We start from the raw sequence: 144,179 nt of genomic DNA, 5'->3' as shown, positions 1-144,179 counted from the left end.
TACACACTGCCCCTAGCCTGACCCTCACCTCCGTCCAACATCACCACCAGACTGACCCTCACCTCCATCCAACACGCGCCAGGCTGTCCTTCACCTCCGTCAAACACCGCCCCAAGCCTGATCCTCACGGCCGTCCACACACCACCCCCAGCCTGACCCCCACCGTTCAACATTGCCCCCAGCCTGACCCTCACCACAGTCCGCACACCGCACCCAGCCTGAGCCTCACCGCAGGATTTACATGTAATTGGAAAGACAAGAATGATTAGGGATAGTCAGCATGGCTTTGTGCATCAGAAAGGCATTCAGCAAGGGTCCACATAACACACGGGTTAGCAAGTTCATCACCAAAGAATACAAGGAGATGGGGAGATTTGGATGCAAAATTGGCTGGAAGGTCATAGAGTCATAGAGATATACAGCACAGAAACAGACCCTTCAGTCCAACCAGTCCATGCTGACCAGGTATCCCAACCCTTTCTAGTCCCACCTGCCAGAACTTGGCCCATATCCCTCTAAACCCTTTCAATTCATGTTCCCACCGACAGAGGAACCTCAATTATGTGAACGAGTTGGGTGGCCACTAATCCATTCGGATAATCAATGATTCGGTGAATTGATTAAATGCCTTTGCTCTGGGGCTCGGAGTTTTCAAAGTCTGCTCCCCATTCAGGAGACTGCAGCAGCACACAGCACGAATGCCCGCGCACACACGGCCCGCAGCCTGACCCCTACCGCCGTGCAACACCGCTCCCAGCCTGACCCTCACTGCCGCCCACACACCACCCACAGCCTGACCCTCACCGTCGTCCAACACCGCTCCCAGCCTGACCTCCATGGGAATCCACCTACCACCCCCAGCCAGACCCTCACCACTGTCCACACACCGCCTCCAGCCTGACCCTCACTGCCGTCCACACAGCACCCCCAGCCTGACCCTCACTGCGGTCCACACACCGCCACCAGCCTGACCCCCTCCACCGTGCACACAACACTCCCACCCTGAACCTCACTGCTGACCCACACCGCCACCAGCCTGACCCTTACCGCCGTCCAACGCCACCCCGAGTCTGACCAACACCGACCCCAGCCTGAGCCACCCCGCCGTCCACACACCACCTGCATCCTTACCCTCACCGCCGTCCACCCACCACGCTCAGCCTAATCTTCACCACCCCGAAACACCGCCCCCAGCCTGACCCTCACTGCAGTCCACACACCGCCCCAGCCTGACACTAACTGGCACACTGAGCCAGCCTGACCCTCACCACTGTTCACCCACTGCCCACAGCCTGAACCTCACCGCTGTCCACACACCGCCCCCTGCCTGAACCTCACTGCTGTCCACACACCGCCCCCAGCCTCACCCTCACCATGGTCCAAGACCGCCCCCAGCCTGACCCTCACCGCCGTTAAACAGCGCCCCAGCCTGACCTACAATTCCACCTGCACACCGCCCCCAGCCTGACCCTCCCCGCCGTCAACACACCGCCCCAACCCTGACCCTCACCGCTCTCCAACACTGCCCAAAGCATGACACTCGTTGGCATCCAACAGCGCCCCCGGCTTGACGCTCACCACCATCCACACACCGCCCCAAGCCTGAACCTCACCGCCGTCCACAAACCGCCCCAATCCTGACACTCATTGCTGTCCAACACCACCCCCAGCCTGACCCTCGCCGCCATACACACACCGCCCCAAGCCTGACCCTCACCGCCGTCCACACACCGCCCCAAGACTGACACTCATTGCCGTCTGCACACCGTCCCCAACCTGACCCTTGCCGCCGTCTGCACACCGCCCAAGCCTGACACTCATTGCTGTCTACAGACTGCCCCCAACTTGACCCTTGCCACTGTCCACACACCACCCCAAACCTGACCTACACCGCTGTCCAACACTGCCCCAAGCCTGACCCTCACTGCCGTCTACACCCCGCCACAACCCTGACCCTCACTGCCGTCCAACACTGCCCCAAGACTGACATTCAATGCAGTCCAACACTGCCCCCAACCTGACCCTCACCGCCGTCCACACACCGCCCCCAGCCTCACCCTCACCATGGTCCAAGACCTCCCCCAACCTGACCCTCACCGCCGTCCACACACCGCCCCCAGCCTCACCCTCACCATGGTCCAAGACCGCCCCCAGCCTGACCCTCACCGCCGTCAAACAGCGCACCAGCCTGACCCACAATTCCACCTGCACACCCCCCCCAGCCTGACCCCAACCGCCTTCACCACACCCCCCCAACCCTGACCCTCACCGCTCTCCAACACTGCCCAAAGCATGACACTCGTTGCCATCCAACAGCGCCCCCAGCTGGACGCTCACCACCATCCACACACCGCCCCAAGCCTGACCCTCACTTCTGTCCACAAACCGCCCCAATCCTGACACTCATTGCTGTCCAACACCACCCTCAGCCTGACCCTCCCCGCCATACACACACCACCCCAAGCCTGACCCTCACCGCCGTCCACACATCGCCCCAAGCCTGACACTCATTGCTGTCTACAGACTGCCCGCAGCTTGACCCTTGCTACTGTCCACACACCACCCCAAACCTCACCCACACCGCTGTCCAACACTGCCCCAAACCTGACCCTCACTGCCGTCTACACACCGCCCCAAGCCTGACCCTCACTGCCGTCCAACACTGCCCCAAGACTGACATTCATTGCCGTCCAACACTGCCCCCAACCTGACCCTAACCGCCGTCCACACACCGCCCCCAAGCCTGACACTCATTGCCGTCCAACACCGCCCTAAGCTTGACCCTCAACTATGTCTACACACCGCCCCAAACCTGACACTCACTGACCCAAAACACCGCCGTCCACCCTGACCCTCACTGTCGTCCATTCACTGTCCCCAGCCTGACCCTCACCGCCATCCACCCACCGCCCCCAGCCGGACCCTCACCACCGTCCACACACTACTCCCAGATTGACCCTCACCAACGTGCAACACCGCCCCCTATGTGACCATCATCGACGTCCAACACTGCACCCTCCATGACCCTCATTGATGTCCAACACTGCCCCCAGGCAGACTCTCACCACTGTCGACACACCGCCCCCAGCCTGACCTACATCGCCGTTCAACGTTGCCCCTAGCCTGACCCTCACCACAGTCCACACACCGCCCCAAGCCTGACACTCCACGTTGTCCACACACTACACCAAGACTGACCCTCACTGCTGTCCGCACACCACCACCAACCTGATCCCCACCGCTGACCACTCACCGACCCCCAGCCTGACTCTCACCGCCATTCAACACCACCCCCAGTCTGAACATCATCGCCCCCAGCCTGACCCCCTCCGTTGTCCACACACCTCCACCCAAAACCTCACTGCCGTGCCCACACTGCTCCCAGCCTGACCCACACCGCTGGAAAAAGCCACCCCCAGTCTGACCATCACCGCCCCCAGCCTGACCCCCTCCGCCGTCCACACACTGCCTCCAGCCTGACCCCCTCTGCCATCCACACAACACCCCCACCCTGAACCTCACTGCTGTCCCCACACTGCCCCCAGCCTCACACTCACCGCTGTCCCCTGCACCCCTAGTCTGACCATCAACGCCCCCAGCGTGACCCCCTCCGCCGTCCACACACCGCCCCCACCCAGAACCTCACTTCCATCCCCACACCACACCCAGCCTAACCCTCACCACCCCGAAACACCGCCACCAGCCTGACCCTCACTGCCGTCCACACACCTCCCCAGCCTGACCCGCTCTGCCAACCACATACCGAGCCAGCCTGACCCTCACCGTTGTCCAAACACCGCCCCCAGCCTGAACCTCACCATCGTCGAACACTGCCCCCAGCCTGAACCTCACGACTGTCCACACACCACCCCCAGCCTGAACCTCACCATCGTCGAACACTGCCCCCAGCCTGACCCTCACCGCCGTCAAACACTGCCACAGCCTGACCCACAATGTCACCTGCACACCACCCCCAGCCTGAACCTCACCGCTGTACACACTGCCCGCAACCTGACCCTCACCATGGTCCAACACTGCCCCCAGCCTGACCCTCACCGCCTTCAAACACCGCCCAGCCTGACCCACAATGTCAACTGCACACCGCCTCCAGCCTGACCCTCACCCCTGTCAACACACCGTCCCAAGCGTGACCCTCACTGCTGCCCAACACTCCCCCAAGCACTCGTTGCTGTCCAACACCGCCCCCAGTTTGACACTCAACGCCATCCACACACCGACCCAAGCCAGACCCTTACCGCTGTCCACAAACCGCCCCAAACCTGACACTCATTCCCATCCAACACCGCCGCAAGCCTGACACTCATTGCCATCTACACACCGTCCCCAGCCTGACCTTTACCGCCGTCTCCACACCGCCCCCAGCCTGATCCTCACCGCCGTCCAACGCCACCCCCAGTCTGACCATCACCGCCCCCAGCCTGACCCCCTCCGCCGTCCACACACTCCCCCTAGCCTGACACCCTCCGCCATCCTCACACTGCACCCAGCCTGATCCTCACCGCTGTCCAACGCCACCCCCAGTCTGACCATCGCTGCCCCCAGCCTGACCCCCTTCGCCCTCCACATAATGCCTCCAGCCTGACCCCCTCTGCCATCCACACAACACCCCCACCCTGAACCTCACTGCTGTCCCCACAACGCCCCCAGCCTGACACTCACCGCCATACACACACCGCCCCAAGCCTGACCCTCACCGCCATCCACACACCGCCCCAAGCCTGATACTCATTGCTGTCTGCACACTGTCCCCAGCCTGACGCTCACCACCGTCGACACACCGTCCCAAGCCTGACACTCCTTGCTGTCTGCACACTGTCCCCAGCCTGACCCTCACCGTGTCTACACACCGCCCCATGCCTGACACTCATTGCTGTCTACACACTGCCCCCAGCCTGACCCTCACCGACGTCTACACACCGTCCCAAGCCTGACACTCATTGCCATCCGACACCATCCCCAGCTTGACCCTTGCCGCCATCCACACACCACCCCAAACCTGACACTCATCGCCGTCTACTCACTGCCCCTAGCCTTACCCTCACCGCTGTTCAACACCACCCCCAGATTGACCTTCACCTCCGTCCAACACGCCCTCAGGCTGTCCTTCACCTCTGTCAAACACCGATCCAGCCTGACCCACAATGCGACCCGCACACCGCCCCCAGCCTGACCCTCACTGCGGTCTACACATCAGCCCAAGCCTGACCCTCACCGCTGTCCAACACTGCCCCAAGCCTGACACACAATGCCACCTGCACACCGCCCCCACCCTGACGCTCACCGCTATCCAACACTGCCCCCTAACTGACCCTCACCTCCATCCAACACACCCCCGGGCTGTCCCTCATCTCTGTGCAACACCGCCCCAGCCTGCTCCTCAGTGCCACCCGCACACCATCCCCAGCCTGACCCTCACCGCCGTCTCCACACTGCCCCAAGCCTGACCCTCACTGCTGTCCAACACCGCTCCAAGCCTGACACTCATTGCCGTTGAACACCGCCCCAAGCCTGACCCTGACCGCCATCCACACACTGCCCCAAGCCTGACATTCATTGCTGTCCGACACCGCCCCCAGCTTGACCCTTGCCGCCGTCCATACTCCACCCCAAACCTGACACTCATCACCGCCTACACACTGCCCCTAGCCTGACCCTCACCTCCGTCCAACATCACCACCAGACTGACCCTCACCTCAATCCAACACGCGCCAGGCTGTCCTTCACCTCCGTCAAACACCGCCCCAAGCCTGATCCTCACGGCCGTCCACACACCACCCCCAGCCTGACCCCCACCGTTGTTGACACACCGCCCCCAGCATGACCTTCACCACCGTTCAACATTGCCCCCAGCCTGACCCTCACCACAGTCCGCACACCGCACCCAGCCTGAGCCTCACCTCAGGATTTACATGTAATTGGAAAGACAAGAATGATTAGGGATAGTCAGCATGGCTTTGTGCATCAGAAAGGCATTCAGCAAGGGTCCACATAACACACGGGTAAGCAAGTTCATCACCAAAGAATACAAGGAGATGGGGAGATTTGGATGCAAAATTGGCTGGAAGGTCATAGAGTCATAGAGATATACAGCACAGAAACAGACCCTTCAGTCCAACCAGTCCATGCTGACCAGGTATCCCAACCCTTTCTAGTCCCACCTGCCAGAACCTGGCCCATATCCCTCTAAACCCTTTCAATTCATGTTCCCACCGACAGAGGAACCTCAATTATGTGAACGAGTTGGGTGGCCATTAATCCATTCGGATAATCAATGATTCGGTGAATTGATCAAATGCCTTTGCTCTGGGGCTCGGAGTTTTCAAAGTCTGCTCCCCATTCAGGAGACTGCAGCAGCACACAGCACGAATGCCCGCGCACACACGGCCCGCAGCCTGACCCCTACCGCCGTGCAACACCGCTCCCAGCCTGACCTACATGGGAATCCACCTACCACCCCCAGCCAGACCCTCACCACTGTCCACACACCGCCTCCAGCCTGACCCTCACTGCCGTCCACACAGCACCCCCAGCCTGACCCTCACTGTGGTCCACACACCTCCACCAGCCTGACCCTCACCGTCGGTCAACGCCACCTCCAGTCTGACCATCATCGCCTCCAGCCTGACCATCACCGCCCCCAGACTGACTCCCTCCACCGTCCACACACTGCATCCAGCCTGAGCACCTTTGCCATCCACACACCACACCCAGCCTGACCCACACCGCCGTCCAACGCCACCCCTAGTCTGACCATCACCGTCACCAGCCCGACCCCTCCGTCGTCCACACACTGCCCCCAGCCTGACCCCCTCCACCGTGCACACAACACTCCCACCCTGAACCTCACTGCTGACCCACACCGCCACCAGCCTGACCCTTACCGCCGTCCAACGCCACCCCGAGTCTAACCATCACCGCCGCCAGCCTGACCCCCTACGCCATCACCACACCGCCCCCAGCCTGACCCTCACCCCTGTCCAACGCCACCCCGAGTCTGACCAACACCGCCCCCCGGCCTGAGCCACTCCGCCGTCCACACACCACCTGCATCCTTACCATCACCGCCATCCACCCACCACGCTCAGCCTAATCTTCACCACCCCGAAACAGCGCCCCCAGCCTGACCCTCACTGCAGTCCACACACCTCCCCAGCCTGACACTCACTGGCACACTGAGCCAGCCTGACCCTCACCACTGTCCACCCACTGCCCACAGCCTGAACCTCACCGCTGTCCACACACCGCCCCCTGCCTGAACCTCACTGCTGTCCACACACCGCCCCCAGCCTCACCCTCACCATGGTCCAAGACCGCCCCCAGCCTGACCCTCACCGCCGTTAAACAGCGCCCCAGCCTGACCTACAATTCCACCTGCACACCGCCCCCAGCCTGACCCTCCCCGCCGTCAACACACCGCCCCATCCCTGACCCTCACCGCTCTCCAACACTGCCCAAAGCATGACACTCGTTGCCATCCAACAGCGCCCCCGGCTTGACGCTCACCACCATCCACACACCGCCCCAAGCCTGAACCTCACCGCCGTCCACAAACCGCCCCAATCCTGACACTCATTGCTGTCCAACACCACCCCCAGCCTCACCCTCGCCGCCATACACACACCGCCCCAAGCCTGACCCTCACCGCCGTCCACACACCGCCCCAAGACTGACACTCATTGCCGTCTGCACACCATCCCCAGCCTGACCCTTGCCGCCGTCTGCACACCGCCCAAGCCTGACACTCATTGCTGTCTACAGACTGCCCCCAGCTTGACCCTTGCCACTGTCCACACACCACCCCAAACCTGACCCACACAGCTGTCCAACACTGCCCCAAGCCTGACCCTCACTGCAGTCTACACCCCGCCACAACCCTGACCCTCACTGCCGTCCAACACTGCCCCAAGACTGACATTCATTGCCGTCCAACACTGCCCCCAACCTGACCCTCACCGCTGTCCACACACCGCCCCCAGCCTCACCCTCACCATGGTCCAAGACCTCCCCCAGCCTGACCCTCACCGCCGTCAAAAAGCGCACCAGCCTGACCCACAATTCCACCTGCACACCCCCCCCAGCCTGACCCCAACCGCCTTCAACACACCCACCCAACCCTGACCCTCACCGCTGTCCAACACTGCCCAAAGCATGACACTCGTTGCCATCCAACAGCGCCCCCAGCTGGACGCTCACCACCATCCACACACCGCCCCAAGCCTGACCCTCACTTCTGTCCACAAACCGCCCCAATCCTGACACTCATTGCTGTCCAACACCACCCTCAGCCTGACCCTCGCCGCCATACACACACCACCCCAAGCCTGACCCACACCGCCGTCCACACATCGCCCCAAGCCTGACACTCATTGCTGTCTACAGACTGCCCGCAGCTTGACCCTTGCTACTGTCCACACACCACCCCAAACCTCACCCACACCGCTGTCCAACACTGCCCCAAACCTGACCCTCACTGCCGTCTACACACCGCCCCAAGCCTGACCCTCACTGCTGTCCAACACTGCCCCAAGACTGACATTCATTGCCGTCCAACACTGCCCCCAACCTGACCCTCACCGCCGTCCACACACCGCCCCCAAGCCTGACACTCATTGCCGTCCAACACCGCCCTAAGCTTGACCCTCAACTATGTCTACACACCGCCCCAAACCTGACACTCACTGACCCAAAACACCGCCGTCCACCCTGACCCTCACTGTCGTCCATTCACTGTCCCCAGCCTGACCCTCACCGCCATCCACCCACCGCCCCCAGCCGGACCCTCACCACCGTCCACACACTACTCCCAGATTGACCCTCACCAACGTGCAACACCGCCCCCTATGTGACCATCATCGACGTCCAACATTGCACCCTCCATGACCCTCATTGATGTCCAACACTGCCCCCAGGCAGACTCTCACCACTGTCGACACACCGCCCCCAGCCTGACCTACATCGCCGTTCAACGTTGCCCCTAGCCTGACCCTCACCACAGTCCACACACCGCCCCAAGCCTGACACTCCACGTTGTCCACACACTACACCAAGACTGACCCTCACTGCTGTCCGCACACCACCACCAACCTGATCCCCACCGCTGACCACTCACCGACCCCCAGCCTGACTCTCACCGCCATTCAACACCACCCCCAGTCTGAACATCATCGCCCCCATCCTGACCCCCTCCGTTGTCCACACACCTCCACCCAAAACCTCACTGCCGTGCCCACACTGCTCCCAGCCTGACCCACACCGCTGTCAAAAGCCACCCCCAGTCTGACCATCACCGCCCCCAGCCTGACCCCCTCCGCCGTCCACACACTGCCTCCAGCCTGACCCCCCTGCCATCCACACAACACCCCCACCCTGAACCTCACTGCTGTCCCCACACTGCCCCCAGCCTCACACTCACCGCTGTCCCCTGCACCCCTAGTCTGACCATCAACGCCCCCAGCGTGACCCCCTCCGCCGTCCACACACCGCCCCCACCCAGAACCTCACTTCCATCCCCACACCACACCCAGCCTAACCCTCACCACCCCGAAACACCGCCACCAGCCTGACCCTCACTGCCGTCCACACACCTCCCCAGCCTGACCCGCACTGCCAACCACATACCGAGCCAGCCTGACCCTCACCGTTGTCCAAACACCGCCCCCAGCCTGACCCTCACCGCCATCCAATCACCGCCCCCAGCCTGAACCTCACGACTGTCCACACACCACCCCCAGCCTGAACCTCACCATCGTCGAACACTGCCCCCAGCCTGACCCTCACCGCCGTCAAACACTGCCACAGCCTGACCCACAATGTCACCTGCACACCACCCCCAGCCTGAACCTCACCGCTGTACACACTGCCCACAACCTGACCCTCACCATGGTCCAACACTGCCCCCAGCCTGACCCTCACCGCCTTCAAACACCGCCCAGCCTGACCCACAATGCCAACTGCACACCGCCTCCAGCCTGACCCTCACCCCTGTCAACACACCGTCCCAAGCGTGACCCTCACTGCTGCCCAACACTCCCCCAAGCACTCGTTGCTGTCCAACACCGCCCCCAGTTTGACGCTCAACGCCATCCACACACCGACCCAAGCCAGACCCTTACCGCTGTCCACAAACCGCCCCAAACCTGACACTCATTCCCATCCAACACCGCCGCAAGCCTGACACTCATTGCCATCTACACACCGTCCCCAGCCTGACCCTTACCGCCGTCTCCACACTGCCCCAAGCTTGACCCTCACTGCTGTCCAACACCAACCCAAGCCTGACACTCATTGACGTCCAGCACTGCCTCAAGCCTGACCCTCGCCGCCATACACACACCACCCCAAGCCTGACACTCATTGCCGTCTGCACACCCTGCCCAGCCTGACCTTTGCCGACGTCTACACACCACCCCAGGCCTGACACTCATTGCTGTCTACACACTGACCCCAGCTTGACCCTCACCGCTGTCCAACATCACCCGCAGACTGACCCTCACCACTGTCAACACACCCCCAGGCTGTCCTTTACTTCCGTCAAACACCGCCGCAGCCTGACCCACAATGCCACCCGCACACAACAACCACATCCTGACCCTCTCTACCATCCACACACCGCCCCAAACCTGACACTCATTGCCGTCCAACACCGCCCCCAGCTTGAACCTCACTGCCGTCCACAAACCGCACCAAGCCTGACCCACACTGCCGTCCACACACCGCCCCAAGGCTGACCCTCACCGCCGTCCACACACCGCCCCAAGCCTGACCCCTTCCGCTGTCTACACACTGCCCCCAGCCTGACCCCCTCTGCCATCCACACAACACCCACATCCTGACCCTCTCTGCCATCCACACACTGCCCCAAACCTGACAATCACTGACCCAAAACACCGCCCCCAGCCTGACACTCACCACCGTCCACACACTACTCCCAGCCTGACACTCACCAACGTTCAACACCACCCACTATGTGACCCTCATCGACGTCCAACACTGCACCCTGCATGACCCTCATTGATGTCCAACACTGCCCCAGGCAGACCCTCACCGCTGTCGACACACCACCCGCACCCTGACCATCACTGCTGTCAACACACTGCCCCCAGCATGACCTTCACCGCCGTTCAACATTGCCCCCAGCCTGACCCTCACCACAGTCCGCACACCGCACCCAGCCTGACCCTCAAAGCCGTCCACACACTGCCCCAAGCCTGACCCCTTCCGCTGTCCACACGCTGTCCCCAGCCTGACCCTCTCTGCCATCCACACACCGCCCCAAACCTGACACTCACTGACCCAAAAAATGCCCCCAGCCTGATCCTCACGGCCATCCACACACTGCCCCCAGCCTGACCCTCTCTGCCATTCACACACCGCCCCAGACCTGACACTCACTGACCCAAAACACCGCCCCCACCCTGACCATCACCGCTGTCGACACACCGCCCCAGCCTGACCATCACCATTGTTGACACACTGCCCCCAGCATGACCTTCACCACCGTTCAACATTGCCCCCAGCCTGACCCTCACCACAGTCCGCACACCGCACCCAGCCTGAGCCTCACCGCCGTCCACACACTGCCCCAAGCCTGACCCCTTCCACTGTCCACACACTGCCCCCAGCATGATCCTCTCTTCCATCCACACACCGCCCCAAACCTGACACTCACTGACCCAAAAAAACGACCCCAGCCTGACCCTCATTGCCGTCCACTCGCTGCCATCAGCCTGACCCTCACGGCCATCCACACACTGCCCCCAGCCTGACCCTCTCTGCCATTCACACACCGCACCAAACCTGACACTCACTGACCCAAAAGAGCGCCCCCACCCTGACCATCACCGCTGTCGACACACCGCCCCCAGCCTGACCATCACCGGTGTTGACACACCGCCCCCAGCATGACCTTCACCACCGTTCAACATTGCCCCCAGCCTGACCCTCACCACAGTCCACACACCGCACCAAGACTGACCGTCACTGCTATCCACTCGCCGCGCCCAGCCTGACTCTCACTGCCATTCAACGCCACCCCCAGCATGACCATCATCGCCTCCAGCCTGACCATCACCGCCCCCAGCCTGTCCCCCTCCGCCGTCCACACACTGCCCCCGCCTGACGTCCACTACCATCCACACACCGCCCCCAGCCTGACCTTCACCGCTGTCCACTCACGGCCCCCAGCCTGACTCTCACCGCCGTCCACACACCCACTTCCTGAACCTCACTGCCACCCCCACACCGCCCCGAGCCTGACCCTCACCGCCGTCCAACGCCACCCCCAGTCTGACCATCACCGCCCCCAGCCTGACCCCCTCCGCCGTCCACACACTCCCCCCAGCCTGACACCCTCCGCCATCCTCACACTGCACCCAGCCTGATCCTCACCGCTGTCCAACGCCACCCCCAGTCTGACCATCGCCTCCCCCAGCCTAACCCCCTCCGCCCTCCACACAATGCCTCCAGCCTGACCCCCTCTGCCATCCACACAACACCCCCACCCTGAACCTCACTGCTGTCCCCACAACGCCCGCAGCCTGACACTCACCGCCATACACACAACACCCCAAGCCTGATCCTCACCGCCATCCACACACCGTCCCAAGCCTGACACTCCTTGCTGTCTGCACACTGTCCCCAGCCTAACCCTCACCGTGTCTACACACCGCACCATGCCTGACACTCATTGCTGTATACACACTGCCCCCAGCCTGAACCTCACAGCGTCCAACATTGCCCCCAGCCTGACCCTCACCGGCGTCTACACACCGTCCCAAGCCTGACACTCATTGCCATCCGACACCATCCCCAGCTTGACCCTTGCCGCCATCCACACACCACCGCAAACCTGACACTCATCGCCATCTACTCACTGCCCCTAGCCTTACCCTCACCGCTGTCCAACACCACCCCCAGATTGACCTTCACCTCCGTCCAACACGCCCCCAGGCTGTCCTTCACCTCTGTCAAACACCGATCCAGCCTGACCCACAATGCGACCCGCACACCGCCCCCAGCCTGACCCACACTGCGGTCTACACATCAGCCCAAGCCTGACCCTCACCGCTGTCCAACACTGCCCCAAGCCTGACACACAATGCCACCTGCACACCGCCCCCACACTGACGCTCACCGCTATCCAACACTGCCCCCTAACTGACCCTCACCTCCATCCAACACACCCCCGGGCTGTCCCTCACCTCTGTGCAACACCGCCCCAGCCTGATCCTCAATGCCACCCGCACACCATCCCCAGCCTGACCCTCACCGCCGTCTCCACACTGCCCCAAGCCTGACCCTCACTGCTGTCCAACACCGCTCCAAGCCTGACACTCATTGCCGTTGAACACCGCCCCAAGCCTGACCCTGACCGCCATCCACACACTGCCCCAAGCCTGACATTCATTGCTTTCCGACACCGCCCCCAGCTTGACCCTTGCCGCCGTCTATACACCACCCCAAACCTGACACTCATCGCCGCCTACACACTGCCCCTAGCCTGACCCTCACCTCCGTCCAACATCACCACCAGACTGACCCTCACCTCCATCCAACACGCGCCAGGCTGTGGCCCTCACTGCCGTCCACTCACCGCCCCCAGCCTGACCCTCACTGCCACCTACACACCGCCCCCAGCCTGACCCTCACCGCCATCCAAGCTCCGTCCCCAGTCTGACCCTCACTGCCGTCCACACACCGCCCCCAGCCTGATCTTCACTGCCGTCCACTCACTGCACCCAGCCTGACACTCACTGCCACCTACACACCGCCCAGCCTGACCCTCGCCGCCATCCACTCACACCCCCAGCCTGACCCTCACCAACGTCCAACACAGCCCCCTATGCGACCCTCATCGACGTCCAACACTGCACCCTGCATGACCCTCATTGATGTCCAACACTGTCCCCAGGCTGACCATCACTGCTGTCGACACACCGCCCCCAGCCTGACCATCACCGCTGTCGACACACCGCCCCCAGCCTGACCCTCACCGCTGTCGACACACCGGCCCCAGCCTTAAAATCACCGCTGTCAACACACCACCCCCAGCATGACCTTCACCGCCGTTCAACATTGCCCTCAGCCTGACCCTCACCACAGTTCACACACCGCCCCAAGCCTGACACTCAACGTTGTCCACACACCGCACCAAGACTGACCTTCATTGCTGTCCGCACACCGCCTCCAGCCTAACCCTCACCAGCTTCCAACACTGACCCCAGCCTGACCCTCACCGCTGTTCACACAGCGCCCCAAGTCTGACCCTCTTTGCCATCTATGGACTTCCCCCAGCCTGACACTCACCTCTGTCCAACCCCATCCCAGCCTAACCCTCACCACTGCCCACACACTGTCCTCAGCCTGACCCTCACCGCCCTCCATACACCACCCTCAGCCTGACACTCACCTCTGTCCAACCCCACCCCAGCCTAACCCTCACCACTGCCCACACACTGTCCTCAGCCTGACCCTCACCGCCGTCCAACACCGTCCCCAGACTGACCCTCACCTCCATCCATCACCACCCCCAGTCTGACCCTCACTGCTGTCCATACATGGCCCCCAGCCTGGTCCTCACCTCCGTCCAACACCGCATCCACTTGAGTCACACTGCCACCCGCACACCGCCCACAGCCTGACCCTCACCGCCATCTATACACCACCCCCAGCCTGACTCGCATCTCAGTCCACACAATGCCCCCAGCCTGACTCTCGCCGCCGTCTACACACCACCCCAAACCAGTCCCTCACCGCTGTCCACACACCATACCCCGCCTGACCATCATCGCCGTCCAACACCGCGCGAAGCTTGACACTCATTGCCGTCTACACACTGTCTCCAGCCTGACCCTCACCACCGTCCACGCACCGCCCCCAGTCTGTCCCTTAGCACTGTCCACACACCGCCCCAAGAATTACCCTCACCACTGTCCACACAACGCTCCCTTCCTGACCCACACCACTGTCCACACACCGCCCCCGTCTGACCCATACCACCATTCAACACTGCACCCAGCCCAACACTCACTGCCGTCCACTCACCGCCCCCACACTGACATCCACCACCTTCCAACACTGCCCCGAGCTTCACCCTCAACGGCCCCAGCCTGACCCTCACCGGAATTCACACCCCATCCCCAGCCTGACTCTCACCTCCACCCACCCACCGTCCCCAGCCTGACCCACACCGACATCCATACACCGCTCCCAGCCTGACCACCACCACCGTCCACGGACCACCCCCAGCCTGACCCTCACCGCCGCCCACTCCCCACCACCAGCCTGATAATCACCGCCATCCAAACACGGACCCCAGCCTGACCCTCACTTCAGTCTAACCCCGCCCCCTGCCTGATCCTCACTAACGTACACACACTGCCCGAAGCATGTCCCTCACCGTCGTCCACACACCACCCCAAACCTGAACTTCACCGCCGTCTACATACCGCCCCCAGCCTGACCCTCACCAGAGGACTGGAGAGTGGCAAATGAAATTCCTCTCTTCAAGAAAGGAATTAGGGAAATTCCCCGCAATTACTGACCAGTCAGACTTACGTCTGTCATCTGTAAGGAGTTAGAAAGGATTCTGAGGCATCGGATTTATGACCATCTGGAAGAGCATGGCTTGATTAAAGGCAGTCAGCACGGCTTTGTGAGGGGCAGGTCATGCTTCACAAATGTTATTGAGTTCTTTGAGGATGTTACTAGGCAGGTTGATGAGGGTCGAGCGGTGGATATTGTGTATCCTGACTTCAGTAAGGCATTTGATAAGGTTCCCCATGGTAGGCTCGTTCAGAAGGTCAGAAGGAATGGGATAAAGGGAAATTTAGCTGTCTCGATACAGAATTGGCTGGTCAACAGAAGACAGCGAGTGTTATTGGAAGGAAAATATTCTGCCTGGAGGTCAGTTGTGAGTGGTGTTCCACAGGGCTCTGCCCTTGTGCCTCTACTCTTTGTAATTTTTATTAATGACTTGGATGACGAGATTGAAGGATGGGTTAGCAAGTTTGCAGATGACAATGGTTGGAGGTGTTGATGACAGTATAGAGGGTAGTTGTTGGCTGGAGCGGGATGTTGACAGGATGCAGAGATGGGCTGAGAGGTGGCGGATGGATTTCAACCTGGATAAATGCGAAGTGATGCATTTTGGAAGGCCAAATTTGAAAGCTGAGTACAGGATTAAAGACAGGATTCTTGGCAGTGTGGAGGAACAGAGGGATCTTGGGGTGCAGGTATATAGATCCCTTAAAATTTCCACCTAAGTGGCAGTATTGTTAAGAAAGCATATGGTGTTTTGGCTTTCATTAACAGGGGGATTGAGTTTAAGAGCCATGAGATCTTGTTGCAGCTCTATAAAACTTTGTTTAGACCGCACTTGGAATATTGTGTCCAGTTCTGGTCGCCCTATTATAAGAAAGATGTGGATGCTTTGGAGAGGGTTCAGAGGAGGTTTACCAGGTTGCTGCCTGGACTGGAGGGCTCATCTAAGGAAGAGAGGTTGACTGAGCTCGGACTTTGTTCATTGGAAAAAAGAAGGAAGAGAGGGGACCTAATTGAGGTGTACAAGATAACGAGAGGCATAGATAGAGTTGATAGCCAGAGACTGTTTCCCAGGGCAGAAATTGTTAACACGAGGGGTCATAGATTTAAGCTGTGTGTAGGAAAGTATAGAGGGGATGTCAGAGGTGGGTTCCTTACGCAGAGAGTTGTGAGAGCATGGAATGCGTTGCCAGCAGCAGTTGTGGAAGCGAGGTCATTGGGGATATTTAAGAGACTGCTGGAAATGCATATGGTCACAGACATTTGAGGGTTCGTACATTAGGTTTAACTTACATGAGGATCAATGGTCAGCACAACATCGTGGGCTGAAGGGCCTGTTCTGCGCTGTTCTGTTCTATGTCCTATGTTCTATGTTCTATGTTCTATGAAGTGTATCTGTACCTTTCGACCATCTGCACCCTGTACTGACAGATAGTGCTCCCTCAATACCTTAGAAACCATCCCCTCAGTATGTTTATCCCCAACAGAACATCCTCGAGAGAACATTCATGCCCTCAACACCTCAGAAAGCAAACCTGTTTCCCCCTTGGACCGTGTTCATCCCCAAATCTGTTCTCACTGTGATGACCCACAGCCACCCCTAAGATTGGAGCCCAGGGCACAGAACATTATTTGAGTCTCTGGATTGATCATAGATTCCCTGAGATGTGGAAGCAGGCCATTCGGCCTATCAGGTTTACACTGACCCTCAGCAGAGCATCCCATTCCCCCTCTATCCCCGAATCCCTTCATTTCCTCTGGTTAACCCACCTAGCCTGCACATCTTTGGACAGTGAGAGGGAACTGTAGCACCCGGAGGCTGACACGGGGAGAATGTGGCTGGAAATGTGTTGCTGGAAAAGCGCAGCAGGCCAGGCAGCATCCAGGGAACAGGAGAATCGACGTTTCGGGCATAAGCCCTTCTTCAGGAATGAGGAAAGTTTGTCCAGCAGGCTAAGATAAAAGGTAGGGAGGAGGGACTTGGGGGAGGGGCGTCGGAAATGTGATAGGTGGAAAGAGGTCAAGGTGAGGGTGATAGGTCAGACTAGGGTGGGGGCGGAGAGGTCGGGAAGAAGATCTCAGGTTAGGAAGGCGGTGCTGAATTTGATGGATTTGACTGAGACAGGGTGGGGGGAGGGGAAATGAGGAAACTGGTGAAATCCGAGTTCATCCCTTGTGGTTGGAGGGTTCCTAGCCGGAAGATGAGGCGTTCTTCCTCCAACCGTCGTTTTGTTGTGGTCAGACGATGGAGGAGTCCAAAGACCTGCATATCCTTGGTGGAGTGGGAGGGGGAATTGAAATGTTGAGCTACAGGGTGGTTGGGTTGGTTGGTCCGGGTGTCCCAGAGGTGTTCTCTGAAACAGCCGGCCTGTCTCCCCAATATAGAGGAGGCCACATCGGGTGCAGAGGATGCAATAGATGATATGTGTAGAGGTGCAGGTGAATCTGTCGCGGATATGGAAGTTTCCTTTGGGGCCTTGGAGGGAGGTGAGGGGGGAGGTGTGGGCGCAAGTCTTGCACCTCCTGCGGTTGCAGGGGAAGGTGCCGGGAGTGGAGGTTGGGTTGGTGGGGGTGTGGATCTGACGGGGGAGTCACGGGGGGAGTGGTCTTTACGGAATGCTGATAGGGGAGGGGAGGGAAATATATCCTTGGTGGTGGAGTCCGTTTGGAGGTTGCGGAAATGACGGGGAGAATGTGCCAACTCCACACAGACAGTAGCCCGAGGCTGGAATCGAACCCGGGTGGGGTGAGGCAACACTGAGCCCCCGTGACCATCCCACCATCTCCTCCCCGTTGATGACCGTTTGATGTCTATATCCGGGGAGTATCGAACTTGTCTAGCGTTTATTTAAGAAAGATTAGGGTAAAGGGCAATGCCCCCACAAACTCAAGATGCTTGGTCCCCCTCGAAAAAATATTTATATCATTTTCAAAAAGTTACTTTATTCACAAAAAAACTTTACATACAAACATAGTCACTAAAGTTCTGTTCTGTACAGTCTTTACAACAAGGCTTTGCCATGACATATATACTCCCCTTGGCTGATTAACTGAAATGTTAGCTCTGAGCTGTTTCTTCTGAATTAACATCACAAAGTTATATTGAGAAGGATCTTTGTGAAGTGTCTGTGTTCTGTATCTGTTCTCCCACGGACCCCGCCCTCCGAATACAATACCTTACAAAGCCTTAAACCTGTTTGTCAACTTTCAACAGAAGCAGCCTCAGGACATTGAACACAGACTGAATTACTCAGTGACGCTTGGATCAGGTCAAATTGTCAAGCAAACAGATGGTGGGGAAATTCAGCAGAATTCAGCAGGTAGCAACGGTGAAGAGAGAGAGGAACAATTCGCATTTCAAGTGACCCTTCCTCAAAACGGTCTGTTCTGAAGGAACTTTCCCGCAGAAATCACTGGATTGAAAGGTGAACTCTCTCTCTGTCTCTTTCTTCCTCCCCCTTCAGAGATGCTGCCGGACATGCTTAGCTCCTTCAGCAATCTCGGTATTGATGTTTCAGGTCTCCAGCGCGTCCGTACAGATTGATTTTAGTGTTGAATTCTCAAGCTTGTTCTGTTCAAGGGATTGAATCCCTCTGCTACAAAGGAGGATCAGTTACCACAGCTAACAGGTTCGTTATGCCAACATTGTTGGCTCAATCTCTATCATGTCTGAAATTACCATGAAGGCCCCAGCTTCTCAACCTCACCCCTCACCTGAGGTGTGTGACCCACCAGTCCTCTCTCTCTGACAAGACAGCAGCTCTCGGCTCCTCCTGGTCTATACTAACTTCCCAACTTGAAAATGGCACTCCAGTAAGAGAGCTCTTTACATGGTTCAGGTCAAAATCCTGGAGCTCCCTCCCTAACATCACTGTGGGACACCCAAGGACTGCAGCACGAGAGTACAGCTCACCCCCACCTTCCAGGCAACTATTAGAGGGTGTGGGAATCACAAGCCACATGTGAAAATAAGTTTTATAACAGGGTCACGGTAGATGGTCACTAACTGTGTTTCTTTCCCTGTGTTGAAATCAGCATAATGAAGAAGCTAAGGGTGGGTTGAAAATGACAATGATAGTCTTTCGTAGGTTGGTGTTTATTAGAGTTTGTATCGACAGTATGAATGTTTGAGCACTTATTCAAGGGCATGCAGGTAGTTGCCAGAGGAAGTGATGGGGGCTGGTATAATTGCTACATTTAAAAGGCATCAGGATGAGTATGTGAATAGGATGGTTTTAGAGGGATATCAGCCAAGTGCTAGCTAATGGAACGAAATGAGATGAGAATATCTGTTTGGTATGGACGAGTTGGACAGGAGGGTCCATTTCCAAGCTGTGCACCTCTGGGACTCTGTGCCTCTGAATAGTCTATTACAGAGAGTTTCAGACCGTGTTTGGTTTGTGTGTCTCTCTCATGCTTCCTCAGAAACTGCAAACCCTATGTCTCCAAATTTCCACAAAACTCGATGTAATCGAAAAAGAGAGGGTCAGTACTGAGGGAGTGCTGCATTGTCAGATGGTCAGTACTGAGAGAGCGCTGCACTGTCAGAGGGTCAGTATTGATGGAGTGCTGCACTGTCAGAGGGTCAGTACTGAGGGAGTGCTGCACTGTCAGAGGGTCAGTACTGAGGGAGTGCTGCACTGTCGGCGGATCAGTACCGATGAAGTGCTGCACTGTCAGAGTGTCAGTACTGAGGGCGCGGTGCATTCTCAGAGAGTTAGTACTGAGGGACTGCTGCACTGTAAGACTGTCAGAACGAAAGGAAGCTGCACTGTCAACGAGCTGCGCTGTCAGTGTGTCAGTACTGAGGGAGTGGTGCACTGTCAGAGGGTCAGTACTGAGGGAGTGCTGCACTGTCACACAGTCGGTATGGGGGCAGTTACACACTGTCAGATGGTCAGTACTGAGGAAGTTCAGCACTGTGTGAGCGTCAATACTGAGGGAGTGCCGCACTGTCAGAGAGTCAGTTTTGAGGGATCACTGCGCTGTCGGACAGTCAGTAGTGAGGAACTACTGTATTACCAGAGGGCTATTTCTGAGGAGTACTACACTGTCAAAGGGTCAGTACTGAGGGAGCACTACACTGTCAGACGTTCAGTCCAGAGGGAATGCCGCACTGTCTGAAGCTCTGTACTCTGAGAGCACTGCACCATCAGAGGGTCAGTACTGAACGAGCACTACACTGTCAGAGGGACAGAACTGAGGGAGCATGCACTATCAAAAGGTCACAGTGAGAGTGTCAATTCTGAGTGAGTGCTGTTTCAGAGAGTCAGTACAGAGAGAGTGCTGCACTGTCAGAGGGTCAGTACTGAGAGAGTACTGCACTGTCAGAGGGTCAGTACTGAGGGAATGCTGCACAGTCAGATGTTCAGTACCGAAAGAGTGCTGCACTGTCAGAGGGTCAGTACTGAGGGAGTGCTGCACTGTCAGAGGGTCAGTACTGAGTGAGCACCACACTGTCAGAGTTTCAGTCCCGACGGCAAGCCTCACTATCAGAGGATTTGCACTGAGAGAGCACTGCACCATCAGAGGGTCAGTACTGAGGGAGTGCTGCATTGTCAGAGGGTCAGTACTGAAGGAGTGCTGCACGGTCAGAGGGTTAGTGCAGAGAGAGTGCTACACTGTCAGATAGACAGTACGGAGGCACTGCAGTACTGTCAGAGGTGCAGGACCGAGGCAGAGGGTCAGTACTGAGGGAGTGCTACAATGTCAATGAGTTAATACTGAGGCAATGCTGTACTGTCAGAGTGTCAGTTATGGTGGAGTGCTGTACTGTCAGAGGTTTTGTCCTGAGATTGGGCCACACTGTCAGAGGGCCAATATAGGGCCACTTCCACACTGTCAGAGAGTCAGTCCTGAGGGAGTGCATCAGTATCAGAGAATCAGTATGAAAGGAGTGCAGCATTGTCAGAGGATCAGAATGGAGGGAGTGCAACATTGTCAGAGGATCAGTGTGGAGGGAGTGCAGCATTGTCAGAGGGTCAGTGTGGAAGGAGTGCAGCATGGTCAGAGGGTCAGGACGGAGAGAGTGCAGCATTATCAGGGGGTCAGAATGGAGGAGGGCAGCATTGTCAGTGGTCAGTGTGGAGGGAGTGCAGCATTGTCAGAGGATCAGTATGGAGGGAGTGCAGCATTGTCACAGGGTCAGTGTGGAGGGAGTGCTGTATTGTCAGAGGGTCAGTTTGGAGGGAGTGCAGCATTGTCAGAGGGTCAGTGTGGAGGGAGTGCAGCATTATCAGAGGGTCAGGATGGAGGGAGTGCAGCATTATCAGAGGGTCAGTATGGAGGGGATGCAGCATTTTTAGAGGATCAGTGAGGAGGGAGTGCAGCATTGTCAGAGGATCAGTGTGGAGGGAGTGCAGCATTGTCAGAGGGTCAGTGTGGAGGGAGTGCAGCATTGTCAGAGGGTCAGTGTGGAGGGAGTACACCATTGTCAGAGGGTCAGTGTGAAGGTATTGCCGCACTGTCAGAGGGTCAGTACTGAGGGAGTGCTGCACTGTCAGAGTGTCAGTACTGAAGGAGTGCTGCACGGACAGAGAGTTAGTACAGAGAGAGTGCTACACTGTCAGATAGACAGTACGGAGGCACTGCAGGACTGTCAGAGGTGAAGGACCGAGGGAGAGGGTCAGTACTGGGGGAGTGCTACACTGTCAATGAGTCAGTACTGAGGCAATGCTGTACTGTCAGAGTGTCAGTTATGATGGAGTGCTGTACTGTCAGAGGTTTTGTCCTGTGATTGGACCACACTGTCAGAGGGCCAATATAGGGCCACTTCCACACTGTCAGAGAGTCAGTCCTGAGGGAGTGCATCACTATCAGAGAATCAGTATGGAAGGAGTGCAGCATTGTCAGAGGATCAGAATGGAGGGAGTGCAGCATTGTCAGAGGATCAGTGTGGAGGGAGTGCAGCATTGTCAGAGGGTCAGTACGGAAGGAGTACAGCATGGTCAGAGGGTCAGGACGGAGACAGTGCAGCATTATCAGGGGGTCAGAATGGAGGGAGGACAGCATTGTCAGGGGTCAGTGTGGAGGGAGTGGGGCATTGTCAGAGGGTCAGTGTGGAGGGAGTGCAGCATTGTCAGGGGTCAGTGTGGAGGGAGTGGGGCATTGTCAGAGGGTCAGTGTGGAGGGAGTGCAGCATTGTCAGAGGGTCAGTGTGGAGGGAATGCAGCATTATCAGAGGTTCAGGATGGAGGGAGTGCAGCATTATCAGAGGGTCAGTATGGAGGGGTGCAGCATTTTTAGAGGATCAGTGTGGAGGGAGTGCAGCATTGTCAGAGGGTCAGTGTGAAGGGTGTGCAGCATTGTCAGAGGATCAGTGTGGAGGGAGTACAGCATTGTCAGAGGGTCAGTGTGAAGGTAGTGCCGTATTGTCAGAGGATCAGTGTGGAGGAAGTGCAGCATTGTCAGAGGGTCAGTGTGAAGGGTGTGCAGCATTGTCAGAGGATCAGTGTGGAGGGAGTACAGCATTGTCAGAGGGTCAGTGTGCAAGGAGTGCAGCACTGTCAGAGGGTCAGTGTGAAGGGAGTGCAGCATTGTCAGAGGAGCAGTGTGGAGGGAGTGCAGCATTGTCAGAGAGTCAGTTTGGAGGGGGTGCAGCATTGTCAGAGGATCAGTGTGGAGGGAGTGCAGCATTGTCAGAGGGTCAGTGTGGAGGGAGGGCAGCATTGTCAGAGGGTCAGTGTTTGGAGTGCAGCATTGTCAGAGGATCAGTGTGGAGGGAGTGCAGCATTGTCAGAGGTTCAGTGTAGAGGGAGTGCAGCATTATCAGAGTGTCAGTTTGGAGGGGATGCAGCATTGTCAGAGGATCAGTGTGGTGGGAGTGCAGCATTGTCAGAGGGTCAATGTGGAGGGAGTGCAGCATTGTCAGAGGGTCAGTGTGAGGGAGTGCAGCATTGTCAGAGGATCAGTGTGGAGGGAGTGCAGCATTGTCAGTGGATCAGTGTGAGGGAGTGCAGCATTGTCAGAGGGTCAGTGTGAGGGAGTGCAGCATTATCAGAGGGTCAGGATGGAGGGAGTGCAGCATTGTCAGAGGGTCTGTGTGGAGGGAGTGCAGCATTGTCAGAGGGTCAGTGTGGAGGGAGTGCTGCCCTGTCAGAGGGTCAGGATGGAGGGAGTGCAGCACTGTCAGAGCGTCAGTTTGGAGGGGATGCAGCATTGTCAGAGGGTCAGTGTGGAGGGAGTGCAGCATTGTCAGAGGGTCAGTGTGGAGGGAGTGCAGCATTATCAGAGGGTCAGTATGGAGTGTGTGCAGCATTTTTAGAGGTTCAGTGTGTAGGGAGTGCAGCATTGTCAGAGGATCAGAATGGAGGGAGTGCAGCATTGTCAGAGGATCAGTGTGGAGGGAGTGCAGCATTGTCAGAGGGTCAGTGTGGAGGGAGTGCAGCATTATCAGAGGGTCAGTATGGAGCGGGTGCAGCATTTTTAGAGGATCAGTGTGTAGGGAGTGCAGCATTGTCAGAGGATCAGTGTGGAGGGAGTGCAGCATTGTCAGAGGGTCTGTGTGGAGGGAGTGCAGCATTGTCAGAGGGTCAGTGTGGAGGGAGTGCCGCATTGTCAGAGGGGTCAGTGTGGAGGGGGTTCAGCATTGTCAGAGCATCAGTGTGAAGGGAGTGCAGCATTGTCAGAGGGTCAGTGTGATGGGAGTGCAGCATTGTCTGAGGGTCAGTGTGGAGGGAGTGCAGCATTGTCAGAGTATCAGTGTGGAGGGAGTGCAGCATTGTCAGAGTTTCAGTGTGGAGGTTGTACAGCATTGTCAGAGGGGTCAGTGTGGAGGGGGTTCAGCATTGTCAGAGGATCAGTGAGGAGGGAGTGCAGCATTGTCAGAGGGTCAGTGTGATGGGAGTGCAGCATTGTCAGAGGGTCAGTGTGGAGGGAGTGCAGCATTGCCAGAGGATCTGTGTGGAGGGAGTGCAGCATTGTCAGAGTGTCAGTGTGATGGGAGTGCAGCATTGTCAGAGGGTCAGTGTGGAGGGAGTGCAGCATTGTCAGAGAGTCAGGACGGAGGGATTGCTGTGCAGTGAGAGAGTCAGTAATGATGAAGTTCGCACTCACTGACGGTCAGTACTAATGAATGGCCATGCCGTCAGAGTGTCGCACTGTGAGAGAGTTACTACTGAGGGAGCTCTGAACTGTGAACGGTTTAGAACTGAGCGAGCACGGCACTCTGAGGGTATTAGTACTGAGGGACCACCGGGCTGTGAGGGGTTCAGTACTGAGGGAGCACCACACTATGTGTCGGACAGTCAGTGATTGCTGCATTGCCAGAGGGTCAGTACTGAGAGAGTGATGAACACTCAAAGGGACATTACTGAGGGAGCGCTACACGGTCTGTGTGTCAGTTCTGAGGGAGTGTTGTGTCAGAGGATCAGGAATGAGGGAGTGCTGCACTTTAAAAGGTCTGTACGGAGGGAGTGCTGCACTGTCAGAGGATCAGTAATGAGGGAGTGCTGCACTTTAAAAGGTCTGTACGGAGGGAGTGCTGCACTGTCAGAGGGTCATTACTGAGGGAGCGCTGCACTGTCAGAGGGTCAGTACTGAGGGAGCGCTGCACTGTTAGAGAGTCAGTACTGAGGGAGCGCTGCACTGTCAGAGAGTCAGTACTGAGGGAGTGCCACACTGTCAGAGTATCAAGACTGAGGGAGTGCTGCACTGTCAGCGCATCAGTCTGGGGGATATCTGCATTGTAAGAGAGTCAGTACTGAGTGATTGCCACACTATCAGATGGGCTGAATGGCCTAATGTCTGCTCCCATGTCTTGTGGTCGAAGAGGAATATCTGAAATTGTTCAGTACATTTCTGCCTCTGCTTCCTACAGACCCTGCTCAGTAATGATTTCCACGTCCAGGTTCCAGAGACTGTGTTCTAACAGACAGTCTTCATTTGGTTACCACCCTCTTTTCCCAGGGATCAAGTTTTCGTTTCACGTGACTGACCTGCCAGCTCAAAGGGATATTTTCATGCTGCAGGGCTGAGGTTTATTCCTCAGCTTCCATGTGCTCATCCAAATGAATCCCACTGCCCCACACTCAGCACAGTCGTGTGTTCCTTATTTGTGAGCATCCCAATGCTAATCACATCCAGAATGATATTCCACACTCCTCCAAATCGTATCGCAGGCTATTTGCCTGGGAGCGAGGAGTGCTAAGAGACGAAATAAAAATCTGACAGTACTTTACAGTGACATTAAGGGTGAATTGATAATGAGAGAAAGAGTAGGTTGTGGAACACAGTGAGAATTTGTGCATGGACCCAGTGAATGGATGCATTTTGTCAATGCTCATTGGGACAGGGTTGGTATGAAATCGTGGAGATTCTCTGTGATACAATTAAATGTATTAGAATATATAGAGAGAGATGGTTCTGAGTGGTCTGGCCTTCTAACAACCCAATAAATCTCCAAAGACGGTGGAAATGTATCTCAGTTTACTGAATGAGGTAATGGAGATAGTAGCAGGTACACTTGCAAACATTTTTAAATCCCCTCTGGCCACAGGAGAGGTATCGTCGGACTGACCATGTGGTACTGTTATTCAAGAAGGAACATGGGATTTCCCAGGCAGCTACAGGCCAGTCAGGCTAATACCGTGGGTGGGACGTCTGTTAGAAGCAATTTTGGGAGATAGAATTAATCAGCATTTACAGAGACTGGAGTTCATGATGAACAGTCAGAATGGTTGTGTTAAGTTGAGCTCAGGTCTGACCAATGGGATTGCACTTTTTAAGGAGGTGACCAGCTGTGTAAATAAGGGCAATACTTTCCTGTCGTCTGCTTGGAGGTCAGTAAGGCTTTTATCAGGACCCATACTGGAAACTGATAGTGGACATAAAAACTCAAGATCCAAGGAATTTGGCGCAGAATGCTGAGTGGCAGGAAGCAGAGAGTGATGGCCCAGTTAGAATTCTCTGTCTGTTCATGTCTCACTGCTGGGATCTTGCTGATGTGGTTGATAGAAAAGATTTAGATTTGAATGGTGAATGGTTAATCATTGGGTTCATGAATGATATGAAGATTGGTTGGGTGATAAATACTGTGGATGATAGCCTTAGATTACAGAAGCATGGAGATGACCTTGTCAGATGGACTGATCAGTGGCAACGGGTGAGGTGCCTGAAGACTGGAGGGTGATTAATGATGGGCCATTATTGAAGTAAGGCTGCAAGTAACAACCATTGAACTATGGAGCTGTGAGCCTGATGGCAGTGGTGGGTAAGCTGTTGGAGGGCATTCTGAGACACAACTTACATGCATTTGGAAAAGTAAGAATTGATTAGGGATGGTCAGCTTGGCTTTGTTTGTGGAAATGATGTGTCCAACTTGATAGAGCTTTTGAAGGGATGACCAAGGAAACAGATGAGAAGATTTCACATGGGAGATTGCTTAGTAAAAGGTTAGATGAAATGACATCCAAGGAGAGAGGACAGCACAGTGCCTCAGTGGCTTGATTCTAACTCCCGGTGACTGTCTGTGTGGAGTTTACACATTCTCTCTGTATCTGTGCGGGTTCCCTCCGGGTGCTCCAGTTTAATCCCACCGCCCAAAGATGCCATGGGAAATGCAGCATTACAGGGATAGAAGAGAGGATGTGAGTCTGGGTGGGATGCTGTTCAGACAGTCAGTGTGGAGCCAATGGATGGAATGGCTTGCTTGTACACTGTAGGAATTCTAAAATTAATCCAGAGAGACAAGTCATATTCTGGGGACCTGGGCTCCAATCTTGGACAGGGGTGGATGTGGGTCCTTACAGTCTGAAGGGGTTTGAACACAGTCTGAGGGGGGAGCTGGGCTGAGCCCTGAAGTCTTGAGGATGTGAATGTTTTGTGGAGCTACTGTCTGAGGGGCTTTGGGGGTTATACACAACAAAGTGGTGCTTTCTTCGGTATTAAGGGAGCACTTTCTGAGGTACTGAGGAAGCACTTTCTGAGGTACTGAGGGAGCACTATCTGAGGTACTGAGGGAGCACTTTCTGAGGTACTGAGGAAGGACTTTCTGAGGTATTGAGGAAGCACTTTCTGAGGTACTGAGGGAGCACTTTCTGAGGTACCGAGGGAACACTATCTGAGGTACTGAGGAAGCACTTTCTGAGGTACTGAGGGACCACTTTCTGAGGTATTGAGGGAGCACTTTCTGAGGTATTGAGGGAGCACTCTCTGAGGTTCTGAGGGAGCACTTTCTAAGGTACTGAGGGAGAATTATCTGAGGTATTGATGGAGCACTTTCTGAGGTATTGGGGGGAACTATCTGAGGTATTGAGGGAGCACCATCTGAGGTATTGATGGAGCACTTTCTGAGGTATTGGGGCGAACTATCTGAGGTATTGAGGGAGCACCATCTGAGGTATTGAGGAAGCACTTTCTGAGGTACTGAGGGAGAACTATCTGAGGTACTGAGGGAGCACTTTCTGAGGTATTGAGGGAGAACTATCTGAGGTACTGAGGGAGAACTATCTGAGGTACTAAAGGAGAACTATCTGAGGTACTGAGGGAGCATTTTCTGAGGTACTGAGGAAGCACTATCTGAGGTACTGAGGGAGCACTTTCTGAGGTACCGAGAGAGCACTTTCTGAGGTATTGAGGGAGCACTATCTGAGGTATTGAGGGAGCACTATCTGAGGTACTGAGGGAGAACTATCTGAGGTATTGAGGGAGCACTATCTGAGGTATTGAGGGAGCACTATCTGAGGTACTGAGGGAGAACTATCTGAGGTATTGAGGGAGCGCTTTCTAAGGTACTGAGGGAGCACTTTCTGAGGTACTGAGGGAGAACTACCTGAGGTACTGAGGGATCACATTCTGAGGTATTGAGGGAGCACTATCTGAAACTGAGGGAGAACTATCTGAGGTACTGAGGGATCACATTCTGAGGTATTAAGGGAGCACTATCTGAGGTACTGAAGGAGCACTATCTGAGGTATTGAGGGAGAACTATCTGGGGTATTCAGGGAGAATTATCTGAGTTATTGAGGGAGAACTATCTGAGGTACTGAGGGAGAGCTATCTGAGGTATTGAGGGAGCACTATCTGAGGTACTGAGGGAGAACTATCTGAGGTACTGAGGGAGCACTTTCTGAGGTACTGAGTGAGAACTATCTGAGGTATTGAGGGAGAACTATCTGAGGTACTGAGGGAGCACTATCTGAGGTACTGAGGGTGAACTATCTAAGGTATTGAGGGAGCACTATCTGAGGTACCGAGGGAGAACTATCTGAGGTATTGAGGGAGAGCTATCTGAGGTACTGAGGGAGAACTATCTGAGGTATTGAGGGAGATCTATCTGAGGTACTGAGGGAGAACTATCTGGGGTATTCATGGAGAACTATCTGAGGTATTGAGGGAGCACTATCTGGTGATACAGAGTGCAGAGGGTAGAAATGAACAGATGCAATTCCCTGATAATTTCCTCAGGGTCCCCGAGGCACTCTGATGTCGTAATTTGAAATGGAAGCCACTCCCCATTTCAGAAGATCCAGATCATTTTACACAATCAGTGAAAAATAACAGCAGCATGTGTCTGAAACATGGTTTGGAGGAAAACTTTCATCAATCTATTGTTACTTGTTGCTTGGAGACATTTTAGAAAAGCAGGCACCCAAACATACTAATGCTGTTGATGCAAGAGGGGGTGCACAGGAAGATCCAACAAGTAATCTGTAGCTGCTGTCTCTCTCCCTGGAGCAGTCATCATGTGAGATCATTGTTCAGTCGTCGGAGAAATCATTTCTCCATCAAAACCTCAACCATGCCTTTACAGCCCTGTGTGTGTGTATGTGTGTGCGAGAGAGAAACAGTCAGAGAGAGAGAGAGAGAGAGAGAGAGAGAGAGAGAGAGAGACTGTCCGTGTTTGTGTGTGTGAAAGAGTGGATGCATGTGTATCTCTGTGTGTCTGTATATGTGTGCGTGAGAGAGAAAGTGCATGTTCATGTGAGAGTGAGTGGCTGTGTGTGTGTGTTTGAGGGTGTGTGTGTCTCTGTGTGAGAGTGAGGGTGTGCGTGAGAGAGTGTATATGTGTGTATATGTGTGTGAGAGAGAGTGTGTCTATGTGTATGTATGTGTGTGTGAGTTGTGCCTGTATGTGAGAGAGTGTGTCTGTGTGTGAGAGAATGTGTCTGTGTGTCTAGTTGTGTGTGTGTCTGTGTGTCTATGTGTGTGTATGACAGTGTGTCTTGTGTGAGAGAGAGTGTGTATGTGTGTGTGAGAGAGTGTGTGTGTGTCCATGTGTGTGTGTGAGAGAGAGAGAGTGTGTCTATGTGTATTTCAGGGAGTGTGTGTCTGCGTGTGTATGTGTGTGTGAGAGAGAATGTAACTGTGTGTTTATGTGTGTGTGTGAGAGAGTGTGTCTGTGTGTGTTTGAGGGAGCGTGTGTCTGCGTGTGTATGTATGTGGGAGAGAGAGTAACTGTGTGTTTATGTGTGTGAGAGAGAGTGTGTCTGTGTGTGTTTGAGGGATCGTGTGTCTGTGTGTTTGTCTGTTTGTATGTGTGTGAGAGACAGTGTGTGTGTGTGAGAGAGAGTGTGTCTGTGTGCGTGAGAGTGAGTGGGTGTGTGAGAGAATGAGAATGTGTGTGTGAGAGTGTGTGTGTAAATGAGAGAGCGTGTGTGTATGTGTGTGTGTGAGAGAGTGTGTCTGTGTGAGAGAGTGTGTGTGTCTGTGTGTGCGTGAGAGAGAGTGTCTGTGTGTGTGAGAGAGAGTGTGTCTGCGTGTATGTGTGAGAGAGCGTGTCCATGTGTGTATTTGAGGGAGCGTATGTCTGCATGTATGTGTGTGAGAGAGAAAATGTGTGCATGTGTGAGAGAGAGAGAGAGAGTTGTGCCTGTGTGTATGTGTTTGTGAGAGTGTGTCTGTGTTTGTGTTTGAGGGAGTGTGTGTGTCTGTGTGTGTGTGTGTGTGTATGTATGTGTGTGTATGTAAACTAGCCAATCTTATTGGGTGCCCATAAATATAAAATCCAGCAGCTGTTTCAGGTGAATTGGACCGTGTGTCTCCAAAGACACAAAAGCTGCAAGACTGACTTAACTGGGGGAAAGAGAGTGCTGTTCAGTCCAGTGGGGATTCATCCAGTAAACCTTCCCCACACACTAACATACCTCTGGCAATGCAGTGTTTAGTCCTGCACACAGTGCTCCAGGTACAAACCAATGTAATGTCACCGTAGTCTTGCCAGAGCATGGGACAGCTCCGCATTACAGAGTGGTGTCAGGTGGTGATTTAATCAGAGGGTCACCATGCCCCAGCTGAGGGGAGAGGTTTGGAAGGAGAGTCCTTCTGAGTAACTCTAGCTAGTGTGGTAAGCTAACTGCCCAGCCAACTGAGCTAACCAACCTCACTCCAGGGACGTGCCCTGTATAACCCAATCATAGCCAGCCTGCACCTCAATAGGAGCCACGAGCAAGGCCATTCGGCCCCCACCCTAACCTTGAAGGGAGAGCACAGGAAGCTGATAAAGGAAACAAGCCCCTCCCATGTGGCCTTCTGAAATGGAGCTGGAGGACAGAGCAGACCTGGGCTGCTGTTTGCTTCCCCGTGACTGGCCTGCTCCACCTTACAGTGAGAGACTGAGGGGAATCTCAAGGAGATTTCACTTCTCACTGAGAGACTGCAACTCCAATCCAAATCAGGCTGGTTCCCTCCGAGACTCACGGAAGAGTGCAGCACTCTACAGCTCAAGCCCTTGTGGAATCATAACCTCCAGTGTGGGGGCCAAGAGCTGGGAGATAGCATTAAGAACATAAGACCATCCGAAATAGGAATAGGAGGAGACCATTCAGCCCCTCGAGCCTGCTCTGGTATTCAATAGGATCGTGGATGATTCAACATTTGATTTGGGAGCTGAAACTAGGACAATACAGAGACAGAGAATCAAATTATTCTGCCATGAGGAATCATCAGACTAAAGCACACACACACACAACACACACGCACACACACAACACACACGCACACACACGAATTGTGGGATTCAGGCCGTCTGTGGGAACGGGGAGAGACAAAGGAGCAAAAGAGACAAAGGAGCAAAATGCTAGAGAGGGATCTGATCCCACAGATTTCACTGCTTCCCTCTCTCTCTGCGGCTCTCATGTCTATTTTTGTGTTCCCAGTTCTCTCTCCCACATCTTTCCTTCAATCCCTATCTCTCAACATCCTTCACATCTCTGTCCTGTTTGCATTTCCCAGTAGATTCCCTTCCTCCTTTGTCACCTCACCAGGTTTTTCAGGAATGTTTAATCATTCAGTCTTTCACAAAACTAACACCTTGCTCTTCTCTCTCTGCATCTGTCCCTCTGCTCTGTGGGATCTTGCTATTCCTGTCTGTACATCCTTCTAGCCACATCACAGCAGCCTCCACCACCACCCAATTCTCTCAGCTCTATGTCTCTGCTGTTGCAACTCCTCTCTCTCTCTCTGTCATATATCTCTCCCTGGGATTTCTGTCTTGCTGTCTGCCTGAACTTCTCTCCCTGTCTTTCTCTCCCCATTTTCACCTTGCATCTGTCTGACATTGTATTTCTCTTCCTGGAGTTTCACTCTCTCTCTCTCTCTGTTTGTCTCTCTCCTGCTCTCTCTCAGTTCTTCTCACTTTCTCTCCCCCCCTCTGCCTGCCTGTCTTTCTCTTGTTCTCTCCCTCCCTCTCACTGTCTGTCCGTCCATCTTTTTTTCTCTTCTGTAGTTTCTCTCCCTCTTTCTCCATGGACCCTTCTGCTTTGTCCTAGTGACTGGGGGAAGGGGCATTGGGAAGAGTTTGCCTCAGTGCCTGGTCTCTCTCAGGTTTTACCCCCACTGTAGGGGAGGAACATGAAGTACTTTTCTGAGTGAGTCTGAAATCGAGAAAAAAAGAGAGAAAGGGACAGTGACAAAAAGAGAAAGAGACATCGAGAGAGTTGAGATGGAGAAAGTGGAGAGAGAGAAATGGGCAGTAAGAGTCAGGGAGGCGGAGTGAGAAAAGGACAGAGTGAGAGAAACAGGGAGAGAGAGAGAGTGAGAAGGACATATATGGAGGGAGAAAGACAGTGTGTGTACTTTGTGATGGTTTTTTAGAGTGGGATCTTGCTGTGCATTACAGCAGTCAGTCAAAAGGCGAGTTAGTTTCTGCACTATGTCCTCCAGCCCAGGGGCTGTAAGTCTGCATGGGAAGGGGGAGAGTGGGAGACACGGAGGGAGTGGGACAGCCAGAGACAGGGGGAGGGTTTGATGGGGCTTTGGGGCTGGTGGAGAAATGAGGGACTGTTGTCATAGAGAGATGGATGGAGGGATAGCATGTGATGCAAAGTCTGAGACAGGGTGGAGAAGAGATCTCCACACGAAGGATAGTCAATGAGGTCATTCAGGGGGCAATCCTGAGGATCCTGAACCGGACCAGGATCATTTAATGGTGGAGGGGGCATAATGGGCAGAAAGGACACCATCTGTGATGCAAACCTTCTGTAATTCTTGGACTGGGATCTTGCTGTACACTAAAACAGTCACAGACCAGTCAGTCAACCCAGACTCATTTACCGGTGTGAGAAAGCGAGAACTGCAGATGTTGGAGAGTCAGAGTTACAAAGTGAGGAGCTGGGGAAGCACAGCAGGTCAGGAAGGAGAGTCAATGGTTCAGGCCTGACCTGCTGGGCTTTTCCAGCTCCACACTTTTCCACTCAACTCCCTCTTCCCCAGGGAATGGTGCTCACAGCAATGTTGGTGGGGGGAGCAAAATATTTAAGGGGGGCACAGTTGGTGAGGTATGTATTTGTGAGGAAAGACATTTGGGGAAGGGAATACATTTGGGAGGAGAGTGAAAATGCAGGGCAAAATATTTTTAGGCAATTCAAAATTAGGTGAGCACTTTCAGGTCTGAAATAAAGAAAAAGAGAAAGGGAGGGTGAGAAAAAAGAGAGGTAGAGAGAGTGGGGATTGAGAAGGGGTAATGAGAGAAAGATGGGGCAGAGACAGACAGTGAGAGGGAGGGTGTGAGAGAAAGGCAGATTGAGAGAAAGAGACAGACAGAGAGAGAGAAGGACAAAGAGAGAAGGGGAAGTCAGACTGAGACAAACAGGCGTTAAAGCATGGACAGACTGAAGGGGGGGACACTCAGTGTTCCAGTTGGTTCCAGCTCCCTCTCTCTCAATGGTTTTTCACACTCCCTCTCTCCCATGCTCCTGAGGTTTGCTTCAGCTTTCCTCGCTCCCTCTCTCTCTCCCTCTCTCTGGATGTTGAGCTGGTCTCTGTCCCTTGCCATGTTGGTCACCTCAGAAAGCCTCCAGAAAATTCAAGAGATCAGTCTGCAGGTGATCCCTGGTTTTGTTCATTTCTGGATGGTTTCCCAGAACTTTCCATACTTCTGGCCAGTCAGGAGAATCAGTTAATAGTTTGAAGCGTTGCTAATCATTTGTATGGCTTGTTCCTGTTAGTTTCTTTGTGTAGCAGGACCTGGTGCCTTCCTATCTGGGCCCTCCTTTGTTTGGTGGAGACGTTGTTAGGGATATGTCTGCCCAGGGGACCTGCTGCCTTTGACATTATGCTGATGGGATAACCATCTGGCTGCTGTCTGGCTTTTGTGATTTGGGAGTATAACTTGTCCAATATACCCAGCGTCTCTTGGCTGTCTATCTGTGTTTTACAAAGGAGGCCGCAACATTTCACCCATTCCTCCTCCCCCACCCAGTCTTCTGAATGGAAAGAAGCTTATACAATGAATTACAAACCTAATTTTAAAAGCTGGTTATGTTTGTTGTCAGAGTAGCCTGCTGTTTGAGCGAAAGCCATTTTGTACATTGGTCAAACCGATTGTCATATGGCTGATAAGTGATATCATAGAATCCCTACAGAGCGGAAACAGGCCCTTCAGCTCATCGAGTCCACAATGACCCTCTGAAGAGAATTCAACTCAGATCCATCCCCTGATGATATCCCTGAAACCCTGCATTTCCCATGGCTATTCCAGCTAACCTGAATATCCCTAGACACTACGGGCAATCTGTCAAAAATGCCCACCATTGAACAGTGGGAGAAAACCCATGCAGATGCTGGGAGAATGTACAAACTCAACACAGACAGTCGCTAAAGAGTGGAATCAAACCCAGGTCTCTGGTGCTGTGAGGTAACAGTGCTAACTACTGAGCGACTGTGGCACTCCTAACTGTTTCGACAAAACATATTCCGTTCTAAGAATCCATACAGAATTGTGATGCATAGCCAACATCCAGTGAGCAGAATAAATGCAAGGGAATGAGACCTGCTGGCTCAAACTCCTGGAATTCCCTCCCTAAAGACCTTGTGGGTCCACAACCTGCAACAGTTCAAGGAGGCAGCTCACCACCAAAACCAGCTCCCGAGCAGCTACGGACAGGCAATCAATACTGGGCCCAGCCAGGAACATTCAAACGTTGCAAGTGAATGAAACTAAGGTGATCACCCGGGGAGTTCCATCTACCTACCAGTCCCTGGGGGTGTGTCCAGGTATTATTCACCATGACCGTACCCATCTGTTGTAGCCTGCAATCCTAACCACCGGTATCCCGAGATATATCAATGTGAGTGCAGTTAGGATAAAAAGCTTGATGTGAGAGGAGCTGAATTCGTTAATGACAGGGGGTGGGAATGCTGTGGTATGGCCTGTTCCTTCACATTTACGTGCGTGTGGTCCCTGTCAATGTCCCCTCTATCTCCACAGCATGTGGGAGGGAATCATGATAACCCATCCAAATACATTTTTTCATATAATTCCGATACTTTCGACTTCAAAGATCCCCAGCCTAACTTTGTCACTTGGGATAATTGGAATCCCTCGCACCAAGCCCAGTGCCCCACCGAAAGTGTCCTTCCAGCTGTCATTAACCCAGCCTTTGGTGAGCTGCTGTAACTGACAGTGAGGCATGTTAGTGTGGTTGTTCTCCTGGAACAAATATTTCCGCTGTTTGTCACCAATCCAGGATGGGACTTTTCTTGAGCAGTGAGGACCGCTGCCTTCATTTCATCATGGATGCCCCTCCCTCACTGTGGTCCCTCACGGAGGGCTGAATGGCCTGGTGGACAAAGTCACATGGTGATTAATTTAGTTTGTTTGTCAGCATCCAGTCCGTGTATGACAGACTGTCGATCTATCTCATCCGAAAATGTATCTGGTTTTGAGACAGGATCAAACTGAGTGGTCTTTTTGATGCTGCCCACCAGCTGGGTGGCTGGAATGTCTATTGTGCACGGAGTGAGACCATCCGCTGTCTGACACTGGGTAACCATAGGATTCATGGAATCTGGGTCCGTCTGTATTCAGGGCTGGGGGCAAAAGGTGCAGTTACCTGGGAGCAAGGCAGTGGGAGTTCCCATCTGTGGGCAGGTGTGGATGTGTCAGGAAGGGGCCTGTCATTATCTCCCTGGGGAGGTAGAATCCCAAAGGCACACACTATCCCATTCTGGAAGGAGCCCTTGTTCCCTCGGGATTGTATGTGCTCCTGGTACCTCCTGCTGGGGCCTGATGTGTGTTGCTCCGTGTTGCAGGTGTACAGGACGCATGCAGCTGCTTGGAGCTCATACACTGTCCTTCCAGATTGCCCATGTAACCTGAGGATGCTTCCCCATCCCCAGAGACCCTCCTTTCACTGGATTGGGCTCTTCCCAATTGTAACTGGAGTAGTCCCAAGTGGGTGAGATTTTCTTGCAAACTTCTGTCCTGCTCATTGTGTCGGAAACCTAGCTCGGTCACAGCCTGTAGGTTTCCCTGGGGTGACCGGATCCCAGCTGCCTTATCCCAGCCGGGGATCCTCCAGGCTATCGGCAGTGGAGTGAGCTTTCCATATTCCTTCCCCAGTTCTTTATGGGCATCTCACCACAGCGCCTGTGCCAGGAATCCTTCGCTGCAAGGCCAGGCTGGTTTCCTGCCAAATTCTGCAGGACTGTTTCACTGTGGGGGTCAGTCAGGGGGGGAGAGATTGCAGTGTTGGGTAGGGACAGGACAGTGAGGGGAGATTGCAGGGCTGTGTAGGGATCAGTCAGGGATGGGGTGATTGCAGTGTTGTGTAGGGATCAGTCAGGGAGGGAGTGATTGCAGTGTTGGGTAGGGATCAGTCAGGGAGGGGGAGATTGCAGGGTTGTGTAGGGATCAGTCAGGGAGGGGGAGATTGCAGTGTTGGGTAGAGATCAGTCTGGGAGGGGGGAGATTGCAGTATTCGGTAGGGATCAGTCAGAGCGGGGGGGATTGCAGTGTTGGGTAGGGATCACTCAGGGAGGGGGAGTTTGCAGTGTTGGGTAGGAATCAGTCAGGGAGGGGGTGAGTGCAGTGTTGTGTAAGGATCAGTCAGCAAGGTGGGAGGTTGCATTGTTGTGTAGGGATCAGTCAGGGAGGGGGAGATTGCTGTGTTGTGTAGGAATCAGTCAGGGAGGGGGAGATTGCAGGGTTGTGTAGGGATCAGTCAGGGAGGGGGTGAGTGCAGTGTTGTGTAGGTATCAGTCAGGGAGGGGGTGAGTGCAGTTTTGAGTAGGGATCAGTCTGGGAGGGGGTGAGAGCAGTATTGGGTAGGGATCAGTCAGGAAGGGGGTGAGTGCAGTGTTGAGTCGAGATCAGTCAGGGAGGGGGTGAGTGCAGTGTTGTGTAGGTATCAGTCAGGGAGGGGGGGATTGCAGTTTTGGGTAGGGATCAGTCTGGGTGGGGATGAGAGCAGTGTTGGGTAGTGGTCATTCAGGGAGGGGGTGAGGGCAGTGTTGTGTAGGTATCAGACAGGGTGGGGCCGATTGCAGTGTTGGGACTGATCTCCCTTCCCCAATTCTCTGCCCCCTCTCTCTCCCCACTCTCTCGCCCCGCTCTCAGTCTCTTTCTGTCCCCCCTCTCTCACCCACCCTCGCACCTTTCTCTCCCTCCCGCTCTCTGTCCCCGTCTCGCCCCCCTCTCCCCGTCGCTCTCCCATCTCTCTCCCCCTCTCTCTCGCCCTCCCCGTCTCTCTTCCCCCTCCCTATCTCTCTCTCTGCCGCCTCTCTCTCTTCCCCCTCTCTCCATACCCCTCTCCCCTTTAACTCCTCTCTTTAACTCCTCTCTCCCCCTCCCCTCCTCTCTCCCCTTCTCTCTACCCCGTTTCTCACCCCTCTCTCTACACCTCTCTCTCACCCACACTCTCTCTACACCTCACTCTCTCTCTCCCCTTTCTCTTCAGTAACTCTCCCCCGACTCTGTCACCTAAATCTCTCCCTTCTCTCTCCCTCCCTCCCTAACGTTCTCCCTCCCCACTCTCTCTCCACTCTCTCTCCCCCTCCCTCTCTCCCCTCTCTCTCCCTCTCTCCCTTTCCCTCCACGCTTTGTCCCCTCTCTCTGTCCCCGTATCCCTGTCCCCCTCCCTCTGTCCGCCTCTCTCTCCTCTCTGTCCGCCACTCTCCCCCTCTCTCCGCCTCCCCTTCTCTCCCCTTCCCTTCCCCCCCCTCTCTCTCTCTACCCCACTCTCTCACCACCTCTCTCTCTCTCTCTACCCCGCCCACCCCTCTCTCGACCCCCAATCTCTCTCTCCCCTCTCTCTCTTCACTAACTCTCTCTCCCACTCTGTCGCCTAAATCTCTCCCTCTCTCACTTCCTGCCTCTCTCATGCTCTCACTCTCTCCTCTCTTTCCCCCACTCTTTCCCCACTCTCTCCCCCACTCTCTTCACCCACTCTCACACCATCTCTCTCCCCTCTCTCTCTGCCCTTCTCTCTCTCGTCCCCTCTCTCTCTCTCCTCTATCTCGACCCTCTCTCCCCTCCCTCTCTCACCATCTCACTCTCACCCTCTCTCTCTTTCCTACTCTCTCTGCACTGTCTCCCCAATCTCACTCCCCCTCTTCCTCTACCCCTTTCTCTGTCCCCTTCTCTTCCCACACCGCCCTGTCTTTCCCCTTTTCTCAACCCCCACTCAGACCCTCTCTCTCACCCCCTCTCCCACACCCTCTCTCACCCTCTCTCTTTCCCACTCTCTCTCGCCCCACTCTCTCTCCCCACACTCTCTCACCCCACTCTCTTTCAACCCCTCACTCTCGCCCTACTCTCTCTCGCCCCCTCTCTTTCAACCCCTCTCTCTCGTCCCACACTCTTTCGCCCCCTTTCTCTCCCCCTCTCTCTCACCCCAATCTCTCTCACCCCCCCTTTCTCGCCCCCTCTCTCTCGCCCCCTCTCTCTCGCCCCACTCTCTCTCGCTCCCTCTCTTTCTCCCCCGTCTCTCGCCTCACTCTCTCTCGCCCCCTCTCTTTCAACCCGTCTCTCTCGCCCCCTCTCTCTCTCGCCCCCTCTCTCTCGCCCCTCTCTCTCTCGCACCCTCTTTCTCTCGCCCCCTCTCTCAAGCTTCCTCTCTCTCGCCCCACTCTCTCTCGCTCCCTCTCTTTCTCCCCCTGTCTCTCGCCTCACTCTCTCTCGCCGCCTCTCTTTCAACTCGTCTCTCTCGCCCCCTCTCTCTCGCCCTCTCTCTCTCGCCCCCTCTCTCTCGGCCCCTCTCTCTCGCACCACTCTCTCTTGCCCACTCTCTTTCAACCCCTCTCTCTCGCCCCCCTCTCTCGGCCCCTCTCTTTCAACCCCTCTCTCTCGCCCTCTGTCTCTCGCCCCCTCTCCCTCGCGCTCTCTGTCTCGCACCCCCTCTCTCAGCCTCTCTCTCCACCCATTTCTCACCACCCATCTCTCTTCACCCATCTCTCTCCCCTCTCTCTCCCCCTCTCTCTCCCACTCCACTCTTCCCCCACTCTCTTCCCCACACTCTCCCCCTCACTCTCTCCTCCCACTCTCTCCCCTCTCTCTCCCCCTCTCTGTCCACACCTCTCTTGCCCCTCTCTCTCGCCTCTCTCTCTCCTCCCACTCTCTCTCCCACTCTCTCTCCCCCACACTCTCTCCCCGCTCTCTCTTCCCCTCTCCCCCTCTCTCAAGCCTCTCTCTATCCCCTCTCTACCCCCTCTCTCGCCCCGCTCTTGCTCCCTCTCTCGCCCATCTCTCGCCCCCTGTCTCGCTCTCCTGTTTCTCCCTTCCTATCTCGCACCCTCTCTCGCCACCATCTCGCCCCCTCTCTCGCCCCCCACTCTCGCCCCCCACTCGTCTCCACTCTCTCCCCTCTCTCTCTCCCCTCTCTGTCCCCTCTCTCCCCTCTCTCACACCTTCTCTCAACCCCTCTCTCACCCCCTCTCTCCCCCACCTGCCCCTCTCCAACCTCTCTCTCCCCCTCTCCCTCTCCTCTCTCTTTCCCCTCTATCTCTTCCACTCTCTCTACCCCCCTCTGTCTCTCTCTCCCTCGCTCTATACCCTTGTTTCTCTACCCTCTCTCTCTCCCCTCTCTTCCCACCCCTCTCTCTCTCCCCTCTCTCCATCTCCCCTTTTTCTCGCCCCACTCTCTCTCCTCTCTCTCCTTCCCCTCTCTTTCTCCCTCCCCTCTCTCCTTCCCCTCTCTCTCTCCGCTCTCTTACCCTGCTCTCTTACCCCGCTCTCTTACCCCAGTCTCTCTCCCCTCTCACCCAACGCAATCTCACCCCCACTCTCCCCACCCACTCTCCACCCCTACTCTACCCACCCACTTTCCCTCCCCCACTATTTCACCAAACTCTTTCCCCACCACTCTCTCCACCCAACTCTCGCTCCCCCACTCTCTCCCCCACTCTCTCTCCCTCACTCTCTGCCCCCCTCTCTCCCCTCTCACTCTCCCCCTCTCTTCCACCCCTCTCTCTCCACACTCTCTCCCCCCACTCTCTCTCCCTCACTCTTATCCCTTCTCTCTTTCCCCTTTTCTCTTCCCCTCTCTCTCCCGACTCTCGCCCCCTCTCCCCCCTCTCTTCCCCCTTCTCTCTCCCCACTCTCTCCCTTACTCTCTGTCCCCACTCTCTCCCCCCCAACCCCCCTCTCTCCCCCTCTCTCCCCACCTCTCTCGCCTCTCTCTCGCCTCTCTCTCACATCCACTTTCTCTCCTCTCACTCTCTCCTCTCTCTCTCCCCAAATCCCTTGCCCCTGTCTCTCATCTCTCTCTCTCTCCCCCACTCTCTCTCCCCCACTCTCTCGCCCTCTCTCCCCCATATCTCTCCCACTCCCCTCTCTCCCGCCTCTCTCTCTCCCCCTCTCCTCTCTCCCGCCTCTCTCTCCCCCTCTCTCTCCCCTCTCTTTCTACACCCTCTTTTGCCAACACTCTCTCTATCCCCTCTCTCCCCTCCCTCTCTCTCCCCTCCCTCCCCCTCTCTCCTCGCCCCCCTCTCGCACCCTCTCCCTCGCCCATCTCTCGCCCATCTCTCGCCCTCCTGTCTCGCCCCTCCTCTCTCGGCCCCTCCTTCGCCCTACCCTCGCCCCCTCTCTCGCCCCCCACTCTTGCCCCCACTCTAACCCCCATCATCTCCACTCTCGCCCCTCTCTCTCACCCCCTCTCTCACCCCTTCTCTCTCACCCCTGCTCTCTCCCCTCTCTCCAGCTCTCTCTCTCCACTTCTCTCCCCCCCTGTCTCTCCACCTCTCTCTCCACCGTCTCTCTCCTCTCCTCTCTCTTCCCCCTTTCTTTACCTCCCTCTGTCTCTCTCCCCCTCTCTCTACTCTCTCTTCCGATCCCTCTCCCCTCTCCAACTCACCTCTTTGTCTCCCCGCTCTCAACCTCCCCTCTCTCCCCTTCTTCCCCTCCCCCTGTCTCCCCCTCTCTCCCCCACTTTCTCCCCACTCTCTCTCTCTCCCCGCGATCTCTCCCCTCTCTCTCACCCTCTCTCCCCCTCCCCTCACCCCCTCCCCTCTCTCGACCTCTCTCTCGCGCCCCTCTCTCGCCTGTCTCCCTCAATCCCTCCCTCTGCCCCCTCCCTCTTCCCCCCTCTCTGCTCCCCTCTCCCTGCCCCCTCACCCTGTCGCTCTCTCTCTCCTCCTCTCTCTCTCTCCCACTCACTCTGTCCAGGTCACTCTCTCCCCCTCTCTCTCTCCCCCTCTCCCCCTCTCTCCCTCTCCCCGCCTTCTTCCCCGCTCTCCCACTAGCTCTCTACACCTCTCTCTCTTCCCCTTCTCTCTGCGCCCTCTCTATCCACGCCTCTCTCTATCCCATCTCTCCTCCTCCCCCTCCCTTTCAACCTCACTCCCCCTCTCTCAACTCCTCACTCTCTCTCTCCCCCTCATTCTCTCTTCACTAACTCTCTCCCCAACTCTGTCACTGAACTCTCTCCCCTCTCTCTCCCTCTCTCACCCCTTCCCTCTCTCAATCCTCCCTCACTCACCCTCTCACTCTCCCCATCTCTCCCTCTCCCGTCTCCTCCTCCCGTCTCCACCTCCCGTCTTCCCCGCTCTCTCCTCACTCTCTCCCCACTCTTTCCCCTCCTCTCTCTTTCCTCCTCGCTCTACCATCCTCTCTCAACCCCTCTCTCCCCCTCTGTCTCCCCCTCTGTCTCCCCTCTCCCTTCCCTCCTCTCGCTCCCCTCCTCTTTCTCCCCCCTCTCCTCCCTCTGTCTCCCCCTCTCCCCCTCTCTCTCCCCTCCTCTCTCTTCCCTCCTCTCTCTACCGTCCTCTCTCTCCTCGCTCCCCCTCTTTCTCCCCCATCTCTCTCCCCTCTCTCTCCCCTCCTCTCTCTCCCATCTCTCCACCGTCTGTCTCCCCGCTCTCTCCCCCGTCTCTCTACTCCCTTTCTTGACCCCCTCTCTCTGTCCCCCTCTCACTTTCTGTGCCCCACTTTCATTGTCCCCTAACTCTGTCCCCCTCGCACTGTCCCTCCTGTCCCTCTGTCCCTCCTGTCTCTCTGTCCCCCCTCTCTGACCCCCTCTCTGTCCCGCCCCTCTGTCCCCACCCTCTCCGTTCTCCTCTCTCTGTCCCCGGCTCTCTGTGCCCCCACTCTCTGTCTACCCTCTCTGCCACCCCTCTGTCCCCCCTCTCTCTGTCCCCGCCCTCTCTCCGTTCCCCATCTCTGTCCCCGCCCTCTGACCCCCTGTCTCACCGTTGCCCTCTCTCTATCCCCCCTCTCTCTCCCTTGCCCTCTCTCTGTTCCCCTCTCTCTGTCCCCCTCTCTCTGTCCCCCCTCTCTCTGTCCCCCTCTCTCTGCCCCCTCTCTCTCTGTTGCCCTCTCTCTGCCCCCCCTCTCTCTATACCCCTTTCTCTCCGTTCCCCTCTCTATCCCATCTCTTTGACCCCCTCTCTCTCCGTTGCCCTCTCTCTGTCCCCATCTCTCAACGCCCCCGTCTCTCTCCGTTGCCCTCTCTCTGTCTTCCTCTCTGTCCCACTCCTCTCTGTCCCCTTTCTCTGTCCCCTTCCTCTCTGTTCCCCCTCTCTCTGTCCCCGCACTCACTCCATTCCCCCCCTCTCTGTCCCCCTGTCTCTGTCCCCCCTCTCTCTCTGCCCCCTCTCTCTGTACCCCCACTCACTGTCCCCCTCTCTGTCCACCCTCTCTCTCTTTCCCCTCTTCTTACCCCCTCTCTCTCCCAATCCCTTCCCTCCTTCTCTCCCCCCACTCTCTTGCTCCCCTCTCTCTCTGCCCCTTCTCTCTCTGACCGCCCCTCTCTCTCTCCCCCTCTCTCTGTACCCCTCTATCTCTGTTCACCTCTCTCTGTCCTCTCTCTCTCTCTGTCCGCCTCTCTCTGTCCCCTCTCTCTCCCTTCCCCTCTCTATGACCCCCCTCTCTATCCGCCTCTCTCTGTCCCCCTCCTCTCTCTATCCCCCTCTCTCTGCCTCCCCTCTATCCCCCCTCTCTCTGTACCCCCTCTCTCTGTGCCCCTCTCGCTCTGTTCACCTCTCTGTCCTCCCTGTCTCTGTTCCCCTCTCTCTGTCCCCCCTCCCTTCCCCTCTCTCTGTCCCCCCTCTCTCTCCGTACCCCTCTCTCTGCCCCCCTCTCTCTATCCCCCTCTCTCTGTCCCCCTCCTCTCTATCCCCCTCTCTATGACCCCCTCTGCCCCCCTCTCTCTGCCCCCCCTCTCTCTGTCCCCCTCTCTCCCTGTCACCTCTCTCTCTGTCCCCTATCTCTGTCTCCACTCTCGCTCTCTCCCCCTCTCTGTACCCCCTGCTCTGTCACCCTCCTCTCTGTGCTCCCTCTCTCGTTGTCCTCCTCTCTCTCTGTCACCCCTCTCTGTCCACCCCCTCTCTCTGTCCCCACTCTCTCCGTGCACTATCTCTGTCTCCCTCTCTCTCTGTCCCCCCTCTCTGTACCCCCAGCTCTGTCACCCTCCTCTCTGTCCCCCCACTCTCTGCACCCCTCTCTCTGTGCCCCTCTCTCTTCCCCATCTCTCTACCCTCTCTCTCACCCCTATCACTCCATCCTCTCTCTTCCCCATTCTCTTGACCCCCTCTCTGTCTGTCCACCGCTCTCTGACCACTCTCTCTGACCGCGCCCTCTCTCTCCCCCTTCTCTCTGCCCCCCTCACTCTGTCCCTCTCTTTCTCTGTCCCTCCATCTTTCTGTCACCACTCTCTCTGTCCGCCCGCTCTGTCCCCCCTCTCTTCCCCCTCTTTTTTTCCACCCTCTCTCTGTCCTCCTCTTTCTGTCCACCCCTCTCTCTGTACCCTCCTCTCCCTCTGTCCCCATCTCTCTGTCTACCTCGTCTCTCTGTCCCCCATCTCTCTCTTTCTCCCCACTCTCTGCCCCCACTCTCTCTCTGTCACCCTCTCTCTGTCCCCTTCTCTTTCTGTCTCCCTCTCTCTGTGTCCCCTCTCTCTCTGTCACCCCTCTCTCTTCCCCCTCTTCAACCCCCCCTCTGACCCCCTCTCCCTCTGTTCCCTCCTCTGTCTGTCGTTCTTTCTCTGCCCCCCATTCTCAGTCCCCCGCACTGTCCCCCTCTCTTTTCCCCCTCTATCTCTGTCCCCCTCTCTCTCTGTCCTCTCCCTGTCCCCCCTCTCTCTCTGTCCCCCCCTCTCTTTCTCTCTCTGTCCCCACTCTCTCTCTGTCCCCCTCTCTCTGTACACCTCTCTCTGCCCCCTCTGCCGCCCCGCTCTGTGTGGCCCCCACTGTCTCTGCCTCCGCCCCACCGTCTCTCCCTCCCCCCCACCGTCTCTCCCGCTCTCTGTGCCCCTCTCTCGTTCCCCCCTCTCTCTGCCCCTCCTTCTTTCTGTCCCCCCGCTCACAGTACGCCCCATCTGTCACCCTCTCTCATTCTCCTTCTCTGTGCCCCCTCTCCCTCCCCCTGTCCCCCCCTCGACTACGCCCCCGTCTCTCTGTCTCCTCTCTCTCACTGTCCCCACTCTCTGTCCCTCCTCCCTCTGTCCCTCCTTCCCCCTGTACCCCCTCTGTTCCCCCTCTCTCTATGCCCCCTCTCTGTGTACCACCTCTCTCTGTCCTCCCTCTCACTCTGTCCGCCTCTCTGTCTCCCCTCTTCCTCTGTCCCCTCTCTCTCCGTTCCCCTCTCTCTGTCCCCCTCTGTCTGTCCCCCCTCTCTCTGTTCCCCTCTCTCTGCCCCTCTCTCGCTGTTGCCCTCTCTCTGTCCCCATCTCTCTATACCCCTTTCTCTCCTTTCCCCTCTCTCTATCCAATCTCTTTGACCCCCTCTCTCTCCGTTGCCCTCTCTCTGTTCCCTTCTCTCAATGTCCCCCTCTCTCTCCTTTGCCCTCTCTCTGTCCCCCCTCTCTCAATGCCCCCCTTTCTGTCCCCCCTCTCTCTGTCCCCCCTTCTCTGTCCCTCCTCTCTGTGCCCCTCTCTCTGGCCCCCAATCTCTCCGTTCCCCTCTCTCTGTCCCCCTCCTCTCTGTCCCCCACCGCTCTGTCCCCCCCTCCGCTCTGTCCCCCCTCTCTCTCTGCCCCCTCTCTCTGTACCCCCACTCACTGTCCCCCTCTCTGTCCGCCCTCTCTCTCTTTCCCCTCTTTTTACCCTCCTCTCTCTCCCCATCCCTTCCCTCCTTCTCTCCCCCCACTCTCTTTCTCCCCTCTCTCTCTGCCCCTTCTCTCTCTGACCGCCCCTCTCTCTCTGACCCCTCTCTCCGTACCCCTCTATCTGTTCACGTCCCTCTGTCCCCCATCTCTCTGTCCCCCTCTCTTTGTCCCCCTCTCCCTGTCCCCCTCTCTCTGTACCACCCTCTCTGTCCCCCCTCTCTCTGTGCCCCTCTCTCTCCGTTCACCTCTCTCTGTCCCCCCTCTCTCTGTCCCCCCCCTCTCCCTTCCCCTCTCTCTGCCCCCTCCTCTCTATCCCCCTCTCTCTGTCCCCCCTCTATCCCCCCTCTCTCTGTACCCCCTGTCTCTGTGCCCCTCTCGCTCTGTTCACCTCTCTGTCCTTCCTGTCTCTGCCCCGCTCTCTCTGACCCCTTCTCGCTCCCTTCCCCTCTCTCTGTCCCCCCTCTCTCTCCGTTCCCCTCTCTCTATCCCCCCTCTCTCTATCCCCCTCTCTCTGTCCCCCTCCTCTCTATCCCCCTCTCTCTGTTCCCCCTCTGCCCCCCCTCTCTCTGCCCCCCTTCTCTCTGTCCCCCTCTCTCCCTGTCACCTCTCTCTCTGTCCCCTATCTCTGTCTCCACTCTCTCTCTGTCCCCCCTCTCTGTACACCCTGCTCTGTCACCCTCCTCTCTGTTCCCTCTCTCTCTGTCCTCCTCTCTCTCTGTCACCCCTCTCTGTCCACCCCCTCTCTCTGTCCCCACTCTCTCTGTCCCCTATCTCTGTCTCCCTCTCTCTGTCCCCCCTCTCTGTACCCCCTGCTCTGCCACCCTCCTCTCTGTCCCCCCACTCTCTGCACCCCTCTCTCTGTCCCCCTCTCTCTTCCCCATCTCTCTACCCCTCTCTTTCCCCTATCACTCCATCCTCTCTCTTCCCCATTCTCTTGTCCCACTCGCTGTCTGTCCACCCCTCTCTGACCCCTCTCTCTGACCGCGCCCTCTCTCTCCCCTTTCTCTCTGTCCCCTCTCTCTCTTTCCCCCTCTATCTTTGACCCCATCTCTCTCTGACCGCCCCCACTCTGTCCCCCTTCTCTCTGTCCCCCTCTCTCTGTCCCTCTCTTTCTCTGTCCCTCCATCTTTCTGTCGCCACTCTCTTATTCCGCCCGCTCTGTCCCCCCTCTCTTTCCCCCTCTTTCTTTTCACCCTCTCTCAGTACCCCTCTTTCTGTCCACCCCTCTCTCTGTATCCTCCTCTCCCTCTGTCCCCATCTCTCTGTCCACCCCGTCTCTCTGTCCCCCATCTCTCTCTTTCTCCCCTCTCTCTGGCACCCCCTCTCTCTGCCCCCACTCTCTCTCTGTCTCCCTCTCTCTGTCCCCTTCTCTTTCTGTCTCCCTCTCTCTGTGTCCCCCTCTCTCTCTGTCACCCCTCTCTCTTCCCCCTCTGCAACCCCCCTCTCTGATCCCCTTTCCCTCTGTTCCCTCCTCTCTCAGTCCCCCTCTCTCTCTGTCCCCACTCTCTCTGTCCGCCCGCTCTGTCCCCCTCTCTCTCTTCCCCCCCTTTCTTTCCACCCTCTCTCTGTCCCCCTCTTTCTGTCCACCCCTCTCTATGTACCCCTTTCTCCCTCTGTCCCCACCTCTCTGTCCACCCTCTCTCTCTGTCCCCACTCTCTCACTTTCTCATCTCTCTCTGTCCCCCTCTCTCTCTGTCACCCCTCTCTCTTCCCCCTCTGCCACCCTATCTGATCCCCTCTCCCTATGTTCCCTCCTCTCTCTGTCCCCCTTTCTCTGCCGCCACCTCTCTCTGTCCCCCCGCTCTGTCCCCCTCTGTCTCTCCCCACTCTGTCTGTCACCCTCCTCTCTGTCCCCATTCTCTCTGTCCACCCCTCTCTCTGTACCTTCCTCTCACTCTGTCCCCATATCTCTGTCCACCCACCTCTCTCTGTCCCCACTCTCTCTGTCCCCTATCTCTGCCCCCCTCTCTCGCTGCTCCCCTCTCAGTACCCCCTGCTCTGTCACCCTCCTCTCTGTCCCCACTCTCTCTGACACCTTCTCACTCTGTCCCTTCCTCTCCCTCTGTCCCCCTCTCTCTGTCCGCCCTCTCTGTCCTTTCTACTCTATCTGTCCCCCTCTCTCTCCGTTGCCCTCTCTCTGTCCCCCCTTCTCTATCCCCCTCTCTGTCCCCCCCTCTCTGTTCCCCTCTCTCTGTCCTCCCCCTCTCTGACCCCCTCTCTCTCCGTTCCCCTCTCTCTGCCCCCTCTCTCTATCCCCCTCTCTCTATCCCCCTCTCTCTGTCCCCCCTCTCTCTGTCACCCTCTCTCTGTAACCCCTCTCTCTGTCCCCCCTCTCTCTGCCCCCCCTCTATCACCCCTCTCTCTGTATCACCTCTCTCTGTCACCCCTCTCTCTTCCCCCCTGCCCCCTACTGACCCCCTCTCCCTCTGTTTCCTCCTCTCCCTGTCCCCCTTTCTCTTCTCCCCCTGTCCCCCCGCTCTCCGCCCCCTCTCTCTCTCCCCACTCTCTCTGTCCTCCACTCTCTGTCCCCCTCTCTCTGTCCCCTCTCTCTGTCCCTCCCTCTCTCTCTGTCCACCTCTCTGTGTACACCTCTCTCTGCCCCCTCTGCAGCCCTCTCTCTGTGAACCCCACTCTCTCTGCCCCCCACAGCCGTCTCTCCCTCTCTCTGTCCCCCTCTCTCGGTCCCCCTCTCTCTCTGCCCCTCCTTCTGTCACCCCGCTCTCAGTCCGCCCACTCTGTCCCCCTCTCTCATTCCCCCCTCTCTGTCCCCCACTCTCTGTCCCCGTCCCCCCTCTACTGCGCCCCCGTCTCTCTGTCTCCCCTCTCTCACTGTCCCCTCTCTCTCTGTCCCTCCATCTCTCTGTACCCCCCTCTGTCCCCCCTCTCTCTGTCCCCCCTCTCTCTGTGCCCCCCTCTCTGTGCCCCCCTCTCTGTACCCCCTCTCTCTGTCCCACCCTCTCTGTCCCCCTCTCTGTCCCCTTCTCTCTCTACCACCTCTCTCTGTCCCTCTCTCTCTCTGCCCCCCTCTCTCTGTCCCCCCTCTCTCTCTGTCCTCCTCTCTCTCTGTCACCCTCTCTCTCTTCCCCCTCTGCCCCCCTCTCGATGACCCCCTCTCCCTCTGTTCTCTCCTCTCTCAGTCCACCCCCTCTGTCCCCCTCTCTCTCTGTGCCCCCTCTCTCTGCCCCTTCTCTATCCCCATCTTTCGCTGTCCCCCTCTCGCTCTGTCCCTCCTTCTCTCTGACCCCCGCTCTCAGTCTGCCCCCTCTGTACCACTCTCTCTGCTCCCCCTGACCCCCCTCACTCTGTCACCCCATCTCTCTTTCTCTCCCTCTCTGACACTCCCTCTCTGTCCCCCCTCTCTCTGTCCCCCTCTCTCTGCCCCCTCTCTCAGCCCCCCCTCTGTTCCCCCCTCTCTGTATCCCCCTCTCTCTGTCCCCTCTCTCTGTGCCCCACCTCTCTGTCCCCCTCTCTCTGAACCACCTCTCTGTCCCCCTCTCACCGTTTCCCTCTGTATGCCCCCTCTCTCTGTCCCCCTCTCTCTCCATTTCCCTCTCTCTGCCCCTCTCTCTCCGTTCCCCTCTCTGTGTCCCCCCTCTCTCTGTGCCCCCTCTCTCACCATTCCCGTCCCTCTGTCCTCCCTCTCTCACCGTTCCCCTCTGTGTGTCTCGTCTCTCTCTGTCCTCCCTGACCCCCCGTCCCCCCTCTCTCTGCACCCTCTCTCTCTCCGTTCCCCTCTCTCTGTGTCCCCCTCTCTGTCCCCCCTCTCTGTCCCACCTCTCTTTGTCCCCCCTCTCTGTCTCCCCTCTCTCTGTCCCCTTTCTCTGTGTCCCCCTCTCTGTCCCCCCCTCTCTCCGTTCCCCTCTCTCTGTCCCCCCTCTTTTTATCCCCCTTCTCTCCGTCCCCTCGTCCCCCTCTCTCTGTCCCCCCACCCCTCTCTCTGTCCCTCTCTCACTGCCCCCCCTCTCTCAGTCCCCCCGTACCCCTGCCCCCCCTCGTTTCCCCCCCTCTCTGTCCCCCTCTCTCTGTACCCCTCTCTCGCTTTCACCCATCTGTCTTTCCGCCTCTCTCTGTACCCTCCTCCTCCTCTGTCTCCATCTCTCTGTCCACCCCTCTCTCTGTCCCCCTCTCTCTGACCCCTCTCTCTGACCCCTCTCTCTGTCCCCCTCTCTCTGTCCACCTCTCTCTCCCGTTCTCTCTGTCCCCATCTCTCTGTCCCCCTCTCTCTGTCCCCCCTTTCTCTCTGTACCTCTCTCTCTGTCCCCCTCTCTCTGTACCCCTCTCTCTCCCGTTCTCTCTGTCCCCATCTCTCTGTCCCCCCTTTCTCTCTGTACCTCTCTCTCTGTCCCCCTCTCTCTGTCCCCAACACTCTGTCCCCCTCTCTCTGTACCCCCTTTCTATCTGTACCTCTCTCTCTGTCCCCCTCTCTCTGTCCCCCTCTCTCTCTGTTCCCCTTTCTCTGTCCCCCATTCTCTGACCACTCTCTCGTTATGTCCTCCCCTATTTCTCTCTCTCTCTCCCTCACCTTATCTCTCCCTTGCCTCTCTCTCTCTCTCTCTCTCCTCTCTCTCTCTCTCCCTCTCTCTCTCTCTCTCTCTCACTCCCTGCTCCTTCACTCTCTCTCCACCTTCTCTCACTCTCGATCCACCTACCTCGGTCTCTCTTTCTCCCCACCTCCCTCTGTTTCTCTCTGACTAAATATCTTTCCCTCCTGCCCCTTCCTCCCTCTCTGACGCAGTCTGTCTCCCTGACGCGTCCCTCTCCCTCTGATCCAGAGACTGGGGAGGGGGATAGTGGTTGGTGCTATGGCTGCATGTGGTTGGAGGGGTGGTTGTGAAATGACATAGAGGTGTAGGAGATGGGAGGAGGGGGAAAAATGGTGTTGAGACGGAATCGCGGGAGGTAGACAGAGACGGCAGGAGAGAGAGAGAGAGAGACAGTGCAGGGGACGGGGGAGAGGAAAGAGTGGAGGCAGGTGGAGAGAGTGGGGGAGAGGAAATGGGGAGTCCAGGTTGGAGTGGGGGAGTCAGAGGGAGTTAAACCCAGCTCCTGAGCTCAGGGCGCGGTGCCTTCCCCTTCCCTGAGGACCAGGACTTGGGGCTGAGTCTGTCTCTCTCCAGCTCAGCTTCTCCAACACAAAGACACACAACAACATCGGTCACCCTGTTGCTCAGCCCGCTTTAATCAAAATTTTTATTGTTTACAAATGGAAGTGATGGATACAGTCAGTGGGATGGTACCTTTTCTCACTGGCCCCTAAGTTGTGAGAAACATTGAAATGTTTCCCTGTAACCGCCCTGTGGGATAAGGATGGACAACCCATCGCTACCCTCAGTCTGTTACCATAGCGACAGGCTGCTCCATCGCTGAAACACTGAACTGAAATGAGAAAATCCCGGATGGTGTGATTAATGAGGGAATTTGATTGATGGATGGATTTGGGTGAAGGGAAATTTCAGCACATTCTTCAGCTGCTGCCTGAACTTAGTCTGGGTCACGGCATAAATCGCGGTGTTTGTGCAGCAACTGAGGAGCTGCAGCATGAAGCCCAATTCCTGCACAAAGGGATCGAGAAACACAGACTGATACCCAAAATCCCACATCCGGGCCATATAGAGTACAGCATGAACGTTGACCATAACAGGATGGAATTGGCCGAGATCACAAACAGTAAAATGATGGATTTTTCTCGGTTTCTCATTTTAGTGTCAGACTGAGCGTCCCCATTGGTGTGAGCGCGGAGTCTCCTGCGGGCTCTGCTGGTCACTACAATGTGTCTGACGGTGAGAACATTGAGCAGCAGAATCAGGAGAAATGGGACACACGGGGTTAGAATGTGGTGGAGGAACTCGATTGTGACCCAGACAATGGAGACTATAACAGCGGCTGTTACATCACAAAACCAGGGCTCGTTCTCCAGCCAATACCGAGCCGTGAGCATAAAATACCAGAAAATGTTCTTTAAACAGCTCAGCACTGTCACTGCTCCCAGAACCACAGCCGCCATTTTCTCACTGCAATATTTACTTTTCAGCTTCTGGCAACAAATGGCCACAAACCGATCAAACGTGAAAGTGACGGTGAACCAGACAGAGCAGTCAGTGGCTGCATAAAGCAGGGCGGCGTGGATATTACACACGGGGACGGAGTCCTTCAGGAAATAAAACTGTTCCCGATAAACAATGGGAATGTGTCTCGGGATCAGGTCGAGGATAATGACCCGGAGATCCGCCGCTGCCATGGCCCCTAGGTAACGTCTGACACATGGAGACAATCCACATTCTTTATAAAGCAGGGCGTAGATGGTCACTACGTTAACTGTGAGGAATGAAAACAAACGCATTATCCATCAGCCTGGAGGCAAAGGGACCCGTTTGATTGGGGACCCAGTGAGATTTTCAAATGTGTCCCTGTATTCAGGGATTTATTAAAATAATTGGAGCTGGAAAAACAAATGGGAAGGTCGGAATTACTGACAAAAATGTGACATAAACCACAAGTAACGCTCCCTTCCCAAACACACAGAGACACATCCATAAGGAGAGATGGTTTCTAGATCATTCCCACACACTCGATCACCCGAGAGCAGACACAGGTCACTCCTTCCCAGTTCCTAATACGGAGGGTGGAAACGTTGCTGTCCTGAAGGATTCTCTCCCAGTTTCCTGAAGACAAACGGAGTTTGGGAATTTCTGTATTTTGGTCTAAATTGTGGTCGATCCTGTGACGTGGAGAAATGTAAACGCAGGGAAAACGTATTCACTCCTTTAACTGCCTGAGGGGCCTTCGGAACAGTGTCTACTTCTCCCTGGAACTGGATCTCTTCCCTCGGGATCTTATCGTTTGTTCAATTCACTGACGTCCGGCCGTTCACAAACAATGTCAGGGACAGAACGTTCCGGGGAATGTCAGTTATCGAATGTTGGGTACAGAACGTTTCGGGGAACTCTTTGACCTGTCCATCACTTGTCCCCCCTACCCACCCCACCAACATGATGTACTGTACCTGGACACACTAACATTAATGGGGTGAGAGACGGAGGGTCCAATCACAGGAATGGGAACTAAAGGCATTACCAGATCAGCTGAAATGGTTAGATATACCACATTCTCAATCCACCGCACAGAACCAGCCCAGACCCCATAAAGCCAGAGGAGATATCTGTTCACCGTGGAACACTGTGCAGACCAGGCCAGTGTCCTGCTCAGTACAACCCAGCAATGTGTCCAGAGTGGAGCACTGCACAGATCAGATCAGGGCATTGATCTATAATCCCAGACCACTTATCTGTCCAGCGCGGTGAGAAGTGCAGACCACAGCAGTGCATTGATCTGTAAACCCAGATTAGATATCTGTCCAACACGGGGAGCTGTGCAGACCACAGCAGTGCATTGATCGAAAACCCCGGAGTAGATATCTGTCCAGCAGCGGGAGAAGTGCAGACCACAGCAGGGCATTATCTATAAACCTCAACCAGATAGTCTGACCAGCACAGTGATCTGTGCAGTGGTCACCCGTGAATTAATCTGTAAACCAGGAGCAGTTGCCCTCCCAACATGTAGGACTGTGCCCCCCACCCCAGTGCACTGATCTGTAAACACGGAGCAGTTACCCTCCCAGCATGTAGGACTGTGTACACCACCCCAGTGCATTGCTCAGTAACAGTGTGTTAGATCACTGCCCAGTGTGGGGAATCTTGCAGCCCATGCTGGAAGTGACAGGATGTGCAGCTCCCATCCATTTACAACTCCATCTCTCCATTGTGCCCTCACAAGGGGATGCTGTGGGTGTGAACATCCCTGCCACAGAGATACAGCGATGGAGGGGGAATCATTTTAAACAATAACAAATGGGAGGGGTATGGGAAATAGACAGAGAGGGGGAGACAGAGAGAAAATGTTATGGAAGGATGTGTTCCCAGGTTTCAGAATGCAGAAATGAAAACATTTTAACAGCATCCTGTAACATAAGTGTTTCCAGGAATTGTAGGTGAACATGATATTGGTGGGAGTTCAGGTGATGCAGAATTTTAGATGAGTATTTGTTCTGCAGCTTTGTATCTGGGTGTAGGGTCAGCAGAGTCTTTGGCTCATTGAGCTAAATCTAACAATAATTTGTCTCAGTGCCATTTCCATTGACTGTGACGGAGGGATCATCTACACTAGGCCGAGCTAGTTTCCTGGTGCTATCTGATCGAACTCACCTCATTAACCACCCACCCCATGGTGTCCCTCTCATTCAATACCAGCCCGATTCTCCCACCCAATATGGCTGGAGGTACTCACCATCGCCCGGGTGTCCCTGGATATTCCATGATCAATGACCCTGGCGCCATCTTTAAAAGGCCACTGAGCACAAGTTTGAGCTTTCTCTGTTAGGAGCTGCCCTGCACAGTTTACCCCGAGCATGGCAGATAAGGGGTAATTACACCACGGTTTGTCGACAGGAGCACGGAGGTCCTGGTGAATGGGCTAGTACAGAGGGGGACCATTCTCTTCCCAGAGTTGGCCACACGACCAGACCCACCGAGCATGGTCTGAGCTCACCACCCAGCTCAATGCAGTATCTGCGGTCTGAAGAAATGTCCAGCAATACAGGACAAGTATCAATAACCTTCCCCGCTCTGTCAGGATAAGGCTCATTGTATTCTCTCTGCTCTCTCACATTCACTGTATATCTGTTACAGAACCAACCCCCGAACAAGGCTCATGGTCAACCACTCTCACTGCCGCATGCAGCACCTCCTCTCTCTCTCTCTCTGTCTCTGTCTCTCTCTGTCTCTGTCTGTCTCTTTCTCTCTCTCTCTCTCTCCCTCCACTTTACCCCCCCACCACATTAATAACACTGCATGGATACAACACTGTGAACTGACTCCCTCCGGACACCTCACCATGACCATGTCCCCCACCTACACATCGTCACCACCACCTCCCAGGAAGGGAGCATGGAGACTCCCTCCTACACTCCCCCCCCCTGTAAACAGTTCAGATACTGAAACTAATCTGTGAGAGTTACTGCTCTGCTCACTTGTCCTGATATCTTCAACAATCTGTGCTCATATACACCCAGCGCTCTCTGTTCCCACACCCCCTTTATAATGGCACAGCCTGTTTTAAACTGTCTTTCATTGTTTTTCCTACCAAAGTGTATCACCTCAAACTGCTCTGCATTAATCCCCATCTGCCACACACCTGAACACTACACAAACGTGTGATTGTCCTGTTACAGTTCCACACTGTCCTCCATAGACTTCAGAATTCTTCCAGGTTCTGTGCCATCTACAAACATTGAGATTGTTACAGTGTCACAGTCCCCATGAAACAACTGAAATCCTGCCCCACATACACGAGTGTGAGCAAGTGAAATACTGATATATTCCTATGGACAAAGTCGAATAATGACATGCTGTCAATGGAGCAACAAAAGTCCTGACACACACCAGACGGAGCAAATGAAATATTGACAAACCACAGAGCAAGAGAAATCCGGAAAGGTTCCACTTATCGATATTCACCAGGGTATAATGTGATGAAGTTGAAAGCGTGTACTGTACCTTTAAGCGAGGGTGAAATCTGTTCTGAACTGAGAGCTTAGAAGCATCTGTGATATGAGGGGATGGCAGACCCAGAAACAATATATTGCTATAGAGCTGGAGTCGGGAAATAAGCAGTTAAGAGAAAGGGGGGTAAAATGTTCACTTTCAAAGTTAAAAAATAAATTGATGTTTTTATTTAAACAGTGGGATTTGGTAGATCTGACACTCATATTTTAACAGTTTACGAGGCGAATTGAGCATTTCTTTATGTTTCATTTAAGTTACCAGATGAGCTTCACGCAGTGCCCTAACCATTCCCGTGTGTGTATCTGTGTGTGTCTGTGTGGGGCAGGTCTGGCAGTCTCTGTGGTGCTTAAAGTGATGCAATGCCACCCTCTGCTGGCCTCCACACGCCACTGCACAGGCATTGGCAGAGGGTGAAAACCAACAGGGATTCATTCAGAGAGGGGGAGGGAGAGGGCAGCTGCTCACAGCACCATCCAAACTGATGTCTTATCCATGTACTGATCTAAATGTCCTTTAAACGTTGTAACTGTCCCTGCTTTCACCACTTCCTCTGGAAGTTCATTCCACACACAAGTCAGATTCTATCTCAAATAATTACCTCTCATGACTTATGTAAATCTTTTTCCTCGCACCTTAAAATATCCCTCAGTTTTGAATCCCCACCTTGAGGGAAAAATCAGCAGCCCTTCAACTTATCTGTACCCCTCATGATTTTATAAACCTCTGTAAAGTTACCCCTTAATCTCATACCATTTCATTGTTTTAGGAAGAAGGCAGTCGCACGTTAGAGTTAGTTAAGAGTGATCGGTGTTTTGGGACCAGAAACTAAGCTCTTCCTTCGTCTCTGGTGTTTAGTAATAAATATCTATTTGAGACCCTTCATTGGGCAGTGTGTGTCTGCAAGATTTCTTTCCCTAATATTGCAGACTACAGATAATAGCGATTAAAGATGGTCATAGTTAATTTCGATGGCACAGCACATGCACTCAATATCCGACAGTTGAGACAAATATATTGCATTTGATTAATAATACAAATTGTCTTTTGTAATTCAGTAATGGTAACCTGATTGTAATAAATTCACACCGAGCTGAAAGTGGGCTCTAAAATATGACTCAAAATCTGGGTATGGTAGTGTGCTGGGTAGTGTCCCTGCCTCTGAGCCAGATCTCTGGATTTGATTCCAATTCCTGAACTTGTGTGGTAGTGCTCCAAGCTCTGGACTAGAAGGTTTGGATTCAAGCCCTGCCTGTTGCAAAGGTATGTCACAGCATGTCAGAACAGTCTGATGAACAAAAACACAGGAGAATACTGTTACAGCTATATGGGTATTGCCGAGTGATGCTGGTGTCCCTACCTCCGGACACAAAGGTCCAGGTGCAAATCCCGCAGAAGTGTCTCATAATACATCTGAACAAACTGATTAAAATGGATTTAGAATTGTGACTTGATGGAGAAGGAAGAGGTGTCAGTATTGCATTTCAGAATTTAGGCCCAGGATGACTGAAAGAACAGCCATTCGTGTTGATTGGAGTCACATTTCGCAGCAGTAAAGGTTTATAAAATCAGAATGGTCATGGATAGGGTGAGTAGTCAGGGTTTTTCCCCAGGTTAGGGGCGTCCAATACGAGAAGGCATTGTTTGAAAGTGAGAGGAGAAAGGTTTTGAAGAGGCCTAAAGGGCACCTTTTCACACAGAGGGTGGTGTGTGTATGGAATGAGTTGCCAAAGGAAGTGGTGGAGGCTGATACAAATATAGCATGTAAAAGGAGCTTTTCCTGCAATTTCTGTATTTGTTTTAAAAATGCGTTCATTTTAACACAGGTATTCTGAATAAATTAAACATTTTATTTTTTAATGTCGCAGGGACATGTAAACATATTTCAAATTGACGGAGACCATTTTCTGCTAAGGGTATGGCTCTGTGTATGTATGACAGCAGCAATGGTGCACCTGCATGGAACAGGGAATGTGATGGGGACATAGTTTGGACAATGTACAAGGAGACCTCACATGGTACAGTTTGGGAGAGAATGACATTCCTGTGTGATTTAGCTCAGAGAGGAAGAAAATACAATCTGCCTGAGAAGGAAAGGCCTACTGCACTTTCTCTCCTTCATTATTCCTCATTTCAACAATGTGTGCGAGCCAAAAATAAAACTCGAAAGTCATCATTACCATTCTTATTTTTATGGAATCCCTGCAGTGTTGAAACAGGCCCTTCAGCCCAACAAGTCCATACAAACCATTTCCCTATATTTACCCCTGCCCAATGCATTTAACCTAGAAATCCCTGAACGCTATAGACAATTTAGAATGAGCAATCCACCGAACCTTCACAGTTTGAGCTGTGGTGGGAAACTGGATCACCCATTTCGAAGCTCACACAGACAAGGGGCGAATGTGCAAACTCCACACGGACAGTCACCCAAGGCTGGAATCGAACCCAATACCCTGGTGCTGTGAGGCAGCAGTGTTAACCACCCTGCTACCCTTTGGGTGACCCCTGACCAGAAGTCACTGGAATCTCCTCACTGCCTAAAGCAAAGGGAATTCAGCCAAATCCAACTCTCCCAGGATGAAATCCCATTGCTAGCAACTGTGTGAGTACAATATCTTGTGAAGCAGAATAACGTTTTAGACAATATTGCAATTATTCCTTTGTCATGAGTTTCAATAATATCTGGACAAAGTTCTTTCAAGTTAAAATTGCAGAGATTTTGTGTGTGTGTGTGTGTGTCAGTGTCTTTAGAAAGGGAAATATTTTTATATTATTGCAATACACAAATCGTTTGCCATTCATCTTTCCATCATAGTTTGAGTAACATTGCTGTGTATTATAAACGTGTCGTTTTAGCAAATTAAAGAAACTAGCCTGATTTGTTCCTAAAACTGACCCTGACCCAGTCTGAGACTGACATCATCTTCCATATCACAAGCCTGGTTACATTTAACATTTGTTGTTAGCAGTACAACCAGAACGCAATTAGATGGGATAAAGGGGCAAGGAGTTGACAGATGAAGTTTAATTTAGATAAATATGAAGCTTTGCATTTGGGAAGGCAAATCAGGGCAGGAATTATACATGTAATGGTAAGGTCCTGGGGAGTGTTGTGAAACAAAGGGACCTAGGGTTGCAGGTGTATTTTTCCTTGAAAGTGGAGTCGCAGGTAGACAGAGTGGTGCTGAACACATTTGGCACATTTGCCTTAGTCAGAGCATTGAGTATAGGAGTTGTGGTGGCATGTTGCATCTGTCCAGGATGTTGGTGAGGCCACTTTAAGAATACTGCGTACAATTCGGTTTTCTGCAGAAATGACTTACACACAGATGTTCCAGGACTGGAAGTTTGAGCCTTAGGGAGAGTTAATTAGGTTGAGGCGTTTCCCCCTGGAGTGTCAGAGATGAGGGGTGACATTATAGAGGTTTATAAAACCAGCAGGGGCATGGATATTCTGAACAGCCATGTTCTGCTCCCCAGGGTAGGGGAGTCCAGAACAAGAGGGCATAGGCTGAAGGCGAGAGGACGAATGATTTAGAAGGGACCTGAAGATAAATGTTTCACACAGAGAGTGGTGTGTGTACAGAAAGTGCTTTCAGAGGAAGTGGTGACGGCGGTTACAATCGCACATGTAAAACGTATCTGAAAGAGGAGGGATATTGGCAAAATGCTGGCAAATGGGACTAGATCAGATTTGATATCTGCTCGGAGTGAAGAGAATGGACTAACGGGTCTGTTTCCGTTCTGCATGACTCTCTGATTCTTTCAGAAGGATGAAGAATAATTCTGAAAGGACCTTTCAAGTCGTACTTCTCTTCTCTGGAAGTTTAGCGTACCTCTATGTTCACATTGATTGAAAGCTGCGTTAGTTAATTATTTGACAGAGAAGTGAGTCACGGATAATGGGACACAGACAGGAAAGTGCAGCTGAGACCCCAACCTGATCAGCTACAATCTTAGTGCCAGATGGAGAAGGCTCAAAATATCTAATGGTCCACTCCTGTTCCTCAGTCCCATGTTTCTGAATTACATTCAGCCCCTAAAATCTGCTACACAGGAGCAGTTAGAGGCTACTTACTCCTATAACCTGGTGCACAGAAACAGAGGAGACCACTCAATCCTTCAAGACTGTCACACACGCTTTGAAGTGATTTCGGAAATGTAATTGGAAAATCCAGGCATGGATATGAAAGAGGCCCCTCATCTCTCTTCACAGAGCTTCCCCATATACCTCACCCAGATATGGCTCACAAAATCATCTGGTCTTCCTCACTGCAATATTCAATAACATAAAATTCATGAAAATTACTCCCACTAACTTTCCAATAACAGAATGGGAGAACATCAGAAATAGGGGCAGGTCATTCACCCCCAAGTCTGCCCTGGCCTTCACTAAGGTCATGGCTGATCTGCTCTCAGTCTGATATCCTCTTTAATGCCCAATTCCTCATAGCCCTAAACTCTCTGACAGATCAATATCCATCTACCTCCTCTTCAAATACTTTCAGTCATCTCGCTCCCCGAACACCCTTGAGAAGAGAAATCCTGACATTCAATACCATCTGTTTGAAGAAACCCCTTGCTGCTCCTATATCATGGCTTATTGATATGAACAAAAGAGTTTGAGACAACGGTTCAGGTAAAAATGACTGGCCCTGATATCCAAGTGGTTGCTTTCTGTTGACATCAAGGAGCTGAACAAAACTGGATTAATGGGAATCAGAGTAACCTCTCCAGTGTTTGGAGTCAAGCATGGCACAAAGGAAGATATTCATCATCTCAGTCCTGGGTCACCTCTGTGCGAGATCCTCAGGGCAGTTTCCTCTTCACAAACAGCTTCAGCTGCTTCATCAATGTCTCCCCGCCCCCACCCTCCACAACATAAGATCAGAAGTGGGGATGGTCACCGAAGATTCCACAATGTTCAGAACATTTTGTTTCCCCCTCAGCTCCTGAACTGGTCTGTGTCCATGTGCAGCAAGACCTGGACACCATTGAAACTTGTGTTGCTAAAGGGTCCATAACATTCATGTAACAGCACTGCCTGATACTGCACATTGCCACAGTAAAACAAGAGTTCATTCAGTACCTCACGCTGGTTTCACAGGAATATGAAGAAGTCACTAAGTCATTGACATTATTGGAGAAGAACAGGGATAGCCCATTCAGTGCCTCCAGCCTATTACTCAGGAAGAGAAGGAGTGTAGTGCGATGGGCCACACCAGAGCCCCTCGATAATATTTGAAGGCAGTAGTGTAGAATGTAATGCTTTCTTATTTTAAAGGAAATGTAAAGTGTCTGTTCCAGATGCAATGTGAATAGCCAAACCACTCGGTGTGAAGCAAAACACCATCTACTTAAACATGAAAGATAAAATGAAACCAAAGAAAGAGGAATTTGGAATAACGTAATTCTATTGGAAAAGTTAACAGAATAATAGATCTAGGAACTATTACAAATGAACTGTTCCAATATAGGAAAATCCCATAAACACAGCCCTTGGCAAAAAGAAATATTCAGACGCAGATTGTCACAAACATTTCTCCAATCCAGGAATTAAAAACAGCATCAAGAGAAATTTCAGAGAGGGTTGCAGCCAGGAGACATTCACTGAAGCTTCCAACTCTGTGGAGACCCCAATAGTTTCTGATGTCACTGAGAAACCAAAATCCAGAGATCCTAATCTGTGAGATCTGGCCATACACATTCACGCTACATTAAAATAAACCTAAGGCCTCCCTAGCTGTTACTCAAGTAGTCTTAACTAGCCAGATTGGTAATGATCGTTCAATCTCTCTCTGAAAAGAAACCAAGACAAAATAACCTCTTAAAGCTACAGCATCATCATATTAGTCAGCACATCGAGCTGTCAAACAGGAACCAGGGGTAACCCAGTTAAGCCCTTGACACTGTCCAATCGGACGAGGAAGAAGCCAGTCAGTCCCTTGAGTCACTTACACTGCAACAGGATGAGGACATTCGGCTCCTTGCGTCACTTCCACAGGAACAATATAAGGCCATTCATCCCCTTGAGCCATTTAGGCAGGAACAGTGCGAGGTAATTCCCCCCTCAACGCACTGACACAGGGACAGAATGAGGTAGTTGATGCTGATTCCTGATGAACTGCTTATGCCCAAAACGTTGATTCTCCTGCTCCTCGGATGCTGCCTGACCTGCTTTGCTTTTCCAGCAATTGACTTTCTTCTCTGATCTCCAGCATCGGTAGTCTTTTGTCTCCTAATTGATGCTCTAACATGATGAACAAGTGGAGCAGCGGCTGCACAGACAGACTGATCCATGTTGTTCCACGTTGCTCCGTTGCTCATGCTACACACGTGGGACTTTAACGTGGTTTTCTAGTGTTGAGGAGGGAAGCCATATGTCTTGTGTGAAGTCTCAAAAAGGCATCTTCCATCTCCGAGAAGACAGCCTGGTGTTCTCTATGTAGGGCAGAAGTGGGTGGGAATGGCTACCTGTTTCAGATGGAACGTATTGTGGTTGGTGTTGGGGATTGTGAGCAACATGACGTTCAGTACAGGTTCACACACCGACTGCACAATATCGTGGGGTGCGTTAATTTAGGCATATAAACTATTAGGAAAGCCACGTTAGAGTGATGAATGGACTCTCTAAGTTCAAGTAATGCTGATCTTGTTCATGCTGATCTTGTCTAGTGCACGTCCTGTTCAGTGTAACCTGTATACCTTACTCTGTCCAAGTCTATCTCCATCCTATGACCTGTCTGGCCATGTTTACTATGACCTGCCTCCACTGCTCATAAATAAAGTGTTTCCCTGTACTGAGGTACACGTGGCAATAAATCAAACCAATCAATCCTGGGTAAAGTATGGAATTTCTCACCTTACTAATGTCTCTTTTGGAAATAAAAGAGACCTTGCTGCCACTCCTCGTGTTGCAGTGTCACCATTTCTTCGTCTCTCACAGCTCTACAGATTAAACACACAGCTTCCTTACTCTGTCCTCATGTTAACATCATTCGTGTCTGAAGTAAGGAGATCATTCCTTACAAAGGAGATTACCTCTGTAGAGAATGCCACAAATTCTCTCTCAACAAGGCTCTACAACAGCAGGAAGATGGCTTTACTTATGTACATGAATCATCTTACACTGAAGGACAGCAGACCATTGACTGCACCCATTACTTTTTCAGCGTTTCATTCCGAGCAGTCAGCATAGACTTGTGAGTGGGAGATCGTGCTTCCCAAATTTGTTAGATTTCTTTGATGAAGTGACCAAGAAAGTTGACGAGGACAGAGCGGCAGGCATAGTCTCTATGGATTTCAGTAAGGCCTTTGACAAGGTCCCGCATGACAGGCTGCTCTGGAATGTTCCATCGCGTGGAATGCTGGGGGAACTGGCCAATTGGATATTCAGTTGGCTTGTTGGTAAGAAGCACAGGGTTTAATGGAAGGATACTTGTCAGACTGGAGCATGGGTCCATTGCCGTTTATTATCTATGATTTGGTTGAGAATGTACAAGGCATGATTAGTAAGTTTGCAGATGACACTAAAATAAGTGGGAGCGTGATCAGTGAGGACGTTTATCAGAAATTGTAGCAGGACCTTAAGCAGGTGGTGAAGTTGACTGAGAAATGGCAAATGGAATTTAATATAGAAGTGTGAGATCTTGCATTTTGGAAACTCAAATCAAGGTAGGAGTTTCATGGAGAATCGCAGGGCCTTATGGTTTGCAGTGGGCAGACAGACCTTGGCGTTCATATGCATGGTTCTGTAAGAGTGGGGTCATAGTTAGACAGGGCAGTGAAGAAGGCGTTTGGCACACTGGCCTTCGTCAATCATGGCAATGAATATACAAGTTGGGAATTTATGTTGCAGTTACACAGGACTTTGGTAAGACCGCACTTGGAGTATTGTGTTCAGTTTTATCACCTTGTTATAGGGACGATGTTATTAAATTAGAAAGAATGCAGAAGAAATTTACAAGGACGTTGCCAGGACCCAATGGTCTTAGTTATAGGGAGAGGTTGGAAAAGCTAGGGCATTTTCTTTAGCGTGTAGGAGACTGAGGGGGGTGAGGTGAGAGGCCATTATAGAGCTGTATAAGATCATGAGGGGTATGGATAGTGTGAATGCGATCAATTGGTTTCCAAGGTGTAGAGAATCGAGTACTAGAGGGGATCAGTTTAAGGTTAGAGGGGAAGGAATAAAAGGGAAACTGAGGGGCCATTTCTTTACACAGAGGGATAGTACATGGATGAGCAGCCAGCAGATGTGGTTGAGGGGGATTCATTAACAACATTTCAAACGCATTTCGATAAATATGTGATAGGAAAGTACAAGAAGGATATGGGCCAACTGCAGGGAAATGGGATTAACATGGATGGACATTTACAAAGTGGAGTAGAACCAAACAGCTAGAAAAGCTCGCCTCACCTCGTAATCTGTTAAAATATGAGTGACACAGATCTCCTACATTCCACTATTTAAACAAAAATAACAAGTTAGTTTCTTAACTTTAATAGTGAACACTAAACAACAACTATTCACAAATACAAGCCCCTCTTTTCTTAACTAATTACTAACTGACTGCAACTTTGTAAAAATATGCTGTTCCAACAACCCACATATTAAACATTACAATCTCAAGACCACACAGTCTCTATCTGTGTTCACTCTTCCAGCTTCTGATGTCCCTGGGTCATGTTTTGTTTACTGCAAGTAGGTTTGATATGAACATGTATCTTTGATAGAGAGTGTTTGAGATGGCCAGTTAGCACTTCTGCTCTACAGAAGTTACTCTGCTGTTGGATGGTAGTGGCTCTCCCTCTCATGTTCAAAATGCTGGATTTATATACCCCCTATGATACAATAATTCTCACAGTGTGATTGCTTTCCAGGTGTCCAAACAATAATATTCAAATTCCGTTGGCTTCTGGTATCCTCAGCGTTATTTGAACTCCTTGATTGCATTTGAATTGCTGTCAAAACAGCAAGCAAAACTCAGGTATCCATTCCCCAGCTAATTGTTGCATTTGGAACAGTCTGACATTTAGCTGGCATCTGTGGCGGTACTTTCTATTCAGCAAAACCCGTTTTGTCTTAAAGTGACCAGACTTGCTTTCGGCTTCATAACGTCTCCCCACTTCAGGAAAAAAAAATGAACCATCAGAATGAAAAGTTGGCTTCATTTCTTTTCCTCTAATTCTTAATCCCATTTTTATAAAATACAAAAGCATTAATCTCAGTTATACTATTCATATTAATTCTGCACACATATATAATACTGGAATAAGTCAAATTTTATCTACACTTCTTCCTTTAAATTCACGATAACACATCTGCTATAACATTTTTACGACTCACAGCATACGCATTTTGTAATTTTGTAATTTTAAAGTCGGTAACCTACGACTCCAATGAAATAGTCTCATATTTTCGTCTTTAAATATCCCCAAAAATACGGGAGCATTGTCGTTGTTGTCCACAACTGTCTCCGACAATTTGTCATGTAAACATTAAAATACTGTCAGGCCAGTACGAAACTCAATCATTCTTTTTCAATAATGGCGATTTTGTATTTATTTCTGGTGGATATTGAGCTTTTTCGACAAGTAGCCAATTGGCCATTCAATTCCATCATCATCTTTCTGCATCAATACTTCTCCGAGCTCTATATCCCGAGCATCAGACACAATCTTCAAAGGATTTCAAAATATTTGGTGCAGTTAAAACTGATGCAGTGATAAAATCTGCTTTAAAATTCTCAAATGCCACCTGGCATTGTTCTGTCCACCACAATTCTGTGTTCTTATTTAATAAATCAATCGGTGGTGCCAATACGCTGCTGAAGTTTGCGACAAACTTCCGATTGAATCCATTCAGTTCGAATAACTGAAACACCTCTTTCTTCGAGGATGGTCGTGGAAATTCCTCAAAGCCCTTCGTCTTTATGTTCCATGGGGTCAACCTTCCATGTCCAATGTAAAGTCCCAAGAACATCACCTCTGCCTTCGAGAATTCTGTTTTCTTTAAGTTTATTACCAGTTTTGCTTCTTGTAATCGTTCAACATGCTCTGCCAACTGTAACATGTGAGCTTTCAATCACTTGCTAAAGATCACTACATCATAGAGATAAACTGCACAATTTGTTCATCTGGCCACAACTCTGTTCCTGAGTCATAAATGTGGCTGGAGCATTATTCATTCACATGACATATTCGATAACGTTATTGTCATATCTGGTATTTTTACCAGACAGCTTAATTGACTCAACATTTTTTTTTAATTTGAAAGGGGCCACTAAACCTGGCTTTAAATGGATTTCCTACCACTGCTGGCAATACTAATAAGTCATCCCCACCTGCTTTACTCTATACTGTGCCCTCTTCTGGTGCAGTTTAGCTAACTGACCTACTCAATGTAATCTCTCCCTCACCTGAAAAATGTGTTGTTGGAAAAGCGCAGCAGGTCAGGCAGCATCCAAGGAGCAGGAGAATCGACGTTTCGGGCATAAGCCCTAATTCTGAAGCCTTTCCTGAAGAAAGGCTTATGCCTGAAAAGTCGATTCTCCTGCTCCTTGGATGCTGCCTGACCTGCTGCGCTTTTCCAGCGACACATTTTTCAGCTCTGATCTCCAGCATCTGCAGTCCTCACTTTCTCTCTCCCTCAACTCACATACATAATCCAAGTGTGAAATCTTCGACTTCGGTCCTGTCAATTTATAATTAATAAATTTTTTAAAAACCTCTCACTTCATGTATGAATATTAACTGAAAGGAAGTAAACGGAGTAGATTTATTTGGGGCATCTTCGATGATAAGCAATTTAATGGGACACCATTATCCCAATCATTTGGTCAACCCTGATAGTATGATGTTAACATGATCTTCAGTGTCTGATGCTAACTCTTCAATGCTCCCTGCGATTCAGGATGGGAGACCCTTGATTTGAAGTGCTGTATGCCTAAGCTATCCATAACTTCCTTAAACAGCTGAGTGGTTTAAGACCCTTGGTCTGATTGAATCCCTCTGGGTAGGCAACAGCGAGTAAAGAAAGCTACCAACCCCTCCACCTCCCGTTTTGCCTTAACACTCCGTAACGGAATTGCCTCTGGAAACCTGGGAGACACATACATTATGGTTAGCAAATATTGGTTTCCACTTTTATTTTAGAAAGGGGAGCGAAACAATTAGTCATAAACTACGGGAAAGGTTCTTCGAATGCAGGAATTGGCAACAAAGGTGCGGTTTCATTACTACCTGTGACTTACCTACCCTTTGGCATGTCTGACATGTAAAACAAAAATTTCCAGACCACTAGAAATGCTTCTCTACCTGCGCCTGAGTCTGTACACCTAGGTGACCACCTGCAGTTAGTTCGTGTGCTACCCGTAACACAGTATGCTACCGGTAACACGATCTAGTGCACTTCGGCCCATTTCTCTTCTGAACTAACCGACAGTTTCTCTCCACGTTCAGGTGTTTTCCTGCACCATTACATCAAACAGGGTGTCATGTCAGTTAACTGAACATCAACTCCTTTGTCTTTTTCTTTTTTTGACTTCCTGCTGTAACTTATGACAGTGGGATCTTGTTCGTACACAGAGTGGAAAAATTCATGGGTATATTTCTTTTAACTCCTCAGTTCCCTAGTTTTCATTTGACTTCTCCACCACAAGGGCTGTCTCTCCCACCTTGGATCCTGCTAAACCGTCCCCAAGAATAAAGTGTATTCTTGGAACTGACAGTCTGTCACTCACTCTCATTTTTACTTCCCCAATCTTGATTTGGAACTCCAACCTGATGTTTCTGTCCCCCAACGTTAACTGCTGTCCCACTCTACAAATTATCACGCTCTTGAGTAACATGTCAGAAAGAGTGAAAATACTTCCATCTCTTACCATTAGGGGCTGAGAGAAATTGAGGACTGCAAATGCTGGAGATCCGAGTTGAAAACTGTGGGGCTGGAAAAGCACTGCAGGTCAGACAGTATCCGGGAGGCAGGAGTGTTGACGTTTCAGGCACAAGTCCTTCATCAGGAAAGTGGGGGGCAAGGGAGGGGTAAGGGTGCTGAGAAATAAATAGGACGGTTGGGGTTGAGCTGGGTGGAAGGTAAAATGGAAGGTGATAGGTAGATGCAGGTGGGGTGTGGTGATGATAGATCGGAAAGGAGGGTGAAGTGGATAGGTGGTAGGATAGCTGGACCCCTCAAACTATACAGCATCAACATCAACTTCACCAAATTCCAAATCTCCCCTCCCCAACCTCATCCCAGGTCCAACCGTTCAACTTAGCACCGAACTCTTGAACTGTCTTAATTGTCCATCTTCCTTCCCACCTACCCACTCCACCCTTCCCTCCGACATATTACTATCACTCCCTCTTACATCTTCCTATAGACCTCCTAGTGAAACTCCCGTCAGCCCAGCTCCTACACTCCTATTTATCTTTCAGCCCCCTTGTCCCCAAGCCACATTCCTGATGATGTCGATTGTCCTGTTCTTCAGATGCTGCCTGATCTGTTGTCTTTTTCGGGCGCCTCACTTCTCAACCATTAGAGACTGAGCAGATCTCGTATCTCACAAAATTATAATTTATTGTCCTTCCCCTTCCCCCGTCCCCCTCCCCCCGCCATTTCTGAGTAAAGTTTATCCACAGAGGCAAATTCTTTACAGAGATCAGGTAGTAACTCCATACCTAGCCCATGCCTCGGCTGTGCACTCTCCTGCAGATCCTCGGCACCACTTGGGGTCTCCTTTACCAGTTTCACTAATGCCACTGGCTTAGCCTCTTTTACCACATCTTTTCAAAAAATGTCTTCCTTCAATGCCCAGCACTGTGTCCCCCAGCTTACAGCAGTAAAAACACCTTTTTTCTTTCCCAGTGCCCTTCTTAAACCCCCAGCACTCTAATTTTAGGTGTTCCACTCCCTTATAGTGAGAATACTGGAGGCCTTTCACCTCCTTTCAACCCCCATTGGCTTCTTTTTTTCATTTCTGCTAAACTATTGTTAGTTTGCTCTACTGTTCACTTTGCACTGTAGGATCTCACCTTCTCCCAATTTCTATCCCTCACCGGATGAAAATTCTCCCAGAAGCTACACTTCATCTCATGCACCAATGCATTTTTACCTGCCATTTCTGCCGTACTTCTCACTTCTTGAACTTTCTATTCATTCACGTGAATTCTTACCGTCTCTGGAAGCGAGTCTTTAAACTCCTCCAGCAGAATAATCTCCCTTCGAGCCTCACAGGTATTATCCAGTTTTAAGGCCAGCACCCATCTATCAAAATGACTGTGGTTAATTCTTTCATAACAACATAAGTCTGACCTGGTTTCTTCTCTATATTTCTGAACCTCTGTCTATATTCTTCTAGTACCAATGCATAGCCACACAAAATAGACAGTTTGACATCAGCATAATCTCTTGACCCTTTATCTGACAGCGCTGCACATAGCTCACTAGTTGTGCCCATCTGCTAAGTCTGAACTAGCATTACCCACAAGTTCACTGGACATACCATCAGCCGAGTCTATTTTTTTTCAAATGAAATAAAAACAGATTTTGACATTTTTCTAACCGAAGTATAGCAATGTATTAACATAGCTGTATACATCCCGACGTTCTCCCTTCATCTCTATCCTGTTAATTTAACTTCCTTGTCTAATTCCCAACTTCTGAAATTCAAATTCTCCCTCTCATTTTCCTCTCTTTCCCTTTCTCTTTGTTCTCTCGCTGTTTCCGCCCCTTTATTCATCTTCTAACTCCAGTTGCCATATTTGCAATTTAAGTTTTTTCTAACTCTACTGCAGTTGCCTGTTTCTCTGACACACCAAAGTGTTTGACCATCTCCATTACAATCTCAGATTTCCTTTTGTCCCTGGTTAAACCGAATTCCAACCGATTTGCTAATTCTAAAAAAAAAGTCCTTCTGTCTTTCTAAACTTCCTTGGCAAATTTGGAAACCTCTTCAGCATGTTAAAAGCCATTTCTCTCACTTTTAATTAAACCAACCACAAGTTAACAAAATTAAATGAATTTTCCCATCGGTTATATTTGAAGATCTAGGTCACCAATTGCCACGTGTTGGAATCTGCTGGGACCTTTTCTACACCAAATCTGATCAAATCTGTCCAAATCCTATACAGCAAGGCCGCAAAATGTTATGACATCAATGTTGAAATCCTCGGTTAATTAAAACCACATACCCAGAAAAGCTCACCTCACATCATAATCTGTTAAAACGTGGGTGACAGAGAACTCCTAAATTCCACTAATTAACGAAAACTTACAATTTATATATATGCAAGTTAGCTCGCTGAGCTTGAAGGTTTGTTTTCAGACGTTTCGTCACCATGACTAGGTGACATCATCAGTGAGAACTTCGCTGAAGTGCTGGTGGTATGTCCCGCCTCTCTAGTTATAGGCCTTTGTTTCTTAAGGTGGGTGATGTCATTTCCGTTTTTATATGACTAGAGAAGGTAGATAGGATTTAAATTGATGTGTTTATAGATGGACGTCTGGTTAGAATACCATTCCTCTAAGAACGTCCTTGCGTGTCTTAGCATGTACGTGTGTTGTTCCAGTCAAAGTGATGCCGTTCTTTGCCTGTATTATGGAACATAGTGGTAGTGGGTCATGTCCTTTGGTGGCCAGTTGGTGTTCATGTATCCTAGTAACACGACAAGAGGACCATTTCAATCACGGAAAAAATGATTTTATATACACTGTTTAATAAATGTGTGTATGCAGATAAGTACCATTTTTCATGTGTGCACAACACATTCTAAATAAACAACGGAGACACAGTTAACGAAAAGTGATGCATATGATGTATATAATTTATAAAACATTAAAACATTATTTGATCCTCATCTAAAGTGATATGTACCCCTTCTCTCAATGTTTTCTCCCTTTCTGGATTTCTCTACTCTTATCTCTCATTCTTATCAGGATGCGTGTTATAAATTCTTGCTTCTGGTGTCCAACTTATTTCAGTTAATCCCCTTTCTACCAAGAATGAAATATAGTGGCCTGTTGGGTTATTTCCAAAGCTAGTGTCTGTCATATTATTGGAGATAAAATTTCTGGCATCAGACCCAGCATTTGAACATATTACTCTGTTGTACATGCACTGTACAAAGGACCACAGCACACAGGAGTTTCCAAAACATTGAGGGATGTACATCTACTTCTTTCAATAATCTAGTTTTCTCATTTTCACATTTCCTCATCTATATCCTCTCTCTCTCTTTCTCTCATTGGAGCGAGTTAAGAAATTTACCAATTATTCTTCACGTGCCTTCTCTTAAAACATTTTCTTTTCGTTTATATCAATTGCTCTCTTCTCGATGTAATGCGATTACTATTGAGCAAAGTAACTCCAAGACATTCGGGAGCAGCTGGCCAGAGTTAATTGGAAGGGGAGCCGAGCAGAGAAGACCATGGAGCAGCAAAAGCAGGAGTTCTGTGGAAAATTCGGAGGATATCAGAGATTTATCCCAAAGGAGATGAAACATACTCATGGGAGGACAACGCAGCCATGAGTGATAAGGCAAGTCAGGGACAGCATCAAACCAAAAGAGGAAACATACAATGTGGTGAAGATTGGGAATCCAGAGAATTCATTGACTCTGAAACTACATAAGGCTGGCACCACTGACACTACAGAGCTTGAGATCATGGTCAGGGAGAGAAACAGGGAAGCACATTCACCTCAAACACAGAAGATCGTATTACTCAAGGAAAAAAGATTCAGATGAATTAAACAATTGAATTAAAATCAGTTAATTGGTTTCGCAGAATGTGTCAGATTGGAAGCATGACCCGGGGAGAGACCCTCAGCAGAATGAGAATATGAAAATGGAAGTATTTCCACATTAGAAACCAGAGTAGGTCACTGAGTACAGGGCTGATGGGTGAATGGGTCTCGATGTGAACTAAGGGACAGACAGCAGAATTGCATTGCAGACATTGCAGCTCAAAACTGAGTATTTATGTAGTGCTGTAGACCACAGCAGCAGGAGAAGCAGACCTGCATTCAACCACAACCTGTAACATTTTGCCCGGGATAAGCTCCTTTCTGCCATTACCATCAACACGATCTATGACGTTCAGTGACGAGTGTGGGTGAACATGTCAGGGTCAGAACCACGTGAACCTAAACCTGATGCTAATACATTAAAGGTAACACACTCGACCAAAAGATGTGATCAAAGGTCAGCAGTCCTGCCACATTCAGTCATAAATGGTGATGGACGATTAAACAAATGACTGGAGGAAAGGGCCTCACAAATAACCCCATCCTAAATAATTCAACAGCCCTGCACATCACTATAAAAGACCAGGATGCACAATCTGCACCATCCTCAGCCAGAAGTGTCGAGTTGATGATCTACCTCACCCTTGCCATGCTGCCCACAGAATTACAGATGCCCGTGTTCAAACAATTTGATTCGCTGCACATGACATGAAGAAACAGCTGAACACAGTAGATACGACAAAAGCAATGGGCCCTGACACCATTCCTGCAATAGGACTGAAGACGTGTGCTGCACAACATGCCCTGTCCCTGGGGAAGCTGTTTCATTCCAGCTCCAACTCTGACATCTCCTGGCAATGTGGAAAATTACTCAACTATGTCCAGTCTCCTAAGAGGAGAATAATTACAGTCTGACCAATTACTATTCCGTCAGTCCCATCACGATAGACAAATTGATGGGAGTTATTTTTGACAGAGAAGTCAAGCAGCACAGAAATAATCTGCTTAGTGTGTTTTCCGATAGGTCCCTATGTGGAGATGGTGCTGTTGTGGAAATGTCACTGGATTGTATGGAATATAAAGAACATGACAGTATGGGAAGAGTTAAAGCATGAAGGCCACTGGCAATCTGTGGTGTGTGGAAGGCAAGGTGCAATAAGAATAGTGGAATGTTCTTTCGCCAATTAGCAGAGTAAGGTTAAGGCTGAAAGGTCACTATGGCGAGATGAGATAACACAACTAAAAAAGCAAGTTTCTCTGTCACGTATTATTATGACAATATTGGGATAATAAATATTCGGGACATGACATTAAATATCTAATTACTAGTTTGTAGAGTTAGCTTGAGACAGGAGACTATTGTAACAGATGGAATAGCAAAATACCTATTATGACAGGTTAGTCTGGAATTGAAGATCACTGTAGCAGAATTAGCAATAAATATTTAACCATGACATTAGAATAACATTAAGTAGAATATATAACTGAAGAGATAATAGGAACTAACATCACTGGTTTATTGTGTAGCTAGAGTGAGGTACTGTGATTAATATAGTTGGACATGCTGATAAGCTAGCAGAAACATGATAAAACAAAGATATAAAAATCCGCGGACCCTGAAGTTCGGGGGCATTCGAGAATCTGCTTTCTCAGTATCACGGTTTTTTGTTTGAAAATAAAAGACCTACTTCTTGAAGAACTCTCTGCGTCGCCTGATGATTCTCTATATTTTCTCCACAACAATTGCTAATCCAGACCAGGCTAATGTTCTGGCAGCTGGTGGAAGTCAAAAACAATTAATAAAATATCGAGATGTAAAAATCTGGTGTCAGTAACATTGACCTTGAATAAATGTAGATTGTAAACATTATCTCCTTCCCCAATGTACTTTCAGGAAGTGAATCTCCGGGACTTTCCTGGTCTGGCCTAAAAGTGACTCCAGACACACAGACATGTGATCAACTCTTCAATGGTCTCGGAAACGGCCAAGGAAGACACTTTATTGTATCAAACTACTCCGAGTTCTTAAAGGATAAAACTGGAAGAACACCCGGCCCCAGCCTCGGTACTGGAAAAAGGGAAATGGAAACGCAGTCCTCTAGACCCTGCAGAGACCTCCTTCCTAACATCTGAGAACTTGTGACAACATTTACAGAGCTTTCCCACAGACTGCCCATGAACATCGGGAAAGGAGGAGGTCATTCAATACATTACGCCTTCCCCATTCCAGTTCATGTTCAAACATCTCCTCAATGCACTTATCCCACTCAATAAATATATCTGTTAATGTGATTAACCTTAGAAGCTATGAAATAGGAAGTGCAGTAGTCCCTTTGATCCATCGAGGTTGCTACCCAATTCAATATAATGATGGCTGGCCCTTTATTTCCACACAATACTCCTGTTCTTCCCTTATCTCTTTAGTGTCTCAAAATCCTTATTTATATTCTTGTTTCCAGGTGCGAGCACATTCTCCAGGTTCGCCAGCTGAGTGCAAATATTTCGTGACAACTCAATGCAGAGTGCCCTACCTGTACCTAATACTGTGGGGCCTTGTTTTAGACGTCCCAGCCAGGGGAATTATCATCCCTGCTTCCAATCTGTCACACCCTGTCAGAGTTTTATATATTTCACTGAGGTCTCCACTAATTTTCCTATAGTGATACCTAGAAAAGTACCTATATTACAAGGAGATGTAGGACATTTTAAAACATATAAAGGTGAGCAAATTCCTGGGACCTGATCAGTTGTACCCCAGAAGTATGTGGGAAGCTAGGAAAGAGGTTGCTCAGCATTTTGTTGATATATCTGTATCATTTATTCCACAGGTGATGTGTCAAAAGACCTGGAGGGCTGCTAACATAGTGTAAGTATTTAAGAAAGTTAGGAAAACCCAGGTAACTATAGATCGGTGAGCATGACGTCAATGGTGACTAAATTGTTGGAGGAGGTTTTGAGGGAAAGGATGTATATGCATTTGGAAAGTCAAGGACTGAAGAGGGCTTTGTACATTGGAGGTCACGTCTCACTGACTCGGTGGAATTTTTTGGGGAAGTAATGAAGATGATTGATGAAGGCAGGACAGTGTATGTTGTCTTTATGGAATTCAGTATGAAAACCAAAATGTTCTACATGGTAGACTGGTTAGCAAGGTTAGTCTGCCTGGAATCCAGGGAGAGCTCGGCATTTAAATCTAAAATTTTCTTGAATATTGGAGACAGGCCGTGAGAGTGGACATTTGTTCATTAACTTGGAGACCTGTGACCAGTGGCGTACTGCAAAGATCAATAGTGGGTCCACTGCCTTTTGTCACTTATACAAATCATTTGCACTTGAGTTATGAAGTACGGTCAGTAAGTTTGTAGATAATTCCAAATTTGGTGGTGTAGTAGACAGTGAAGAATGATATCTCAGAATATAATGGGACATTGATTAGGTGAGTCGAGGGGTGGCAGATGGAGTTTATTTTAGATAAATGTGAGGTGTTGCATTTTGGCAAGACAAATCAAGGCAAGACATATAGGTAGGGTCCTGTCGAAAGCTGCTAATCAAGGGGAACTCCACAAAAATGATAGAATCCCTACAGTTAGGAAACAGGCTTTTCGGCCCATCGAGGCCACACCGACCCTCTAAACAGTATCCCATTGGACAAACCCCTACCCTATCCCTCTGAGCCTGCATTTCCCATGGCTAATTCACCTCCCCCACACATCCCTGGGTACGGTGCGCAATTTAGAATGGCCAATCTACCTTTACCTGCATATCCTTATACTGTCGGAGTAAAACATAGCACCCAGAGGAAACTCACGCAGACACGAGGAGAATGTACAAACTCCACACAGCCAGTCATTCAAGGATGGAATTAAACCTAAGTCGCTGCCCTGTGAGGCAGCAAAGCTAGACTAGTGGTGCAGGTTCTCCGTTCCTTGAAAGTGTTGTCACAGGGAGATAGCGCAGTGATGAAGGCATTTGGTGATCTTCCCTTTGTTGGTGCGTGCTTTGAGTCGAAGCATTTGCATGACATGTTAAATATGTGCAGGACATTGGTTTGGCCACTTTTGTAATATTGCCTTTAATTCTGGTCTCCCTGCTATCGGAAAGGCGTTGTCAAAATTGACAGGGTGCAGAAGAGATTTAAAAGAATCTTGCAGGTTTTGGAGGGTTAGAGTTACAGGGAGAGTTTGAATAAGCTGGGGCAATTTTCAAGTGTTGAAGCTAAGGGGGGACCTTAAAGGGATTTATAAAATCATGAGGGGCAGAGATAAAGTAAACAGTCAATGTCTTATCCCAGGATAGATGAGTCCAAAATTAGAAGACAAAGGTTTAAGGTGAGAGGAGAATGATTTTAAAAGGTATATGAGGGACAACATTTTCACACAGAGACTGTTGTGTGTATGGATTGAACAGACAAAAGAGGTTGTGGAGGAAGGTACAGTTACACCATTTAAAAAAGCATTTGGATGGATATATGCATGGGAAGTGTGTAGGGCGAGATGGGCCAATTGCTGGCAAGGGGGACGAGATTAATTTAGGATATTTGGCGGTATGGTTGACCAGACCGAACGATCTTTTTCCGTGCTGTACATCTCTGAGAGTCTATTGACTCTTCAGTGTATAACACGGGAACAGGAGGAGGCTATTCAGCATCTGAATTCTGCCAGTCTGCTTGTTTGCTCAATTACTGACAGTCAAATACAAAAATATATCATTCAGATTTTGATGTTGTTTTACAGAAACAGGACAAAGGCCTTTAGTCAAGAAAAGCTGTAAAGAATGTGAAGAGGCCATTCAGTCCCTCACCTCCATTCCACAGGAGCAGCAGATGAGCACAGAGCTATTGGAGCCTGTTACTCAGGAGCAGGAGAAGGACATGTATTTTCACAAACTTGGGATCAGGAGGCAGTCATTCAACTGCTTGAAACTGGGGCACAGGGACAGGAGACAGTCACTAAACTGTTCGAGACTGGGACACAGGAACAGGAGGCAGTCATTCAACCGCTCGAGACTGGGACACAGGAACAGAAGCCAGTCATTCAACTGCTCAAAACTGGCGCACAGGGAAATCTGTAGGCTACTGAGGCCCGAGGATCCTATTACGCAGGAACAGAAGGAGGTGACTCAGTCCCCACGAGTATGAGGCACTGGGAGAGAAGGGGAGTTTACTTGGAACAAACAGAAATATATAAATAAATTGCATTAGTGGTCCATTCAATCCTGACCCACCATTCACTAAGACCACGTCTGATCTGATGGTGATTCCCTCATTCCATTTTACGGAGACTGTCCTCTCTGCAGCCTCTGCTCCATTTTTTGGTCGTATTGAAGACACAGATGCTGTAACAACAGTCACCACGACTCATCCAGAAGGATGGATCTAACCGGATGAGTCAGGATTTGAAGAGTCCATTCACAAGAATTAAAATACAAAATAAAGGCATTGCGATATGTTTAGTTCTCTCACATTCGCAATCCAACTCACATAACCATACCATCCATTACATAATTAGGATGGAGCACTGTGTAGATCCAGCAAGTGTACTGCTAAATGCAATCCAGCTGTGTCCAGAGTGAAACTCTGTGCAGCCCACACCAATGCTGGATCTACAATCCTGGGCTCAATGTCCAGCGTTGGGAGCTGTGCCGTCCACACTGGTTCATTCATATATAAAGGCAGGCTGTTGCATTGTTCAGTAACACTGTGTTAGATCACTGCCCTGTGTGGGGAAACTTGCAGCCAATGTTGGAACTGACAGAATGTACAGCTCCCATCCATTTACAGCTCCACATCTCCACTGTGCCTTGACAAGGAGTGCTGCAAATGTGAAAGTCACTGCAAGGAAGAGATGTAAATGGAAACAATTTACATACCAACAGTTCTGATTACGGCGCGTATCACTCTAGTATTTAAAGATGAAATAACTGAGATAATATCCAATGAGATTTTATAAATGATGCAAACAAGTAAGAGGGGGTGGTAATGTTATAGTGGTTGAACAATAAGCATTCAAATAATCAATGAAAATTAGAAGAACAATTATGCAGGCAGACTGGCGAGACTTGCAGGAGCAATGGGAGTGTCATTATAGGTGATTATAATTATCCTAACATAGACTGGGACTTCCAGAGGGTTCAGAACTTAGATGGAACGTAACTGGTTAAGTGTGTTCAGGAAAGCTTCCACAAGCAGCATGTACAGGGTCCTACTCGGGAAGGGACAAACTCGACCTACTGTTGGGAAATAGGGCAGGATAGGTGACGGAGGTAAAGTCGGGGAGCATTTTGGGAAAAGTGAACAGAGCTGTATGAATGTTAAAATTGGTATGGTAGGGACAGAATTGGTCCACAGATTCAAGTTCTAAATTGGGGCAGGGCGTATTTTGTTGGAATTAGACAGGGGATTGCAGGGCTTGATTGGAGTAGTGTGTTTCCAGGTAAAAGGATCCCGGGCAAGTGGGAGGGCTTCAAAAGTGAGATAGCTCGAGTTCAAGGTCTGTACGTTCCTGTGAGGATGAAGGGAAAGTGACGCTATGATAAAGAACCCTGGATGACAAGAGACATAGAACATAGAACATAGAAGAATACAGCGCAATACAGGCCCTTCGGCCCTCGATGTTGCGCCGATCCAAGCCCACCTAACCTACACTAGCCCACTATCCTCCATATGCCTATCCATTGCCCACTTAAATGCCCATAATGAGGGAGAGTCCACCACTGCTACTGGCAGGGCATTCCATGAACTCACAACTCGCTGAGTAAAGAACCTACCCCTAACATCTGTCCTATACCTACCCCCCCCCCCTTAATTTAAAGCTATGCCCCCTTGTAATAGCTGACTCCATACGTGGAAAAAGATTCTCACTGTCGACCCTATCTAAACCCCTAATCATCTAATACACCTCTATCAAGTCACCCCTAAACCTTCTTTTCTCCAATGAAAACAACCCCAAGTGCCTCAGCCTTTCCTCATACGATCTTTCTACCATGCCAGGCAACATCCTGGTAAACCTCCTCTGCACCCGTTCCAGTGCCTCCACATCCTTCCTATAGTATGGCGACCAAAACTGCACACAATACTCCAGATGCGGCCGCACCAGAGTCTTATACAACTGCAACATGACCTCAGTACTCCGGAACTCAATTCCTCTACCATGAAGAAAGACATGAAGACCTGTGACCTTTGGGAGGTTAGTTGTGATATCTTGTTACAGTCCATATCACAGTAGAGGTGCTGTTGGACATATTAGAATGCACAAAGTCAGATAAATCTCTTGCTCCTGACCAGATATATCTAAGAGCACTGAACGAGGCGAGAGAAGACAGTCCAGGGGCCAAGGTCCCGGAAGACTGGGCAGTAGCAAATGTGGTGCCGTTATTCAGAATGGCTGCAAAGAAAAGCTTGGGAAATATAGACCAGTAAGCTTCACATCTATTTCGGAAACAACTTGAGAAGTTTCGGAGATATAAGATATGCATGCATTTGGAAAGACAGAGTTTGACTTGGAGCAGTCGGCATAGCTTTGTGCGTGGTAGATCATGCCTTCCAAATTTTGATAGAGTTTTTTGAGGAAGTGACCAGGAAGGTTGACGAGAGCAGGGTGGTGGACATTGTCTATATGGATTTCAGTAAGGCCTTTGATAAGGTTCCACATCGTAGGCAGCTCTAGAAGGTTAGATCGAATGGACTCCAATGTAAAAGGGCAAATTGGCGACACAATTGTCTTGACCTTATGAAGCAACTGGCTATGGTGGAGGTATGCATGTCGGACTGGAGGCCTGTGACTAGTGGAATGCCTCAGTGGTCGGTCCTGGGTCCATTGCTGTTTGTTATCTATATCAATGATTTGGACCAGAGTGCACAACGCAACATTAGTAAGTTTGCAGATGACACTAAATTAGGAAACATCATTTACAATGAAGAATATCATCAGAAATTGCAGCAGTACCTTTATCAGCTGGGGAAGTGGGCTGAGAAATAGCAAATGGAATTTAATATAGATAAGTGTGACGTCTTGCATTTTGGAAAGTCAAATCCCGGTAGGAGTTTAATGATGAATGAGAGGGTCTTAAGGAGTGTACTGGAACATAAGGACGTTGGGGATCAGGTGCACAGTTGTCTGAAATTTGAGTCACAGATAGACAGTACAGTGAAGAAGCCTGTTGGCACACTGGCCTACATCAGCACATTGAGTCTAGAAGTTGGGACGTTTTCTTGCAGTTGTCCAGGATGTTGGTAAGGCTGCAGTTGGAGTATTGTGTTCAGTGTTGTTCACCTTGCTCGAGAAAGGATATTATTGAACTAGAAAGTATGTAGAACAAATTTCCAAAGATGTATCCTGGGCTAAAGGCTCTAAGTTATAGGCAGAGGTTGGACAGGTTAGAACTTATTTCTTTACAGCGCAGGAAACTGAGGGGATTCTTATAGAAGTGTAGCTCTTATAAAATAATGAGAGGCGTGTTTGTGGTGAATACTTCAAATTTGTTCCCAAGGTTGGTGAATCGAGGACTAGAGGACATCCATTAATGTTTGGAAAGGATACAAAATATAAAAAGGAAACTGAGTGACAACCTTTTTACATAGAGTGTGGTACGCAGATGGACTGAGCTGTCAGTGGAAGTGATTGAGGTGGGTACAATTATAACATTGAAAAGGCAATTGGACAAATACACAGATAGGAAAGGATTAGAGGGATACAGAGCAAGGGCAGGGAAATGCGGTGAGTCTGGATGTACATTTTGGTTGCCATGGACCAGCTGGGCCAAATGGCCAGTCATCCATGCAGTCTCGTGCAATATGACTGTAAATGAGTGTGTTTTGCAGTTGTGGCAGTGTGGGAGAGACTGAGATAAAATGTCATGGAAGGATACGTTCACAGGTTTCAGAATGCTGAAATGAAGACATTTCGCTCGTATAATGCAACATGGGTCAGTATTATGAAGAATGATGAGTGAAAGGGATATTGTTGCGTGTTCAGGCGATGGAGAGTTTTGGATGAGCATTTGTTCTGCAGCTTTGTAACTGGAAATGAGGACAGCAGAGTCTTCACCTCACTGGGCTGAATCTAACAAAAAACTGTCGCAGTGACATTTTCATTAAGTTGTGACAGTGGGGTTGGCTGCACGAGGCCGAGCTCGTTTCCTGGTGCTATCTTACCAAACTCATCTCATTAACTACCCACCCCACTCCATAGTGTCCCTCCCATACAATTCCAGCCCCATTCTGCCACCCATCATGACTGGAGGTACTAACAATCGCCCGGATGCCCCTGGATATTCTGTGATCCGTGACACTGGTGCCATATTTAAAAGGCCAATGGGCACATGGTTGCGCTTTCTCAGTTTGGAGCTGCCCTGCGCATATTCCCCAAGCATGGCAGCGCAGTGGAAATTACACCACGGTTTGTCGACAGCAGCACAGAGGTCCTGGTGGATGGGCTAGTATAAAAGGGGACCATGCTCTTCCCAGAGAGGGCCACACGACCAGACCCACCGAGCATGGTCTGTTCTCACCACCCAGCTCAGTGCAGTATCTGCGGTCTGAAGAGATGTCCATCAATACAGGACAAGTATCAATAACCTTCCCCACTCTGTAGGGATAAGGGTCACCGTATTCTCTCTGCTCCCTCACACTCACTGTATATCTGTTTTAGCACCGACCCCGAACAAGGCTCATGATCCACCACTCTCACTACTGCATGCAGCACCTTCCCTCTCTTTCTCTCTTGCCTTTCTAATGCCCCCCACATAGTTATAGGATTATCTGGGGAATGCCAATTATGGAATATTCTAGGTATTATTCCAACTTATTCCCAGTTTCAGGAAAACGGCTGTGCCCCAGTGTGTAACACGAAAGAGGATGGAGTAGAGATGTACGTTTTTCAAATCACACACAATTAAAATCCATCATGAGGCCATTCAGTACTTCAAATATTTTCCAACATTCAATACATTTGGGGGTGATCTGATGGTTTTCTCAGCTCCATGTTACATGAACGTTCAGTCATTCAAACCCCCAGGTTCCTGTTACCGAGCAGACGATTCTCAGACACTTCATACCCGGGGTTTCTTCTAGCATGTGTTCAGAAGGCATTTCCCATGGGGACGGATTCTCCTTACAATATATTTCATCTGATTTATAAATTCATGCAACAGTCAGCATGCTTTCCACAGACCAATCAAAAACATGCACTTATTTTATGGTTATCGGTATCCAATCACAATTAGTCATCCTGGTTATTTCACTTGTCTCACCTTATTCTATTCAGCCAAAGACAGCTTCCAAACACTTGTCTCATTATAAAATACAATTTCTAGCAGAGAACATTTTTGTCTCAAATACACCTTTTTCCTTGTCATTAAAATTTCTCTTGCCCTTTTACTGCGGCTGATTCTGTGTGTAGCAGTTTCACCGTCTCCCACCAAGTTGACTGGTTGGTTTGTGGTGCAGAGGGATTCCACCAGCGCAGGTTCAATTCCCCCTACTGACAGAGGATACTATGAAGGGGATGCTCTCTCAACCTCACCCCATCACCCGTGTGGTGACCTTCAACGTAAACCACCACGAGTGGTCTCTCTAATGAGAGTTATTTGGGACTCTAATCCATCAATGTTAGCATTTTAATTTTTTAGCAAAATATTTTATTGAAAAAGATATTTTTATTATTATATTAAATCAATAACAAAACAACTCAAATAACTGAACAAAATTACACTCATGTGCATGTATATACAAAATAAGTTAGTCTCTAAACGGACAGAAGAAAAACAAAAATAAACAATAAATAATAAATAAATAATACCGTTCAGCATAACAAAGTGATAGCTCTCGTTCTTCGAGAGCATTAACTAATACACATGCATACGTTCATAATTCCTAATATGTGATTCATTAGAAAATATCGTCATGACTATATAAAAGCCCTTTTTAGAGGGGCAGATAAGCCTGTATCGCAGTAATCCAAAAAAGGCTGCCATACCTTATATAAATCTCTGCTTTTCGGTGCACCATACTGGTGAGAATGTCCATGACGACCTTGCAACTACCCAATAGACCCGGAGGTTTATCAGACATCCAAAACAACAGAATATTTTTCCTAGCACAGGAAGTATGGGGGAAATACGAAAGGAGTATTGTGCATCAGTATTTACTGTGTAAAATGATATGGAAGATATAGAATGTAGGGAAATAGATGGTGACACCTTGCAAACTGTCTATATTAAGAGGAGGAAGTGCTGGATGTCTTGAAACGGGTAAAGGTGGATAACTCCCCAGTACCTGATCAGGTGTATCCTAGAACTCTGTGGGAAGCTAGAGAAGTGATTGCTGGGCCTCTTGCTGAGATATTTGTAATATGGATAGTCACAGGTGAGGTGCCGGAAGACTGGAGGTTGGCAAACGCTGTGCCATTGTATAGGAAGGGTGTTAAGTACAAGCCAGGGAACTATAGACCAGTGGACCTGACGTTGGTGATGGGCAAGTTGTTGGAGGGAATCGTGAAGGATAGGATGTGCATGTATTTGGAAAGGCAAGGACTGATTAGGGATAGTCAACATGGCTTTGTGCGTGAGAAATCATGTCTCACAAACTTGATTTAGTTTTTTGAGGAAGTAACAAAGAGGATGGATGAGGGCAGAGGGGTAGATGTGATCTAAATGGACTTCAATAAGGGTTTTGATGAGGTTCCCCATGGGAGACTGAATGGCATGTTTCGATCTCATGATGTACATGGAGAACTAGCCATTTGGATACAGAACTGGCTCAAAGGTAGAAGACAGAGGGTGGTGGTGGAGGGTTGTTTTTCAGACTGGAGGCCTGTGACAAGTGCTGTGCCACAATGATCGGTGCTGGATTCACTACTTTTTGTCATTGACATAAATGATTTGGATGTAAGCATAAGAGGTACAATTAGTAAGTTTGCAGATGACACCAAAATTGGAGGTGTAGTGGAGAGCGAAGAGGGTCACCTCAGATTGACCAAATGGCCAATGGGCTGAGGAGTGGCAGATGGAGTTTAATTCAGATAAGTGCATTTTGCGAAAGAAAATCTGAGCAGGACTTATACACTTAATGATAAGGTAGCAGGGAGTGTTGCTGAACAAAGAGACCTTGGAGTGCAGGTTCATAGCTCCTTGAAAGGGGAGTTGCAGGTAGATAGGATAGTGTTGAAGGCGTTTCCTTTATTGGTCAGAGTATAGAGTACAGGAGTTGTAAGATCATGTTGCGGCTGTACAGGACACTAGTTAGGCCAGTGTTGGAATGTTGCGTGCAATTCTGGTCTCCTGCCTATCGGAAAGATGTCGTGAAACTTGAAAGGGTTCAGAAAAGATTTCACGGATGTTGCCAGCGTTGAAGGATTTGAGCTATAGAGAGAGGCTGAACAGACTGGGGTTGTTTTCCCAGGAGCGTCGGAGGCTGAGTGCTGACATTATAGAGTTTTACTAAATTATGATGGGCATGGATAGGGTAAGTAGGTAAAGTCTTTTCCCTGGGGTCGGGGAGTCAGAACGAGAAGGTATAGGTTTAGGGTGAGAGGGGAAAGATATAATAGAGAACTACGGGGCAACTATTTCACACAGAGAATGGTACGTGTATGGAATGAACTGCCAGGTGATGTCAGGGAGGCTGATACAAGTGCTACATTTAAGAGGCATTTGGATGGGTGAATGAATAAGAAGGGTTTGGAGGAATATGGGCCGGGTGCTGGCAGATGGGACTAGATTGGTTTGGGATATCTGGCCGGCATGGACGGGTTGGACTGAAGGGTCTGTTTCCATGCTGTACATCTCTATGACTCTATGACCCTATGACTTACATTGATCTCTGTTTTTTGTTGCACCATGTTGGTGTGAAAGTCCAAAGGGATATTCTACATGATGAGCTTACAAAGTCCCAACAAACCCGGGGACTTTTCAGACATACAACACAACATAATATTTTCCCTAGCCCAAAAAGTAAAGGTATTTTTTTCCCATGTGCATCTGTGTAAGATACTCTGGGCAGGCCCAGGAAAAGAGAAACCGGGTCCATCTCCAATTCGGTCCCCAGGACTCACTCTACCACACCTAACGCAGTGCTCCAATATATACGAAGCCTGCAGCAGGACCACGTGCAATGAGTAAGAGTGTCTGTAGTCATTTTGCATTTAGGACATGCTGAAGACAATCCCACTTTGAATTTTGAGAGAAAATCTGGGGTCAGATAGAACCTGTGAAGATTTTTCAACTGCATGGAATGGGTTCCATTACAGATCAAAATCCTTCGAGCATTTTCACAAAAACAGGGATATTTGTTTAGATATCCGAAAAGATCTAAACACCCAACTTCCTAGCACAGACGTCACGAAGCTGCACAGTCTTGTCTGCGGGGACACTCGCCAACAAATGGTAAAAGGAACTGACAGAGAGGGTATTCTTTACAATAATCACCTGCTTCTCTGTATTGGATCTGTAAGTGTCTGTTAAAATTGTGTTTTTTAATCAAATCTCTAATCTGGAACAAAAACAGAAGGAGTCCCTACCAGGTAGTCCATACTTACGAGTTATTTGATCAAACGGTATCATTGTTTCTCCTTCTCGTAACACGTGGTGGCTCAGTGGTTTGCACTGCTTACTCACCGCACCAGGGTCACAGGTTTGGTTCCAGCCTTGGGTGACTGGCTGTGCGGAGTTAGTATATTCTCAACTGTGACTGCGTAGGTTTCCTCCCACAGTCACAAACATGTGTATGTTAGATGACTTGGCCATTGCTAAATCGCTCATAGCGTTCCAGGATCTGTAAGTTCAGACATCAGTCAGGATAAATATAGGATGGTAGGGGAATGGATGTGGGTGGGTTACTCTTCAGAGGATCGAAGTGGACTTGCTGGGCCCAAGGACCTGTTTCCACACTGTAGGGATATTACTAATTCTAAATCACCCAAACATGGTATCCCCCCTCGCTGCCCACAGTTTAAACCTGGAATCCATTATCCCCGGTATACCAATTATAGGGGTAAGAAACATGGTTTTGGCTGTATTGCCACGATCTGACGCATTGTCCTTCAAGTTTTAACAGTATTGATAATCATTATTTTATGACAATATTCCATAAATGTTGTCATTATATCTAAGAACAACAGACTAATAAGGGTTCACTTTGTCTGAGAGGGCTCAATGTCTAGCCATATGGATGCCGAGACCACAGCGGCCCAGGCCCTAACATACGATGAAAAACAAAACTTAATTGATTTGCTTTTAATCGGGGAGATCTGCTCCTCACAATCTGTGGGGCAGTTGCAATTTTGTTAGCCAGATAAAGAGTCGCTTCTGGTGCCAAATAAAAGAGCTAAACTAGCCATTATGTTTCCGAAATACCTGTCTGGGAAACATCATAGAAAGCATTTGAACTGGGTGTAGGAAATGAGGAAGGACATTCATTTTAATAACAGCTATCTGACCGAGCCAGGATATTGGAAATGCCTCCCATCTTTGAAGGTCTTGTTTAATTTTGTCAAACAAATGGACATAGTTCACGTTAAATACATGATCAAAGACAGATGTAATGAATATACTGAAATAGGGAAACCACCCCCGTCACCATTTAAAAGGAAACCAGGATTTGCCCTCAGTATCAGGTATTTCCCTAAGACCTCCCGTCGGCATGGCCTCCAACTTTGTAAAATTAATCTTATCGCCCGGAAAGGCAACAAATGAATCAATGTATTGCATCACATGAACTACCGAAATTGCGGGATTTGACAAAAAACATAAGACCCTAATCTGCATACTATGTAATCTTTTGAGACTTCGATCCCACCTTTGGGGCAGATATGTTGGCATCCCTACGGATGGCCTCCGCAAGTGGCTCAATCCCCAATGTAAACAAGAATTGCGAAAGGTGTCAGCCTTGTCGACTGCCTGGAGAAATTTTAATATTACTGGTTGGCACACCATTAGTGAGAACCACAGCCAGAGGATCGCGGTAAAGGACCCTCACCCACTTGATAAAAACTTTGCAGAGACCAAACCATTCTAATGTACAGAAGAGATCCGACCACTCAACCCAATCAAATGCCTTCTCTCATCTAAAGGGATCAATAATCCCTGGACAGATTGTTGTTGACACTCTTGGATCATATTGAGCAAATTATTCACATTGTCTGAAGATCTGCGGCCCTTTATAAAGCCTGTTTGGTCCTTTTTGGTAACGGAAGGCAGCAAAGTTTCCACCTTAATGCACGGATTTCAGACAGGATTTTGAGACCAACATTTAAAAGTGAGATTGGTTTGTAAGAAGCACAATCCTCCAGGGTCTTCCTTTCTTCAGCATCAGAGAGATATGAGCCTCTCTTAAGGATGGAGGGAGGGATTTGTGACTGTATGAGTGACGGAACACGTTAAACATCAGCCCTGACAATAGGTTTATAAATTATTTATAAAATTCACTAGGAAATCAGTCAGGAACCTGCACCTTTACATTCTGAAGCTGCTTCACAACCTCCTGCACTGACAATGGTGCATTCAGCCACAACACGTATTCAGGGATTTCTCCTGGAAGACCCAGGTTCTTGAAAAATGACTCCATCTTAATCCATATATCCTAACAATGTTCAGGCTGAAATAATTCGGTGAAAAGACTCGGACAGGAGACATTAATCTTTTTGGAATTGAAGGTAAGGTTCCCAATACCTTCGCTAATTGAGGTAATTGCTTAAGAGTGGCAATCGTTTTTCTGCAAGATAGACTAAATACCTGCCTGGCTTATCACCATGTTCAAACAGCCTTTGTTTTGCAAAAGTAAGTTCCTTCTTGGCTGTCTGTGTGTGCGTGGAATTCATTGTGGACCGAAGCATTGTAATCCTCTGCAGCTCAGCCACTGAGGGACAATCACAGTGTTCACTCTCGGCTGCCCTCAGCTTTGCCTCAAACCAGCGTTCCTGCTCCCCCTTCTGCTACATCATAAGGAATAATTATTCCCTTGGCATAAGCCTTAGCAATTTCCCATAGAGTGGATGAGTTACTGGTTGATTCTGAATTAATGGCTAAGAAAGATCGCGATTCCTTGCAGTGGGCAGCACAGTGGCACAATGGTTAGCACTGCTGCCTCACAGCGCTAGTAGACCTGGGTTCAATTCCTGCCTCAGGTGACTGTGTGGAGTTTACACATTCTCCCTGTGTCTGCGTGGGTTTCCTCCCACAGTCTAAAAATGTGCAGGTTAGGCAAACCGCCTGTAGTGTTCGGTGAAGGGGTAAATATCAGGGCCTGGGTCGGTGTGGAATTTTTGGGCCGAAGAGCCTGTTTCTACACTGTAAGTAATCTAATCTAACTACTCAATTAACCAACTAGTCTTAAGAATAAAAGGATACATTCACTAGTGTCTCGAATCTATTATATTGCCCTTAATCTTAATCAATAAGTATACTGCTTCATGGTCAGAAATGGTAATATTCCCAATTGTGCAGGATGCCACCGAATGTAAGATTGTTGCAGGAATGGGGAAGATATCAACCTTCGTGTGCCATTTATGCCGGTTAAAGAAGAAAATAAAATCCCTACTTGTGATATGGATCTGCCTCCAGACATCCACCAGCTTTCGTTCTGCACACATATCCACTAATTGCGTACATTATAAGGAGGGTATTGGGGCACCTTTAGACATTCTGTCCACCGTGGGGGTCCATAAGACTTTTGAAAACTTCTACAATAATGTGCCAAGATGCAAGAGAACTGAATTTGGAAAATACATCTACCAGGAATTTAAGAGGGTACGCTGGGAGTGGGGGGGGGGGGGGGGGGGGGGGGGAGTGGGGTGGTCAATAAACATTCAAAATACTATATTCTTTACTATAGTTCAAGGTTTTGGGTATTATGAGCCTCCCGTGAATGTCAATTTCAATCGAGTAGGTTAAATGGAAGATTCTTTTTATCCATTATGGCTTCTCCCCTCCTTGTAATATTAAAAGAGGAGAAATACACCCGATCAAGCCCGACCTGCTGTAATGTGAAATGTTCCTTGTCATCAAGGTGCAACTCCTGCAATAGGACAACATCCACCCTCTCTTTTTAAGACCAGAAAGTAACTTATTCCTCTTTTCTGGCCAATGGCTCACCTTAATGCACCAGGTAGACAATTTAAGCACATCATTACACAAAACACACTGTAGCAACATTTGAACTCAAGAGAGGAAGAACTCGAATTAATGATCATTAATAAACAAAGTCTCATAGAGCTTAAAAACTACACAAACTATGGCTACTACAACTGCCAACTCTCAAAACTTTCAAAAACTAAGCATTTTAAGTAAATGGCTGGGATGGAGTGGGTGAGGGAACCATTGTGCCCGTGTTGCGATGCAGAGCCCAACAAAGCAGACCTTCCAGATCGCCACCATCTTGGATTTCCCCTTAACATTTTTTTTATATTATCATTTCATTTTGCATTATATTCCTGGATGTTCTGGAGCAGTGTGAGTTTGTACCACTGTCGGCATTTCCCCAACACTGCACATTCCTGCCATTTCCCAATATTCCTTGACTCCGTTATTATTTATGAGCCTTCTGTCTGTGCCTCAAACATATTCAATATCTCTGCCTCCAATGATCTGCGGGGAAGAGAGTTCCAAGTACTCTCACCATTGAGAAAACAAAAATTAACCTGATCTGTGCGTGAGATTATTTTTGTCTCCTTACCTGAGAGAGGATATAATTAAATTGGAAGCAGTTCCGAAATGTTTCACTTCATCTATTCCAGGAATGATGGACTTATATTATGAAGGCTTTAACAGGTTACTCTTGGAATGAGAGGCGATCTTATTGAAATATACAAAACTGAGAGGAGAGTGATCAGATAGATACCCACTGGGTGTTTGTATCGTCCAAACTTCTTGTTGTTTTTATAGAATCTCTACAGTGTGGAAGCAGGACATTCCGTCTATCAAGTCCACATTGACCCTCGGAACAGTATCCCCCCGGACCTGCCCCCCTACTCTATCCATGTAACCCTGCATTTCCCATGACAAACCTATCTAACCTACACATCCCTGGGCACTATGGGCAATTGAGCATGGCCAATCTGCTCTGAGCTGCACATCTATGGACGATGGGAGGAAACTAGAAGACTGGGAGGAAATCCACACAGGCATGGGGAGAATGTTCAAAATCCACATGGAGGGTTGCCCGAGTTTGGAACTGAACGCAGCTACTTGGTGACGGGAGGTATCAGTGCTAACCACAGATCCACCATGCGCATCCGTTAGTTCTAGTAGTTACTTGTGGCTGACTAAAGAAATCTGCCTGATTTGTTCCTGTCACTGAACCTGACTCAGTCTGAGAACTTTATCATCGGCCATATCACCAACCTGGTTACATTTAAAATTTAATGTGAGCAGTGGAGGAATGGGACGAGAGAAGGAAACGGTGACACCCTCCAACATCCATCTACACTTTGCTGAAGAATGGAAAAAACTTCTCAACATCTACCTTCTCCAACCCCTTCTGTGTCTTGCATGTTTCAGCAGTATCACTCCTCATTCATTTAAACCCCAATGAATTATCGCCTCACCATCTTAGAGATTCTCAATAACACAACCCTTTCTTCCCAGGAAACTGCCTAATGTACCAACCAAGTTACTTGCTGCATCAGCATGCTGACTTTATGTTTCATACACAAGAAGACTCCAATGCCTTTACTGTTCCTTTTCTGGAAGTCCTCTCCATTAAGTAACAGCCTGCCTTTTGATTCTCAATGTCATCCTCAAACTCGGATGTATATTGCACTCAACTCTCCCCTTCAGGCTGTCAGCATAGATTGCAAATAACTGCTGCCAGCAGACTGATATTTGTGGTACTCCAGCAGATAAACCTTTACCATAAAGATCCATTAATCCTGACTCTTCGATTTCTGTGTTAAACAATCATCATCCCATGTTAATACTATATCCGACGTCCTGGAGCTTCTGTTTTGTGTAAGAACATTTGTTTCGTAATACCTCGTGGAAAATCTCTGGAAAGCCTCTTGTCCACCAGATCCCCTTTATCAAGTCCGTTGTTACTTTTTCAGGCATCTCCAGAAAGACTTTGCATGATTTCCCTTTCACAAAACCACCCTGACTCTGCGTGAAGCTTTTCTAAATGTCCATGCTTGCCAGGTTTTCCAAACTATACTAGCCCTATCTGTTTTCATGAGGTCGATGTGCCTCTAAATGTTTTCCATTCATATGTTTGTCCAAATGAGTTTTAAATGTTGTAGCTGTCCTTGCATTTCCCACTCTTCCTCTGGAAGCTCATTCCATACCCACACCGCCCTCTGTGTAAAAAAGCTGCCCCTTAGGCCCTTTTAAATCTACCCTCTTTCACCTTAAACCTATTCCTCTATGTTTGGATTCCCCTACCCTTTGGAAAAGACCTTGGCTATTCACCCTATCCATACCTCTCATGATTTTATAAGTTTCTATAATGTCACTCCTCAACATCCTACACTCCATCTGATGCTAACTTCAAGAACAAGCGTTTAAAGATAAGCACTGCAAAATTGAAACAATATTAAAAATGATAGGTAACGAACACTCAGCCCAAATGTCATACTGTGATTTGTTTTTCTCCATATTACAATACGAAGGCAGCATGAAACGCTTATAAGTGCCAATAAGAAGTCAAGCACCTGAATTCCGTTATCTAAAGGGGGTGATGATCACGACAGTGAAAATGTATCTGTGGCCAGATCTATATAATACCACATCGTCAACATTCTTCCTCCTGGCCTCCGTATAACTTTGTGTGGTTGTGTCTTTGTTATCTTGCATTCAATAGAGAGAACCCCTTTCCCCCATTCACACCTTACATTCGACCCGTTATACAGAATATTTTCGTTAACCACTGCTAAAAGCCCGTTTTTCTTTTGCCACACCCTCTTTTCTCTGTCACCCATCCTCCACATCTGGCAAGTGATTAAAAGACCATTTTGCAATTGTATTCAGTTTTGAAGAATTGTCACACTGGACTGGAAACGCTAACTCTGTTTCTCTTTGTCTGCAGATGTTGACAGACCTGCTGAGTTTCTTCAGAAATGAATAGGCGCAGAACAGTTTTACAATTAAATAAATAATTATGGATACTGGAAATAAAAATAAAAAACCTTTATAGAAGGTTCACTGGACCGGAAAGTTTAACTCTGCATTCACTCCAGATAATTCTGCAACATCTTTAGCAATTTCTTCAGCAATTTTGTTTTATGAACAATTTCCAACGACATATTGTCAAAGATGCCGAAACATCCTGTCCAACATGGAGCGCCGTACACTGGGAACTAAACGATAACGCATGGTGACAAGTTCCTTGACTCTGAAACTGCATAAGGCTGGCATCACTGACACTGCAGTGCTCTGAATCATGGTCAGGGAGAAAAACAGAAGGAAACACATTCACTTCAAATACAGAAGATGGCATTACTGAAAGGAAAAGATTCAGATTAGTTCCTTAAATGGATATTGTTTATGTAACAAATTGGAGGCGTGACACCAAGGAAAGACTTCCAGCAGAATGAGAATATGAAAATGGAAGTATTTCCGCATCAGGCACCAGAGTAGGTCACTGAGTACAGGGCTGATGGGTGAATAGGTCTCGGTGTGAACTGGAGGGCAGTCAGTAGAATTGAATTGTAGATATTGCAGCTAAAACTGGGTTATCATCTGATGCGGTAGATTTCAATGACAATCTGTAACTTTTCCCCCAGGATAGTCCATCCATCTACCATTTCCATCAAGCCGATCCATGGGTCAGTGACGAGTGTGGGTGAACATGGTAGGGTCGGAATCACGCACACCTACACCTATGACAACCCATGAAAGCTACCGCACTTGACTGGTTACACCACAAACAGCAGGACTAACATCTGATACAGAGAGAGAGATGATCCCAAGACTAACAAATCAGATATAAGCTCTCTCGACCTGTCAAATCCATGCATAAAAGTCGATGGACCATGAAACAACTTACTGGAAGAGAGGATTACACAAATATCCCCATCCTAAATAATGGAACAGCCCTGTGCATCCATGTAAAAGATGCAGTATCTGCACCATCCTCAGTCAGAAGTGTTGAGTCGATTACCCAACTCACCCTCACTATGATACCCTCAGAATCACTGATGCCCGTCTTCAACCAATTCAATTCACTGCACGTGACATGCAGCAACAGCTGGACACTGTAGATACGACAAAGGCATTTGGCCCTGACACCATTCCTGCAATAGGACTGAGGACTTTTGCTACACAACAAGCCGTGTACCTGAGGAAGCTGTTTCAGTCCAGCTCCATCTCTGACAACTCCCTGGCAATGTGGGTAATTCGCAACTGCAGTCCTCACTTTCTCCTAATGGGGGTAATTACTCAACTATGTCCCTTCCCCTAAGAAGGGAATAATTACAAGCGGACCAATTACCACGCCCTCAGTCCCATCACGATAGTCGAATTGGTTGGGGTTATTTTTGATAGAGCTGTCACACAGCACAGAACTAATCGGTCAGTGTGGTTTCTGATAGGACCCCATTTGGAGATGGTGCTGTTGTGGAATTGTCATTGGATTGCTAATCCAGACCAGGATAATTCTCTGGCAACTGGTGCAAGTTAAAAACAATTAATAATATATCGAGATCTAATACCTGGTGTCAGCAATAGTGATCGCGTATTCAATGTTGATTATAGATGTCGATCTCCTTCCCAAGTGTACATTCAGGAAGTGAATCCCCTGTGCTTTCCTGTCTGGTCTAAAAGTGACTCCAGACACACAGACATGTGATACACTCTTCAATGGTCTCTGAAACGGGCAAGCAAGGCACTAAATTGTATCAAACTGCTCCGAGGTCTTAAAGGATAAACCCGGAGAGAACAGCCGGCACCAGTCTCGTTATCAGAAAAGGGAACGGGAAACACAATCCTGTCGACCCTGCAGAGACCTCCTTCCTTCCAGCTGAGAGCTTGTGACAACATTTACAGAGCTTTCCCACAAACTGGACAGAAGCATCGGGAAAGGAATACGCCATACAACTCATTGAGCTTTACCTATTCTAGTTAATGGTCTAACATCTCCTCAACGCAGTTTTCCCCAATATACAATATACATATCCCTTAATATGTTAAAACATTGTGAAACATAAAATGAGAACTGCTGTAGTCCATTCAGCCCATCAGTTTTGCGCCTCCATTCTATGTACAGGCAGTTCACCAATAACGCGTGTTGATTAAATACATTTCGACTTGCAATGCAATAAATGAACCTTTTTCGAGAAAGTGAACTGGCGTTCAATGAGACGCGATTCCTTGGTGGGCACCAGCTGAACAGCAAATCCTGCCTCAGAAACCCTCTGTCGACAAAAGGTACAATCAATGTGTTCAGCAAAAACGGGAATGCAATCGGCTCTGCAGGCCTTGAAACTGAGCCTGAAACTGGGAATTGTAGTCTATATTTCGAAAGAACTTTATTTCAAACAGTGGGGAGAATCTTGGAGAGAACTGGAATTCTCCATCGGCATCACATGGTCAGTCAGCCCCCGCGCGCTTTCTGGTGAAGATTGTGGTGAAAGGTACAGTGCACCAGTGAGTGACTGTAGTGTGCAAGTGTTACATTTACAGCACTGTTCCATTACAACATGTAATTTAAAGATTTATTTAGACTGTCCTATTGTGTGTTAGATCAAATTTAATTTTTGGTTTTTACTGATATTTTTGGGGATTCGCCACTTACCCTCTTTTTTCCATAGACCCCATTATTAATATTGCACGATTTTGTACAACACAGTGTTGCACAGGAACACAGTTATTGCGTTATTGGAGAACAACCTGGAATGATAGCTGATTTTCTATCTTACACCATACTCCTGCTCTCTCCTTAGTCCTGTCTGTACCTAATATTGTGTCCCCTTGTTTTAGATGTCCCAGCCAGGGAAATTACCATCCCTGCTTCTAATCTGTCTCGCCATGTCAGAGTATTATATATTTCACTGAGATTTCCACTCATTTTCCTAAACCCCATTGAATACAGGTCCACTTGTCCCAAACTCTGCTCCCACAACAAGTCTGTCATCCCAGAGATCAGTCTGGTCATCCTTTGCTGCTCTCCCTCAATGTCAGGTTTGTCCTCTGTTAGGAAAAGACAGCATAACTGCACACAATGCTGCACAATGTTCGAGATGGGGTCTCACCAAGGCCCTGTACAGCTGCAGTAAGATACATTTACTCCTGTACTCAAATCCACCTCAAATGAAGGTGAATCAGCATTTATCTTCCTTCCTGCTTTCTGCTCCTGCAATATTGCTTTAAGTGATTGGTGTACAGGGAGATCCAGATTCCTTTCAAAGTTACAGTTCCCCACGTGCTGGGCCTACATACAATGGTCAGCGTGCCAATGCCATTCCCAGTATTGACTTCTGGCTTCAGAACTCACTGCCACACATGGAATCGGAGTGCTACGCAGAAATAAACAAAAATGCAGCTTAAGTTCATTTATAGTGCAACATTTTTCAACCACTCCTTTTTCAAATGAGAGGCTGCCAGTCCATTGTTCTCATCAAAGTACACAACATCTCATATCCCCCATTACTCTCCACCTGCCACGTATTTGCCCAGTCACTCCACTTGTCTCAATCACCTTGGAACATTTTTATATCCTCCTCATCCACTCACAGGCTGACATCGTTTAGTGCTGTCAGCAGACTTGGGAATATTGCATTTAACCCCTCACCCAAATATATGATGTGTATTGGGAATAGCTGGAGCCCAAGACACGATCCTTACAATATCCTCCAAGCCTTCCATTTAAAAATAAAACATGGTTTTATTCCTACTCACTGTTTCCTGCCAGCTCTCCCATTCTAAATCTATGACCATATGTTAGCCCGAGTCCCATAGGATTCGAATTTGCACAATAGGCTTGGGGCTTTATCAAAGATCTTTCTGATAATCCACTCGCATGGCATTGATACCTCCTACATAATTTTACTAAAAGGCACTTTCTCAAATATGATTCCCATTTCATAAATCTCTGCTGACTTTGTCTATGCCCATTAATTTCAGTCCAATACTTACTCTAAACTGTTTAGTTGCTATTTGCATTCTATTCCCTTTTTCTCACAAGACTAAAGTTCCCTAGTTTTGCTCGGAAGTTTTCTTTTTTGTTTTGTTTTCTTCGGTGAAGGCATAAGTAAAGTATTTCCTCCATAGTTCTGCTATTTCCCAGTCCTCAATTATCTGGTATCAGACTGTAAGAAATATGCAACTTTTTTCTCTTAAGTTTGCCATTGACATATTTCCAGAAAATATTACAAGTTCTCTCTTGTCAACTTTGTTAAGATAATCTTCAGAAAACCATCAATTCCTACCTCCAGCTACTCAATGATTGACCTTCCACAGCCATACAATCACAGAAGCACAGACTCTGTACTACCAGAAATACAGCACAGTCTGCATTCGGCCCACATTTCGACACAATACCTTAGCCGTGAATCTTAAAGTATTTGAAGTGCACAACCGTGTCGTTTCTAATGGTTTGAGGTTAGCATGACAACTCCACTCTCAAGACGTGCATTCCAGACCCCAACACCCTCTGGCTGAAAAACAATTCTCAAATCTTCACTAAACCGCAAATCCTTCACTTTTAAAGTGTGGCCCTTTGAGTAACAGCAACAGCTGCTGTCTATCCAACCTGTCCATGTACCTCGTAATCCTATCCTTCTGAATAACAGACCTCGCAGCCTTCTCTCCTCCAAACTAAACAACCTGAGGTTATCCAGCCTCTCTCCATAGCTGATATGCTCCATCCTAGGGAACATCTCTGCACCCGCTCCACTACAATCACATCCTTCCTGTAATGTTGTTCCCAGACATACACACAGTATTCCATCTTGCCCTCACCAAAGTTCCGCATAGTTCTTATAATCTATGCCTTGATTAAAAAAGACTATGTTTACATTCCCCTAGCCGTTCCCAGATTGTGTATTAACCTGTGCAGTCACATTCAGCGATGTCTGGAGAAGCACCCTCTGAGCTTTCTAGTGTGCTGCTATTCATTGAGTACTCCCCTGACTGGCTCATTCTTCCAAAGTGCATCACCCCATAGTTATCAGGGTTACATTCCATCTGCCATTGATCCACCCATCTGACCATTCCATCAGTATCTACCTGCAACATAAGGCCTTCCTCCACATTGCCAACCACCCAAATACAAACTTTTTTATTACACACTCCACCCTTCGTCATTATTCACAGCTGCATCATTTATGAATACCACAAATAATAAGGATGAAAATCTCTCAACATCAGTTACATCACGTGGTTGTGCACGTTGATGAAGAAGCAGCGTTTCGAAAGCTAGTGCTGCCGAATAATAAACCTGTTAGACTATGGTCTGGTGTTATGCTATTTTTAGATTTGTCCATCGCAGCCCAACACTAGCACCTCCGAATCACAAATAATAAGGGACCCAGCACTGATGTCCGTGGTACAGCATTGGACACTAGCCTCCAGTCACACAAACAGCCTTCTACCACTCCCCTCTTTCTCCTACTACTAAAGTTGATTTAGATGCAACTTGGCGAGTCACGAATGAGTCCTACGTGTTCACTGGTTATTCTGTTCCGCTTGACACACTTGTAGGTTTTCTGGAGATTCTCTGTAACCTTGTCCATAAGACCATAAGACATAGGAGCGGAAGTAAGGCCATTCGGCCCATCGAGTCTACTCCACCATTCAATCATGGCTGATGGGCATTTCAACTCCACTTACCCGCACTTAATTTCTTGTGACATCAAGAATTTATAAATTTCTGCCTTGAAGACATTTAGCGTCCCAGCCTGCACTGCTCTCTGTGGCAATGAATTCCACAGGCCCACCACTCTCTGGCTGAAGAAATGTCTCCGCATTTCTGTTCTGAATTTACCCCCTCTAATTCTAAGGCTGTGTCCACGGGCCCTAGTCTCCTCGCCTAACAGAAACAATTTCCTAGCGTCCACCCTCTCCAAGCATATATTATCTTGTCAGTTTCTATGAGATCTCCCCTTAATCTTCTAAACTCCAATGAATACAATCCCAGGATCCTCAGCCGTTCCTCATACGTTAGACCTACCATTCCAGGGATCATCCGTGTGAATCTCCGCTGGACACGCTCCAGTGCCAGTATGTCCTTCCTGAGGTGTGGGGACCAAAACTGGACACAGTACTCCAAATGGGGCCTAACCAGAGCTCTATAAAGTCTCAGTAGTACAACGGTGCTTTTATATTCCAACCCTCTTGAGATAATTGACAACATTGCATTCGCTTTCTTAATCACGGACTCAAACTGCATGTTTACCTTTAGAGAATCCTCAACTAGCACTCCCAGATCCCTCTGTACTTTGGCTTTATGAATTTTCTCACCGTTTAGAAAGTAGTCCATGCTTGTATTCTTTGTTCTTTATTTCTTTTGTCCTGCTTGCTCCTGTGTTAGTCAGTCCCCTCCACGCGCAGAATTTCCTCTTTATTGTAGTCTTAAATGGTTTGTCCCTTATCCTGTCATTATTTGTCTTGAATGCGGATTAGACAGCCTGATAAATCTTCTGTTAATTTCCTACTTGTGGTATGTTTTGTGAGTTTTATAAAGTTCACAGTGACCCACCGCTGATTCGTTGAAACTCTAGAGAACATAGGCCGAGTTTCATCATCACGCAAGCTCGCCATCTCAGGGATTTATCTGGATAATGTCCATTACACTACCTCCGTGGTCAGCATATTCTTTCTTAGATTTGGTCACCAAAACTGTTCTCAATACTCCAGGTACAGTCTCACCAACACTCAGTGAAGCTGCTTCAACATGTCTTTACATCTATATTCTGACTCCCTTAAAGGAAGGCAAACCGAACTTTAGGTTCCACTTATATATATTCCTCCAAATACCCTTCACATCATTGCATTTTCGAACTCACTGTGTGAGTTCTTATACAAAGCCTTCTGATAATCTAAAATATGCCAATTCTACTTGATCCCCATTATCTATGCTGTAAGAATCAACTTCAAACAATTCCAAAGTTTGTCAAGTATGATTTCCCTTTCAGAAATGCACACTGAGTCTATCAAAGTTTGCTGGTTAATGTGTAAACATCGAATATCACATCCTAGATAATATATTCCAACAGTTTCCTGACAAATGTCATGCTAACTTGTCAGCGGTTCTCCACACTATCTCTTCTTCTCTTTGTAGATGCTTGGATCCCTACCATTCATCTATAGTGCTTGGATCACGTTTACTGATGTGCATCTATCTACACCAGCTTCCAGACTCTTTGGAATGTACAGGAAAATAGAACGCAGTCATCGACAATGCAATCAATACTTCTATTTGTGATTTATTTCTGAAGATTTTGGTACGAAGTACATCTGGTTTGTCAAGCTTAGCAATGCTTAATCCAGCTGCATGTTCAATATTGCCTTGTTACTGATATGAATTGACTTTATGTCTTTACTTCCACAGGTCCTATACAATCACTTCGTATTTCTGGGTGATTTTCCGGATCTTACTCCATTAAGACAGATGTAAAGTAACTGGTCATTTGCTTTGCTATTTCCCTGTTATCCACCATAAACTCGTCTCTCCCGATTGCAAATTTCCACGTTAGACTATGTTTTTTTTTCTTTTGAAATATAGATCATAGATTTTTGCAGTCTTTGTGTTCCTGTTTGTTTGCATGCATGTTCGCTTTTTGGTTTCCTGATCAGTTTCATGGCCCTCCTTTTCTGGATTGCAATTTTCTGAGAATTCTTAGGATTCCACAATGTCTGGAATTTTTCTGAAGTCACTTCCTGTGATTAATATCTTCTTTAATTTGTTATGCTAATCATCATTGAGTAACTTACTCACTCTTTGGTGTTTTCACCGGAAATAAGTAGACATATCTTTCCGACTATGCAGCATTTCTATAAATCTCCTGGTCCTGACCAGATATATTCAGGAACACTGCAGGAGGGCAGAGAAGTGATGGGGGGGGGCCCTGGTTGGTACTTTTGTATCATCAGTAGCCAACGGGTGAGGTCCCGGAGGACTGGAGGGTAGCGAATGCTGTGCCCTTATTCAAGAAGAGCTACAAAGAAAAACCTGGGACCTATAGACCAGTAAACCTGTCATCTCTAGTAGGTAGGTTTCTTGAAAAGACTCTGAGAGAGACGATATACATGCATTTGAAAAGGCAGGGTGTGATTATGAGCAGTCAGCACGGCTTTGTGCATGGGGGATTATGGTTTAAAAATTTGTTTTTGAGTCCTTTGGTGAAATGACGAGTAACTTTGACAAGAGCATGGTGATATACGTAGTGTATATGGATTTCAGTAAGGCCTTCAGTACGGTTCCACATGGTAGGCTGCTCTGGAAATTTAGGTCATATGGAATTGAGGGGGAGCTGGCAAATCAGATCCAAAATTTGCTTGATTGTAGAAACATAGGGTAATAGTGGAAGCATGCTTGTCGGACTGGAGGCCTGTGATGAGTGGAATACCTCAGGCGTCGGTTCTGGGACTAGTACTGTTTGTTTTATGCATGAATATTGTATATATATTTACATATTACACACACCTATGATTTAGCTGAGAATGTACAGACATGAATTATAAGTTTCAAGGTGACACTAAAATAAGGGGTATCATGGACAGTGAGGAAGATTATCAGAAATTTCAGAAATTACAGCAGTGGCTTGATCAGGTGAGCAAGTGGGCCGAGAATGGCAAATGAAGTTTAATACATATAAATGTCAGTTCTTGCATTTTAGAAAAGCAAATCAAGGTAGGAGATTCATGATGAATGGCGGGGTCTTAAGGAGTGTATTAAGACAAAGGGACCTTGGAATTCAGGTTCAAGGTTCCCTGAATGTGGGGTCACAGGTAGATAGGGCAGTGAAAAAGGCAATCGGCACACTGGCCTTCATCAGTCAGAGTAATGAGTATCGAAATTCGGGAGTTATGTTGCAGTTATAGTGGATGCTGGTGAGGCCATACTGGTAGTGTTATGTTCAGTGTTGTTCACATTGCTATAGGAAGGATGTTATTAAACTGGAAATAGTGCAGAAGAAAATTACAAGGATGTTGCCAAAACTCAATGGTCTGAGATATAGTGAGAGGTTGGGCAAGCTAGGAGTTTTTACTTTAGAGTGTATGAGACTGACGGGGATCTGATAGAAGTGTATAAGATCATGGAAAGCATGGATAGAGTGAATGCACTCAGTCTTTTTTTCCACATGGTTGAGCAACCCACGGACTAGCGGGCATCAATTTAAGATCCGAGGGGAAAGAGTAAAAGGGAACCTGAGGAGCAATTTCTTTTGCACGCAGAGTGGTATGCACATGGAATGAGCTGCCAGCAGAAGTGCTTGAGGCGGGTACATTCACAAAATTTAAAATGCATTTGTACAAATACATGGATAGGAAAGAATAAGAAGGATATGGGGCAAGGGCAGGGAAATGGGGTTAATGTGAATGGACGTTTTGTTTGGAATGGACCAGTTTGGGCAGAAGGCCCTTTCTCCGTGCTGTCGGACTCTATGACTCTCACAATCATTGCTTCTCCCATTGAATGTTATATTATACTTCCCCAATTCAATGGAGCGTACTTGACCCTCTAGCCTCCGGGCTTCCATGATGTTTGACCAGAATGTTCAAACATTCGATATTGTATTCAGACGCCGTGTAAAAATGCAACATATTGATTTCACTATTCCTCCAAAGCTGCTTCAGAGCAAGGTTATTAATTAGTCCTCCTGACCACACAACACCAAATCTGAAATAACCTGCTCTCTAGTTTGGTTCACAACATACTGTTCAACCTACATAATACACACTGACGGAAGTTATCCTTCACAGCATTAGTAATCACTTAGTTAATGCAGTTTCGGTGCAACTTGAGACCATCCATTATTACTGCAGCACCCACGATTATTTGTTACTCATTCACAGGATGAGGGCGTCGCTGGATAACTAGCATTTATTCTCTTTGCCAGAGGGCAGTTAAGAGTCAGCAGCGTTGTCTTGAGTCTGGAGTCACATGCAGGCCACACCAGGTAAGGACAGCAGTATCCTTCCCTCAAGGACATCAGTGAAGCAAATGAGTTTTTCCAACAATCCACAATGGATTCCTGGTCATCATAAACCCTTGATTCGAGATACATATTGAATTCAAATTCCACCATCTGCCATGGCAGGATTTGAATTCATGTCACCAGAATATTACCTGCGTCTCTGGGTTAAGAGCCCAGCGATAATATCACTATGTCATGGTTTCACTTGCATATACTTGCATACCTAATTTCCATAGCATATATTGTAAAGTATCTATGTGACAGATTTCGTTTTGATATATAACACACGAATGTTTGTTTCCCCTTGCTATTTGTAAGATCCACCTAAACTGATTCTGTGGGAAGTGAGCGAAAGGGTCTGTGGCGTTATTAGCGATAGACTTGGACAAGACGTCCAGGAGAACTCACCTCAACGCTGAGATGATCTGAAGAATTGGTCAGCACTACAGGACAAGCATCAATATTCTTCACCCCCACTTTGCCAGGATAAGTGTCACCATATTCTCTTTCCTCCCTCACACTCACTCTATATCTGTTATATCACCTACCCCCGAACAAGGCTCACAATCTACCTCCAAATAAGGTTCAAAGTGGACCACACTCACTGTTGAATTCAGCACCTTCCCTCCCCCACTTTATCTGTCACTGACGCAATAGCCCCGCACATTAATACCACTGCATGGATACAACACTGTGGTCAGACTCCCTCCGGACACCTCACCCTTCCCCCTTCCCCTATACCAGCATTAACAGCAGGGACACCCACTCCCACCCTCACTCCGTCCCTCCTCTTTTCCCATTCCAGGAGAAACAGCCTGGAATAGGACAGAAAGTGCCAAGCCGAGTGTTAGAGTGCCCGATATCCGTTCCCTCACCCTTTACCTCGACATGTGGGCAGGATCCTGGAAGTAACCAGAGAGGACCAGGGCACCTTGTGTGGAGATTCTGAAACATTGACATCCCACCAACCAAGTAAGCAGCAATGTTCAGTAAAGAGCAATCCTCAATTTAAACTCGCTGGCATTTCCAATCTCATCTCTCTCACTTTTCAGGCTTAGTTAAAAGCATTAATGAAAGACTAAAAATAAAAATAATGTTTATTCTCTTCAGTAAAAATGTTAAAAAGAAAAAAAGATATAAGTGCATTACGAAAAATCTAAAACATGACGTTCATTCAAAATTATGGGCAATCGTCGTAAATACTCGACATCATTTCTCTCACTAAATCTTATTACGAGTGTTTGTATTCAAGCATCTGCTTCTTTAATTTCAACGGAATATCGTGCCTGCTAACTGATGCTCATAGTAAATGTCTCTTCCTCTCTGAACGTTTCATAAACTGTCAATATATTTCCAAATAACTGTATGTTCCACATCAAGTTCGCATTGTCAGCTCCTGTGGGCAGCTTCTGCATTTTTGTTTATTTTGTCCTCATTGTTTAAAGTTCTTTCATGTAAATTCCACATTCCAACTGGAAAAAGCGGTGAACGCCGACCATTTCCTCTGTGTAATCTTCTACCTCCATAGTTATCCTCGAACTCGTCCAGCAGCGGTTAGAGTTCATCTGGAAGCGCATCAGTCAGATGTTCAATAGCTTCATGAATGTTTGCAATCGGAATAAACGCAAGGCCAATTATCATTTTAGCTCTGAAAGAAAACTCTGAGTCAATGTTATACTTACTCAAGTGTCTTTTTAACATTTTTCCTAAAGAGAATAAACATCATTTTTATTTTTATTGCTTTGATTAAAGCTTTTATCGAAGCCTGAAAAGGAATAAATATGAGCTGCGCGGAAATAGTTCTGCGCCTAAATGTGTCTGCGACAAAATGGGCTGCACCAAACAGGCCGCACCAAACAGAATGAAGTATTCAGTAAATTACACAGCACGGGGGGACGCCATATAACCATCCCAGGCTGTTATGCAGAAGCAGGGGCGCCCTGGGTAGCTGTCAGGAAATACAGAGTATAGATCATTTCTCATTTTGTATTTGGAAAGCTGTAACGAGTGGAATTCTTCAGGGATCTGTGTGAGGTCATCAACAAATTACAATCTATTCTAATGAACCGGATGAAAGAGATAAAGCTCAGTTTGCTCATGCACCAGGATAGTCATTCAATAAGATGTCAAATGGAGACAGAGCGTCTGCAATGGGATACAGACAGGGGGAGGGCAAAGCGTCTGCAATGGGATACAGACGGGGAGGCAGAGCATCTGCAATGTGATACAGACGGTGGAGGGCAGAGCGTCTGCAATGGGATAGAAACAGGAGGAGGGCAGTGCGTCTGCAATGGGATAGAGACAGGCGGAGGGCAGTGCGTCTGCAATGGAATACAGGCAGGAGGAGGGCAGAGCGTCTGCAATGGGATACAGACGGAGAGGGCATAGTGTCTGCAATGGGATACAGACAGTGGGAGAGCAGAACGTCTGCAATGGGATACAGACAGAGGGAGTGCAGAGCGTCTGCAATGGGATACAGACGGGGAGGCAGAGCATCTGCAATGGGATACAAACAGTGGAGAGAAGACTCTACAGTGGGATACAGATAGGGGAGGGAATAGTGTCTGCAATGGGATACTGATGGGTGAGGGCAGAGCGTCTGCAATGGGATACAGACGGGGAGGGGATAGCATCTACAATGTGATACAGACAGGAAGAGGGCAGTGCGTCTTCAATGGGATACAGACAGGGGGAGGGCAGAGCGTCTGCAATGGGATACAAATAAAGGGAGTGCAGAGCGTCTGCAATGGGATACAGACGGGGAGGCAGAGCATCTGCAATGGGATACAAACAGTGGAGAGAAGACTGTCTACAGTGGGATACAGATAGGGGAGGGAATAGTGTCTGCAGAGCGTCGGTAATGGGATACAGACAACTGAGGGCAGTGCGTCTCCAATGAGATACAGACAGGGGAAGGCAGAGCGTCTGCAATGGGATGCAGACGGGGGAGGACAGTGCGTCTGCAATGAGATACAGACAGGGAAAGGCAGAGCGTCTGCAATGGGATACAGACGGGGGAGGGCAGTGCGTCTGCAACGAGATACAGACAGGGGAAGGCAGAGCGCCTGCAATGGGATACACACGGGGGAGAGCAGAATGTCTGCAATGAGATACAGACGGGAGAAGGCAGAGCGTCTGCAATGAGATACAGACGGGGGAGGGCATAATGTCTGCAATGGGTTACAGACTGGGGGAGGGCAGAGCTTCTGCAATGGAACAGAGACGGAGGAAGGCAGAGCGTCTGCAATGGGATAGAGACAGGGGGAGGGCAGGGCGTCTGCAATGGGATAGAGACAGGCGGAGGGCAGTGCGTCTGCAATGGAATACAGGCAGGAGGAGGGCAGAGCGCCTGCAATGGGATACAGACGGAGAGGGCATAGTGTCTGCAATGGGATACAGACAGAGGGAATGCAGAGCGTCTGCAATGGGATACAGACGGGGAGGCAGAGCATCTGCAATGGGATACAAACAGTGGAGAGAAGACTCTACAGTGGGATACAGATAGGGGAGGGAATAGTGTCTGCAATGGGATACTGATGGGTGAGGGCAGAGCGTCTGCAATGGGATACAGACGGGGAGGGGATAGCATCTACAATGTGATACAGACAGGAAGAGGGCAGTGCGTCTCCAATGGGATACAGACAGGGGGAGGGCAGAGCGTCTGCAATGGGATACAAATAAAGAGAGTGCAGAGCGTCTGCAATGGGATACAGACGGGGAGGCAGAGCATCTGCAATGGGATACAAACAGTGGAGAGAAGACTGTCTACAGTGGGATACAGATAGGGGAGGGAATAGTGTCTGCAGAGCGTCGGTAATGGGATACAGACAACTGAGGGCAGTGCGTCTGCAATGAGATACAGACAGGGGAAGGCAGAGCGTCTGCAATGGGATGCAGACGGGGGAGGACAGTGCGTCTGCAATGAGATACAGACAGGGAAAGGCAGAGTGTCTGCAATGGGATACAGACGGGGGAGGGCAGTGCGTCTGCAACGAGATACAGACAGGGGAAGGCAGAGCGCCTGCAATGGGATACATACGGGGGAGAGCAGAATGTCTGCAATGAGATACAGACGGGAGAAGGCAGAGCGTCTGCAATGGGATACAGACGGGGGAAGGCAGAGCGTCTGCAATGAGATGCAGACGGGGGAGGGCATAATGTCTGCAATGGGTTACAGACTGGGGGAGGGCAGAGCCTCTGCAATGGAACAGAGACGGAGGAAGGCAGAGCGTCTGCAATGGGATAGAGACGGGGAGGGCATAGTGTGTGCAATGGGATACAGACAGTGGGAGAGCAGAACGTCTGCAATGGGACACACACTGGGGGAGGACACAGCAACAAGGAATGGCATACAGACAGAGGATGGCTGTGAGCAAAGCTTCACAGAAAAAAAAGCAGTACAATATATATGTGATGGAAATTTTCTGTTTTGGGGAAAAGACAAAACAGCAGAGATTTATTTAAATGCAAGAAGAATGCAGAACTCAGTGTTACAGAGGGATTTGTGTCTCTTAGTACATGAATCACATCAAATTAATCTGAAGAAGTTGCAACTGATTTGGAAGGTAAATGTAGTGATTCTGTTTCGTCAAAGGGGTGTTGGGTATGATCTTAGCGATGTTTTCTGCATCTGTACAGGACATTGCTGAGATTACATCTGTTGTATTATGTGTACTTATAATTGCCTAAACTTAGAGAAAAAAAAATTGCCTTCGAAACGTTTCAAAGATGTTTCTCTTTACTCAATCTTGGGATGAAGGCATTACGTTATGAAGAATTAACAGTTCGGCCTGAGAATGAGGTATGTTTTATTGACCATATAAGATCTTGAGAAGAGTGTAGTTGGCGAATATCGGATGGATATTTCTTCTTGTGTGGGAGAATAAAACTGGGGAAATACTTTAAGAATAAGACAGGTTCAAAGGAAAGGTCATTGAACTGAAAAATTGAAATGTGAATTTTTTTCCTACATGCTGACAAACAGGCTGAGCTTTTCCAGCAATTACTGTATATGTTTAAGAATATTCATTTTAACACAGATATTGTGAAGACATGGAACGCTTATTTTTACATAATGCAAGCACATATTAACACATCTTCAAAACAAGTTGGACCATTTATTGTTAATAAATTGATTCTGCAATAACACACTGACCTGGAGTCGAGAATGTGATGGAGTCATATAGTTTGGACAATGTTCAAGAAGAGCCCACAGAGTCCAGTGTGGGACTGATAACATTACTGATTTAACTTACAGATGGAAAATGTAGCCTATCTGTGGCGAAACATTCTATTGCTCCCTTTCTGTTTCCCTGTCGCTCATCACAGGAATGTGTGGGAGTGAAAAAAAAGTCCAGTCATCTTTCCCACTAATGGAGGATTCCTGATGAGGATTCAATGGAATCTCCCCATTGCCTGAAGCAAAACAATTCAGCCAAATTCAACTGTTTCAGTCAGAAATCCCATTGTCAGAAGGCTGTGCAAGCAGAATAACTACAGAAGTAATTATCTGACTCGATAGTGAGGGGCACAGGCAGGAGATTCTGTGGCTGCAAATGGGAATCCGGAATGGTGTGTAGCCTCCCACATGCCCAGGGTCTAGGATGTCTCAGAGCGGCTGCAGAGCGTTCTCACCGGGGGTGGGAATGGGTGGGGGGGGGGGGGGTGGATGTAGGTGGTGGTGGGGCGAAGCAGCCAAAAGTCATTGTGCACATTGATACAAAGGACAGAGTGACACAGGTAGAAATAGTGATGACGTCCTGAAGAGTGATTGTAGAGAGCTAGGGAAAAGGATAAAAGACAGGACCATGACAGTGGTAATATCCAGTTTACTTCCAGTGCTCCGTGCTAATGAGGGTAAGAACTGGAGGATATGGCGGATGAACGGGTGGCTCAAGAATTGGTGCAGGGGGCAGAGATTTTTGAATTACTGGGATGTTTTGTGGGGCAAGGTGACGTGTTCAGGAAGGACGGGTTGTACCTTAACTGGAAGGGGACCCATATCCTGGCAGGCAGGTTTGAAACTGCTGCAAGGGAGGGTTTCAACTAGATTGGCTGGGGTTGGGGAGGGGTGGGATCCTCAACAGCAGGGAGGCAAGTGCGAGGCTGGAAGGAGATACCGTAATCAGAAACAGCAAAATGAAGAGGCAGGTCAGGCTAGACAACGACAGGGCGCAAGGAATGCCTATTGGATTAAATTGCAACTGTGTCAATGCAAGATGGCTGAAGGTAAGGCTAATGAACTCAGAACATGGATCGGGACGTGGGACTGGGATATTATAGCCATTACATATACATGGCTAAGGGAGGGACAACACTGGCAGCTTAATGTACCAGGGTACAGGTACTTAATGCGGGACAGAGATGGTAGAAAGAGGGGATGGGGAGTTTATTTTTGATTAAGGCGAGTATCACAGCAGTAATCAGAGATAAAATAACTGATGGATCATCCTGTGAGCACTTGTCTGGGGAACTAAGAAATAAGAAGAGAATGGTGATAGTATTTGGATTGTACTATAGCCCCCCAAATAGTAAACGAGGAATTAGGGGAACAAAAATATGTAGACAGACTGGGGAGACTTGCAGGGCCAATAGGATTGCATTAGTAGATTTTAATTTTCCTAACATAGACTGGGAAGACATAGAATTAAGGACGGAGATGGGGGTGTATCTAATAAGTGTGTTCAGAATAGTTTCCTCAAGCAGTAAATAGAGTGTGCAACTCGGGAAGGGACGAAACTTGACCTACCCTAAGATCTGGGGCAGGACAGGTGACGGAGGTGACGGGGGTGGGGGAGCACTCTGGGACCCGTGACCATAGTTCTATTAATTTTTAAATAGTTATGGAGAAGGACAAAACTGCTCCACATTTTCAAGTTCAAAATTGGGGCAAGGCGAACTTTGATGGAATTAGACAGGAGCTTGTAGGGGTTGGTTGGAAGAGTTTGTTTGCAGGCGATGGGACCTCCTGCAAGTGGGAGGACTTTAAAAGTGAAATGTCTACAGTTCAAGGTCTATATGTTCCTGTGAGGGTAAAAGGCAAGTTGGTTAGGAAGAGGGAACCTCGGATGTCAGGAGATATTGAGGCTTTGACCAGCAAAAAGGAGGCGTGGCTCAGGTCCAGGCAGCTGGGATCGAGGGAATACCTGGAGGTGTACAGGGGATACAGTAGTTTACTGAAGAAGGAAATCAGGAGTGCGAAAAGTGGACACAAGATAGCTTTGGCTGAGAAGATTAGGGTGAATCCAAAGAGGTTCTTAAAGTATATTAAAGTAAAAAGAATAGCTAACTGGGAGTTGACCCCTCAAGGTCCAAAGTGGACATGCATGTCTAGGACTGTAGGAGATTTGCGAGATTCTCAATGAATATGTCTCCTCTGCCTTTATCGTGGAGAAATACATGAAGACCTGGGAGGTTAACAAAGGTTGTGGTGTTATCTTGGGGTAAGTCAATATCACAGGAGATGACGTGTTGGATGCATTAGTTTGTATGAGGGTGGATAAATCTCCTGGTCCTAAACAGATGCATCCAAGAACACTGCAAGAGGTTATAGAACACACTACGGGGAACTTGGGTGATATTTTTGCGTCATTGTTAGCTACAGTTTAGGTTCCAGAATATTGGAGAGTAGCAAATGTTGTGCCATTATTTAGGAAGGGAAGCAAAGAAAACTTTGGGATCTATAGACCAGGAAACCTAACATCTGTGGTTGGTAGGTTACTTGAGAAAACTCTGAGGGATGAGATATACATGCATTTGGAAAGAATAAATTTTTTTACAAATAGTTTTTTTGTCAGATTCCCTACAGTATGGAAACAGGCCATTTGGCCCAACAAGACCACACCGACCCTCCAAACAGTCACCCACTCAGTCCCATTCCCTGTTCCTCTGGAGCACCCAGAGGAAACACACACAAATACAGTGAGAATGTGCAAACTCCACACAGAGAGTCACCTGAAGCTGGAACCAAACTCGGATCCATGGCACGATGAGGCAGCAGTATTAGCCACTGAACCACCATGCTACCCTTGCTTTTTTCAACACAGTTCAATGACACATGTACAAAATCTATTCTGCCCTTCACCCATGATGCACGTTCCAATATCACATACCATGGAAAATTTATTCTCCACTGAAAATGTCATCTTATTATTATTTATTAATTATTTTGTTATTATTAATTTTAATAATTATTATTAATAGTTGTTTTTAGGCTGGAAAGATTGCATGGCTTTATGAGTGGGAGATCATGCCGCTCAAATTTGTTTGAGTTCATTGATGAAGTGACCAGGAATGTTGATGAGGGTAGGGTGGTAGACGTCGTCTGTATGATTTTCACGGAGGCCTTTGACCAGGTTACCATTGATAGGATGGTCTGGAAGGTTAGAATCGCATGGAACCAGAGGGAGCTGGCAAATTGGACACACAATTGGCTTCATGGTAGTAAGCAATGGGTAATAGTGGAAGGACGCTCTCGGACCGGAGGCCTGTGACACATGAAATGCCTCAGGGGTCGCTGCTGGGCCCATTGCTGTTTGTTATCTGTATCAATGATATTCTTGCGAATGTACAAGGCATGATTAGGAAACTTAAAGATGGCACTAAAATAGGTGGTATCGGAGACAGTGAGGAAGTATATCAGAAATTGCAGCAGGACCTTGATAAAACTGGAGAAGTGGGCCGAGGAATATTTTGGCAACGTTAGATCAAGGTAGGAGTTTGATGGTGATTAGTAGGACCTTAAGGAGTGCAGTTGACCAGAGAGTTTATGTCCACCGTTCTCTGAAAGTGGGGTCATAGTTAGACATGGTAGTGAAGAAGGCTTTTGCCACACGAGCATGCATAGGTCAGGACATGGAGGAGAGCAGTTGGGAAGTTATGTTGCAGTTAAAGAGGATGTTGGTGAGGCCGCACTTGTAGTGCTGTGTTCAGTTTTAGTCGCATTGCAATCGGAAGGATGTTTTTAATTTGGAATGTGTGCAGACGGAATTTACAAAAATGTTGCCAGGACTCAACAATATGAATTATAGGGAGAGGTTGGGCAAGCGAGCATTTTTTTCTTTCGAGAATAGGAGACTGAGAGGGATCTCATAGAAGTTTACATGGATAGGGTGAATTGATCCAGCCTTTTTTTCCTAGAGTTGCGGAATCGAGGAGGAAAGGGCATCAGTTTAAGGTGAGATGGGAAAGAATAAAAGGGAAACTGGCGGAAACTGTTTTACACAGAGAGTGGTACACAAAGGGAATGAGCTGCCAACGGAAGTGGTTGAAGCATTTATATTAACGATATTTAAATGGCATTTGGGCAAGTACATGGAGGGGAAAGGACGAGAATGCTATGGGCCAAAGTGCTGGGAAATGAGGTTAGTGTGGTTGGATCTTTGGGTCAGCATGGACGAGTTTGGGCTAAAGGGCCTCTCTGCCTCTCTCCATGATGTTGGACTTGATGACTCTACAAATAGAACAGCATTTGGGTCAAAATCTCATTTTTCCTTTGGTCATGAGTTCGAATCATATTTGGACAATGTTCTTTCAAGTTAACATTTGCAGATATTTTGCTTTCCAGTTCGGTATCGACAATACGTGTGTGTGTGTGTGTGTGTGTGTGTGTGTGTGTGTGTGTGTGTGTGTGTGTGTGTGTGTGTGTGTGTGTGTGTGTGTGTGTGTGTGTGTGTGTGTGTGTGTGTGTGTGTGTGTGTGTGTGTGTGTGTGTGTGTGTGTGTGTGTGTGTGTGTATTTCTCAGTATTTTTCAAAGAAAAATATCAATGTACATATTTGCAATATCCTCTCGTCATTCCTCATTCCATCATAGTTTGAGCAACTTTGTTTTGGTCATAAACGTGTTGTTTTAGCAGATTAAAGAAATCTGCCTGATTTGTTCCTAACACTGACCCTGACACACTCTAAGAACTATATCATTGGCAATATCACCAACATAGTTTTAATTATTTTTTGTGGTCAGTATCAGCCAACGTTAGTGTCGAGGAGTTAATTGGAGGGGAGTTTGAGGGATAGGATTTACATCTATTTAGAAAGACAAGGACTGATTACGGATAGTCAATATGGATTTGTGTGATGGAAATCATGTCTAATTAATGTGATTGAGTATTATGAGGAGGTGACAAAGAAGATTGAAGAAGACACTGTGGTATATATTGTTTACACAGACTTCAGCAAGGCATTAATAAGGTTCCCCATCGTAGACAGATTACTAAAATTAGGTTATATGTCATCTAGGAAAAACTAACGAATTGGATGCAAAATTGGATTGAAGGTAATGTTTTCCAGACTGAAGACCTGTTGCCAGCGGCGTGCTGAAAGAATCAGTGCTGAGCTCACTGCTTTTCATCACGGCTATAAAAAACTTTGAAGTGATTATCGGAGGCTTGGTCAGTAAGTTTACAGATAACATCACCAAAGTGGTGCAGTGGACAGTAAAAGAAGATTATCTCAGAATATAACGAGATCCTTGACCATCAATGAGGCAAGGACTGGCAGATGGAGTTTAATTTAGATATCTGTGAGGTTTTGCATTTTGGTAAGTTAAAACAGGGTGGTGCCCTGGGGAATGTTGCTTAACAAAGAGAACTACGGGTGAAAATTCAGAGTTCCTTGTAAGTGGAGTGTAGGTCGGTAGAGTGGTGAGGAACGTGGTTGACATGCTTGCCTTAATCGGTCAGAGCATTGAGTATAGGAGTAGGGGTTGCGTGTTGCTCTTGTACAGGACGTAGATGAGGCCACTTTAAGAATACTGCGTACATGTCAGTTGAGTCTGCTAAAGGATGGATATTGTTAAGCTTGAAAGGGTGCAGAAAAGATTTACAAGGATTTTGTGGAACCTGAGGGATTGTGCTACAGGGAGATGATGAACAGGTTGAGGCTTTTTCCCCTGGAAACCAGAGTTTGAATGGTGACATGACAGAGGTTTAATAAAGTCCTGAGGGGCATGGATAGTCTGAATGGGCAAGATTTTTTCCCCAGGGTCAGGGCGTCCAGAACTAGACGGCAAAGGGTGCAGGTGACAGGTCAAAGACTTAGAAGGGACCTGAGGGGAAACTTTTTCACACAGAGGCTTGTGGGTGTACTGTCAGAGGAAATGGTGAAAGCGGGTACAATTGCACGTTTAAAATGTATCTGGATAGGTACATAAATAGGAATGGATCATGTGATGTGGGCCAAATGCTGGCAAGTGGGACGAGATCTGATTAAGATGCCAGATTGGCCTGGACAATTTGGACAAAAGGATCTGTTTCCACGCAGTATGATTCTCTTCTTCTCACAACAGGATGAGGGAAAATTCAAAAAGGGCCATTCGAATGTGAATTCTCTTCCCCAGAGGTTTGTGGTGCCTCTTTGATTACAAGTATTCACAGCTGTGTTAGTTAAAAATTTGACAGAGAACTGTTTCATGGATAATGGGACACAGACAGGAAAATGAGGCTCAGACCACAATCTGATCAGCCACAATTTTAATGCCTGGTGGAGAAGGCTCAAATTCTCTAATGACTCTCTTCTGCTTCTCAGTCCCATGTTTCTGCATTCCATTTAACCCCGCAAATCTGCTAGCAATGGCTTCCCCTCTTTGTAACTTGTGCTTCATTTGTTGATCATGTTGTAGGTCCGGATTCACTGTGAATACAGCCCCCAAATCTCACCCAGCGACGGCTCACAAAATCCGCTGGTCTCACTGATTGCAACATTCTGTAAAAAACCTTCCAGGAAAATAACACCAACTATACTTTACACCTGAATGGGTTCAGCTTAGACAAATGATCCTGGAAATCCCAGAGTATATAGTACAGTGCCCTGCTCCTCCCAGTTTACACAGCTTCCCTTCTTTGTAGTCTCAGCTCCATTTGTTTACCATGGACCCAGGCACACTGTATATGCAGTATTCAGAGTGGGGTCCCCAGACCCTCGGGGATCCCTGAATGAACCAAGTAACTGACATCACAATCCTGAGAACACCATCCACAGAGCCTCCACTCACTTTCTAGATGACAGCAGCAATCAATTCCCCACACACATAGTGCATCCTTTCAATGTTGAAAATGCCTCGGTCTCCTCAGTTTCGCTTCCTGGCTGAGAAAGCTCTTACATCTCCACACAGTCGCACAGTAACAGTTCCTCTCACCAAATAAGCAGTTGACAATGGAAATTACGATTCTCTATATCTTAGCGACTATAAGTATTGCTGATGGAGTTGATCACCACACTCAGAGACGGGAGACAGAGGGAACATAACTCACGGTAAGCAGGGGCATCCCATAATAAGTATGATATTCAGGAATATGTGAAAAGGGGAAATATTAGAATAACTTCCCATTCTGTTTTCCTTCCAGTTCATCATCAGCAATCCTTTAGCTTGCTTTAACTTTCTCTCTCTCTCTTACACACACACACACTTTCTCTCTCTCTTTCTCTCTCTCTCTTGCTGGACATCATTTACTCAACACAAACCTCCCGCTAACACTTCCAACCATCCCTGATACAATAATAATTTTTTTCCCAGTTGCATTCAGTTTTGATAGGTTCACTGAACTCGAAACTCTATTTGTGTTTCTTCCGACAGACTTCCATACCTGTTGAGATTCTCCAACATTCTTTCAGACGGTGGAGAATTTTATTTCAGATCGCCAGCCTTCACATTTCCTTGTTGTTGTTGTTTCGCGGGATGCCAGCATCACTGGCAAGGGCAGCATTTGATGTCCATCCTAACTGCCCTTGACCACGCGGCCATTTGTCAAGGCAATATGGAGGCAACCACATTGTTGTGGATCCGAGGTGACACTTAGTTCAGACAGGGCAAAAATGTTAGGTTTCTTTTCCAAAGGTTATCAATAAAATAAGAAAAGAAATCCTGATGTTTTATGGTTACCATGAGTGAAATTAGGTTTCATTCCAATTTTTGCCATTGGAATTTAAATTTAGTCATCGACTATGGTAGGATTTCAGACAATGCTTCTGGAGTTATAACCTGTGCCTCTGAGTTACACAGTCAGTGACATTATTACTCTGTTTAAGAGTCCCTGTTGTGAAGTAACTGTAGAGACAAGAATAAGTTTGTGGTCAAACTATTTGTAACTGGAAGAGAGGTCAGTAGAGAACTGGAGTCATAAAATCTGTCATTAACGAAGGGGTAGATGATGGCGAAGTCAGCAACAGAACTCAGGCAGAGCTGGAGATTGGGGATATTATGAAGATGGGTGTCGGCAGGTTTGATCACAGAGAGAATATGGAGATATAAAACAGTTCACAATAAAAAGGAGACTCAAAGTTCCGAACAGTCTTATTCCTTCTCAGATGTTTATGAGTAAGTAGTTTGGAAATGCATGAGAAGGAAATGGCGTTTGTGGCTGAAAGTTTATGTTTCTGTTAAATATAATCACCCAGAATAGCAATAACATACAGCATCATTTGTAGAATTGGCAGAGATAGACTTACCAGGCACACCAATAATAGCGAGGATGGGATAGTACCCAGCTTGAATAATCAACAGTACGACTTCTATCCGCAACTCTAACTGTGGCCAATCCTGAGAAAGATAGTAAAGACCCAAGGATAAACTTCTGTCCATTGTTGGAACGTTCCAGTCTTATATTCTCAGATTCTGATCCATTGTTGGACCATTCTAATGTTCTCAGATTCTGATCTCTCTCTCTTTCTCTGTAGCTGCTGATCCCAATCTTGTTGAGGTTGACTCTGCGCCAAATATTATGGCATAACCAGGTGAAATAAGTCCCTAATTATGGAAGAGGGAAATCCTCCAGTGACCCAGTTAGATCCAGGAAGACTGATATTAATCATAGTCACTGAACAAACAGCTCCAGTTAACCCATTTCACGGCAACTCTGATATATCACAATAATACTTGGTGTGGCTGGGATTTTGATATCGCTGATTATTGGGTTCATGGCAAATCTCTAGTTGTAAACATAGAGGGGAGGGAGAGAGAGAGAATTCTTTCTCTTCACAAGCCCGATGATTCTGCTGTGTTTTGGTAGTATAGGAATTGCTGAGCTCCCGAGGCAGTCTGTGTCTGATCACCTGGCCTGCTTCATCTTTTCGTTTTATTTATTTATGTTTAACTTTGACTTTTGTCTGTCCAGCATGAAACGGCTTAGGTGGGTTTAAGCATTTTAGAGAGACACGTACAGGGCCATAGACGATGTAGATACAGTCCATTCCTAGTGTTCTTGCAGCCGCGGCCTGGTCCTGTGGAGTGATCGTCAAACTCTCACAGAACCAGGATTCTTAGTTTTACCTTTTGCCAGTTATTGCTGGAGTCTTAGCAGGATTGGAAGGCAGGAAATCTCTCCCGGGTGCTACTCACTGTCTCTGTGATTTCTCTCGGAACTGTCTTTTGATCTTCTTTCCTCCTTGATTGGAGAACTGCATGTCAGACAATCTGTTTCCTGCATTTGTTTTTTGACATTTGTGTGCTTATTGGATGATACCATATTGGAGCAGTTACTGCATAGTAGTTAAATAAACTATTATTCTGCTAAGTTTTCCAACAGAATTATGTTATTGCAAGTTCCTTTTCCTTTTGTTGTTGTCTTTTATCAACAGTTTTCACGTAAATTGTGTTTTGCTTAATGTCGAATATTTTGACCAAGTAAATTCTATTTCAAACACAGCACCTCACATATACCAGCGGAATGGGCCGAGCTGGAGGAGTGATAATCATGTCAGGAATTATATCGGATACTCAATCCACCTCTCAGATCCAGCCCGGACACATATAAGCCCAGATGAGATACCTGCTCAGCATGAAGCACTGCGTGGACCAGGCTAGTGTACTGCTCAGCAATCCGTCGAGGATCGAACACTGTTTAGAGCTCACCAGTTCACGACTTATCGGTCCAACAGTGCACTGATCTATAAACTTGTACTAGATGATCTGTTCAGCACAGGGCGCTGTGCAGAACACACAAAGGCATTGTTTTATACACACGCACTGGATATCTGTGCAGTATGGGGAGCTGTGCAGTGAATAGCAGTGAATGCATCTATTAATCTGGAGCAGTTGCCTTCCCACCATACACAGCTGTGTACACCCATCACTGCATTGCTGAGTAACATTGTGGTAGATCACTGCCCAGCGTGGGGAAACTTGCAGCTCATGCTGGAAGTGACAGGATGTGCAGCTCCTTCCATTTACAGCTCCTTATCTACATTGTGGCATGACACAGGGCTGCTGTGGATGTGAAACTCACTGCCAGAGAGAGATGGCGGGGGAATTAGTTGAAATACCAACAAATGGGAGGAGCTTGGATAAAAGAGAAGGGGAGATTGAGAGAGAATTTCAGAGAAGGATCTGATGGTAGGTTTAAAAATTGTGAAAGGAAAACATTTCGATAGCAGCTTGCAGTATAGGCCACTGTTTACAGGAATGGTGGGTGAGCAGGATATTGGTGTAAGTTAAGATGATGGAGAGTTTTGGATAAGCATTTTTGCTGCAGCTTTGTAATTGGGAGTAGGTTCAGAAGAGTCTTCGACTCATTGGTCTGAATCTGACAATAATTTGTCTCAGTGCCATTTTCATTGAGTGTGACAGAAGGATCGTCTGCACGAGGCCGAGCTAGTTTCCTGGTGTTATCTTATCGAACTCACCTCATTAACTATCCACCCCACTCCATGGTGTCCCTCTCATTCAATGCCAGCCCGATTCTCCCACGCATCATGGCTGGAGGTACACATCATCTCCCGGATGCCCATGGATATTCAGTGATCCCTGGTACTGCTGCCATCATTAAAAGGCCAATGGGCACACGGTTGAGCTTTCTCAGTTTGGAGCTGCCCTGCATAGTTTACCGAGCCAGGCAGATAAGGGGAAATTACAGCACAGCTTGTCGACAGGGGCACGGAGGTCCTGGTGAATAGTCTAGTACAGAGGGGGACAATTCTCTTCCCAGAGAGAGCCGCACCACCAGACCCACCGAGAATGGTCTGAGCACACAACCCAGCTCAGTACAGTATCTGCGGTCCGAAGAAAAGTCCAGCAATACTGGAAAAGCACCTTCCCCGCTCTGTCAGGATACGGGTCACTGTATTCTCTCTACTCTCTCACACACACTGTATATCTGTTAGCGCCTTCACCAGAATAAGGCTCCATGACTCTCACCACTGCAATGCAGCACCTTCTCTCTCTCTCTCTCAATCCTACGCAATGCCCCCACATGATAATAAAATGTTCTTATGAGTACAGTTTCTAGAATTCTCTGGATAATATCATTTGTACAATGTTCCATATAATTTTAAAAATAATTCAACTTTAGCAAAATGTTCATCCCCCAGTATGTGACACATCAGAGGAAGGAGCAGAGTTTTATTTTTTTTTACAATCACTCAGGATAAAAGTGCATCATGAGGCCATTAAGCCGCTCAAATATGCTCGCTATTCAGAAAAAGGGAGAACCTAAACACTTGAAGACTCACTCTCTTCTTGAAGACAGGCGCCACATTGGAGTTTCGCCATTTTCACTGGAACACTCCTGTAATCCCAAGAGTTATGGAATATTTCACACAGTGCCACCAGTCACTCTGTAACCACTTCTATTAAAGCAAGCTATGAATTGCTGATGAGCCGTATACCCTTGGTCTTTTCTGTTTGAGAAAAGCCTTGTTCGTTTTGTTAGAGACAGTGCAAAACTTTCATCTGACTACAATTTTGTTTATAATATTGAAACACTTTGTGCCTTCCCCTGTGAGGAACGATGTAAAATACTGTTTTAAATTCTCTGCGTGTTCCCTGAAACCAGTTACCCAGTCACAGCCTCCAGGTGTCCCATATATTCTTTCCTGCCTTTCTTCCAAGGGTCACACGCACATCATGAACGTTTTTTTATTCGATATGGGAAAACTCTTGTGGTTAGTTTTTTTTTTCATATTTCTTGCCAGTTTGGGAGTATTTTTCTTTGTATTTTGTTTTGTACAATCTACTTCTGGTTCCAAAAGCAAACTTCCCAAATGTGGCCGACGCTAGAACTCACCAATTTGAATTCATTAGTTTGTGATTGATTAGTATCTATCACAGCCTTTGTGCATCATGGGTGGTTCATCTTCACATCTTCATTTCATATTCTTTTTGACCAGAGTCAATAATAGCTGAGCGTTATTAAGCAGTACCTGCTTAAATGTTCCCCCACCCACCACACATCTGCTGACCTTCACCTGTGTCTATTTTCACACTCCGTATTTGATCAGATATATTACATAAATCTGAATTTGAAATGCCTGGCTCTTTTCAGTCATTCAGGGGGAATCTACGTATGTAGACGAACACATGGAGAGTAACTCCATTCTCTCAGTTTTTCTGGCTCTCTCATTTCTGTTCAATGATGTCACATTCCAATGGGAATCTTCCTACTTGACATCCTTTTCTCTCAAACGAGAAATCCCCTCACTCTGATGGACTGAGCCTTCAGCTGTGACTGTCCCGTCTCCCTCACTTCTGCCCTCACTCCATCCCCTCCTTCGCAGAACAATGATAGATCTCCCCTTACCCTCACCTTCCTACTGCACTAGAATCCACATTCACTGTATCATCCTCCGCCACTTCCACCACCTCCAGCAGGACAGCACTATCAAACATATTTTCCACTCCCGTCCACTTTCAGTATTTCACAGAGACTATTCTTTTTGTGGCACGTTCCATCACCCCGAACATGGCACCTTCCCATGTAAATGCAGAAGCTGCAACATTTGACCTCTTCCCTCCTCACTGTCCAAGCCCTAAACACACATTTAAGGTGAATCAGCATTTCAGTTGTACTCTTTCAATCCAGTCTCCTGTCATTGTTGCTCACAATGCAGTCTCCTTTACATTAGTGAGCCAAACAGAAACTGCTTTGAGGTACATCTACACTTTGTCTGTAGGAATGACCGTTTCCTTCCGATTGCTCCCCATTTCAATAACCTACATTGCTCTCAGAATAATGAGAATTCTTTGAGGAGGTAACGACGCGTTGAACCAGAGAAAGTTACCTATTTGAACTTCCAGAAGGCCTCTGATATGGTACCGTACAGGAGGCTGCAGAGTACGATAAGGACCCATGATGTCAGAGGCCAGGTACTAGGATGGATAAAAGGTTGGCTCTCTGGCAGGACGCATAGTGAGGATAAAGTTGTTCCTCTCAGGATAGCAGCCGGTGATTAGCAGTGTTCCACAAGAGTCAGTGTTGTGACCACAGCATTTCACTTTATAGGTTAATTATCTGAGTGGTGGTACAGAAGGCATTCTGACTACGTTTGCAGACGATACAAAGATAGTTGGAGGGGCATGTAGTATTGAGGAGTCAGGGAGCCTGCAGAAAGGTTTTGACAGTTTAAGAGAGTGAGGGAGGAAAGGAGTAGCAGATGGAATCCAATATGGGAGAGTGTGAGGTCATGCACTTTGGTATGAAGAAGACAGGCATGGACTATTTACTAAATGGGGAAACAATTCAGAAATCTGAGTAACAAAGTGACTTGGGATTCCAAGCGCCGGATTCACCTTAGATAAACATGCAGGTTGAGTCAGTAGTTAAGAAGGCAGATACAATGTTGTCATTCATCTCGAGAGGAGTAGGATATAATGGTGGGGATTCTGAGGCTTTCTAAGGCTCTGGTCAGACCACATTTCCAGCACTTTGTGCCTCATACCTCAGGAAGTATGTATAGCCTTGGTGTGTGTCAAGAGAAGGTTCAGCAGAAATGAAAAACTTAACACCTGAGGAATGTTTGAGGTCTCTGGGTTTATACTCGATGGAGATTAGAAGAATGAGGGGGGATCCAATTGAAACATACAGAATACTGAATGACCTGGATACAGACAAAACTGGAAGGACGTTTGCACTGGCAGGAGGACACAGGCTTAGAGCAAAGGGAAAACCCATGAGAACGGAGATAAGATGAAACGTCTTTAGCCAGAGAGCGGTGAAATTGTGGAATTCCTTATCACAGAAGGCTGTGGAAACCAAATCATTTGGCACCAACGATATGGCCTGGAAAGGAACTGAGGATCTGAAAATTGACTACAGAGAGTTAGTTTGGAAGCTGAAGAGTAGGACGAGTAGAGTAGTGATCTCAGGTTTGCGACCAGTGGCATGAGCTAGTTCGATGAGGAACAGTCAGCGAATGCAGCTTTACACGTGGCTGCGAGACTGGTGCAGGAGGGAGGACTTCAGATACTAGACCTTCGGGATACCTTCTGGATAAGGTGGGACCTGTACACGAAGGACGGGTTGCACCTGAACTGGTGGGGCACAAATGGCCTGTTTGGGAGGTTTGCTTGTGTGATTCTGGCGGGTTTAAACTACTGATTCTGGCAGGGGGGTAGGAATCAGACCACATGACTGAGAGGGGGTTAGTTGCAGACGGGACAATGACAGGGCATATTGAACCTATAAGGAAGGTTTCTCACGCGATGAAACAAAGGGATCGGTTAAAGTGCGTCTGCTTTAATGCAAGGAATGTCCGAAATAAGAGTGACTAACCTAGAGCATGGATCAGTACTTGGGGCTACGATGTCGTGGCCATAACGGAGACGTAGGTTTCACATGGGGAGGATGGCTGCTTGATGTTCCAGTGTTTAGAACGTTTAAAAATGCTTTGGGGTAGCACGGTGGCACAAAGGCTAGCACTGCTGCCTCACAGCGCCAGAGACCCGCGTTCAATTCGCACGTCAGGGAACTGTCAGTGTGGATTTTGCAAACTTTCCCTGTGGATTTCCTCTGGGTGCTCCGGTTTCCTCCCATAATCTAAAGATGTGCAGATTAGGCGAATTGGCCATGCTAAATTGCCCGTAGTGTTAGATGAAGGGGTAAATGTAGGGGAATGGTTTTGGGTGGCTTGCTCTATGGAGTGTTGGTGTGGACTTGTTGGGCCAAAGGGCCTGTTTCCACACTGTAAGTAATCTAATCTACTCTAAAAAAGGATAGGGTGGGTGGAAAATGAGGAGGGGGTGTAGCATTGCTAATCAAAGAGTGCGTCACAGCTACAGCAATGAAGATTGTTGAGGAAGGTTAGTCTATTGAGTCAGTATGGGTGGAAGTTAGGAACAGCAAGGGAACAGTCACCGCATTTGGGGATTTTCTACAGATCACCTAATAACAGTAGAGAGACTGAAGATCTCATAGGCGGGCAGATTCTGGAAAAATGCAAAAGTAGCAGGATTATAGTTATGGGTGATTTCAACTTTTCCAATATCGACTGGAACCTCCTAAGTGTAGATGGTGTGGATGTAGCCGGTTTTGTCAGGTGTGTTCAAGAGGGTTTCCTTGCTCAGTATGTGTACGGACCGTCGAGGGGAGAGGTTATTTTGGATTTGGTGCTCGGCAACGAGCCGGGACAGGTGTCAGAACTCACGGTGGGAGACCACTTTGGTGAAAGTGATCGCAACTGCCTCACATGCAGCATTGTCTGGGAGAGTGAAAGGAGCAGTTTCTGAGGGAAGATATTTACTTGTGGAAAAGGAAATTTTAATGCTGACAGTCAGGAGTTGGGAAGTACAGACTGGGAGCAATTGTTCCACAGAAAGGGAACAGCAGACATGTGGGGACTGTTTAAGGAGCAGTTGTTGCGACTGATACACAAATTTGTTCCTCTGAGAAAGGGAAGAAGGGGTAAGATTAAAGAACCTTGGATGACGAGAACAGAGGAACGTCTCGTAAAAAGGAAGCAGGTAGCTTACGTAAGATGGAGGAAGTAAGGATCTAGCACAGCTTTAGAGGATTACAGGCTTGCTAGAAAGGAGCTCAGAAAAGGACTGAGGCGAGCCATGATGAGGAACGAAAAAGGCTTGGCAGGAATGATTAGGGAGAATCCAAAGGCATTTTTCTCATACGTGAGGAATAAGAGAATAATCAGAGAGAAGGTAGGGCCGACCAGGATTAGCGTAGGGAACTTATGCGTGGAGTCTGAGCAGATAGGGAAAGCCCTCAATGAGTTTTTTTGCTTCGATTTTCACCAAGGAAAGTGAACTTGTTGTAAATGAAACTTAGAGGAGCTGGCCCAGATCAATCTTGACCAGGTCAAGATTGATGAAGTTGATGTGCTCGCAATTTTGGAAAGTATTAAGCTGGATATGTCCCAAGGGCCAGACCAGATTTATCCGAGACTGCTCCAGGAAGCAAGAAAGGAGGTTGCTAAGCCGCTGGTGAGGATATTTGCCTTCTCACTCTTCACAGGAGTCGTACCAGAGGATTAGAAGGAGGCAAATGTTGTTCCTTATTTCAAGAAAGGTAATAGGGAAATCCCTGGCAGTTAGATACCTGTCAGTCTTACGTCTGCGGTCAGCAAAGTTTGGAAAAAAATCTGAGGGATAGGCTTTATGACTATTTGGCAAAGCATTGGGTGATTAAAGGCAGTCAGCATGGTTTCATGAGGGCATGTAATGCCTCACAAATCTTATTGATTTCTTTGAGGAGGTGTCAAGACAGGTCAACGACGGTCGAGCAGTGGATGTGATGCATGTGGACTTCAGCAAGGTATTTGATAGGGTTCCCCATGGAAGGCTCATTCATAAAGTCAGGAAGTATGGGATACAGGGAGATTTGGTTATCTGGATTCAGAATTGGCTGGTTGGCAGAAGGCAGACAGTAGTTATAGATGGAAAGTATTCTGCTTGCAGGACAGTATTGAGAGGGATCTCACAGGGCTGTGTTCTTGGGCCTCTGCTCTTTGGAGTTTTTATAAATGACTTGGATGAGGAGGCTATGGTGTGGGTTAGTAACTTTGCTGATGACACAAAGGTTGGAGGTGACGTCGATAGGCTACTGTAGGCTGCAGAGCGACATAGACAGGATGCAGAGCTGGGCTGATAAATGGCAGATGGAGTTTATCCTGGATAAATGCAAAGTGATGCTTTTTGGAAGGTCAAATTCGAATCCTGAATATAGCATTAAAGACAGGATTCTTGGCAGTGTGGAGTAACAGAGGGATCTGGGTGCGCAGGTGCATAGATCCCTCAAAGTTGCCACCCAGGTGGATAGGGTGATAAGAAAGCATATGGTGTTTTGGCTTTCATTAATAGGGGGATCGTGTTTAAGAGCCGTGAGGTTTTGCTGCAGTTCTACAAGCCCTGATGAGACTACACTTGGAATATTGTGTCCAGTTGTGGACGCTCTACTATTGGAAAGCTCAGAGGCTTTGGAGAGGGTGCAAAGAATGTTTACCAGGATACTGCCTGGATTGCTTTATGAAGAAAGGTTGAACGAGCTTGGATCTTTCTCTCTGGAGACAAGGAGGAGCGAGGAGAGCTGATCGAGGTGTACAAAATAATGAGAGGAATAGATAGTGTCAATACCCAGAGACTTTTCCCCAGGGCAGGATTGACTAGTACGAGAAGTCATAGTTTGAAGATATTAGGAGGAAGGTAAAAGGGAGACGTCAGAGGTAGGTTCTTTATGCAGAGAGTTGTGAATGCATGGAATGCATTGCCAGCTCTGATGGTGGAAGCAAAGTCATTGGGGACATTTAAACGACTGTTGATCATGCACAGGGATAGCAGTGAGTTGAAGGGTGCGTAGGTTAAATTATTACATTTTACATTGGGATTAAATCTCGGGACAAAATCGTGGCCCAAAGGGCCTGCTCTGTGCTGTACTGTTCTATGTTCTATGTTCTATTTAGGATATTTAAAACAGACTCAGATAAGTTTTGATTGACAAGGGGATCAAAGACTATTGAGAGGAAGCAGGAAAATGGGGTTGAAAATCTCGAATGGCGGAGCAGACTTGATGGTTAGAATGGCTTCATTGCTGTTCGTATAGAGTTGTGGCCTTATAATTGTTCGGTCCTGTATGGCACGGTGGCTCAGTGGTTTGCACTGCTGCCTCACAGCATCAGGGAACTGGGTTCGATTTCCTCTGGGTATTCTAGTTTCCTGTCACAGTTCAAAGTTGTGCAGGTTACGTGAACTGGCCATGCTGAATTGCCGATGTTGATGTTAGGTGCAATAATCAAGGGTCTGCGTTTAGTATTAGAGTAGAGAATGGGATTGGTTTGCATACACTTTGGAGGGTCAGTATAAACCTATTGGGCTGAAGGGCCTGTTTCCACACTGTCGGGATTCTAAGAAAATGCAGGTTGCTGCAATGTTCCAATGAAGCGCAACCCAAGCTCGAGTAACACCTCACTTTACACTTTGGTACATTACAGTCTGTACGAGTTAATATTCAATTCCATAAATTCACAGCCTGAACCCATTATGGCTGTTCTCCATTTTCCATACACTCTCCCTCCTGGGCTCCCTAAGTTCGTGTCTTGTTTTGCTCCATTCAACAGAGAAAATCATTTTTTTAAATATTTATACATTAATTTACACCCATTATATATCTGTGTCTCTTTCACCACAATTTCAAGCCCATTTGTCTTTCACACTTGGTGTCCAAACACTCTTTCCCACCTCTGCCAAGATACTAAAGCGCTCACTTTCCAATCCTTGACACGTCTGAAGAAGATTTGCACTGGACTTGAAACATTAACATTGTTTCTCTGTCTCTGCAGATGTTGCCAGACTCCTGAGTTCCTTCAAAAATGAAAAGTTACAGAATACATTTTCGATATAGCAAAGATCATTGGATACAGGAAATCTGAAACAAAAACAAAAATTGTTGGACTTACTGGGTGCTTTGAGGAACAGTCACAGAACCCAAAAGATTAACTCTGCTTTCACTCCACAGATGCTGCCAGACTTGTCAGTGTCTTCAGCAATTTCTGGTTTTGAACAAGTTTCAAACATTGTGTCAAAGCTGCTCACACGCCTCTCCAACATGGAGCGCCATACACCGGGAAGTGAACGATTATGCAAGGCATACAAATTCATTTGCTCTGAAACTACATAAGGCTGTCATCACCGACACTGCAGAATCATGGTCATGTAGAGAAACAGGGAAACACAGTCGCTTTAAACAGAAGATAGTATTACCGGAGGGGAAGAGATTCAGGTGAAAACGTTAAATGCTTTTGAGGAATGCGACAAATTGCAGGCATGGCATCATGAAGATACCCAAACAGGATGAGAATTTTTTAAAAAGGAAGCGTTCCCACATCAGAAACCTGGATAGGGCACTGTGTACAGGGGAGAAGGGTGACTGGGTCCCCCTGCGAATGAGGACAGGCAGCAGAATTGTATTGAAGATATTGCAGCACAAACTGGGCATTCATGTGATGCTGCAAATCATAGCAGCTGTAGTTTCATCATCAGCAGCAGTTGAATTATATTCAACCACAATATAATCTCTCAGTCTACCATGACCATGAAGCCGATCTCTGTTTCAGTGATGAGTGTGGGTGAACATGCCATGGTCAGAACCGTGTGTACATAAACCTGATGACAACCCATTCAAGCTACCGCACTTACTGCTTACATTAACAAACAGTAGAACTAACATCTGATAGAGAGGGCGCCATAATCCCAAGGCTGTGACCACTTCTTTTAAAACCAGCTATGAATTACTGCTGATCTGTCTACTCTTACTCTTACCTGTTAGAAAAATCCTTGTTTATTTTGTTCGAGACGGTTCAAGAACGTCCCTCCTATTAACATGTTGTTTACATCATTGAAATACTTACTGTACCTTCCCCTGTGAGGAATGATGCAAAATATGGGTGTAAATTATCTGTCTCCTCCCTGTAGCCAATTCTTCAGTCACTCCCTCCAATTATCCTCAGTATACTTTCCTAATTAATTTCACCTAAGATCACACACTCATCTTGAACTTTTTTTATATGCTCGGAAAAGCTCGTGCTGCTTGTTTTTGTATTTCTTGCCAATTGACTACATCATGTCTTTTATCCCCTTTTCCTCGCTTTCTAGATTCATACAGTCATATAGAGCACAAACAGACCCTTTGGTCCAACGTGTCCACGCTGACCAGGTTTTCCAAACTAAACTAGCCCCATCTGATTGCATTTTGTCCATATGCCTCTACACTTTTCCCATTCATATGTTTGTCCGAATGAGTTTTAAATGTTGTAGCTGTACTTGCATCTCCCACTCTTCCTCAGACAGCTCATTCCATATACACACATCACCCTCTGTGTGAAAACGTTGAGTCTTTGTCAATTTCGAATCTCCCCTCTTTCACCTTAAACCTGGTTCAACCTCTATGGTTGAACTCCCACACCCCGTGGAAAAGACCTTGGCTGATCACTCTATCCATACCTCTCATGATTTTATAAACTTCTACAATTTTTTTTATAAACCTCAACCTCTACGCGCTATCTGACATCGTCAAGCATTTAAAGATAAGCACTGCAAATTTGAAACAGTGTTCAAGTGACAGGTAAATGACACTCAGCCCAAGTTTCATACTGTGATTTGTTTTTTCTCCATGTTATAATACTAAAGCAGCAGGAAACTGTTACGAGTACCAATAAGAAGTCAAACACCAGAATTGCTTTGTCCAAATGGGGCGATGATATCTACAGTGAAAGCACATCACTGGCCTGAACCATGTAAGAAGGGGAATTCTTGTACCACACGGTCAGCCTTTAGCAGAGTGAGATGAAGGCTGAGTATACCTTTTGAAATTTGGATCACAGTGTGAATTCAGTGCAATGGGGGAGAGGTGTTTTCAATAAGGTTTACTCAAAGAAGGAAACTTTCCGGAGTGAGATGTGTGGGAGGTGCAAAACAGCATGAATGGAGAGACCGAGCCACACTGAGACCAAAGACAAAGTGGCAGCACTAAACGCAGCTTGATGTTGCTGAAGAGTTGGTAGACTTGATCAAGGAGATTCAGTTGAAGTGGGGAGGGACCATAATGTAAGAGAATGTACTCTATAATTTGAGAGGGAGAACCTGGAATCACGAAGGGGACACAAGCAGGGAAGAGGATAGAGCAGCAATTGCAGCAGTTTCTGGGGGGAATTCAGGAAGCACAGCTGAAATTCATGCCCAGCATCTGCTTCTGGTCCCTGAAATAAATATCCTAAATCTGGCCCTCCAGTAATGCTCATCAATGGTATCCTTGAGAGCCTTTGTCAACCATGGGTGCTTCATCTTCTTATCGAGTTCTTCTTTTTGAACAGAAACAATAATTACTGAGCGGTTTGGGATATCTGTTTGAATGTCTGCTCACGTATACTCACTGGCCTTCCTCTGGGTCTATTTTCACATTCCGCTTCAGACCAGATGTGAGGCAGAAATCCTCAATTTAGATGCCTGGTTCTTTTCAATCAATCAAGGGGAACTTCTGCATGTGGCTGAAAACAAGATCAGCGGAAGATGACTCCATTCTCCAAGTTTCTGCATCTCTGTTGTTTCTGTTTGACGATGCCACATTCCTGTGAGCTGCGTCTAACGCGACCTCATTTTCCTTCAAACCAGAAATCCCCGAACTCTTGTGGACAGGGCCTTCAGCTATGACTGTCCCATCTCCCACAGTGTTGCGCTCAAACCGTCCCCTCCATCCCAGAACAATGATAGATTCCTCCTTGCCCACACTTCCTCCTGCACGAGAATCCACATTCACATATTCATCTTACGCAATTTCCACCATCTCCAGCAGGACAGCATCATCAAACACATCTTCCCCACCCGCCCACTGTCAGTATTTGACAGCGACTGTTCCCTCTGTGTCACCGTCCATCACCCCTAACGTTTCCCCACTCCCCATCGCACCATCCCCTGCAATTACAGAAGCTGCATCATTTGTCCATTCATCTCATCCCTCCTCACTGTCCAAGGCCCAAAACATAGCTTCCAGGTGAAGCAGCATTTCACTTGTAAACTTTCAATCTGATCTCCTGTCATTGTTGCTCATAATGCAGTCTCTTTATATTGGCGAGACCAAATAGAGATTGCTTTGAGGAACACACCCACTCTGTCAGTAGAAACACCCTGACCTTCTAATTGCTTCCCATTTCAATAACTTACCTTGCTCTCATGCTAACATTTCAGCCATGGGCTGCTGCAATGTTCCAACCCAAGCTCGAGTAACACCTCACTTTACACCTTCGTACGTTACAGCCTTTAGGAGTTAATGTACAATTTCATAATTTCACAGCCTGACCCATTATAACTGTTCTCCAATTTCCGTACAATCTCCCTCCTGGCCTCCCTATGACCTTGCGTGGTTGTATCTTCTTTATCTTTCACTGAATAGGGAGAACCCCATTCACATCTTAATTTAAAGCTATTTCACATGATCGTCTCGTTCACCACTACTAAAATCATGTTTATCTTTTGCCACACCCTCTTTTACCCGTCAACCCACTCCCCACATCTGTCAAGGGATTATAAAGCTCATTTTCCAATCCTTTTCAGTTCTGAAGAAGTGTCATACTGGACTTGAAAGGCTAACTCTGTTTCTCTGTCTCTGCAGATGATGCCAGACCTGTTGAGTTTCTCCAGAAATGAATAGGCTCACAACAAGTTTTCAATTAAACAAATAACTATGGATACTGGAAATGAAAATGCAAAAATTGCTGGAGAAAATGGGAGCTTTGTGGAAGGGTCACTGGTCCTGGAAGATTAACTCTGCTTTCACTCCACAAGATGCTGCCAGACCTGCTGAGTTTCGTCAGCAATTTCTGTTTTTGAACAAGTTCCATAGACGTGTGTTAAAGCTGCTCAAACGCTGTGTCTCACACGGAATGCACTGGGATGTGACCGATAATGCAAGGTGCACAAATTCCTTGATCTGAAACTGCATAAGGCTGGCATTACTGACACTGCAGAGCTCTTAATCTTGGTCAGGGAGAGAAACAGAGGGGAACACATTCACATCAAACAAAGAAGATGGCATTGGGGGAATGGAAAAGATTCAGATGCATATGTTAAGGGGTTTAAGTAAAGTAACAAATTGGAGGCGCGACACCAGGGAGAGACCCTCAGCAGAATCAGAATAGGAAAATGGAAGTGTTACCACATCAGAAACGAGGCTAAGACAGTGAGTACAGGGCTTATGGGTGAATGAGTCTTGGTGTGAACTGGGAGATAGTCAGTAGAATTGAATTGAACATATTGGAGCTCAAAGTGGGCATTCATGTGGTGCGGTAGAATCACAGCAGCAGCAGAATTGTATTCAACTACAATCTGTAACATTTTCCCCAGGATAATCCCTCAACCTACCATTACCATCAAGCTGATCTATGGGCCAGTGACGAGTGCGGGTGAACATGATAGGGTCCGGAACCATGTGTACCGAAACCTAATGACAACCCATTCAAGCTACCGCACTTGACTGGTTATATTCGCAACAGCAGGACTAACATCTGATACAGAGGGCGAAATGCTCCCAAGACTAAGAGATCATATCGAAGTTGTGCAGTGCTGCCACATCCAGACATAAATGTCGATGGACTATTAAACAACTCACTGGAGGAGAGGACTCCATAAATATCGCCATCCTAAAGAACAGGACAGCTCTGTACATCAGTGTAAAAGACACGGTTGTATTATTTGCACCGTCCTCAGCCAGAAGTGTTGAGTTGATGATCCCCCTCACCCTCGTCGTGCTGCCCGCAGAATCACAGATGCCAGTCTTTCTTCAATCTGATTCACAGTATGTGACATGAAGAAACAGCTGAACACAGTAGATACGACAAAGGCAATGGGCCCCGACCTCATTCCTGCAATAGGACTGAAGACTTGAGCTGCACAACAAGCCGTGTCTCTGGGGAAGCTGTTTCATTCCAGCTCCAACTCTGACATCTCCCTGGCAATGTGGAAAATAACTCAGCTATGTCCAATCCCATAACAAGGGAATAACTACAGTCTGACCATTTACCACGCCCTGAGTCCCATCGCAATGATCACATTGGTGGGAGTTCTTTCTGGCAGATCTGTCAAGCAGCACAGAAATAACCTGCTCAGTGTGGTTTCAGATAGGTCCCCATGTGGAGATGGTGCTGTTGTGGAAATATCACTGGATTACTAATCCAGAGCAGGCTAATGCTCTGGCAGCCGGTGGAAGTTATAAATAATAAAATATCGAAATGTAAAACCTGGAGTCAATAACAGTGACCTTGAAACCAATGTCGATTGTAAACACCAATTTCCTTCCTCAATGTACTTTCAGGAATTGAATCTCGGGTGCTTTCCTGGTCTGGCCTAAAAGTGACTCCAGATACACAGATATGTGGAAAAATCTTCAATGGTCTCAGAAACGGCCAAGCAAGACACTCGATTGTATCAAACTGCTCCGAGGTCTTAAAGGATAAAACCGCACAGATCACCCGGCTCCAGCCTCAGTATTGGAACGGGAAACACTATCCTATTGACCCTGCAGAGACCTCCTTCCTAACATCTGTGATCTGGTGGCAACATTTACAGAGCTTTCCCACAGACTGCATAGAAACTTCGGGAAAGGAGTAAATCATTCAACACACTGAGCATCCTCCATTTTAGTTCATGGTGAAAATCTCCTCAATTCAGTTTTTAACACACATATCCTTTAGCATGTTTCATCATCGGAACACATAAAATAGGAACTATGTATTCGCTTTGGTCCATAAATTCTGATCCTCCATTCGATATACAGGCAGTTATCCAATAAGGTGTGTTTATTAAACGCAATTTCGCTGCAACACAGTTAGTGAATTGTGCCTTTTTCTTTACAAAGCGAGCTCCCGTTCACTGTTATGGGAGTCCGTCTCTGGCAGTAGCTGAACAGATAATCCCAGCCTCAGGATCCCTCTGTCTGCCAAATGCACCCTCAGTGTGTGCAGATAATTCAGGAATGTAATCCACTCTGCAAGCCTTGAAACTGTGCCTGAATGTGGGATTTGTAGTCTACATTTAGAAGGAAATTAATTTCAATCCGGGAAGGGAATATTTTGGAGAGAACTGGAATTCCGCATCACGTGGTCAGTCAGCCCGCGCGATTTCTGGTGAAGACCTTGGTGAAAGGTACAGGGCTGTAGTCAGTGACTGTAGTGTTAAAGTGTGGTATTTACTGCACTAACTCATTACAATATACAGTTTAAAGATTTATGTAGCTTGTGCTATTGTTTGCGTTAGGCCGACTATTATTTTTGTTTTGATTTTTACTGGTAATTTTGGGCTTCGCACCGAAACCTCTTTTTTCCATTGGCCCCATTATTTATATTGCACCGTTTTCTATAATACGGTATTCCACAGGAACACAGCTGCCACAGTATTGGATAACTACCTGTAATTATTGCTGATTCTATATCTCCACACCAAACCCCTTCTGTGTCTTGAAATCCTTATTTATATTCAGTACCTTAGCTTTCACAGCCTGATCAGGGAAATAATCCCCCAAGGTCACCAGTCTCTGAGTGCAGACATTTAGTTTCATCTCACCGCACTTTGGCCTGGCTGTACCCAACACTGTGAGCCCGTGTTTTGGACATCCCACCCAGGGGAATTATTATCCCTGCTTCCAATCTGTCTCGCTATGTCAGAGTTTTATATCGTTCACCCATTTTCCGAAACCTCATAGAATACAGGCTCAGTCGCCCCAAACTCTGTTCCCACCACAAGCCTGTCATCCCAGAGATCAGTCTGGTCATCCTCCATTGCTCTCCCTCAATGTCAGGTTTGTCCTTTATTAGGGAAGGAGACCAAAACTGCACACAATACTGCACAATGTTCAAGATGGGGTCTCACCAAGGGCCTGTACAGCTGCAGTAAGACGCCCTTACTCCTGTACTCAAATCATCCTGAAATGAAGGTCAGCATACCATTCATTTTCAACAAAATTGTGTATTCCCGTGACAGCTGAGCCTGCTCTAACCTGAGTGGGAACCTTACAACAAGCTGGTAAAGTGTGGCTGCTGCTGTACAGGGTCTTAGTGAGATCACGTCTGGAGTAATGTGCACAGATTTAATCTCCTCACTAAGAAAGGGTGTTGGTATTAACTCAGATATTATTCCCTCAACGAATTTCTGCAATGAAGGTGTTAATCATAGGATCCCTACAGTGTGGAAGCAGACCATTTGACTCATCGACTCCACGCTAATCCTCCGAAGGCCATCCCATACAAACCCCACTCTCCAACCCCCTCCCCAACCCAATCTCTGCAACCTAGCATTTTCCATGACTAATGCACCTAACTTGCACATCTGGGGACTGTGGGAGGAAACTGCAGTACACGACAGACACCCTTGCATGTACAGGGAGAATGCGCAAACTCCACACAAACAGTGACGCGAGACTGAAATTGAACCCAGATCTCTGGTGCTGAGAGGCAGCAGTGCTAACCATTGAGCTACCCACTGTGGGCAACGCAACCTGCCTGCACAATTCAACACTCGAAATGTGGCATAACAGCAGGGAGATTCCATTAGTCCCCAAACTTGTCACTGTGCAACAGGATGAGGACAATGATATCTTGAGCGGCTTGGTCAGGAACAGGCACAGGACATGCAAGACGTCGAAGCTATAGTGTACGAACACCAGGAGGACATTCAGCCCATCGTGTGTGTAAAACAGGAACAGAATGAGTCCAATCAGCCACCCATGCCCCTCACACAGCAATTGGAGCTGATCTTTCACAGCCTCGTGCCTATTGCACAGGAATTGAAACGGACTGTCATGGTTATGGAAAAGGAAGAACTTAGAATAACCAACATCAATCGGGAATGAAAAGTTATGAGCAAACGATTGAAGATAAATTGTTCGAATCTGTTATTAAGGAATTAACAACATGAGACTTTGAAAGTCAAACCACAACCCATCAAAGTCGACATGATTGTATTAAGGATAAATCATGCTTGAATGATTTTCCTAACTTTTTTAATTAAAACGTGTGACAAACAAGTTGAATAACGGGGATCTGAAAGATGTATTATATCTGGACTTCAAGAAGTCAATGTTTGTCGAAAGATTTATATGCAAGACAAGAACACACGGGGTTAGGACAATTTATTTGCTTGGAGGGAAAATTGGCTAACCAATAAAAAACCATGATATGGAGATGCTAGCTTTGGACTGGGTTGAGTAAGGTCAATAATCATATGGCACCAGGTTATAGTCTGACGGGTTAATTTGAAAACACAAACTTTCATTGTCCTGCTCCTTCGTCAAGTGTTAGAGAGAAAAGAACTTAGGCACGAAATTTATAAGGAAAAGATGAAAGGCTTGTACAACACATGCACATGAATTGATCACATCTAAGATGGCTGCTAAATCTTTAATTGTTTTGAATGGAGATGCAGATTTTGATTGATGAATATGCAAATCCAGAGTTCCTTTCAAGTCCTTCCTGGAGATACCTTCAGGTATTATCGATGTAAAGGAGGTGACCCCTCCAGTCAGCCATCGTATGTTAGGCATGCGGTCTTGTTTGGAGTCTGTATATGTCTTCACCTGGAATCAGACTAGGTTTATTTCCAAAGTAGGAGTTAATAAAATTTCGTATTGACTGACTGTCTACAAGTTGTATTTTTTTTGAGAAAATATCATGCATCTGGAATACAAACCGGCAAATGAAAATTCATCTTACAGATTAGATGTGTTTGTGTGTGTGTGTTTGCGCACACGTGCGTGTGTGTGATTGAAAACAAGGTGGAATGTCTGTGGGAGGAAGAGAGAGTGTGTGTGTTTGTGAGAGAGTGAGGGGGACTATGCGTGTCTTTGGGAGGGAGAGATGGCATGCGTGCGTGTGAGAGAGGGGAGAGTGTGTGTGCATGTGAGAGAGGGGGAATGTGTTTGTGTGCGAGAAGTAGAGGGTGAATTTGCATGGATGTATTTAAAGGGGAGAGGGAACGGATGTGTGTCTCCTCGTTAAAACACAGGCAGGTTTGGCAGATCCCTTTCCCGACAAACACTCTGTGATTTCAGAGCTCCCCCTCTCTGCAGCCTCTGCTCCATTTGTTGTTCATGTTGCGTACCCCGATGCTGTAACTACAGTTCCCATACTCCATCCAGAGTTGGTTCACTAAATCCTCAGGTCTCCCTGAATGTCTAAGGCAGCTCACAGCACAACCTCCAATAAACCATCTCCATCACCACCACTAACCTTTCCATGACAGGAGGCAGTCAGATGCCCCTCAGCTCCTGTTCCTTGACAATAATACTCGAGGGGTTTCCTCATGTTATGGACTGCACAATCAACTGAGAGGGACAAACACAGGCCTTCAGAGGTCAGGCACAGACCAAGTTTCAAAGACGTGTCTCAAAGCTGCTGGAACCCCCTTTCCAACTTGGAGCAACAGCCTGCCACATACCATTGCCTTGTTTCTGAGCTTCACAATGCCAGCACTCGATACACTCGGGAGTGAAAAAAGCAACACCTGGGAAAGGTACAGAAAAACAAACAATTAATTAACTGATAGCATGTTGTGAAAATATGGATAAGGAGACAGGGGAGTGGGAGTAACTGGAGAAGTGAGACAATGGTGGGTCCAATCACAAGAACGGGAGCATTCAATAAAATTATTGCCAGATCAGTTGAAATATTTAGTTACATCAAATTGTGAATCTGCCTCACAGAACCATCCAAGACACCATAAACTGGGACAAGGGACTAGCCAGAATGGAGAGCTGTGCAGACCATGCTAGTGGATTACTCTATAAACTGAACTACCTGGACATTTGGTCCATTGCAAACCTTTGCCAGTATATTGCTACTATACTTGCACTACAGAAATGTTTTGCACGGGAAGATGTATAACCCATGCATTAAGTGACAGTAAATAGACTCCCACAAATGTATGGCTCTGCACCTCCACTGCCGAAATATGAGATAAGAGATTGAGTGTGTGTGTGTGTGTGTCTGTGTGTGTTGGTGGCAGTAGATATGAAAATTATTATTTGCGAGAGAATAGACATAGAGGAAATCAGTTTAAATGTGAACAACTGACAGGGCTTTGTGGCATTAACAGAGGGAGACTCAGGACCGTGTCATAGACAGAGGTGACGATGTGCTTTGTGAATATTAAAGTAAAGACATTGCCAAACGCAACAATATAAAGCAATCCGTACAGGAATTATCGGATTTTGGTTGCATTAAGATACAAGCCATGGAATACCGACTCAGATTTGGTTAAGCAGCAGCAGATTATTGGCTTTATTAAGACTGTCTTTCATAGATGAAGGTTCAAACAGCAGATGGGATGAACCAGTGAAGTATATTCTGCAGTTGTCAATAGTTAAAATTAGGAATGGTCAGGATATGGTGTCAGTAATCAGTTTGTGGCCAAAGAGATCACCGTAGTTGTGACTCGTCTGTTTCAGCCTCAGTTATTGGCCAGGGATGAGATGGAGTCAGAGGAAGGAAATGGAGTTTGCATCCAGAACAGAAGACAGTGACCTCCAAGCTCTCAATATTTAAATAGCAAGGGCACTGATGCAATGCATCCTGGTTCATACCTGAAAGTGAGTATGTCAACCAACAAGACCCAGTGCCAGAACTAAAGAAGGCGAGAAAGAATGAACAAGTTCACTGTTGTTGTTGTGGTTTGGAGCGTGAATGCTAACAGAGTAGTGTAAATGAAAAGAACAGTAATCAAGTCGCTCATAGTTAATGCAAATAATATATCGACAGTGAAACTTACCAGGGACACCAGGATAGGATAATAAAAGCATTGAATAATGTAAAGTACATAGTTGATCCGTAATGATAACGGCCACCAAGAATATGTAGAAAAAATCCAAACATAATAGGATAAATCCCTGTCCATTGTTGGAACATTCCAATCTATTGTTCTCAGATTCTGATCCATTGTTATAACATTACAGTCTATTGTTCTCAGATTCTGATCCACTGTTGGAACTTTCCAGTCTATTGTTCTCAGATTCTGATCCACTGTTGGAACTACCCAGTCTAATGTTCTCAGTTTCTGATCTCTCCCTCTCTCTGGAGCAGTGCTATCGGTGATGCTCACGCCCATACCATGGGATAACATATTGAATCGATCCCTTTCATCATTAAAAGATGGAAACTCTCCACTGGGATAATTAGAATCCATGGAGACTGACATTAATCACAGTCACCAAACAAACAGGTTCAGTTAACCAGTTCCTTACATCATTTTACATAACACAATAAAAAGGCACATTTACTAGGTTTGGATGGAATGAATGAGAGTTGCTGAGGGATAGATCATAAATCTTTCAATCTTTTTAATCTGTCTTCCCTATATATGGGAGTATTGTCGGAACACTGCACTGTTGTATATGATTCACCCTGATTATAAAAGGAGACAGGAATAAAATAACAGACGAGCTGCATATAATATTTGGTGGAGACGTTTCTAGATACCTTTGTGTAATGCTGCTCCAAGTTTGAAATTCCCTGTTATCAAGTCCTTTCGTAACCTTGTGACATCATTCAGAGCATTGAAACTGCTGCTCAGGAACAGGGAGAAATAGGAGGTAGTCACTCAACTGCTCGAGACTGGGACAGAGGAACTGGAGGCAGTCTTTCAACTGTTCGAGACTGGGACACAGGCACAGAAGGAGTCACTCAACTGCTCGAAACTGGGACACAGGAACTGGAGGCAATAACTCAACTGCTCGAAACTGGGATACAGGGAAATCTGGAGGCTAGTGAGGCCCATATTTCTGTTCCCCAGGAACAGGAGGAGGTGACTCACTACCCACCACTGTGAGACACTGGGAGAGAAGAGGAATCGGCTTGATACCAACAGAAACATCTGAATAAGTTGCATGAACGAGCCATTCAATCTTGCTCCAACATTCTTCAAAACCATGGCTGATCTGAATGTAATTCCCTCATTCCATTTTGCAGAGATTCCCCTCTCTGCAGCCTCTGCTCCATTTGTTAGTCATGTTGCAGATCCAGATGCTGTAACTACAGTCACCATGTTTCATCCAGAGTTGGATCACCAAAGCCTCTGGTCTTCCTGAGTTTCCACAGCAGCTTAAAACACAGCCTCTAGGAAACCATCCCCAGCATTTCCACGAACGTACAAAAACTAGAGTTAAGTCAAATGTCAGTCAAAGGCAAATGAGAAGCCTGGTCTGAATCACTAACAGTTGTGAGGATTCCTCATGGTACTGAGCACATGAGCAGCAGAGAAAGATTAACAGAGGCGTTCAATGAATAGGCACAGAGCAAGTTACAAAGGTGTGCCTCGAAACTGTTAAAACCCCAATATCCAACATGGAGCACAGGGCAGGACACTGGGAAGTCAAATAAAACGCAAGCAATGTTTTTTTGAACACTGTTTCTAAGCTTCTTAGTGTTGGAAGCTGATGCTCTTGAGTGAGCAACATTCAAAGGCAGGAAAAGATATAGGAGTTCTTCACATTGAAACTGGGCAATTAAAACTAGATGGCGGGGAAGCAGTTTAAACATCACCAAATGGGAGGGATTTGGGAAATAGACAAAGGGAGAGAGACTCTGAGTCAGTGTTATAGAAGGATGTGTTTGCAGGTTTTCAGAATGCTGAAATGAAGACATTTCGATCATATCTAGCAACATAGGTTAGCATGTCCGGGAATGATGAATTAATACGATATTGGTGCAAGGTCAGATAGAGTCAGAGTCTCGGAGATGTACAGCATGGAATAAGACGCTTCAGTCTAAGTCGTCCATGCTGATGGGATATCCCAAATTAAACTAGTCACATTTGGTCAATGTCGATGTAAACCCTTCCTCTTCATGTACCCATCCCAATATCATTTAGACGTTATAATTGTAAAAGCCTCCACCACCTCCTCATTCCACACATGCACCACCCTCTGTGGGAAAAAAGTTGCTCCTTAGGTCATTTTTAAATCTTTTCCTTCTCATCAGAAATCCATGTCCTTTAGTTTTGGGGAAAAAGACCTTGGCTATGCACACGACATATGCTCCTCACGCTACAGGAATAAAATAACCCAATCATCCAAGTTTGTGAGAACCCAACCTACTCGCACTATCCCTATAGCTCCAATCCTGGCAACATCCTTGTAAATCTTAACTGACTCCCTTCAAGTTTCACAATATATTTCCAAAAGGAAGGAGACCAGAATTGAATGCAGTACACCAAAAATGGCCAAAGTAATGTGCTGTACAGCAGCAACATGACCACCCAATTCATATAGTCAAAGCACTGGCCAATAAAGGCAAGCATACCAAATGCCTTCTTCACTATCCTACCTAACTGCGATTCTACTTTAAATAAACTATGAACTTGCATTCCAAGGTCTCTTTGTTCAGCAACACTCCCCAGGACGTTAGCATGAAGTGTACATGTCCTGCCCTGATTTGCATTTCCAAAATGCAGCACCTCCCATTTGTCTAGATTAAAAACAACCTGCCAATTGTCAGCCCATCTGCCCATCTGATCAAGATTCCATTGTACTCTGAGGTAAACCTTCTTTGCTATCCACTACACCATCATTTTGGGTTTCATCTGCAAACTTAGCAACTATTGCTGCAATGTTCACATCCAAATGATTTATGTGAATAGTGAAAAGCAGTGGAGCCAGCACTAACCCTTGTAGCACACCAATGGTAACAACCCTCCTTTTCGAAAAACAATCCTTCACCACCACCTTCTGTCTCCTGACTTCGGGCTAATTCTGTATACATATGGCTAGTTCTCCCTGTATTCCATATGAACTAAACTTGTTAACCAATCTAAAATGCAGGAAGTTGGCAAATGCCTTACTGAAGTCCATACCAACAATATACACCTCTGCCGCAATGAATCCTCTTAGTCACTTCTTCAAACATACTCAGTCAATTTAGTGAGACTCAACTTTCCATGCTTCGATCCATGTGGCCTATCACTTATCAGTCCTTGCTTTTCAAAATCCATGCAAACCTTGTGCCTCATACTCCTTATCAACAGCTTGCCCTCCACTGAAGTCTGGCTCACTAGCTTTTCCTTACCATCCTTCTTAAATGTTGTCAATAATCGCTCCAAATTCGCAAGCCTCCTATCTTCCGGTACCTCATCTGTGACAATTGATGATACAAATATCTCAGCAAGGGGCCCAGCAATCACTTCACTCGCTTCCACAGAGTTCTCCGGTACATCTGATCAGGTCCTGAAGATTTTCCCACTTTTTCGGGTTTACGAACTCCAGCATCTCCTTCGCTGTAAAACAGGCACTTTTCAACATGTCATGGTTTATTTCCAAAGTTCTTTAGCTTCCATATCCTTCTGCACAGTCAATACTGACGCATGACGCTTGTTTAGTATCGCCTCCGTCTCCTGCGGTTTTGCACATCGGCAACCTTGCTGATCTTTAAGTGGCCCAAAACCCTCCTGAGTTATTCTTTTGTCCTTAATGTATGCGTAGAGTCCCTTTGGATTCTCCTTAACCCTATTTACCAGAACTATCTCATGTCCCCTTTGTGGCCTCTGGATTTCCCTCTTATGTATACTCCTACTGGCTTTAGACCCTTCTTGACAGTCACTTTAAATCTGGAATTAAGAGCCAAATGACGATGATTTTTGGAAAACCCATCAGGTTCGCTTATGGTCTTGAAGGAAGCAAACTGTCTCCTTACCAGGCCTAGGTTACATGTAACTCCAGACCGACAACCATGTGTGTGACTCGTAACTGGATTAGTGGTGCTGGAAGAGCACAGCAGTTCAGGCAGCATCCGAGGATCAGCAAAAGCCCTTCATCAGGAATAAAGGCAGAGAGGCTGAAGCGTGGAGAGATAAGCGAGAGGAGAGTGGAGGTGGGGAGAAAGTAGCATAGGCGAGTGGGGGAGGGGATGAAGGTGATAGGTCGGGGGCCGGGGGAGTGTGGAGTGGATAGGTGGAAAAGAAGATAGGCAGGTAGGACAAGTCAGGACAAGTCACGGGGACAGTGCTGAGCTGGAAGTTTGGAACTGGGGTGAGGTGGGGGAATGCGAAATGAGGAAACTGTTGAAGTCCTCAATGATGCCCTGGGGTTGAAGTGTTCCAAGCCGGGAGATGAGGCGTTCTTCCTACAGGCGTCTGGTGGTGAGGGAGCGGCGGTGAAGGAGGCCCAGGACCTCCATGTCCTCGGCAGAATGGGAGGGAGAGTTGAAATGTGATTCGTAACTGCCCTCTGGGCAATTAGTGTTGGGTAATGAATGCAGGACAACCAGTGATGCCCTCAACCCGTGAATGCGTACTGAAAAAATCCTTGACTCCTGTTCTCTCTACCTGACAAATGCTTCCCTCTTATCCGTGACCAGACACTCAATTTCTCCCGTCCTCCAGCATTCCTTACACCTATCAGCCTTACCCTTCCCCCCAACAGGGACAGACTGTCTCTGTGATTTTGACATTTCCTTTTTGAAGGCTTCCCTCTTCTCAGCTGGCCCCGTAACTGCGAATATCTGTTCCAATCCAGTTTGGAAGTTCTTGCTAATATCATCAAAATTGGCCTTCCTCCAAGTTAGAGCGTTACCTTTTAGACCCAGTTCATCCTTTTCCATCTCTATTTTAAAACTAATAGAATTATGATTATGTGTCTCAAAGTGATTCCCCACTGATACCTCAGTCTCCTGCCCTGCCATATTACCCAAGGGGAAGGTGACGTTGAGCTCCTTCTCTGTGATGGAGAGCATTGGTCAAGCAGATGCAGCGTTATAACTGGGATTGGGCCCAACGGTGTCTTCGTCTCATTGGGCTGGATCGAACCATAATTTTATCTCAGGGTCATTTTCATTGAGTGTGACAGAGGGATTGTCTGCACAAGGTCGAGCTAGTTTCCTGGTGCTACCTTATCGAACTCACCTCATTAACTACCTACCCCACCCCATGGTGTCCCTCTCATTCAATGCCAGCCCTATTCTCCCACCCATCACGGCTGGAGGTACTCACCATCGCACTGATGCCCCTGGGTATTCCGTGATCCCTGGCATTAGTGCCATCTTTAAAAGGCCAGTGGGCACACAGTTGAGCTTTTTTGATGTCGGAGCTGGTTTGTACAGTTTACCCCGAGCATGGCAGATAAGGGGCAATTACACCACAGTTTGTCGACAGGGGCACGGAGGTCCTGGTGGATGGGCTAGTACAGAGGGGGACCAATCTCTTCCCAGAGGGTGCTCACACTATCAGACACACCTGGCATGGTCTGAGCTCCCCACCCAGCTCAGTGCAGTATCTGCTGTCTGACGAAATGTCTAGCAATTAAGGACAAGCATCAATAACCTTCCCCACTCTGTCAGGATTAGGGTCACCATATTCTCTCTGGTCCTTCACACTCACTGTATATCTGTTGCAGCAGCGACCCAGAACAACGTTCATGCTCCACCACTCTCACTGCTGCTTGCAGTATCTTCCTTCTCTCTCTCTCTCCCCATTATCCCACCCCCCCACACACACACACTAATAACATTGCATGGATACAACACTGTGGACTGACTCCCTCCAGATACCTCACCATATCTCCCCCACCTACACCAGCACTAACAGCAGAGGTACCCACTCCAACCCTCCCTCCCTCCGTCCCTCCCTTTCTCCCATTCCAGGAGAAACAGCCTGGAATAGGACAGTAAGGGTCAAGCCGAGTGGTGGAGTGCCCGATATCCGTTCCCTCACGTCCCCCCTTCCCCTGCCATGTTGGGAGGAACCTGGTACGAGCCGGAGAGGACTGGAACGCCTCGAGTGGAGATTCGGAAACGTCCCAGCAACCGAGTAAGGAGCAATGTTCAGTGAAGGGCAATTCTCACTTTTAACTCACTGGCAACTCCTTTTCCCCCCGACACAACTTAGAATCCGTGGCCCTGATGCCATCTCCCTTTTATGTCGAGCTGGTACAAATGGAATCCCCACGGTCTCGGTCGGCAGGAGGGTGGGCTCGCAACACATCGTCTCCATCACATCCCAGGAAGGGAGCACGGCGACTCCCTTCTACACCTCCTCCTGTAAACAGCTCAGATACTGAAACTAATCTGTGATAGTTCCTACTCTAACCACTTGTCCTGACATCTTCAATAACCTGTTCTCATATGCACCCTGGCCATTTGTTCCTGCACCTCCTTTATAACGGCACAACCTGTTTTATATTGTCTTTCAATGTCCTTCCAGTAAAGAGCATCACCTCACACTGCGCTGCATTGATCCTCATCTGCCATACACCTGAACAATACATCAACACATAACTTTCCTGTTGGAGTTCCACACCGTCCTCAACAAACTTTACAATTCTTTCAGGTTTGGTATCTGCAACTCTTGAAATTGTCCTACAGTCACACGCCACTCAAAAATACTGACACACACCAAACAGAGCGAGTGAAATATTGACACACTCTCCAGGTCTGTATTACTGTCAATGTAAAGTGAGTGCTTCTATATGTCTGTATTCGTGTGTGTATCTATGTGGGGCGGGTCTGGCAGTCTCTGTGATGTTTAAAGTGATGAAATATGCCCCGATATGAGTTCTGAGTAAGGATCATTCGATGTAAAACGTCAACTTTCATTTTTGTCCAAAAATGTTTCCAGAGCTGCGGAGATTTCTGTTGTTGTCAATCTCTGTTGCACCCCGATCCCCCACCCCCTACGCCACTGTAATCGTGGTGCTAAAGTGTGTAAACGATCAGAGATTCAGTCTGAGAGGGAGATAGGTACGGCAGCAGCTCGCAGCACAATCCAACCTGAATTTTGATTGCACCAAATACACATACACACACACACACACACACTTACACGCGCGGGCACAGACTCACGCACATGCACACACTAGGTTGGTTTGGAGAGGATTGTCATTGTACTTAGGCCCTCAGAGTGGAACATGTTCATGTGGAGAAATGTCTGCGCTCCTTCTGCAATGTGGAAATGATTTTTCACTGGGCAGTATTTCCAACACACAGTCTACACATGAAAGCATATTTCCATTGCAATTATATCCAAGCAATTCCGAGTGAGCCACTTTCCAAGGCGATGGGATTAATTTTAATGCACTTTCTGTAACTTGGAATTTTTAATGTTTTACTCTTACAAGTAACCTTACATGTGAGAAACGATTGGAAAGACCTAAACCAGACCAGCAGGGTGTGGGCTTGTATCACTTTAACGAAAAGAAGGAAAGGGAGAGGAAGCGAGAGCGGTTTTGATCCCGTTTCAGTGATTCACACCAAAAACAAGAAGAGTTCCCATTGCACAGAGATGCAGAGACAGAGGTCCACACACTAATGCAGGAACACATGTAACAAGCACAGAGAGATAGACATGCACACAGAGGTTAGCAGAGACATATATAGACACACAGGAATAGACAAATACGAACAGAAATATGCAGACACATACTTGGACATGCAAACACACATAGACTCATCGAGTTTTCCAGGGTATTTGCAAACAGGCCTTTCGGTCCATGCTGACCATAATCCCAAGCTAAATCATTCCCACTGCCTGCGCTTGGCTCAGATTTGTCCAAATGTTCTCTTATTCTTGTACTTAACCAAATGCGTTTTAAATGTTATAACTTCACCCACAATCCATCACTTCCTCAGAAAGTACATTCCCTTCACGAACCACATGCTGTGTAAAAAATGAATCACCTCACAGGTCCTGATCAGGTGGACCCAATAAAATTGTAGGAAGCTAAGGAGGTGATGCTGGGTTCCTTGCTGAGATGTTGTCATCATCAATAGCCACAGGTGAGATGCTAGAAGTCATGAGTTTGACTAAAGTTTTGCTATTAAACAAAATGGAAAGAAAAAGCCAAGAGCTATAGATTGGGGAGCCTGACATCAGTGGTGGGCACGGTGTTGGAGGGCATCAGGAGCTACAGGATTTAAATGCATTTGGAAAGGCAAGGACTGATTAGGGATAGGCAAAAGTGAGGACTGCAAATGCTGGAGATCAGAGTCTAGATGAGACTGGTACTGGAAAAGAACAGCAGGTCAGGCAGCATCTGACGAACAGGAAAATCAATGATCTGGACAAAAGCCCTTTATATGGATAGTGAAATGCGGGTGTGCGTGGATAATCATGTCTCACTAATTTGATTTTGTTTTTGTTGAGAAGTAACGGACAGGATTGATGACGGCAGAACACTGGATGTGATCTGTATGGACTTCAGTTAGGCATTTGACATAGCTCCCCATGGAGACTGGTTAGCAAGATTAGATCACATGGAATACAGGGAGAATTACAGTTGGATACAGAACTGGCTCAAAGGTAGAGGACAGAGGGTGGTGGTGGAGGGCTGTTTTGCAGACTGGAGGCCTATGACCAGTGGAGTGCCACAGGGATCGGTGCTGGGTCCGCTACTTTTCGTCACTTATATAAATGATTTCGATATGAACATAGGACAGTTAGTACGTTTGCAGATGACACCAAAATTGGGGGTATAGTGGCCAGCAAAGAAGGTTACTTCAGATTAAGACGGGATCTTAATCAGGTGGGCCAATGGACCGAGGAGTGGCAGACAGAGTTTAATTTAGATAAATGTGAGATGCTGCATATTGGAAAGGCATATCAGGGCAAGACTTATACACTTACTGGTAAAACCCTGGGGAGTGTTGCTGAACAAAATGATCTCAGAGTACAGATTTATACTTCCTTGAAAGTGGATTTGCAGGAAGATAGGACAGTGAAGAAAGTATTTGATATGTTATTGGTCAAGTGCATTGTGTATATGCGTTAGGAGACTGGATTGCGACTGTACAGGACGTTGGTTTGGGCCACTTTTGGAATAGTGTATGCAATTCTGATCTCCCTGCTCTGTATGAAGCATGTTGTCAAACTCGAAAGGGTTCAATAAGGGTTT

This window comes from Chiloscyllium plagiosum, unplaced genomic scaffold (genome assembly GCF_037043375.1).
Source record: "Chiloscyllium plagiosum isolate Xiang-an unplaced genomic scaffold, Cpla_swu_hap1 HiC_scaffold_37, whole genome shotgun sequence".
Taxonomy (NCBI): domain Eukaryota; kingdom Metazoa; phylum Chordata; class Chondrichthyes; order Orectolobiformes; family Hemiscylliidae; genus Chiloscyllium; species Chiloscyllium plagiosum.
This window is presented reverse-complemented; position numbering follows the sequence as displayed.